The sequence below is a fragment of the Gymnoscopelus microlampas genome (assembly GCF_963454915.1).
Source record: "Gymnoscopelus microlampas genome assembly, chromosome: 2".
Lineage (NCBI taxonomy): Eukaryota > Metazoa > Chordata > Actinopteri > Myctophiformes > Myctophidae > Gymnoscopelus > Gymnoscopelus microlampas.
Genome location: NC_139939.1, coordinates 46451590 through 46595768, shown reverse-complemented (window position 1 = coordinate 46595768; position 144179 = coordinate 46451590). Strand labels below are relative to the sequence as shown.

The 144179-nt window shown below is 41.1% G+C and overlaps 10 protein-coding genes across 12 annotated transcripts; 4 read left to right on the top strand and 6 right to left on the bottom strand.

Moving 5' to 3' along the window:
* Positions 1-12203: 12203 nt before the first annotated feature.
* Positions 12204-14684, bottom strand: ccsapa (centriole, cilia and spindle-associated protein a; the record flags this gene model as incomplete). Its single annotated transcript, XM_084071636.1, has 4 exons — positions 14625-14684; positions 13304-13725; positions 12776-13101; positions 12204-12383 (listed from the first exon to the last, which is right to left on the bottom strand). The coding sequence occupies exons 2-4, from the start codon at positions 13689-13691 to the stop codon at positions 12204-12206; spliced, it is 894 nt and encodes a 297-aa protein (XP_083927762.1). The 5' UTR covers positions 13692-13725; positions 14625-14684.
* A 1324-nt stretch (positions 14685-16008) lies between these two features.
* Positions 16009-19788, bottom strand: acta1a (actin alpha 1, skeletal muscle a). Its single transcript, XM_084076382.1, has 7 exons — positions 19616-19788; positions 18298-18437; positions 17705-18029; positions 17415-17576; positions 17114-17305; positions 16646-16827; positions 16009-16525 (listed from the first exon to the last, which is right to left on the bottom strand). The coding sequence occupies exons 2-7, from the start codon at positions 18424-18426 to the stop codon at positions 16382-16384; spliced, it is 1134 nt and encodes a 377-aa protein (XP_083932508.1). The 5' UTR covers positions 18427-18437; positions 19616-19788; the 3' UTR covers positions 16009-16381.
* A 3954-nt stretch (positions 19789-23742) lies between these two features.
* nup133 (nucleoporin 133) lies at positions 23743-40862 on the bottom strand. Of its 2 annotated transcripts, none has more exons than XM_084077027.1 (25): positions 40609-40862; positions 39613-39728; positions 39398-39501; positions 38412-38645; positions 37411-37578; positions 36397-36552; positions 36042-36112; positions 35705-35852; positions 34897-35047; positions 33613-33767; positions 32782-32891; positions 32247-32410; positions 31757-31851; positions 31170-31394; positions 30236-30358; positions 29396-29492; positions 28894-29142; positions 28456-28589; positions 27726-27884; positions 26873-27008; positions 26022-26140; positions 25664-25744; positions 24505-24569; positions 24121-24209; positions 23743-23997 (listed from the first exon to the last, which is right to left on the bottom strand). In XM_084077027.1, exons 1-25 carry the CDS (start codon positions 40746-40748, stop codon positions 23861-23863), a joined length of 3426 nt encoding a protein of 1141 aa, XP_083933153.1. In that variant the 5' UTR covers positions 40749-40862; the 3' UTR covers positions 23743-23860. The 2 variants fall into 2 exon arrangements, with proteins under 2 accessions (XP_083933153.1, XP_083933154.1); XM_084077028.1 differs by having other exon boundaries at positions 32782-32873.
* A 761-nt stretch (positions 40863-41623) lies between these two features.
* taf5l (TAF5-like RNA polymerase II, p300/CBP-associated factor (PCAF)-associated factor) lies at positions 41624-49056 on the top strand. Its single transcript, XM_084074474.1, has 6 exons — positions 41624-41877; positions 42761-42902; positions 43551-43655; positions 43781-44121; positions 44543-44977; positions 45974-49056. Exons 2-6 carry the CDS (start codon positions 42764-42766, stop codon positions 46778-46780), a joined length of 1827 nt encoding a protein of 608 aa, XP_083930600.1. The 5' UTR covers positions 41624-41877; positions 42761-42763; the 3' UTR covers positions 46781-49056.
* An 861-nt stretch (positions 49057-49917) lies between these two features.
* On the top strand, positions 49918-60138 carry capn9 (calpain 9). Its single transcript, XM_084074855.1, has 20 exons — positions 49918-50296; positions 51579-51648; positions 51796-51914; positions 52119-52252; positions 52388-52556; positions 53081-53164; positions 53380-53465; positions 53569-53646; positions 54029-54189; positions 54758-54915; positions 55884-56092; positions 56739-56775; positions 56898-56978; positions 57265-57322; positions 57513-57577; positions 57773-57841; positions 57954-58032; positions 58284-58400; positions 59624-59682; positions 59809-60138. Exons 1-20 carry the CDS (start codon positions 50090-50092, stop codon positions 59833-59835), a joined length of 2067 nt encoding a protein of 688 aa, XP_083930981.1. The 5' UTR covers positions 49918-50089; the 3' UTR covers positions 59836-60138.
* Positions 60139-62201: 2063 nt separating this feature from the next.
* ltv1 (LTV1 ribosome biogenesis factor) lies at positions 62202-71897 on the top strand. Its single transcript, XM_084046761.1, has 11 exons — positions 62202-62387; positions 63362-63493; positions 64438-64656; positions 64919-65006; positions 65484-65613; positions 66367-66577; positions 66885-67012; positions 69786-69919; positions 70099-70151; positions 70345-70551; positions 71466-71897. Exons 1-11 carry the CDS (start codon positions 62385-62387, stop codon positions 71577-71579), a joined length of 1419 nt encoding a protein of 472 aa, XP_083902887.1. The 5' UTR covers positions 62202-62384; the 3' UTR covers positions 71580-71897.
* Positions 71898-74137: 2240 nt separating this feature from the next.
* ifngr1 (interferon gamma receptor 1) lies at positions 74138-80835 on the bottom strand. The gene is made up of 7 exons (XM_084083824.1): positions 80533-80835; positions 78205-78322; positions 77559-77740; positions 77214-77386; positions 76163-76349; positions 75252-75379; positions 74138-75151 (listed from the first exon to the last, which is right to left on the bottom strand). The coding sequence occupies exons 1-7, from the start codon at positions 80594-80596 to the stop codon at positions 74702-74704; spliced, it is 1302 nt and encodes a 433-aa protein (XP_083939950.1). The 5' UTR covers positions 80597-80835; the 3' UTR covers positions 74138-74701.
* Positions 80836-88884: 8049 nt separating this feature from the next.
* smim28 (small integral membrane protein 28) lies at positions 88885-90659 on the top strand (the record flags this gene model as incomplete). The annotated part of the gene is made up of 2 exons (XM_084083897.1): positions 88885-88995; positions 90237-90659. 2 exons carry the CDS (start codon positions 88885-88887, stop codon positions 90657-90659), a joined length of 534 nt encoding a protein of 177 aa, XP_083940023.1.
* Positions 90660-100200: 9541 nt separating this feature from the next.
* On the bottom strand, positions 100201-101868 carry LOC311061164 (alpha-lactalbumin-like). Its single transcript, XM_084079723.1, has 4 exons — positions 101746-101868; positions 101116-101176; positions 100961-100999; positions 100201-100563 (listed from the first exon to the last, which is right to left on the bottom strand). The coding sequence occupies exons 1-4, from the start codon at positions 101849-101851 to the stop codon at positions 100497-100499; spliced, it is 273 nt and encodes a 90-aa protein (XP_083935849.1). The 5' UTR covers positions 101852-101868; the 3' UTR covers positions 100201-100496.
* A 6265-nt stretch (positions 101869-108133) lies between these two features.
* Positions 108134-114014, bottom strand: LOC311061385 (uncharacterized protein). Of its 2 annotated transcripts, none has more exons than XM_084079995.1 (5): positions 113883-114014; positions 112696-112871; positions 109314-110519; positions 109078-109138; positions 108134-108736 (listed from the first exon to the last, which is right to left on the bottom strand). In XM_084079995.1, exons 2-5 carry the CDS (start codon positions 112853-112855, stop codon positions 108667-108669), a joined length of 1497 nt encoding a protein of 498 aa, XP_083936121.1. In that variant the 5' UTR covers positions 112856-112871; positions 113883-114014; the 3' UTR covers positions 108134-108666. The 2 variants fall into 2 exon arrangements, with proteins under 2 accessions (XP_083936121.1, XP_083936122.1); XM_084079996.1 differs by having other exon boundaries at positions 108134-108733.
* Between the last annotated feature and the right edge of the window lie 30165 nt (positions 114015-144179).

The window sequence follows — 144179 nt, the reverse complement described above, 5'->3', positions numbered from 1 at the left end:
AACAAACATTAATTAACAGTTAATAAACAACTTATTATCTACGTATTAACAGTTAATAAAAAACTTATAAGGTAGTTATTAACTTTATTATGTATTTATAACCGTTTATAAAGAATTTAACGTGCTATTAACAAACATTAATTAACAGTTAATAAACAACTTATTAACTACTTATTAACAGTTAATAAACAACTTATAAGGTAGTTATTAACTTTATTATGTATTCTGGATTTGATTATGGCTCGTTAATCAGTGGAGACAAAGACATTCCATTCCATTCAGTAGGTCGTCTTTGCAATGTCACATGATTTACATGTAATATGCACGTCCATATGTGTGTGTGTGTGTGTGTGTGTGTGTGTGTGTGTGTGTGTGTGTGTGTGTGTGTGTGTGTGTGTGTGTGTGTGTGTGTGTGTGTGTGTGTGTGTGACACACACACACACACACACACACACACACACACACACACACACACACACACACACACACACACACACACACACACACACACACACACACACACACACACACACACACACACACACACACACACACACACACACTGCTCAAAGAAATGTTTTCATGAACTGTGAACAGTACATACTGCTAACAAAAACTGCTCAAAGGAATTAAGGGATCAAAGAGTTCCCTTTATTTTTTTGAGCAGTGTAGTTTAGTTTAGTTTATTACGGATCCCCATTAGTCCTCACCACAGTGAAGACTATATTCTTCCTGGGGTCCAAACATTCACACTTTACAATACAATTAAAACATAATACAATGTAATTCTACCATTGCATAGTTAAAAACAAACAACAAAAAATGATTGAAGATTTTGATCTTCACAAATTCTATAAATGATTACATAGTATATCACCTTTTAGTTTGCAAATGAAGAAATTGCAAACAAAACAAAAATAATTTCAAAAAAATTAAATAAAATAGTATATACAACTAATACAACTAATCAATTAATTGAAAATAAAAGCTTTTCTACCTCTTCTATTCCTATTCTCTTGAATTCAAAATTACAGACCTTGTCCTTCATGATCTTGTTTTTTTTAAATAATTGAATCAGAAAGTCTGCCACTAACTGGTAGCATCTGATCTGGAATTGTGCTTACTTTATTAGTGAAAAGGTTATTAAAGTAATTTGCTATATCAACTGGTCTAGTGATAAACGTACCCTCCTCCTCTATAAATGAAGGCACTTTGCCCATTTTATCCCTACCCACAGCTTCATTAAATATTGTCCACATTTTTTTACTGTCATATTTACATTCCTCTCTCTCTCTCTCTCTCTCTCTCTCTCTCTCTCTCTCTATATATATATATATATATGTATATATATATATATATATATATATATATATATATATATATATATATATATATATATGTATATTTGCAATGGCATTTGGGCTCCCCCCCCCCCCCCCCCCCACACCACACACACACACACACACACACACACACACACACACACACACACACACACACACACACACACACACACACACACACACACACACACACACACACACACACACACACACACACACACACACACTGTATTGTATTGTTAAATATGTGAGATTAACGTTATAAACCTACTATAACGTTATAAGCAATCTAATATTATTATCTATAGAAAGGGGATTACCATCTTTGGCATTCCAATTCAAATCTGAAACCTGTTTACAGTCTAATCACAGTGGTTAAACATGGGTGTATGGAAAATGTGCTAAGTGCCCATTGAATGTGGATCAAAGGCCAATTTCAATAACGACCTGTTAGGGCGTAGGCTAACTCTATTAAATACATCACCATCAATGCAGTGGTGGAAAAAGTACTCAAATGTTTTACTTAAGTAAAAGTATCAATACTGCAATGTAGAAAGACTCTGTACAAGCAAAAGTCCTGAATTCTAATTGTAATTGAGTAAAAGTACTGGTATCAAAATCTAAGTAAATATAAAAATATTTTGCTTGTAGATCGGCTATTTTCAAATTGGCAATGTAGAAAGACTCTAATTCTAAATGTAATTGAGTAAAAGTACTGGTATCAAAATCTAATTAAATATAAAAAATATTTTGCTTGTAGATCGGCTATTTTCAAATTGCCAAAGTTTAAATAGGGCTGAAGTGGTCTTGTAATAATAATCAAAAATATACAAAGTAACAACTAACTAAAGTTTTCAAATAATTGTAGTGGAGTAAAAGTAGCCTATAATATCTGCCTCTGAAATGTAGTGGAGTAGTATACTTAGTTTTTTTTTTTTTTATACTGTAGAAATGTATTTTTCAAAATGCATAGTACAGTAATTGATTACATGTACTTAGTTACTTTTCACCTCTGTATAAATGTCTTTTTCGAAATGCATGTATGTCTTTCATAAAACATTAAATGCGAGGATCTTATTTTGAAGGCAAGCGGAAACCTTATTGTTGCCAGCTCAAAAAACGGATGTCCTATCGTTGCTGATGGAACGGAGCTCTAGAAAGTGCTGAGTGGATAGGGTTTCCGTCGTACGCGTTTCCCCCGGAAACGATATTTTTTTGACCAATCACAACACTCGTTTCATTCACGGAGAATGTTAACAGATTTGTAAAGGATCAACGTCATTTCCTTGGGCGGTACTTTTGTCAAATTCGACCGTTTCCGGTTCTACATCCCAGGTCTTTCCCAGCGTGACAAAACAATGCAACCACAGCTGTGCTCTCATTGGCCGTCTCTTAACACGTGACCGAGTACTGCATTCAATGTATCCAGGTTTTTTTTATTATAAGTTAGACTCCAACATTTTATTGGAAATTAGCAGATCTACAAGCTCACAACACGTCACTGATGTATCAACGTGTTGTGAGCTTGTAGATCTGCTATTTTCAAACAGCCGATGTATACAGTAGGTTTAAAGTGCTTCTTTTGGGCTTAGTCGCTTCTTTTGGGCTCGTTTTCCTAGACCTGGTTGCTTATTTCTCTCATAGAATCTGGCAACACGCATCCGGTCTTTACAACGGTCCCATATTTGAATTCCACTAAGGAGAAAAAGCAACGGAGGTAACTATTATTATTATTATCTACATGTACAACTTCTGAATATAGTTGAAATACCGTTGTGACTTAACACTCACATGTCCATGCAAGCTACTTGTGTGTTGGTGGGACATAAGTTAGCTTCTAGGCTAACTTAACTTAGAAGCTAAGCTAAGCTAATAATATGTTTACATCGGCTGCATTTGTCAGGTGGACATTGTGATGGAATCCTGAATCCTGAGCTAAATTTGTGGGTTTATTATTATTATTTTTATTTACTTTTCCTTTAATCTAGCTAATTTGACACTGTGTTATGTTAATTCTTCATTATTAATTACTTATGATGCATCTCTTTTTCTTTCTCAAAAATCAAGCAAACATGCACAAAGGTATTAACACATTCAGAGGAAGGCTTTTATTTCCCCCCATATTTATCAGTAATACGACTTAGCCACCTTGTGGTTTAACATTTCCAAAATTAAACTGAAAGTGCCTTATGCTAAGTGCTAAAGAAATCTACAGAAAATTAACCAGTGCCATGAAATCAAAATAAAGCATTGGACTCATTGCATGCAGTTAGTGTGTATATGTGCATACACACATCATGCAGACTGTGTGTGTGTGTGTGTGTGTGTGTGTGTGTGTGTGTGTGTGTGTGTGTGTGTGTGTGTGTGTCTATATGTATGTGTGTATATATAGATATACATATACATACACACACACACACACACACACACACACACACACACACACACACACACACACACACACACACACACACACACACACACTGTACTTTATATAAAGGTCACAGGAAAATTGGCCACCATGGAAGAGGGGACATTAGATGTTAAATTGTCTATATTATTATATATGAAATACAATTATAATGGTTTTAAGTAATGTAAAATACAGATAATTGGAACACGCTTGGACATTGGATTGTCTATATTAAATAAAATATAATAAGTAATGTAAAGAACACATCATTATAACACGCTTGGACATTGGACAATTAAGGCCTAATATTTCTACAATTGCTACAAATTCATCTCCTCTCCATTCCCCTGACTGTACACTGACTGCACTGAAGAATGTGGGGTCTTGCTCTGATTGCTCGCTCTCTTGTGAGCTTGTAGATCGGCTATTTTCTGATAATGTTCAAATTAGAACATTGTGTTACATATAATAAGATAATGATGCGTGGGTTCAACTGGTTAATTAAGTTCCTTGCACACATAAACTTTGGGGCCCCCCAATTGTAACTATGAGGACCCCTAGAGAACCTGGACCCCCTATTGAAGACCCATGCTCTAGTCTAAAGGATGGTCGCTAGCGTCACACATTGAGAATTGTGGCTCTAAGACCTTCTTAACGCATCCCTCTACTGCAGTGTGTTGTGAGCTTTGCATGCAGACCAATATAAATTAGGCAGAACCCTAACCCATGTGGTTGGAAAAGTAAAGCCCAACATTAATTATGGATAATAAGTTTATATCCGAAGATTAAAGAGTATTTGAATTTGTAAAACAATCGATAGAGTACGTGTTCAAAAGTATTTTCTATATTAGCCTAATGGTACTGGGGGCTGGCTCCATTCACTCTTTTCAAAAGTCAAAGATTGGAACTTGACCTAACAACATTTTTCCGTCATGAGTTGTGTTTTAGCTTTAATACATCATCTTGTGTTCTGTCTTTATTTTACTTATGAAGAATGTTTGTCTTGAAGTTGTAAATGACCGGAGATGTTCATTCTTTTCTTTTTCTTTATTTGTTTGTGTCATCACAACAGAATGCAAGAGAAAGAAATGGGTGTTCAGCATGGTTGGTGTGCAGCACAACCAGAGAGCCAAGCCAGTGCTGCGGCTTGTGGAAAGAAGAGGTCGAAAAGACCGTCTCCCTTTGATTTTGCACCATGTGAGGACACGTTCTATCATCATGAGCGATGAATGGCGTCCATATCGTACATTGTCCTGAGTTGGGCTACAGTCACCAAACTGTCAACCATTCGAGGTGGTTTGTAGAACAGGTGCTCAAACACAGCACATCGAAAGAGCCTGGCGTAGCGTAAAGGTACACGCTTGGAGACAAAAGCCAATCAAACGGAACAACTGGGCCTGAAACATATATTTCTAGACGCAAAATGCCTATTTGTTAAGAAATGCATGGTTAAGAATTTGTTAATGTTTGTAAGACACTGGTTAATTGTTTATAAATACTTAAAGGGCAAGACCACTTTGGTAGAGGTTTGGGTTGTGTAGTTTCCTTGCCATGATGTAACTCCAAAGGTGGACAAGAAATGAAAAATAATTGCTCCATTAATTAGAAATTGATAATTCAAAATATGCTCCTCATTGATTTACATTGTACACTGAAACGGCTCTCAAAGTCACTCTTTTAGCCCGTAAACGAACACAAACATAGCTGATTCAGAGAATATAGAACATCACCAAACCCAGTACTGTTTATTTTTTTAATAAAAATGTCAACTTCCTGAAGATTTTACTATTTGAAGATTCGGATCCGGATCCGCTGATCCAGTCCGGGTTTTCTTTCCAATGAAAATAGCAAAATCAACAGGAAGTTAACATTTTTATCAAAAAAACAAACAGTACTGGGTTTGATGATGTTCTATATAGTCTGAATCAACTTTGTTTACGTTCGTTTACATGCTAAAAGAGCGACTTTGAGAGCTGTTTTACTGCACAATGTAAGTCAATGAGGAGCATATTTTGAATGATACATTTCTAATCAATGGAGCAATTCTTTTTTATTTCTTGTCCACCTTTAGAGTTACATCATGTCGAGGTAACTACACAACCCAGACCTCTACCAAAGTGGTCTTGCCCTTTAACAAAGGATGTGTTAGTGTTTATAAGACACTGTTCCCACTTTAGACCAGGTAGATGCACAAAGTGTTCATAAATGCATTATTAACGATTTGTTGATGTTTATAATACACTGTTTAAATCTTAATAAATATGTAAATAAGGATTTGTTAATGTTTATAAGAGACTGTTCCCACTTTAGACCAGAAAGCTGCAAAAAGTGTTAATTAATGCAGTATTAACGATTTGTTGATGTTTATAAGACACTGTTTAAATGTTAATAAATATGTAACTAAGGATTGGATAATGTTTACCACACTGTTCCCACTTTAGACCAGGTAGCTGCAAAAAGTGTTAATAAATGCATTATTAACGATTTATTGATGTTTATAAGACACTTCTTAAATGTTAATAAGTACTTAAGTAAGGATTTGTTCATGTTTATAAGACACTGTTCCCACTTTAAACGAACGTCCTGGTAACTAACATTAATTAACAGTTAATAAACAACTTATAAGACACTTCTTAAATGTTAATAAATACGTAATTAAGGATTTGTTAATGTTTATAAGACACTGTTCCCACTTTAAACGAACGTCCTGGTAACTAACATTAATTAACAGTTAATAAACAACTTATAAGACACTTCTTAAATGTTAATAAATACGTAAGTAAGGATTTGTTAATGTTTATAAGACACTGTTCCCACTTTAAACGAACGTCCTGGTAACTAACATTAATTAACAGTTAATAAACAACTTATAAGACACTTCTTAAATGTTAATAAATACGTAAGTAAGGATTTGTTAATGTTTATAAGACACTGTTCCCACTTTAAACGAACGTCCTGGTAACTAACATTAATTAACAGTTAATAAACAACTTATAAGACACTTCTTAAATGTTAATAAATACGTAAGTAAGGATTTGTTAATGTTTATAAGACACTGTTCCCACTTTAAACGAACGTCCTGGTAACTAACATTAATTAACAGTTAATAAACAACTCATTAATGCCTTATTAACATTTAATTAACATATTATAAGTTGTTAATTTATTGTCAATAAGTGTCGTGTTAATAGTATTTATAAGTCTTTATAAACGTTTATAGACACAGAATAAAGTTAATAACGATCTCATAAGCTGCTTATTAACAGTTAATAAGTATTTCACAAGTTGTCTATTATTTGTTAAGGACGTTCAGTGCTTTATAAACGTTTATAAACACATAATAAAGGTTAATAACTTCCTTACAAGTTGTTTATATTTATAACTGTTAATAAGTATTTAATAAGTTGTCTATATGTTGTTAATTAATGTTTGTTAATAGCACGTTAGATTCTTTATAAACGTTAATAAACACATAATAAAGTTAATAACTACCTTATAAGTAGTTTATTAACTGTTAATAAGTACTTAAATAGTTGTTTATTAACTGTTAATTAATATTTGTTAATAGCACGTTAAATTCTTTATAAATGTTTATAAACACATAATAAAGTTAATAACTACCTTATAAGTAGTTTATTAACTGTTAATAAGTACTTAAATAGTTGTTTATTAACTGTTAATTAATGTTTGTTAATAGCACGTTAAATTCTTTATAAACGTTTATAAATACATAATAAAGTTAATAACTACCTTATAAGTTGTTTATTAACTGTTAATAAGTAGATAATAAGTTGTTTATTAACTGTTAATTGATGTTTGTTAATAGCACGTTAAATTCTTTATAAACGATTATAAACATATAAAGTTAATAACTACCTTATAAGTTGTTTATTAACTGTTAATAAGTAGTTAATAAGTTGTTTATTAACTGTTAATTAATGCTTGTTACCAGGACGTTCGTTTAAAGTGCTACCCATTTATTCAACACAAGTTACGTCTGGGGAGTTGAGATCCTGAGGAGGGTGAGAGGTTTCGTAGATCCAGGGAGAGGGGTGGAAGGAGTGGTGGTGGAGCTGGGAGACACTGGGTTTGAGGAGGAGGGAGCCTGGAACAAAACAGAGAACAAAGTTAGCATGAAACACACAGATCTACAATATTGAAGCACACTAGAGACACAGTATACAGCAGCCGGTTACACTGACCACAGTAGACATTATTTAAGCGTCGGGCGTCGGTTCTCAGCAGATTATATTGGCCAGCTCCTGTTGATGACGATGTAGAGCAGCTGGGCTGATTGGGACCAGCCACACCTGAGCTGGCTGCTGGCTGAGGGAGACGCCCGGCCCTTGCCCTTATTAGGCGTGCAGGGGAGGGACCAGGAACGTGTGGCACAACAACTATTCAAATAAAGATTCTTATTTATCTAAGCTACTTTTGTGTGTGTTTTTTTTTTTTCTCTCCTGAATGAAAACAAATATCTGTAAATTGTGGCTGTGGCTTTAATCAATTCACCAATGTGTCATTTAGTATGTAATAACTTTCTAACCCTACCCTAACCAGTGGTGGAAAGTACTTGAGTACATGTACTCAAGTACTGTACAGTACTTAAGTAAAATTTTGAGGTATTTTTTACTTTACTTGAGTATTTCCAATTTCCAATACTTTTACTTCTACTCCCCTACATTTCAGAGGCAAATATTGTACTTTTACTCCACTACGATTATTTGAAAACTTTAGTTACTAGTTACTTTGTAGATTTAGATTATTATTACAAAACAAACAGTACACTTCAGCCCTATTTCAGCCATTTGAAAATAGCCAATCTACAAGCTCACAATGTGTCGCGATTGTGAGCTTGTAGATCTGCTATTTTCACAAGATTTTTATCTGAATCCAGTAGCTAAAGCTGCAGGTCGAGAAGTTAGCTTACTTAATTATCCATATGAAATCAAACATTACATACAGTTCATGAAAACAAGCAAGAGTAGTCACATGATAAACTAATCAAATATTTATTCACAGCAATGCCCCAGAGTGGATGAAAATATATATAGTGCATGTTTTCAAATACAAATACAGTGACCAAAATGTAAACAACAGCTGACATAAAATAGTCATGATTAAATTCACCATAATACATATCTCACTCTGTATAATATCGTAATATCTAACCTAATTCAAAGCCTTTTTAAGACATAGCTAAAGCAAATAAAATAATAATTTCTTTCTCCAACAGTATATTTTCCAAACTCTTTAAGCCTCATGTTTCCTTAAAGTTGCATAATATTAGACGTGGTTATTATTATTAGTGTCTGCAAATAATGCTCAGCATTTGCTTTTAACATGCTTCAAATTCCAGACGGGTGGAGCTTGTTTATTGTCAGTGACAGAAAGGTTTAGGCTACTAAATTGATTTCCAACTTTTTCGTTGTCCTATATGCAAACCTTGCCCATCTGGAACCCATATAAAACTATTGAACTACTATAGACATTAAAAACTAAATCACATTTGACCCACATCTGCGTAAGATGTTCTTTACCTTACATGTAATATAATCTTTCTTCCTGAGATGTTTCCTGGAATGAGCACACATAAAGGGATGCTTAAAAGCCTTGGAATATACAAAGACCTGAACCTGTCCTTTAAATTAAAAATGTCATCAAAATGTTTGCATTTTAAACCGAGCAGTTGGATTCCAAAATGAGACATCCAACATAAAAACATTTATAAATAAAAACTCTCTTGCTCTTGCTAGATCACAAGAATTTGTGATAAATGATGATGGTAAAAGATGACTTAACATTTGGTTGACCATTGTCAAGTCAGGATTCTTCTCTATATTTAACCAAATGAACCCTAGCGTCCCTATACTGGGGTGAACATTTGGCAAAAATAGCAGATCTATACAAGCTCACAACAACGTGTCGTTCTGTGACGCATTGTGAGGTCGTAGATCGGCTATTTTCGGCAAAGGCATTTGGTGTAGAGGAAAAAAAAGTAGTGGCCCAAGTACTGACCCCTGGGGGACTCCGGTCAATGAAGTAGTATGATTTCTTAATACATGCTATTCCATCATTCCAATGTTTTATATGTATAGCCAATCTACAAGCTCACTGTAGATCGGCTATTTTCGAATAGCACTATGGGACATCTTAAAGGAAAGCCAGTCCTTGACTCTTCACTAGTGACAGTCTGATCTCCTATGAGATCTCTGATTCAGCACACACTCAATGACCCCCTTACAGTAAATCACATAGGGAATCTAATTAGATTGTCCATGCACAATACAATTAAAGCCAAACCCATTTCCATGTCCTCAACAAGCACTGCGAGATGGTCTCCACTCATAAAGAGAACGTGTCACTTTCTAGACACACATATGCTGTATCTGTATGTCTGTCTTAGGACTTCATACATTTGTGTTGCATTTCACCGCAACACAACATCATTCTGATGTGCTATGATTTGAGAACATGTCATTGTCAAATAAGAAAAGACAGACCGTCATTGATTCATATAAGGACACATTTTCTCACTCATATTTTGGTCACTTGTAGGGCAGGTTACAGTTAAATACAACCCATACATTTTCATTAGCCCTCAATTTCAATCACATTATTTAATACTGACATCACAATTCAGATACATACAATCATAAATTAATAATCATCAAAATAAGTTGTGATACGAGTGAAACCTACTGTACATTAAGATCAAAAGTGTTAATTGTTCCATTAATTAATAATACTTTTCAACTTTTTGTATTCAAAATGTGTCACCATGTGAGTTGTGATGAATTCAATCTAAACGTAATCAACGCAATTGCTGGATTGTATAATTTGGGGAAAGTTTAATTTCTTCAACCATTTTTGGATTATTTTAAATGCGAGCGATATGATATTTTTCACTAATCCTGTCTCTTAATTTACCAAAATTTACTTCTGGGTTGTCATTCAACAAAGGTAGCCATTTTCAACCAGTTCAGACCATTCAAATCTATGACCATAAGCCAACCTCTAGGTCTGTCTTCCCCAGATGATTATGACTTTTTGTAAAAAAATAAAAAATAAATAATGTAATGACACTTCACCTAACAGAAAAGCAGTTTGTTAGCACTGTAAGCATTCTCCACTGTAACCACTGACATTGTAAACCACAACATATCACTCAATTCCAGGTAACTGAGGTGTCAATACAGTAAATGTCACCAATGCTAATTTCAGTGTAGAGGAAAACAGTCGAAATGCCAGTGTCCCTTCAACACTCAATTGGTACAAATAAACGTTCAAATGCTGTAGACATCCAAAAGGTCATTTAAACGCATAAAAAATAAAGCTAGAAGGTGATTTTACCCACTGAAAACATTTCTTCTAATTAATAAACTGTTTTTCTACTTTTGCACTTATGATGCTTAGTTAGCAATTAATTGATGATCAAAAAACTATAATAATAACAGGCTATGATAATAGATTTACGCATTATCTTTCAGCTCCAAAATACAGAAATATCAAAAATATCTCACTGTTTGGTCCTTTCCAAGAGCCTCATTAAATAAAATACAAATACTGATCTAATCGGTACAGCTGCCTTTGTGATTTAACAAAAAAATACTCCACCTGTTCCAGTAAGAAACGGTGATAATGCACAGCGATGTGTTTTTGAAACAGTCATGCTTAAGAAATAAAATACATTCAAATAGTGACTTAGCCTATATTTATAAAACCCTCTGTAATTCTGTACATCTTAGAAAGAGTTACTCTATTTACTTTATTTTTGGACAATTATTTTTGAAACAACAAATTTAGTTGCCGGTTAGTAAATACTTAAATGAAAAAAAAAAAAAACGTTTCAAACACACACACCTTTAACAGTTCTTAGCTGAATAACAAAGCTGGGCCTGCAAATAATACCATTTTCGGGTGACATGATCTGCAAAAAAAGCAGGCTGTTATCAGACATGAGGCACACCGATTCCACCACTGCATTCTGTTATTCACTCTTCCATAATGAAACATAGGCCGGGTCAAAAAAATCATTCACTCCTTCACTACTCCCTATATACTGTAGGGTTCTAGGTAGGGGACTATATAGTGAACTCATCAGTGAAATAAAAAAAGACATTTCAGACACTACTCAGATCACTGTTAATTACGTCAATGCTGTTGCACAATCATAATGTGCCAGATAAATGTCTTTGCGATAGTGACCATCGGTTGTACGTACTCTACTTTTCATGATGCATTTGTGAGGTAAGGTGAGTCCACTACATAGGGTATAATAATCACTATACATTCGGACACCACTACAGATGGTGTAATCACTATATAGTGCACTATACTGTATAGTGAGTAGGGAGTGATTTTAGACACAGCAATGGTGTTAGGGGATGGTGTTTCAAGATGGCCCGACAGTGATGGATTGCCTGTGGCCCTCCAAGCACTTGCCTCTACCTCAACCGCGCGGAGAAACAGCGCATGTACTCCGTAATCCAGCGATCATCCACCACGGTCAGCTCAGACTTCCTCAATTTCTCCAGGTCGGCTGACCGTGCTCTTCTGCGCTCCACGTTGGAGGCTCGCTTGTCCGATTCCCGTCGGGTCTGGGCACGCACATCAGGGGCGCGAGTCTGTGTGTGTGGAAAGAGATGGCCATGAGTTGAGGACGGGTCAATGAGATAGGAGCTTGCCTCCGAAACACAAGCCATTTTATTATTAATGACTGCCTGTGGCAGCGGCAGTGTTGGATGACATACCTTCAGTTCTCTGGTATCCACTACATAAGAAAGTGTCCATGTGCTAAAAGCATTTTGTTTATCCAGACTGACTTCAAATTAGTGCAATAGTAGAATAAACAGAAATTCGAATATTGTGAACATTACTAGAAACCATTGCCAAGGAATACACGGTAGGCTCTGTGTTATGAGCACAACGCTTGTGCCTATGTAGTTTTAGATAAGTAAACTCTCATATAAATACTGTACAGATCTATATTATATCATAGAAATATATACAAACTCACCTCATTAGGCACCTTTTTGACCTCACTGTGTTTCTCTGTCCAGTCGTATCGGCAGAGCGGTCGCCTGTTCTCTTTCTCCTTGTTGCTGACCGGCGGCTGGCTCTTGGCTCTTGATGATTTACGAACTATCCCCGCCGCAGGTTTGTCATCGTGGGAGCTCTCCCTGTGTCCCGGCTCAGAGCGAGGGGTCCGTTGGCGGTGGCGCCGTTTAGGTTCCGGTTTTACCGGTTCCTCGTCAGAAGACACCCTGTCCAATGGACCGTCTTCTGTCGCCGTGTCATCGCTGGTGGTATTAGGGGCATCGGTGGTTGAAACCACACCGTTTTCTGGAAAGGATGGATGTATGGATGATAGAAGGAAGGAAGGAGGGAGGGACGGAGGGATGGATGGATGGATGGATGGATGGAAGGAAAGAAAGAAAGAAAGAAAGAAAGAAAGAAGGGGAATAGATCAGCCCAAAATTAAAGTAATCAATATGTAATACAGGGAAATCTTCTGCACCTGCATAATAGTACAGCCTATATTTACCTGTAGGTGCAGCATCCGAACAGAGTGCTACTTCCTTTGCCTGGACCTCTGGTTCTCCGTTCTCAAACGGAGGTTTGGGTTCAGGGGTGGACCTGGGTTCAGCGGAGGTCATGGAGTCCGATGACCTCCCGTGCTTGACCCCTAATGACGTTGACGGTTTGGCGACGGACAGGGGCAAGACTTTGTTCCTGGTCAGCCTCGGAGTGGAGCGCCCGCTGGAGTCGGAACCGTTGTCCCAGCCTTCCCAGATCCACGGTTTGTGGGAGGACTCCATCATACGGCGTGACAAGCGGTACTTGAGCGAGTCCTCGTAGCATTTGGAAAAGGTCTCCCATCTCGGGTCTCTGAATTTCTTCATGTATTCCGTCCGTATTTTCTTGGTTACCATGGTTCTTCTTATCGGTCGTGTCTAATTCCAATCACTTTGAGTGAACCAGAAAAAAATTAAAGCAATACAATTAGAATTCATAGGTATTCCTCAATGAACTTCATCATTGTAGCCTACCTGTGGAGAGTTGGGTTGTGAATACACTGAACTGAAGATAATAACTCATTAATGCATTCACCTGCAGCGCTCGGTGACGTCACGAGATCAGGTGTCTAGCGTTAGGCCACGCCCACCTGCCAAACCGCCGGCAGGTGGGCGTGGCCTAACGGTAGACGCCATTACGCCAAAGACTCTATGGCAATTATGCACCGAGTTGACATTTAGCCTACATTTCACCACTGACCACTCCACAGACTGGCTACAATTTTACACACAGTGTTGTTCTACATCATTGCAATGCAAATGCATAGCCTACCTATTCTTTCATTCTAAAAAATATCAGGGGTCTTATAGGTTTCATATTGTAAAGAAACAGCATGATTAATTTACTGGCAGTGGCCTACTAGCCTACAGTATATCCCAGCTGTTTGAGAACAAGCAGGAAAAGGGCGTTTTGTGCGTTTTCCATCTATATCTTCGTGAAGCAAGTGTTAATGTGATTTGCTGCTGTTTTGACGGCATTCCCTCTCTGTATCACAACATTGCCTCCGAGTTGTAGCCCCCACTGCAAAAATACTACAGACCATTAATGTGCCAATGCCTCCTAGATGCAGCAGTACCATCACTGCACATTTATTGCCACCACGTAATCTGAACAGGCCATAATAAACCGAACCGTAGAACACTTGACCATCTTCTCCCGATGTTATGCTGCGCCGATCGATGTTTTCTTCACCTGCTGCTTGTTACAGACAGGCTCCGTTTGTATTGTAAACAGCGTCAGGTTATAATTGGAGATTATCGCTTACATGCTTATCTATCTAGACTACTCACCTAAGGAACGTGACGCCTGTTATCAGCCTTGCGGGTTCATTCCAGGCGTTAATCTTGTCATTCGTTGTGCATATAGATATGTATTCCAGTTCCTTCAGCATACACTCATACAGCCATTACAATCTGAGCGAATGTGTTTTTGTTTTTTTCTCCGCGAAGATGGAGTGACCAGTGACCACAACGCGCATGCTCCACGGTCTCCACACTGGTGCCTGGTGGTGGAGAGCGATTAGGCGGCGCGCCTCTAGTCTGCTAGGCTACGACAGTCAGTCAGTGGCAAAAAGAACAGATCTACAAGCTTACTGCATCGCATCAACGCGTTATTAGCTTGTAGTATATCTGTTCTATCTGGCATGTGATAATATAGCCTACCTGGCGCAATGAGTACACGGTGCTGGACTGGTGCGTGGTTGATTATAGGTGCGCTCTAACAAGTGTCATTGCCAACAGGTTGAGGAAGAAATTGTATTTTCTTTCATGTGTGTGTTTAAACAAACCAACGTGTTCAGTTTGGATTAAATACTGCAACTCTAGCCTATGATGGCAAATGATGGCATTTCTGTCCACTCACTCTGTGTCTCAGAGGACACTAGAAACCTGCCTACCAATAACTCAGCCCACGTCATCAGCTCTGCAGGTTTGGTCATTTCAAACAAAACTTTTATTTTATTTTCTATTTCAGAACGTAAACGTTCCAAGAAGAGAAAGGCTGTAGTTTCTATTAGCTTGGCATCCCCATCGATGATGTCATTGGCAAAGTCTTATGGCAAAATCTTACCATCTTGAGCATTAGAAGATGGGGTTAAAAATGTCTTAAGTGGTCCTTTGAATAAACATTTCATCCAAACTCACAACAGCCAATGTTTATCCAAATGTCTTACCCAAATGTCTTACTTCACACTTGCCCGTTATGCCCTCTGGCATGTAGGGCAGCTGTCTGTCTGTTCTGGGCCATGTTTATATAGTAGGCTACCCCAAGTGTGATGCATGTTCTTGAGCTCTCTCTCCACTGTCCTACAGCCTACTGTTATCCAAATGATATGGAGAAAATCTTTTTTTCAGTGGAATAAGTCTACCCTTGTTTTATTTGATGCTGAGAAACAACACTGCCGTAGAGATTGTTTAGCTTGGCATGAAGTTTGCCACTAGACTTATAACAACAGTCTGTCAGTCAGCTCTTTGTTTGGCTTTCGGAACCATGTTGGAGCTATTCCTCCAAACAATAAAGCACATCCAAGTCTTAAGTGCCTCAAATGTTTAGTCTGCAGTCTGACTTTATACCTTAACGATTTTCAACACCTTTCCCACTGAGGGAGTTTGTGCATCCTTGTGCTCATTATTGCGCTATAAAAACATTCAGAGGATAATAAACAGTAGGCGTAAGTGAAAATAAACGTTTTATTTGCTTTGTACTCTTTCGTTTTGGTCTTCTTTTAGTTGGTCCGAGTAGGTGCGTGGTACCTCGAAGCCAACACCGGGCAGCAGGAGACTCATGGATAAGCCTAATCTGTTCCTCGGTTGTCCCCCATACGTATAGCAAACTGTTCTCATACACAAAATATCAATAAATAAAATTATGTACAGTTTACACATTCACACGGTGGCATTATTTTTCCATGTGTCCTTGGTGTTGACGTTGTTTCCACAGTGGTGTGCATTCATTTGGCTTTAACAGTAAAGTTGTAGAAAAGATAATGTCCTTGGCACAGCGATGGCAGCGTGCCACAGCTTTGATCCTGGGCGAGATATTGCACTTTTTAGAAGCACTTCCTGTGGACGATGCTGGGCCCTGCCTCATCGTACTCCTGCTTGCTGATCCACATCTGCTGGAAGGTGGACAGAGAAGCCAGGATGGAGCCTCCGATCCAGACTGAGTATTTACGCTCAGGTGGGGCAATGATCTATAGAGGAGGAACACAATCATTGGATTATTAATTGTCCATAATGGGCTCAATTCTCATTTCATTTCAAATAGGCCTAATGCAATCAATGTGTTCCTAACGATTTCTGGTATAGGATACCTTGATCTTCATGGTGCTGGGGGCCAGAGCGGTGATCTCCTTCTGCATACGGTCAGCGATACCAGGGTACATGGTGGTACCGCCGGAGAGCACGTTGTTGGCATACAGGTCCTTGCGGATGTCAATATCGCACTTCATGATGCTGTTGTAAGCTGTCTCATGGATACCAGCAGACTCCATACCTGTGGAGGTTTACAGGGTCAGGTAAACTTAATATTTAGTACATGTATGTAGCAGAGTAGCTCAACTCAGAGCCCAAAAAGCCTAATATCTAGCCCGGACAAGGGGAATTTCCCTCTTGCCCTATAGCAGTAGATGTTTGGTTTGAATCTCGGGTGTTACATATACACAGTAAAAACAAAGTTAATTTAACTCAAGTGTACAAATGAAAAAAATGAACACTGAGGACTTTACTGTGTATAGGCCTAAAATGAATGGAATAAATTAAGGAATTTATTGGATGCGTACCAATGAAGGAAGGCTGGAACAGGGTCTCGGGGCAACGGAACCTCTCGTTACCGATGGTGATGACCTGACCGTCGGGCAGCTCGTAGCTCTTCTCCAGGGAGGAGGAAGAGGCAGCGGTGGCCATCTCATTCTCAAAGTCCAGAGCCACGTAGCACAGCTTCTCCTTGATGTCACGAACGATCTCACGCTCAGCTGAAATCAGCAGTGAGTATAAGTTAGCATTGTGATACGTTGAGTGTAAACAACACTACACAAAATTCTGAAATATTTGTTTTTCTGAGCTAAAGTGCTTACTGCTTACCGGTTGTGACGAATGAATAGCCACGCTCTGTCAGGATCTTCATGAGGTAGTCGGTCAGATCGCGACCAGCCAGGTCCAGACGCATGATGGCATGGGGCAGCGCGTAACCCTCATAGATGGGGACGTTGTGGGTCACACCATCACCAGAGTCCAGCACAATACCTATAAGTTCAGATATAAACATGTAACTCAATCAATCAATCAATCAAAAATGCATGGAATGAAAACAGTTGCAGAACAGGCAACCTGTATGGGCAATAGTCACACGCAAATTGCGCACAAGTCCTTACCGGTGGTACGACCGGAGGCATACAGTGACAGCACGGCCTGGATGGCCACATACATGGCAGGGACGTTGAAGGTCTCAAACATGATCTGGGTCATCTTCTCACGATTGGCCTTGGGGTTCAGGGGGGCCTCTGTGAGCAGGGTGGGGTGCTCCTCGGGGGCCACACGCAGCTCATTGTAGAAGGTGTGATGCCAGATCTTCTCCATGTCGTCCCAGTTGGTGATGATGCCGTGCTCGATGGGGTACTTCAGTGTCAGGATACCCCTCTTGCTCTGGGCCTCATCTCCTACATAGGAGTCCTTCTGACCCATACCCACCATCACACCCTATAGGGAAAAAAACAGTCCGTGTTAATTTCCACATCACAGGCGTGCCATGAAATATCTAGTCTAAACAGAATGTGGCTGTCTTCTTCACAGTTGTAGGCTAAAACTCCAAATGAACATTTGATAATACATGTAGTTATGCTGGTTGATAAATTGTATACGTTTAATCTTTACATCCAAATCGATGTCTTTGACGCACTTGTTAAGTGATAGAAAAGTTATTCCCAACACATTTTTGTGTTACAAGTGTTATTGCTCCTCTGTATACCTGATGGCGAGGGCGGCCTACGATGGAGGGGAACACTGCCCTGGGGGCATCGTCTCCGGCAAAGCCAGCCTTCACCAGACCGGAGCCGTTGTCGCACACAAGAGCGGTAGTCTCATCATCGTCACACATGTTGGCGGGTTCTAAAGAAAATAAAATACATTGTTTCATAAGAAAAGTTTTTTTTTTTTTTGTTTTACATACATACATATACATATACATATACACATACATACATACATACACACACACACACACACACACACACACACACACACACACACACACACACACACACACACACACACACACACACTCACACATCTGAAGAGCGCTCTACATCAGTGGATCCCAGTTAAATACTGAGTAATTTATAACTATGAACTATAATTCAATTATCTTGAAAATATTCCAATGCAAATACAACAACAAATGATCACCTATATGAATCAAAACATAGTAGAATAGCAGGATCTCTGTACTGAATCATTGGAAATGGGGATCCAAGGCTGAATGTAGGGGTCCATGACATGAAAAGGTTTAAAAAGCCCAGCTCTGTATCAATATGACCAATCCATCACCCTGCTCAGAGTTCCAACTCATAGGCTATGTCAAGTTTACCCCCAAATTGACAACATAATAATAGTGTTCCACTGAGACATAAATCAGCCAGAAAATATAACAATAAGAGCTGGTATTCTATTTTCCACAACTAGTGACAATTGTTTTATCTGCTGATACCACACATTATTCCAAAACATATCTTATGTTGTAACCTATTTTAGACATATATAACATTGTGGTCCATAACAGGAGGCTAATTGTGCACGCTTAAGCATCCCCTTTGAATAAGTAACCAAACCATGCATTGAAGAAAAAAAGGATGAAATAGCAGGTCTATCAGCTAATCTGTGCCACCGTGCCTTTTTTGTGCAAACTGTTAATAAAGTAGCTATTCAATCAATCAAATACAAATGTTTAACCAAGTAGGATCACATTTAAATAAAATCACAATTTGCCAATGTACAAACTAACAAATCCCACATGGGTGCCAGTCAGATGAGATGATGACCCATTATATCAACATCTTAACAAGCGTGTCTGGCAGAACAGAAGCGTATTAGTCTGGAAGTGAAGTTAACCAGACAGCGGCGGACTGCCTGCCAAGCCCCTGCATGTCATTCCTGCAGCGACTATCCTTTGATCGGGTTCATTCATAACGGCAGCTTAAAGTCCCCGTGGAAAAGGGAGAAAAACCACCAGTTCCCTCAGATCCCACCCTGTATCCCTGACCCTGATACTGCACGCCCGCTTGGCTTACCTGTTGGTTGTTGTTATTGTCGCTGATCAGAGAACAAGTGCAGAGTGCAGGAGGTTCGAGAGCTGGAGAGTCACAGCGACCACCGGGATCCTTATATACCCCGGTGGTCTCCTTCACACAGACAACCATTTGGAATGTCCGTGTATTCCATAGGAATTCTCTCTACCCTTCATCCATATTTGGTTCTTGGACGGGAGTGCCTCGGGCCGCACGCCGCGGGGAGACGCGCTCCATGGCGCGCGGGGCGCTCCATATATGGAGAGGTAGTCCCGAATCCACACAGGAGCAGCGTTGCCAGGTTTTGAGAGAGAAATAAGCAACCAGGTATATGAAAACAAGCCCAAATATGAGCACTTTAAACCTATACTATACATGATACATCGGCTATTTGAAAATAGCCAATCTACAAGCTCGTAGCTTATAGAGCTTGCAGATCTGCTATTTTCAAAATAATCTTGAAAAAAATGACAAATGTGTAATGTTTTTAAAAATATTTTACACAAATCTGGTATGGGGGTCCCTGGCACAGCATATTTTCAGATGGGGGGGTCCACGGACAAATACAAATTAATTTGGGGGTCCTTGGCATGCAAATCATACAAACAACTGATTTAAACAACATTTGGAAACAAGATCCCCAAAACTATATTTACAAGTAACTTTACAGAAAAACAAGCCCAAAGTCGCTTATAATAAGCGGACATGGCAACACTGCACAGGAGCGCTCGGCCCGTGTAAGGCGAGCCAACGCTCCCCCGGCATGGCATGAGGAACACGGGCAGGCGAGGCGCGCCGTGACGCAGAACTACTACTACCACCAGCACCACACAAGTAGACAATCTCTCAATGGAATGTCAGTCAGTTCAGTTCACACAAAGTGGATACCGATTATGGTTGTCAGTTTGCCAGTGGGGTACGTTTTCAGTAACTAGTCTCGTCAAAGGTAGTCATTTTATTGACAAAAATAAAAATAACTCCTGCACTGAGTCTGTTAATATAAGATATATGAATGTAATATGGTGCAATGTGATCATGTTATTGTTTTGTTTATTAATGGATCCCCATTAGAAGCCAGGGTTTAACCTATACACACACTACACAAATGACTACAGTGAGTCAATGTTCAAATTGTTCAGTAGCTATATAAATTGAGATGCAAGAACTACTCTCATTTTTTTAATGTTTCTATTTTTTTTTGTTTTGGGGAATTTCACATACTTACAGATCATATAGGCATGGACTGAAGTATATAAGCAAGGTGTCTCAAAATAGTCAAGACAATGAATGGGTAACTACTAACTAGATAAATAAACATAAAGACTGAGAAAAAAGACACCTTGAATAAGGTAAAAAATGGAGTAAAAAATAACTACTCTACATCTCTACACAGTAACTTCAATAAGACAGTGTTATAGTCAGCATCAACAGAATTAAAAGCTGTGTCATGTATGCATTAAGGTCGTGATTCATCAGTGTAAATCTGGGTCACTTCTGACTGAAGCAATCATGCTCTATTTTCTGCAAACGAGGGGTTAGTTGAAAGAGGACTTCTAAACCCAGTTGAACAGCTGCAGCCAACTGCCGGCAAAAGCATTCTTTTGAGAAGCCCTTGTATTTTACAGGAGCCAAAAGGTTCATTGTGTTTATCCAACTGCTCGACTATAGGGTATCAGATTTACAGGGCTGGCTTTTAGAAAAATCCAAATCAGGTTTTAAAGAGACATGGTCATGAAATAAATGTATTTGAATTAGACTAAATATTAGGTTAAGTATAAACAGGATTGAATTTATTTTAAAGGGAAAACATGGAATCTGAGATAAAAGTATTTCTGGCAAACCTTGTATAAACTGCTTAAGCTAAGCTTTAATGTTTACACTTGCTGTAACACTGGCCTGTAGGCAGTGGCCAGGGGAATCATGCCCACACAAAGCCATAAACGACACAGCCATCTACAGTAACATGGGTTATGATGATTGATGTCAGACTTGAAGTCCATCTCAGAGGTTTTATATATAGACCTTCAAAACTAATCCAAATCCCAATTATCCTGACTGAGGCGTAACCATTATTACAGGGGTCTTCAACAGGGGGTCCGGGACCCCTAGGGCGTCCTCAGAGTTACTACAGGGGGTCCGCCAAATCTTTGTGTGATGTTTAATTTTTTTTGCCTTAACCACTTGAACTCTAGCATCCCTTTTTCTGAGGAGAACTTTACTGCGAGGCGTTGTGAGCTTGTAGATCTGCTATTTTTGGCAAAGAGGTATAGGTGTAGAGGGAAAAAAGAACAGTAAACGTAAACAAAGTTAATCTATAACACAATGTTATACAATATAGAGGGGGTCCCTGCTTCATCTCTCTCTCAGCTAGGGGGCCCTTGGGCTGAAAACTTTGAAGACCCCTGCATTATTACATTTCAGTTTTGGCATTATCTATTAACAAAAAAAACAACATTATTTTAGTGTCGTTAATTGGCCTCAGACTATTTCACAGACAGATTATTAAAAATGTTCCAAGTTTGTGAACAAGGGGTTCTTCCAGTTTTTTTTAACCACCTGGCCATTGCTGCAAGTAAAATGTTTTTTGTAACAGCTTCGTTGGATAGCGTCTTCTAGCTTTATTCAACTGATAAAAGCTTAGTGACCCAATTAAAAGAAAAACTATGTGTACTATACAGTGAGGCATAGAGCGAGTGTGTGTGTGAGAGAGAGAGAGAGAGCGAAAGAGAGAGGGAGAGAAAGAGACCTCTGGCAAAGGACTGTCACGTTTAATGTCTGTGTTATGTTGCGAACAAAACTCATTTGTAAAATCCCGCCCAATGCAGAGGTGTGTTCAACAACTAAAAGAGCTGCAGTCATTACAGAGTCAATTGCCTTTTATGAGGATGGGACTATATTCAACTGTTGACATCCCCTAATTAACCTGCTTTCTCTATTTTTAGGAGGCAGATGGTTCCTTCTCCTGCTGTGGCTGTTAAAAGTAGAGCAATGCAGACAGTCCTGCAACACTATTTATAAAACACACCTGCCCTCTGTCACCAATGAGGAGGAAGCCCTCATGATGTAGGATAACAAGTCCATTCAGCAGCCAACTCCTTTGAGTGGTACTATAACTGCTTACTGTCTGGTGGGGAGGTTCACACTTCTCTCTCCAGGTCTACAGGCTCACTGAGACTCACATGGTTCCAATCAATGACACATCGCCAGCAGACAATTAAAGTGAATGAAATCAGAACCATAAAGCCACAGACAGATATTATCCAAAATGGACCCTAACATCTTTATTCTGGGCATGTGATAATAGGTGAAAATAGGCAATTGTTAAAAATTGACAAACATTTGAAAATGGCATTGTGAGCTTGTATGTACATAGGCCATTTTCACTATTGACGTACAATGAAGTATAAGGTTTAAATGGATAATGGGTACTTCCTCTCACGGTTTCCCAGGGTGTACCTCGCATACTGTACATACAATAGATAGATTATACTGTATGATTATGCACTATTATTTATATTTTTTGCAAAGTTTAAGTAAATAACATACAAAGAAACAAATTATTTGCATATCTTTGCTAATTAAGCGTATACTTTTACACCTACTGTATATATTGTCACTGTTGGGCTAATCTCTCAAAACAGATTCAGCGCAAACATTTTTCGCCGATGGGTTCCCAGATTGCTGTTGGGCAGAAACCTTACAGTATATCTCCATCTTTCATCTTTGTGTTAAAAAAAAAACGAAGAAAAACTTTCATACTTCACCGTATGACAGTGTCATGCGAAAGTATTAAATAGCCAATCTACAAGCTCAAAATGTGTTGCGGTGCAACATGTTGTGAGCTTGTAGATCTGCTATTTTCACTAGTTTGGAAAAGTTCTGACAATTTTGAAAACCTTCGCTTATATAACGACATGCCCAAAACAGGAACCCCTGTTGAAAGTGGTTAATTCTGTCTGTGGGTTTTACAATAAATATTTAACCAATGAAAAGTATAAACAACAGCTTGTGATTACTGAATAATTCCATTGGAACACGGGTGCTCCCCCCCCCCCCCCCCCCATTTCCTGAAAAGTAACGGTTTGGACATCAAAAGAGGTCTTAAAAGTCAAAATATCGGTGAGTCCAAACATACAAATGCAGCATTTATTTAGAAAAGGAGTACTTTTTTTTACAGTTTTTTTCACAAACAAATTATTGATAAGAAAACAATCAAGAGCTTTAAGTACAGTGCATAAAAGTGGAAGGTCACATCTGAGTTTGAAGGTAATGTTCATAATTAGCTCGCAGGACAAACTCAAAAGAGGGCTTGGATTTCAAACTTGCCAGCTCATCCAAGTCCAAGAGGTCTTTGACATCTGGAAGATACGTCTGTAGAGGAACACCTGGAAAGTAGACAGTTTAATAAGAATCTATAGTAAATCCATATCCTTTAGATTATGATGACCAGAAAATATAAGTAACATAAAATTCTGTTTCAGAAAAGATTAATTTTCTCCTCAACTCACCTTCTTGTATGAGCTTGAGGAGGATCTTGACAAAAATACTGTCTTTGGCTGCTTCTAGTGGGTCATCATTGCCATCAGCAGAGGACCAGCTGGAAAGAAAAACTTGTATGTCATAACACATAAAAAATAGCCAACAAAAAAACAGATTTAGAGCCTGTATTTCTAAATCAAATGTGGAGATGCCATGTCATCACTTTGCTGTACCATGCCTTGTTGTACTCTGCCAGCCATTAAATATTTAATCTACTGCTCCAGATTTAACATTTTCTATATGCAGATGTAGCTAGAAGATGCTGAGATTGTGTTAAAAGGAAACACCATCCTCATTTCTTCCTTCAATGTGCAGAAACTAAAAAAGGATCAGATATGGTACTCTTTCCTTACTCGTCTTTGTTGAGGGCCTTGCCAAAGATCTCGCATTTGAGAGTGTCCGTATCCACAACATCCTCCTGTCAAATGAACATGTATGTTTACAGAATATGTATGTACAGTATATAAAACTATGCCAGTACAATGGGCAGTTCCGGCCAAGCATTTTGATTTGTTGAAATAAGCTTTCCAGCCATGCTCAAGTCACGATAAGGCACACCTCATCTATGCTTAAATTACATTATACCTCATCACTGTAAATATCACTCCATCATTGATACAAGAAGACACTGTCGGTAAACGTTGTATAATCGTAATATTACATGAGAGGGTGTTCTTTACCGTTATAATTGCCACTTCAGAGATTCTAACAGACCTCTACGCAACAATAATAACAGTAAGCACCACCCTGGAGTGTAAAGCCACTTTCAGACATGCACTGTGTCAAGGAGTTCAAACGGAAGGACTGTATGTATGAGCACAACATTACGGCTCAGTAGGATCGGATATGCAATGGATTATATGCAGGCAGGACCCTTGACTTAAGTCCGGGTAATGTCCGATTTGGCTGTGATTGTCCGGCGAATTTACAGTTAGAGTGTGGACGTGTTGATGGCGCTTCTATTGAATGTCGACGGGTGGAGCTTCCCCTCCTCCCAAATGTATTTGGAGAGAGGGAACTGAAGACCAGTTTAATCACAGCGTTCGAGTTGGAAATATTCACAGTTCGAACATAAACGTCTCTTTACAATTGCAGTAGCCTAATTGTAGACAACGACCTACACCTGACACTTCCCTCCGCAGTGCGCACTTGGCTGTATACTGTATAGTATAGGCTAGAACTCAATGTTCTCTGAAAAATATTGTGTTTGATCCTCGCTTCTCCCTCAGGCTGTGCCTGTGTTATATTCACGTGGGAGTACCTAATGTGTGCGTCTACTACCCAGACCCTACCCCTAACCTTATCAAACAGAGTATTTAACTTAACGCATCTGAAACAGACAGTCTCCTGTTGCATGATACATGTGTGAACGGCCAACACTGGACATTTTCCAGTGTTCATATGAGAAAGTGGCTTTAATACTGCTTAAATGTTCAACAGATTCAATTGTTTAACAGTTCCAATCATGAAAACCATCATGCCCAGATCAGGGCAAATCAAGCAGGACATTACCTCATCGATGTACTCAAGTAGATCCAGGGCCTTTTTGAAGTCGTATTCATTGGCTCGCCTGTTGTCATCGCAAATATACAGCTAGTGAAACGACAGGATAGGTGTTAACATGGACAACAAGTTAGGCTTATGTGTAATGCATTGCAATCTGTGGTGATATTTCTGGGAAAAAGCTTCTAAGCCAATATTATTATTAAATCGCTGTGTTTTTAACTCAATATTTCAGGTCAAATCCAAAACGTGGCGTCACACACAGCTGATCTATAATAAGGCTCACAACAGCATGCGATACAACGCAATGTGAGCTTTAGTATGCGACACCGGTGCACAATTAGTATAATTCAGGCTCCATTATTACTTCGATGAGGTTGTGAGCGGTGAGCACAGGGATGACGTCTGGATTCATCTGCTTCTCCTCCAGCAGTTGTTTGGGCAGAGTCTCCTGGTGCAGGAGGAAGCGCTCCTGCTCTTTGATGTCTGAGTGCACACACACACACACACACACACACACACACACACACACACACACACACACACACACACACACACACACACACACACACACACAACAAACAAACGAGGATCTCAGTGTCAACTTGCCCTTTTTTTCTTGTAATCGTTTTCTACTGTATGTAGGGCTGTCTTTTCCATTAAGAAAATACAAAGTCCCAAAAGCAATTATCACCCAGCTCAAGCCAGTTGGTCTGGGAAGATATTATGCAGTCCAAGTGCTGCAGTTAATAGACTCATTTCACAGCAGACTTCTTTTTCTCTTTTGTCAAAACCTAATTTAGATGTTATGGAAATAACCCCCCCTCCCCCCATTCATTTAGGCGTTAGTGTGCCAAGCAACACAGTTCCTGTTAACTTCAAGCTGGCACACAGAAGCACCTACATGAAACAGACCCACACATCAATTAATGTTATTAGCTTTTGTTATTTTGCAGAATGTGATACGCTATGGAGCTACCCTTCTGTGTTAGTTTCCCATTATCCATGCCAAATAGCTTTGACCAAATGAATAAATGAATGCATTTTACACAAGATAAAATGGTACATCAAAACTATATTTGAAGTACTCTGGAGTTTCATCAATAGTCTTACATATACTGTAGAAGACAGAGCATTTCAATCGTAATTTTTGCAGGATAAACCCTAGGGGCAGATGAGCTAAAATGTCAGGAAGTGGTCAGTGAGTGTATGTTTTACCATCAACTTGTTTCTGCATGGCATCCTCTGGCATGTCAGAAGCCAGAGCAGTCAGCTTGCTGAGGGCCAAAAGGGTCTTTTTCTTCACAAAGTAGCGTGTCTCCGCATTGGCTTGATTGTACAGTGTTCTGTGGGCCTGAGGACGAAGGAAACACTGGGTCAAATTCCATGGGCTTTGCAGTCACCGGCCGCCCCAATCTCAACCTAGTTGAACGCTTGATGGGAGACACTAAAAATGTACCCGAGAAGGTGCTGCCCAGCGCTATAAAAGGCGATAAATACAACAGAATAAATAAGAGTGTGGGGTCGCCATCAACAGCAAACACCAACTTCAGTCAGACTTGGCCTACAGAGTTTGTATTTGGTAGTTCATATTTTCCCCATTTTCATCCAATTTACTACCCCCACCTTCTGTCATTCGTTACTGTCCTGTTTAAATAAAGCAAGTAGAGCATCTTTAGCTGTATTCCTCGTTAGTGGTGAAAATACTCTCAGGTTCAGCTCAGTGGCCACCCACAGACAGGAACATGAGCATACTGTATTAGTGCGACTGGGAGTCAGTCAGACCAAGTGCAGATGGCTAGGGATAGATAGACTAGTCTATTTTCATCATTATTGTGATCTCATTATTTCATGCTTACGGCTGTTGCTGCTATAACACTTGAGTTTCCCCATAGGAGGGAGGGAAGGAAGGAATAAATAAATAAATGTCTGCCTGTCTGTCCATCTTATCTATCTTTTTATTTATCTACCTATCTGAAGTATGCTCTGTGCATTTGATTGTGTACTTGCAATCAAAATGTTTCTTCTCTATGTAGTCATATAGTGTTTAATGAGTATATGGTGTCCCTACACTCTGGTAGTCTTGGATGTGGATGTGATGCAGCCAGCTGAGATGTTGATGGGCTTGCAGGAAGCTGGCTAGCTGCTGGTGCTGGGCACTGGGCTGGGACAACAGCTTTCCCCTCTTCCCCTTCTCCATGTACCACCGGAACAGGAAGTCTGCAAAGTTCTATGGGAGGACAAGAAACGTGTCAGGAAAAGGCATCATTTTTCAAATACGCCATTTTATCTACTTAACCAGAGTTTGACAAGCAGATCGATAGCCCTTTCTCATCTATATTCAATTCAAACATAGCTTTGGTGTTCATGCTAATGACTGAATGCAGATGGAAGTCTTTATCCTGCCCTTTAAAGCGAGGAAAGAAATGTTCCAACAACTCCAAAACTGGTCTACTTTACCATAAATGTCAGAAATATTCGTAAGAAACAATAACTGTGCCTTGACTGCTCCAAATGAACTGCTCTGTGGCCAGCAGTAGAGTATGGAGGTGGAGAGGTGTCATGCCATGGCCACTAGACCTGTAAGGTGTACCCACAAGATAAGGATCACATGGACACATCCTATCTTGTGGCTACGACATAACTAACTGAACCTCTCAGGAACCTCTCCTCTTCTGTAGTATAAGACTGCCTACTAAAAAAAGGGTGATGATCAGTGTAAACCTTACTTCAGCCATCTAACACAGGTATTTTTCACAAATATTTGTTGAAACGGTTTCTGAACTGGTGTGTACTGTTACCTGGTCAGCAAACTTGGTCATGTAGTGCTGCAGACGGCTCTGGTTGTCTGTCTGTTCACACAGCTGTACCAGGATGTCAAAGTCACAGTATTTCTCAGCCAAGGCTGCCACCCACTGGTACTGACCCAGTTCCACTACAACACACAGCAAGAAAAACAACAATAAGTTATGGGACTCCCACCAGCTGAAATATAGTACAGTATATACAGGGTTCCCACTACTTAGCAGTGAAATTCCAAAACTCAAATAAAACATTCCCTTGAAAGAAAAAGAAAAATGTCTGCAGTTACGAACGTCAATGCCCGAACCATTCCTTCCACTCATACCCAACAAAACATATCTAACCCTCACATATCTAACAGTTAACATACCGTACTAATCCTAAACATACATAACCATAACATATCTAACCCCTAAAAATAAGAACGTGGAACTCACGTAGCGGGGCCAGCAGCTCGGAGCGGCGCTGACCGTATTCCATCTCCAGGCTGTTGTAGCGGTCCTGCTGGGTGCGCGGCAGAGAGGTCAGCTGGGAGACGTACCCACCGAGGTAGAGGTCCAACAGCGCCACCAGCTGCTCACACAGCACGCTGCGCAGCTCAGAGTCGGCGTGCGGGTAGACCGAGCGCAGGATGAGCTCGTGCTGGCGGGAGATGATACCGCGCACGCCTCCCACACCCCCAGAAGCTGGAGAGAAACCGTTAAATAACTGATCATTTGATCAAGCACCATCAGAAATTGCCATTTTACACCATCAGAAATGCAAAGTGATCGGGCTGAAGACAAAACTAAATTCGCACATCATTAGTCAATGGATGAAGTGACGTCTCAAGTAAAATCTCACTATTAGACAGGGATTTTTATGTGTCTAAAGTGCCATGGGAGGATAGGGAACGGGAACGTGTGTTTGTACGTGTGTGTGTACGTGTACGTCTAGTACCTGTCCATGGAATGTACTCTGGCTCGGTGGCATCCTCAGTAGGTCTGTATATCGAGGCCTTAGAGTCTCTGTACTGACCCGCAGCCAGAAGCATGTCCTGCGCACACACACACACACACACACACACACAATTGCTGACGCTTTTAATCCAGAGCAATTTACAGTAAGCAAGGTAAACACAAGGTAATACATCAAATACATAGACAGTGTAATGCCTCAGTAATCTAGGATCATAGGTAAACAAAGAACCTACTGTAGCATCAGTCTACTCTAAACGGTATAATAAAAAACATAAAGATCTGTACATCGAAACTATATAAACTAGGATGCCAGGTCAACAAATTAACCTGACATCGGTCTAAATAAATCCATCTAAATTACATTTTTAACCTTTGCATATAAGACTGCATGGTCGTCAAGGCTAGTTCTACGCCTACTAGTGCTACGGGCCAAGGTGGAGTCTGAAGAGCTGAGTCTTCAGACTCGACATCATAGGATGTATTTAAGACAACACGTTTAACACTGCAAGGCCTTGCTGACATCAGCTATTGATTGATTAATCGATTTAATACTCAGAAATGTAAACAGCACGAGGTACAGTCAGACATTTAGGCTAAAAGGATAAGACAAAAATGCATGTATTCAATTCAACAACATAGCATAAAAATAACACAATAATACATAAACAACAAATACAAAACACTATATGATTGAAAAAAATGCAGGCAGTGAATTTTCTATGGGAAAAATGTGTTTACCTCCCCTATCGAGTGGGTGAAATGTAAATGTAAGGAAGACAAGATAATTAGATCTAAGTTAGTGCCGACATAATGTGTGTACCTTGATGATGACGTTGACGGAGACCACCACCTCAGCCCACTGGACTGAGTCCACCGGGTTCTCCTTCAGACTCCTCTCCTCCTCCTCTAGGAGACACTCCAACACTGAGGAGATCTGGGACACCTAGAGAGAAATGCACACAGACACTTCATAAAAATGACCTTTTTTATATTATTGACAGAAGTACGCAACTTTTCAATATCAGCAATGGAAATATAGAGAATAGATATGCAGTTATTGTGATGATTGCAATACGTAAAACAACAATGGACCTGTTAACGGTCTGATCACCGCCTGTCATCAACACTTTCTTTGAAACTGACCGTTTTCCTCCCTTCATGTGGATCTGGTCCTCTATGCAGACTTTACTTTCCTTGTGAACCTACCATGTGGACTTTTACCATAGAGTTTTACCTATGAAGTTTCTGCCCTATGTGGTGGACTACCATTCTATGTGGACCTGCCAATGCGCTGATTTTTACACATCATGTTTAATCTCATGTACTACCTATGTGTATATATGTACATAATAAAATAAAAAACATTTTTCTTTGAAATGTTTCTATACAGATGTTTCTCCTCTCACTCTCCTCTTCTGCCCTATTTTTCTTCTCCCTTTCTGAACACAACAAAAATGATGGATCTCGCACAAAAACGAACTTCACCCACTTCTTTACACCTGTGATGTGACAATAAAGTTGATTCTTGATTCAAAACTTAAGTGATTCTAAGGCATAATCCAAAAAGTTACTATATTAACATACATTTTAAAATAGTGAAAATAGCCGATCTACATCGACACGTTGTGAGCTTGTAGATCGGCTATTTGAACTATTTTAAAATGTTTTTCAAAATAGTAAAGAAATGGCAAAAAAAAGGTTTAGGCATATAAACATGAACCATATAATAAAGAGTAAGGCATGCTAAAGAGCACCTCTCTGAAGAAGACATCTGCAGGCGTGAGGCTGGGGGGCACGGCAGCACTGTTCTTCTGCAGAGCACTCAGGATGGCTCGGTTGACCAGCTCGGCGTGCTTGGCGTGGTGGTTCTTCAGAACCATGGCCGCCTGCAGCTTCTCGGCGTGTTCGCACAGGAGCAGACGTGTGGCCATGGCCGCGGAACGCACCGTCACCTGGCTCAGCCGATCCAGGATACCCACCTTGGAGAGGGACGAAGCGGAGACAATGAAGCTATGAGCATCGTGTTAAAGAACTGTGCACATTTTTAAGATACTTTTGGGGCTTTTCTGCCTTTATTCATAATACAGTGGAGATATGACAGGAAACGGGGAGAGTCGGCTCGGGAATCGAACCCGGGACTCACTGTCAGGCTGCAACAGAGCCTATGTGATACGCGCCTTAAGCACTAGGCCATCGGCGCCCAACTGTGCTAATTCTCAACATTAGAATCTGTTTCCTCGTCATGTGAATGATTTCATTATGGGAAACTATATTCTGTGTGTTGTGGCGAACCGCCAAAATAACAGTTTATAGTGTGTGTGTGTGTGTGTGTCTAGCCTACATGGAGCAGGAAGTCCATGAAGCAGCCGTGGGCCTTCATCTTGTCCTCCAGTTGGTGGAGGATGATGAGGGATGTGAGGGGAAAGCCTGCACTCTCTGGTAGAAACAAGAACAAAAGTACAGAAATCATGACGCTGCATTTCACATTAACATTCTGGACACTTCAGGATCAGCATCTAATAGGTTTGTTCACCTTTATCTATTTGCTTTAGCTATCTGGTATTCATTATGCTCACACATTGTCTTTCTTTTTATGTAAAGCATTTCATAATGTTTGTACCTTGAGAAACAGCATAGAGTTGTTTTTATTATAGTTGTATTCTTTTTTTTTCTCTCATTTTTTAATGTCATATGTGGAATGAATGATGTGATGTGGCCTTCCTGGCCCCTTCACAATGCTCAAAATGTGTCAATTATCAAAGTAATTTGAACAGTTTTCCAGGCTTGCATAGGAGAACCTCTCTATACCTCCACCTCCCTCCCTTCCTTACCATCGGGGACCGACTCTGCCCAGCGGGGGTCAGAGGCTGGGTAGTCATCCACCAGGTCCAGGTTGATGCGGGTGACTACACCGTCCAGCTCCGATCCCTCCTCTCCCTCCGCCTCTGCAGGGAACAGCTCGTCTGTCAGAGTCTGGGCGCCCACCCCGTCGTTACTGTCGAATCAAACACACCCAGAGATCCACCGATGACACAGATTCCAATATTAAATTAGATCAAAAGGAGGTTGATGCACCAACACTGGTTGCAACAATCATCACGTCATGCAAAAATAGTCGATCTACAAGCTAGATAAGCTTGTAGATCGGCTACTTTCACTGTTTGATTTGAACTTTTTGCCTATAATGACATGGCCATAAATAGGGATCGATTATGAATCGATCATTTTATACAATTATCGATTATCAATATTATTTTATAATGGATTAAATTGTTGGATTAACTGTTACACACCTAGACTAGAGAGGACTAATGTTTAACACTAAACTGCCCTGTAGATCAGGATGGAGTAACTATGGCTACGTACCGACAGAACTGCAGGAAGGCCGTTTTGAGGAGCCTGGTTTTGTCTTCCTTAGCCACAGGTTCCATTCTGGTAGGAGTCTCCATGGCTGAAACCTTAAATGAATGAATAGCCTAAATGAATTAAAGGAACGCAGGAGTTAAGAAAAAAAAATATATAATTTCAATGAATGAATAAATTAACAAACAGGAGAATACTGGGACACATCAATTAATTAATTGTCTTTGAAGAAAGCAGAATGTTTTGGCATTCCTAATGGAAACATCAGTTTAGATGTATACCTTAAGTAAAAAAAAACACAATAAAGATGCGTCTGCCCCAATATTCTGCTCTTCAACCATGTGCGGTCCTATTGTGAGAAATACCAGGTCCTCATCCAGATATATAGGTTGAAATACCTGCATTTTTGTACTTGTATAAACAGCATCCCCTATTCCTCTACTCATTAACTTTGACCCTATGAGTAATATGTGTATATATGACATTGAACTGAAATCACTAAGTGGCTAGTCATTTTGTGAAGGTATAAATGACACTTTGAAACTGGAATCGTCCATGTTACTGATACGTTGTGATAAGCTCAGGTTCTGTGCTGTTCAGTGATATTAGTCTGGAATTTCTGTGTTGAACAAGCATTTCCAAGGGGCGAATTCACAAAATGCCTCTGGTGATAAACCCTCCCATTATTTGCATACTGGGTCCTGATTGGTCCCTCACTACTTCGGAGGGAGTGAAATCCAATCACAACTGAGCGGTGCCAGACCAAATCTGCAGAGGGCAATTCTTTTTTCCAATGGCAGATTCGTCTGGCTTCCAGGCTAGTTCATTGTGTACCTCCGGTGCAGCAGCCAGTGAGGAGCACAGGGAGTCCTCCATGGTCTCAGGCAGCATGGAGATACTCTCCCTGGCTACCACAGCAACAAGGCCGCTGTTCTTGGAGAAGAAGACCGGCAGGTTAGCACAGCTGCCCCCGCCACACACACTGTCCCCTGGGCAAAAACACACAACGGGTAGATGAGCATGGCAACAGTTCAGCCTGGCAATGAAGCAGTGAAAACACTGGAGATCTCAATTTCAAATAAAAAGGTACATTTATTTTGTCTACAAAATCCAAAAGGTTTATATCAGAACCACTTAGGTCCCATTTAAAAAAATAACAAAAATATCCCATCTACAAGCTCAAGGCGTCACAATACGACATGTGAGCTTTTATTTCTGTTATTTTATCTTTTTTACACCCGTTACGATTTTTCATTGCTGATGAAGCATATGTAGAAGAAACTTCTTTGACAATTCTACAGTTCTTAATTACACATTTCCAAACCGACGCCAAAGACTTGTTGCTGTTGCAGAGGAGAGCATCATGTCATACTAGCCTACTTTTCTCAACTGTACTGTACCCAGAGCAGATTAGTTCTAATACTTTCTCGCCACCAGAGGGGGGTGGGGGACAAATCAGCAAAATCAGAGTCAGATTTCAATGGATAGAATAAAAATCACACCCTGTGTGAAGGAAGCGGTGCCTTTGATGAGCCCCGTATTGATGTTGTCATCAATATTTGTTTATGGGACAGACACACACCCGGACAGACACACGGACAAAGTCAGATATAGAGCGGTTGGCACCGCTAAAAAGAAAACAAATCTAATCATACAGATCTTGGGATCCACATGGGAACAGTGTGGCTCCAATGTGGATCTCGGACTTCATGTGGTCAGCCTGTACTTCAATCATCACAGCCTGTACTTCAATCATGTCATATCTATGACGTACAGTATGACTCCAGATTTGGGCAGGATTTCAGCCCAATCAGAGCCCCACTGACTTCCATTATAAGATTTATATTTTAAAAACATGTCAAAAGAAACATTTCCTGTGGCCAACTAGTAGTAGTGTGTGCACAACATATTTGGCACCACCGCTGCTTAGTCCAGTGGCTTCTGAGATTAGCTCCGGACACATAGACAGACCCTCTTACGGAAGGCTAGACTCCTGTAGAACCACGCCTTAAAAATAACCTTTTTAAAAGTGAATTTTAAGATGAAAATCAGGGATAAAATCAAAGAGCCGTTGGCTACAAACAACACAGCTATGGCTTCCCTTTCACGTGGTCTTACCTGGGGAGTTGAAGGCGATCTTCTCCTCTGGCAGTCCTCCCCTGCCGGTGCCGGTGGAGCAGGCAAACACCAGCTCCTCGTTGTACAGGAAGGCGGCGGGGCCGGAGGCCCGTGGCAGCACTAGCCTCGTGGCATGGAGGGTCTCCTCGTCCTGATGACACAGACACGTTATCCAAGTTTAGATAAAGGTGCAAGTGCCCGGCTGCCCGCGCCAAGCAGCCGATGGCCTTGTGCATTGAAAAGCGTGCTCGTTATCACCCGTTTAGAAATGTATCACGTACCGTGCACGCTGGTAGTGTGCGGGTAATCTTATATAATAGAAATGTATTTCTGGCCTGAGCCATGGCGTAGCGGTCCAGGCACCCTAGGCTGCAATGCCAGCCTGACAGCTTGTTGCGGGTTCGACTCCTCCCGTTCCCTAAGACCTTTGCTGCGTGTCACCCCCCCCATCTCTCTCCCCATTTTCTGTTGGCCTACTTTCCCCTATCCTTCTCTAAATAAAAAGGCATAAAAAGCCCCAAAGAAATATTTAAAAAAAAAGAAATGCATTTCTAAAATGTGGAACAAAGCAAGACATACGCAGGACATTGACCCTTATAAGCAAATTAAACCACTTTATACTTAATCCATGCAATAAACACCATAATCTAATCAAATCAATCCTTATTCTTTTGCTTTAAACCATAATCAAATCATTTTGTTTTACTAGCTTGGGGGACCCTGACCAAAAAGAATCTCCAAGACTCGACTTTTCAACAAATCAAACAAAACAAAAGTGAAAGCAGGACTTATAATGGTAAAGACCAACCTGGAAGGGTGGGTTGTGCTTGGTGACCTCCACTGTGAACTGGTCAGAGATGGTGGCTCCGTTATCCTGCAGGGTGACCAGGCAGTAGTAGGCCAGGCAGGGCGTGTCTGAGCAATGCCACGCTGCTGCCAACACCACCAGGCCAACCCTAGAAGAAAGACACGGGACACAGGGAACCCATTAAATTGGGAAAGCATACGTGACATATTAGATTTTAGCTATATACATATAGCACATTGGTTGGATATTCAAAAATAGCAGATCTACAAGCTCATAGCGCGGCACGAAGTGACGCCCTATGAGTAGTGAGTTGTATATAATCAGCTTGTATACTCACTGGCTGAACTTCATATCCAGGTATGTTATATTCACTCCTTCTTTCATCTCCTCATAGTTGCTCTCTGATCCCTGGTTTGAAAAAAGAAGTTCAGAAGATTTTAATACTGTAAGCTAGGGTATAACCAGAGTTGTAACCGGTTAATACTATTTGTTTAACAGTTCATTTATTATTAAAATGTTTTAATTTATTCATTTTGGTGCCAGGTTAGACATACAACATACACAGTATATCAGCCCATTTGAGGATGTGCTCAGAACATAGGAAAGCAGGAATACGGTACACAAATAAATGAGAGTTGTGTGTGTCCAGAAACCTTACTAACACTCTGGCTAAGACTCTGGCCCAAACATACCCAGATTGCATCTGCAATGCTCTCAGTCAGAGCTCGGCTGGCATCCCAGCTCAAGAGCTGGTGCTCCGTGTTCTCATCCACCTCCCACTTGTTGAGCGTGGAGCTGGTCAGTGTGTAGAGGCAGCCCGACTCCCCCAACCACAGCACGCTTTGGAGCTGCAGAGAGGAAAGGCCTGGGTTAGGATCTGTACGCAGAGTTTTATTATTCCCCAACATCCACCACATTTAGTTTTTACATTCAAACCCTATGTGAAGCAAGCAACGGTAAGATGCACTGGAAGTGACCAACTTCTGAACAGCACTGAGCTGAGCTGCTTTTTAAAAGTTGAGAAAAGTTAACCTCTTTTTTCAAAAAAGCAAGTTGACTGTTGACGGAGTTGTTAAGGAATTGGAATCATTAATATCCTAAAAGGTTCCCAATTGGAATCATTAATATCCTAAAGGTTTCCAACTCTTTTTAGTTTTGTTTATTGGTATTTTAATTTATTTTCCATAGTTTCTGCACAAAACACTCCAGAGACAAAAAACAAAACAATAAACATGGCCCACCCACACCCAAACTTACTCATATTAATCAATCAAGGATGGTAAAAAGAAAAGAAAAGGGAAAAAAGAAAGGTTCCAACTCTTGACTGGCCTACCAATTGAATTCTGGGTACTAAGCCTTTTAATATTTTATATTATACAGATAACACTGTCATTTATTTTGTCTTAAGATTCAATTAAATATGCTAAACATTTAAACCTGCTTAATGATCCTTTTTGTCTGTAGTAAAAGTTCAAATTTGGTCACAATCCAAATTGATTATTATTCATGTTGAGTGTTTCATTATTATACCTTAAAACAAAATAAACGTGCCGTGGTACGATGGATCCTTTTTTCCACACCACCCGTGAATAGCATGCATAGATGTATAGCCTCTTGGTGGGAATCCAACATCCCAATAAGCTGTTTAAGGACTCTTACGTTACTGTATGTCTGGTGAAAACAAAGCATCACAACATGTCACTCACCGTGTCATTGACTGGAGTGGGCCCCATACCAAACAGGCTGGACATACGGCGTCCGATGCCAGACAGCACCCCGTGCCCCTGCTGCAGAGCTCTGTGCTGGAGCTTCCCAGCTTCCACGCTCACTCTCAACAGCTGGCTCTTGAAAGAGGATACGATGAAACTTCCACCCTGAGGAGGGAAGGGGGAGATGTATAAATGAACAGGGAATTAATAAAATAAAGATACAACAGCGGGGATGTTTTATCAAATTTGAACTACAGAGAGTGCAGGTTTAGGTAATGCTGCGTTCTTTGAATGTCTTCATTCAATAGGCATATTTTAATTGCTGCCATTAAAAAAAGATCTCCTCTTAACACATCGGGTGCCAGCATTTTTTCATAACAACTTACCGTGGGTGCCAGCATTCTCCCCATTGACTGCGCTTTGCTGTTTAAAGTTTCCGCGTGCGTTACAAGCAAATCCACGCAAAAAAAAGCATCGATTCATGTTGTCCCATGAGCCTGGCTACAGCCTGGAACCATAACATTACCCTGGCGAGTTACAACGGGGGGGGATCGTGCATCGCGCATGACCGGTTTTCCCCACAGGAAACAGATTCGGAGATATAGGCGTTTCAAAGTAGGAAATAGACAGGAAGCAGATGGGAAAAAAAAAATGTGTTTCCGGTGAGCGATCTGGCACTTCCTTCGCAGGATTACAATGGGTGCTCCCAGAGCTGCTCTAGCCCCGCCCGCGCGGAGAAAAACAAAAAGACTAAACTCACGGTTCAGACCGTGTTCGGCACCAAAGCGGCGGAACCGCCACTATGTAAACACACGGTTCAGACCGTGTTTGGCACCCGATGTGTTAAGACACACCACTTTCACAAACAAACAAACTTATTTGTGGTAGTTTTTCCACATTATTAGAATTTCCAGTGTTTAAAATGATCTGTTGCACCGTCTTTAACCCTCACATTTTGCAGGTAAAAAATCACAAGTATTACACTTGACTCCACTTACTTTTACAGGAACAACAAAGTTGCAAAGTTCTCCCATGTCGAGGGAAGTCTCGACGTAGTTCCCCTCGTGGGCCAGGCTGGGCCAGAATCTAGCCACTCCTTCTGCTACCACCGCCATGACAGAGATGGACTGGACCTGGACCATCTCCAGAGGCCCGGCTGAGGTTATGGCGATCAGGTCTGCAGAGTAGTCAAACTCACTGCTGGGGAGCTGCAGCTCCTTACACACAGACATCTATGGATCAAGGACAGTTTGTGAGTCATTACATTGAAAAAGACTTTCATAAAATCGGTACTTCCAGTGTACTTCAGCTGAGCTAAAAGTAATAGAAACATGTTGGTGATCACTTGACTGTATGATGTCTGACTGTGACCCTAATATGCATCGTAACCACTCGAACCCTGGCGTCCCTATTCTGGGCATGTCATAATAGGCTAACATTCTGCAAAAATAGACTAACATTTGGTGAAGATAGCAGATCTACAAGCTCACACGCGTTGTGAGCTTGTAGCTCAGCTAGGAGGGATCGGTGACCTCAGTCAACCAAGTATATATATAACATAAGAGTACAACAACCTAGTCGGACCCATTTATTTGACAGAACGCTCAGTACTTACGTATATTAAGTTAGGAAGTAGTAAGCAAAAACAGTTAAAACGATTGAGTCTGAAGTGGACTTGAGCCACGAGAGGCACCAGCGAGCGAGCTAAGGCGAGCGAGTCGCCATGCTGAACGTTGCGAAGTCTGCTTCAGCCGACTCGGCGCCGTTCTAGTTACGTCCCGATAGGGAAAGAATCAAGGATTTGACCGGGTCCGACCGTTCCGAGGTCACCGGATTTGACCGGGTCCGACTAGGTTGTTGTACCGACCGTTCTTGTATAAGTGGTTAATTCAGAATGTGCCTTTAGGCTGTCAACAGACACTGACGTCAATAACAACCCACAAATCCCCCTATGGATCGTCAATGACCGGCTGATAGACCGTACCTTGGCCACAGCAGACTGAGAAATCTTCCAGATGATCACTCTTTCTCCACACACCATCCAGGCCCAGCCACTCTCATCCACCTTAACTGAGATCTGGTCATCGGCTGGAAAGGTCAAAAACACAGGAGGACACAAGATAATTAGGATCAGCATACATTTGGTGCGACATGTAATGTTGAAATCATAATTGTTTGTGTTATTATAAGTGTTCTCACCATCGGCCATCGTCAACGCCTCCATGACTTTGACAGGCAGTGAAGAGCCGAACGGCTGTACATCAAAGTGAACCGACTCTGCAGTTGCGTGACTTTGCATGCGTGTAGGAGTGGACCTGATATAACACAAAGATTATCATTTGTTTAGTGCATCGGTTCTCAAAGTGGGGTCTGGAGTCCCCCAGAGGTCCTTGGGGTGGTTCCAGGGGGTCCCCAGCAAAATGATGCATAGTTGGGAATGGGAACCAATTTTGGATCCTTACAGGTCTGTAACTGTAGCTAGCCCCAGGGTTCCGAAAGGGGCTACAACATAAATCTATGACAGTCTTGATCCAAGGCTAACTCTGACAGTGTATAAGGGTCCATTTGTACACTATAGAAACACTAATAAAACTGGCACATCCACTTAACGACAGGTGCGGTACCAACAGTGGACAATATAAGAAATAATAAAGTCTTCACACTGTAAATTTAAAAGAAGCTCCCAGACCCAGTCAAGGCTTTATAAACGTTTCGACACAAGGTCTTCTTCAGAATGATTCTTATCCATTTGTACACTCCCATAGTAACTATAACCTAAATTGCATTTTAAACCACTGGCACTAAACCACTGCCAGTGGTTTAGTGAGAATGGTAACTGGATAGGTGGGCACCAAAAGATTCAGGGCACTAGGGACAACTGGGCACCTTGGACAAGTGGGAACATGTCATGTCAAGGACCCCCAAATTAATATGTTTGTCCACAGACCCCCCCATTTTTTCAAGAATATTTTTGAAAATATCAGATCTACAAGCTCACAACGCCTCGCCACGCGTTGTGAGCTTGTAGATAGGCTATTTTCAAATATCCGACGGTTTAAAACACTTCTTTTGGGCTTGTTTTCATAGGCCATGGTTGCTTATTCTCTCACATTATCTGGCTACACAGCTAAACGGCACAAACAAACATCATTCATAACATGGTGGTTGTTGCTGTTGTTGTTGTGAAGTCCCTACCTGACGGCCAGAGACCTCCGCGGGGAGAAGAGCATCCCAGACGGGGTGACGGTCAGACTCTTCCTCCCGCCGCCGGTCACTCCTCTGGGCGTCTGTCTGCGGCCCGAGCCGGTCGGGGTTCCACTGCGCGGGGTGAACATCTTCTCGAATAAATAATACCAAATAATATGATGTATTAATACAGTCGTGGAACTACAGAACAGTTGTCCCCACGCTTTCTCCTCCTCAGAGCTCAGAGCGCGGTACGAACCAAACACACAAACCTCTAGTCGCTTGACATATACGTCATCATACGTCACTATATAAACTCCACCCACTGTAGATCCAGTATGATTTTTTTTTAATGGGCTTAACTTGTCTTCAAGTTTTATGGAAACCCATTTTTTGCAACCCATACGTAGTTATAATAATTAAAATAATGTTACATAATTCATACATAATAATTATGTATATCACAGCCATTCTAGGGCTATGAGCTTATCTGCTATTTTCAAAACAGCTAGGAAAAAAAATGAATAGCTTTGAAATATTGTATAACAACACACTTAATAATAATAATAATAGTAATAATAATAATAATAATAATAACGCACTTTAAATTTGAACCATATCTCAAAGTACTACATTTCAAGATTATTTTTTTTAATAATACAAATAAAAACAATGAAATTAATAATAAATATTGTATATAACATAGGCATAGCATCACAATCATTTTAACTACTTAATCCATTTCCACCTAAGCATAAATCAGGCATTACCGCCAAGGCCCGCCAAAATACATTTTAGTCGACTAAATCAACTGTAGATACTAGATTTACTCGACTAAACATCTTATGATATTTAGTCAACTAAAAAAATAGATGACAAAACTATGACTAAAAACTAAACTGACATTTTATTCATAAAACATAAATATGTTCTGCCAAAATTAACACTGTAGCCTCCTAACTACACCTGCTGTGAGTGTGTACAGCAGAATGAATGATCCAGGCAGAGGTAGAAGATCATCGATGGCTTGGATCTACCCGTCAAGATGCGAAATGAAAGCAGCTAACAGCTAGCTTTAGCTAACAGCTAGCCTTAGCTTTAGATGCCTGTCTGATGGAGGGTGCAGGAACAACATGGAGAGGGAAAGAAGAAGCACGATGGAGTTACACTGATGGCGTGCTTTCACTTGGGAATTGTTTGTGCACAAAACAACGCCTGGTCCTTCCTTGCAGCACGTAGCATCTGAGCACTAAAGGAGAACACACAGCACGATATGCAGTGAGTATTAAACCATTCAAACACATTGGTGTTTGTAAAGATCAACCCCCCGCGCTAATCCACTTAGTTAGCTTAAAGCTAGTTAGCCTCAGTTAGCTTAATGATGGTTTATTGCTGCATCCTTAGGAGTAGTTAAATCATAATCAGACAGCACAAGCAGGTGTATTTTTTTTATTTTTTTTGTCTGGATTCCTGACAGTTGTGCTATTACGTCAGCTATATATTTCAGACTCAGTGAGATAGCCTTAACTCTTTTAAATTAACCCACTTGTGCCTTGTTAGCTGTAGCCTGGTGTAAATATGCTATTATAATTGGGATGAGATTCATTCTGCTAGATTTGTTGGAGCAGGATTTTGTAGCACATTACACGTGTTGTTGATAAGTCACCATTGAGTTAAATCTGGATGGATTATCAAGGGTGAATCAAAGCAATTGATGATTGTGTCTCATCTCTTGCTTTGCATGACATTTCCCTCCACCTCCCAGCTCAGCTGTGTGACTGATTGGTAACAGGATAGGTGGGCACCTCGGTGTGAAATTGGCTATTTTCCCCTAAATGTAAAAAAATAAAATATTTGGAAAAAGTTTTTAAGTTAAGTATACATGATTAGGATTTAGAACATGCCTAAATATTTGACAATTAATGTCTAATATTTCTAAAATGACTACAAAACTTTTATATCCAGTCATTTTGGGGCATCAACAAGAAGCTGAAGGATAAAATTAAGTCTGATAATGATGCATGTTCACATCATGTATACTTTATTACTTAAGACCTTTTTTTAATATTGTTTTTACATTTTGGACAAAGATGCCCAGATGTCCCTAGTGCCCACCTATCCTGTATCTGTGTGATGATTCTCCATTGACTTGGTTCCACAGGTCATGAAGCGAGTACGCACGGAGCAGATCCAGTACACAGTGGCTCAGTACCTGAAGAGGAGGCAGTATGTGGACATGGAAGGTTCCCTGAAAGGGGCTAAACTCTTTCAGTCACCAGAGGAGATGGCTGCCAACCTCACAGGTGGGTTAGATCAGATGTTGTTGCCTCTTGTTTGTTGTTGTTCTAAAGTTTGAGCAAGTAAAGGGGAAATCAATCAGGTGCAATGTTAAGGTGGCAGTTCTCAAACTTTTTCAAGTCAAGGACCCCCATATTGATATATATTTGATCCCCCCATCTGAAAAGGTTTTGTGCCAGGGACCCCCCACAGATGAGAAGATTTATGTAAAATCTTCTCAAAATATCTAAATTATTCAAAAATGGCACGAAGTGACGCGCTGTGAGCTCTGCTATTTTTGAATAGCCAACATATAAATGGATAAAGTGGTTAAAATGGTGCCATGTTAACTGCTTTATTTGGGGACCCCCTCAAGGACCCCTGGGGGTCCCCAGACCCCACTTTGAGAACCACTGAAATATGGTAAATGCGATCCATTAGCTTCTTTCCACCAAGGGTCATAAGTTCTGCAGTCTTAACCCTTTAACTTAAGTTTGAACAAACACCTTGTCCCACAATATAACAGGAGGCACTTAGACGTGCCTTTTTTCCTCATAGCTCAGAATTGCTCACCTGGCATAGAATCTATAATATATACATGAATGTGGTGAAAGAACTAATAAATGATTCCTCTAATATCTCATTCATTTTGTCTCATGTATCTCTGCCTGCAGTGCAAACGGAGTCGGGTTGTGCCAACATCGTCTCTGCTGCACCTTGCCAGTCTGACCCTCAACAGTATGAGACGCAGTTCTCCAGACTTCGTACCTTTCTCTCAGGTACTCCACCTAAATTCTCGTGTTGTTAGTTGGATCACAGCTAACTAAGTGAGGCCTTTTTGATTGGTAATGATTGTTTTTTTAACCCCGTGCTCCTTGGCATGTTTTTGTTGTTTGATTCTTAGAAACGGAGGTGCCCTGGGCTAAAGAGGTGAGCAGCATCCTCTACCCGCTCTTCGTTTACCTTCACCTGGACATGGTGCGCTGTGGCCTGAAGTCGGCCGTCGACAGCTTCTACAGCCGCTTCCACGGCGCCTTCCTCCAGGACGGCGACCAGCGCGCCACCGTGGAACAGCTCCGCCACGTCCTCACCGCGCAGGACGTGACGGCCAACCCCAAGCTCAACGCCTTCCTGGAGCACAAGTACGTGGTCCACCTGACGGAGCCGGGCCACAGCTACCTGCTGCGCTACCTGCAGAGCGAGGACAACAGTGCACTCTGCAGGGCCCTCAGCACCCACGTGCAGGTAGGGCTGTCAAGATTACACGTTTAAGTTGACGATTAATTGTCACTGAAATAATTGCGATTAACGATTTTAATTGTGTGTTTCGCATTGAACATTGGAATACATGAATACAATTACAATTTCTGTTTGCTTTTTAGGCTTCGTAATCAAAAATTGCACAGGGCAGATATGACAAAACTTAAATATACAAATAGATTATTGACATATTTAATAATTTTATACGTGTAAATGTAAAAATACATATACATACATATACATGTAAAAATAGTAGAAATAGCTGAGCTTGTAGATCTGCTATTTCTGCTTTTTTTTATATTTGAAAATGTGTGAACATTTTTCAACATGGAGACAATTATGACGATTATGCAAAACTAATTGCGATTAGACGATTATGTAATAATTGTGACAGGCCTGCGTGCAGGTGGAGGTCACGGCGTCGAGACGCACCGACTACCAGCTGTACGGGACGGCTGGCGGTCCCGCCGCCGCCCCCAACTCCACCTCCTCCTCCTCCTCCTGGGCGGGGGCGGACGGGGCCGAGGGAGGAGGGGAGGGGGTGGACGGCGTCCCCGCCGGACTGCCGCAGAGCGAGGCGGCCCTGGAGGCCCTGCAGGACTGCATCAAGAAGGTGCGCGAGGGGCCGCCCTCGCTCACCACCGTGTGCTTCTATGCGTTCCATCACACGGAGCAGCTCCTCAACACGGCGGAGGTGTCCGCCGACAGCAGGCTGCTGGCGGCGGGGTTTGACAGCTCCGCGGTGAAGCTGTGGAGCCTCAGGGCCAGGAAGCTGAAGGCCAAGCCACACAGGGCCGATGTGGCACATATCCACCTGGCCTGTGATCTACTGGAGGAGGAAGTGAGTCTTTGCTTAATTATTATTACTGTTTATGTTGATGCTGTTATTGCTAATATGCAGTAGTAACTTTTCATAAGGCATTTTCTTATCTTAGTGTTGTTATTATTGTAGACGTTGCACAGTATTGCGGACCGTACCAAACTTATATTTTGCTACTTGTACCTGTATGAGTAGTGACATATAAACCTTGATTTATGATGGATACTGACAATAAGTATTAATATTAATCATGACAATTATGTTATGAGCGCTGCTACTTAAAATAATTGTGGTTACTAGAGGTTTGCTCACATCTAGGCCTGATTAAAGAAGGAAAGCTGCCGGCCAGAAAGAGGGAAAGTGCTGTGGCTAAAATGTTAAGATGTAGTAGGAAATGTAGTTTTATATTAACCATACAATATGTAAGTACATTGAAGGTGGGAAAAGAAGCCTATATTATAGCCAGAGCTCTGATCAACAGTCTGGGGCAAGTTTTGGGGCAAGTGGCGTGTTCGTGTGATGACCAACCCCTGACACATTTTGGAGGTCTTTTCAATTAAAGTAGTAGGATGAGGGTGACCATATAATCCTGTAATACACTCATAAGTCATATAGTATACTATAAATATAAGGAGCTGTCTTTTTTTTAAGATTTGTTTTGGGGATTTTATGCCTTTAATGATAGGACAGTACAGTAGACTGACAGGAAATGGGGGGTGACACGCAGCAAAGGTCGTCGGGATCGGGACTCGAACTCTGGACACGCTGTCAGGCTGGCATTGCATCCCAGGGTGCCCGGACCGTCACGCTGTGGTCCAGCCCATAAGGAGCTGTCTTAATTGTATAAAATGTGAAATGCTTGACATCGTCACTGTCGTTTAAGATTTATTCTCTCTTTCTCATAACACAAATCTTAGTTACTAGATGTTATCATATGATAATGTCAGATATTGAGATGGTTAAAGATTCCAGGACCAGAGATTCCGTGGTAACACTTTTTATTTAATTTCTCCTCAGTCGGATGAGGAGGACGGCTCGGGCAGTGAGATCAAAACCCTGCGTGGCCACAGCGGCCCGGTGTTCCGCACGGCCTTCCTCACGGACAGCTCCGGCCTGCTCTCCTGCTCGGAGGACACGTCCATCCGCTACTGGGACCTGGGCAGCTTCACCAACACGGCGCTCTACCAGGGCCACGCCTACCCGGTGTGGGACGTCAACGTCAGCCCCTGCAGCCTCTACTTTGCCAGCGGCTCGCACGACCGCACGGCCCGCCTCTGGACGTTCTCCCGCACGTACCCGCTGCGGCTCTACGCCGGCCACCTGGCCGACGTGGACTGCGTCAAGTTCCACCCCAACTCCAACTACTTGGCCACGGGCTCCACAGACAAGACTGTCCGCCTGTGGAGCACTCAGCAGGGCGCGTCCGTGCGCCTCTTCACGGGCCACCGTGGCCCCGTGCTGTCGCTGGCCTTCTCGCCCAACGGGAAGTACCTGGCGTCCGCCGGCGAGGACCAGAGGGTGAAGCTGTGGGACTTGGCGTCGGGGACCCTGTTCAAAGACCTGCGGGGACACACGGACAGCGTCACCGGCCTGTCCTTCAGCCCGGACAGCAGCCTGGTGGCGTCGTCCTCCATGGACAACTCCGTGCGGGTGTGGGACATCCGGAACTCCCACAGCAGCACCGCGGCGGCTCCCTCGGACGGGTCGTCCAGCGAACTGGTGGGGCAGTACACCGGGAATACCAGCAACGTGCTCAATGTCCAGTTCATGGCCTGCAACCTGCTCCTGGTGACAGGAACCGCACAAGAGAAGACTGAACAGTAGCCAAAGGCATTCTCACTCTTCAGGGCTCATTTGTTGTTTTATGTTGCGAACAAACACTTATTTGGCTTTCTTTTGTCGTCGTCGAACAGACTGTTTCTCTCTCATTCTCATGTGTTTTCTTCCCTGAGACAGCCACAGAAAAAAAGCTTTGATTGCAGGTCAAACTGAACTGCAGGCCACCAGTCAACCAGTCCACTTAAAGGAGTAATTCACCAAAAAAATGACTTATTTTTTTTATCAATTACACACCCCATGAAGCCTTGAATTTGTGGATTTTTTTTTGTTTTTATCGCATTCCTAAGCCAATAATTTGATGACCGGTCAATAGGAGACTCAAAGAGTCAAATTATTGGCTGAGGAATGCGACAAAAAACAAAATCTCCAAGAATACAAGGCTTCATGGGGTGAGCAATTGATAGAAAATACTAATTTTGGGTGAACTACGCCTTTAATAATCTATTTTGTAGACAACATGAATCAGTATCCTCACTTCTGAAGTCCAATGTTCACAGTTGATAGTTGAGTATAAGTAAAATACAGTATCATTTCAATGTTCTTTGCGGTATTTTATAGATGTCAAAAGGTTTACAGCATTGGGATCTAGCCTACCCGTTTCTGAATTATGTCTAATTCTGTTGAAACGGGGGTCAACCTATAGACTGCTGTAGCTTGCAATGACTGGGATCGTTTAAAGGTGTTCAGAACATAGTGCCATGGTGGTCAGCAACTGTTTACTGTTCTCTCACGCACAACGTTTTTGTGATCAATGAAAAGTGCCGAAGTAACCGACAGAACATGTGTTAGGAGGAGGTGAATGTGTCCTTCTCCAAAGGTGTCCTAGGCTCCTCAGGCTGACACTGTTGATCATTGCCGCTGTCAGGTCCTAAATTTATATCTACAAAAATACTTTTTGCTTTTTCAAGAATTTTAGAATAATAAACGTGACCTGTCATTTTATCATGTCACATGACATGACCTTACATTTTATTAAAGGGATAGTTCACCCACAAAATGACTTTTTTTCTATCGATTACACACCCCATGAAGACTTGAAATAATGGAGATTTACTTTTGTTTTTGTCGCATTAAGCCAATAATTTGATGACCGGTGGCGGCTCAAAAGACATCCGGAGACATTAGCATCTTTACGCCAGTGATCAAATTATTGGCTTAGGAATGCCACAAACTAAAGAATCTCAAGGCTTCATGGGGTGTGTAATTGATAGAAAATAAGTAATTTTTTTGCGGTGAACCATCTCTTTAAGGTTCCAACACAAGTTCAAATACACACCATGTGGGGAAAATCATAAAATTTGGCTTCATGGTTTTTCCTATGACCGTATTAAAATTGTTGCTAGTTGATGCTGAACTGCATCAGACATCCACCAAATTGCCAAAAGAAATGTGACAGAATGGAAATTTGTGTTCTGCTGTAAACCGGCAACTGGGGGTATTTAGTGTACAAAATATTATGACTGCCTAGTAGTTCTACTGAAATACTATTGAGTTTTTCCCTCGTTTTGCACAGTCCATGTTTCAAACATCCTTTTGTTGACTAGCTTCTTTCTCTTCATGGTTAACGTGTGTATGTATGGGGTGAAATCAATAAGTGATCCTGGTTTTCAACTCGTTAAAGACGGTTCGATGGATGGAGCAGGTCGTTGCTGTCGGGCAGAAACCTTGTATGTCCCAAACTGTTGCTTTTCATAAAATGGAAAAAAGAACCTGTGTTCCAATGCAGCTATTGTTTAGTCACAAGCTCTTATTAATAGTTTAGTTTGCATTGGTTAAATATTCATAAAACTAAATATTTATAAAAACCCACAGACTGAGTCTAAAAATCTCTTTCAACCTGGCATCCATATTTTGGGCATAAGCGGAAATCTTAATTTATTTTCCCCCAAATAGCGAAGATAGCCGATCTGTGAGCTTGTAGATCAGCTATATTCGTTACTTCTGCGCGACTCTGTCATAGGATGAAGTAGGGCATTTATGAAAAACTAAAAGTTGAAATGTGGATATTTCTGCCTGACAGCGATGAGGTGGTCTTACTATTCTGTACACTGAGTGTACACTGATTATCATTAGTGACGTAGCAGCGTAAAGACATGCTGCAGATGTGTCACCAAGTGTCACCATGTGTCTTCTCAAGGAACTTTATAAAAAAGAGGAAAAAAACAACTAAATAAATAATGGCTGTATTTTTCGCACTATTCTGCTATAGTGGCATTATTTGTGCAATGCTGAAAAGTGTAAATATATTTTTGTAAAATCTTGCTTTACTCTTGTTTTTTTTTCTTCTATTTCAAGAGAGAATTGGCATTTGCTACAGTATATGTGGGTGGGAAAAGTATTGATAAAGTTCTTAAGTTTGATATTGTCTTCCTTGTACGTTTTTATATGCCAAAAGTTATATATGCGTGGCACTGTTTGAGATTTTGGATAATGCATTTATAAATTCAGTTGGCTATCCCCCATGTAAACTTAAATCTAAGTTGTCAGCCATAGACCTTTTTATATAATTACATTTTCAGACAGATTTTGTCTGAAAATCCAGCAAAACTTTTGAGCCCCCTCTGGTAGATCAAAAGAAAGAATAAAGTAACAATTTATCAGAATATAGTATGCTTCAATCTTTTTTTCTTTGTCAACATTAGTTGCAGTCTATTCTGAAATCAGCTTGGATCAAATTAGACTTATGTACTTCAACATACTAATACAGGGCCATTTCACGTTCATAGCACTATTTAGAACGCAGTAATTCTCCACTTTTTAAATTTCAGGGGTCCCAGTTTGAGGATACAGACCCAAATCGACAATGTAAAATCCTCAGTGTTGATTTAACTCGGTGTACAAATGGACCCATAAGGATCCATTTGATGAAAATGAACTTCTACCAAGTTCTTTGCCCAGAAAAAGATGCTTAGATCATTATGAAATATACTGTAAGTCTGCAGCTGTTTTGATTTATGAATACACATATGTGCTTCATTTATTTGATTCTACATCATCCGCATTCCACAATGAATTCCTCCTGTCGCCTATGAGTCAAACGTAGTGAGTTTGAGGCAGTTTGCAGACTGGGCGGAAGGGGCGAGGTCCATCAAAAGGGAGGACAAACCAGTTTTTGTCTAGAGGGTGTGTGAACAGTGCAGTACTCCACCAACCTGACAGGCCTGTCCCTCCATCACACCGAGGCGGATCGGACAGACGCAAGCGCTTTTGACACAAACCACGCCATACCCTGGCACGGAGTCACCGACACAGAGCCATCTCGTCCCCTTGTCTCCCCAGCCTTGAGGTGTGAAGATGCCCCTCCATTCTACCCTGTCGGGCGGAAGCGCCAAAGCGGCCAAGGCCATCAACACACAGTACGACGGGAAGTCTTTTGAGGAGCTGAGGCAGGAGTGTCTGAGAAAAAACACCTTGTTTGAGGACCCCGACTTCCCTGCCATTGATTCCTCTCTCTTCTACAGCCAGAGTGTTCCCATCAGCTTTGAATGGAAGAGACCAAAGGTATGTACAGTTTAATGTCCGTTTTCTCTCTTTATCCAGAGAGAAGTAATTGAGTGAGCTGGAATTCAGGGTTTCAGATTATTGCACTTTGACAGGACATACAGTAATGTGCTGTTGATAGACGGTGATCGTTTCTCGTCTCACAGCTGAACTGTCATCAGAAGTAGCTTTCAGCCTGAGTGTTATACCAATACATGTATTTGGAAATATCTCATTCAAAACAAAGTTGTCATACAGACAATAAAATAGCAGTAAATACATGTGAGTGATAAAAAGGGACCACCAAAGTGTAAGTGATCTTTGACAAGGAAGGGAAGAATTGTGACTTTAATCCAGCATGACTGTTAAACCAGTCCTACAACAAAATAAGTATGGTAAATAGGCCTAAGCCAAAGCATAGGGGCAGCTTTCTTGTTTCCATGCTTTGTGAGTGATTAGTTGCATGCATAAATGTCATAGTACTATTTGCAGAAAATGCTTGTCTCTAGTTTTCCTGCCATTTAGCATAGACATTAGACATTAATATAATGCTTGTAATGACTTAGAGTGGTGGTTAAACTATTCTAAGGTTAGGTTGAGCTCAAATGAAAAGTACTGATAAACATTCAGACATCTTTAAGAGAGCTTAGTTGAAAATCATCAATTCTTTACATAATCTTCTGTGCAACGTTCTTGTCTGTCTATAAATGTGAATAATTCAGATTGTGTGTCTCCCTGTTTTTTAGAATGCAAAAATGGATAAGGATTTTTTGTCAAAAGGAAATATTTCTTTGTAACACCACATTTTTGTAACATTGACCCACAGTAGTGTGTGAGATTGAGATGCAATGTTAGTGCGAACAATGGAGAAAATCAACATTAGGGATAATTACTATTATTAGGATGCATTTCTTTGTTGGGTGTTCCTTGCAGGTGAATACCTCAGCTGCCTCTCTGTGGCGTGGTCTACATTGTAGTATATACTGTACGTGTGTGTGTGTGTGTGTGTGTGTGTGTGTGTGTGTGTGTGTGTGTGTGTGTGTGTGTGTGTGTGTGTGTGTGTGTGTGTGTGTGTGTGTGTGTGTGTGTGTGTGTGTGTGTGTGTGTGTGTGTGTGTGTGTGTGTGTGCGTGCGTGCGTGCGCGTGCGTGCGTGTGTATAAAAAAGTGCCAGGACTCCCAGGAATGTGGACACACCTACTTGTGTCACCTCTCACCTCTCATTCAAGAAAAAAAAAAGCAGAACCAACCAGTATTTTTCCCTTCCATCGCCAATCATCTGACACCTGTTTCTGTTCCGTCTAGGAGCTCTGTGAGAACCCCAAGTTCATCGTTGGTGATGCCAATAGGACAGACATATGTCAAGGACAACTCGGTTGGTACTCAAACTAGCTATAATAAAGATTAATCACTTTAAAAGCTTTTTGTATCCATTTTTAATATTGGCCTACATAATAAGCTCATAAGCGAATCTTTCAGATCACCTTTGCATACAGTTAAAACACCTGTTTTGTCACTCCAGGGGACTGCTGGCTCCTGGCAGCCATCGCCGGCCTGACCCTCCATAAGGAAGCCTTGGCCAGGGTCGTACCCCATGACCAGGGATTTGACCGCAGTTACGCTGGCATCTTCCATTTTCAGGTACACTTATATGTCGGTGATGTGCTGTGCTGTAGTCAAAATGAAATATAAAACCCATGGCTCTTAACTTAATCTCATTGGTTGTCAGAATTGTACCCCTTTAGACTGCATCATTGATACTTTGGAGACAAACATTTATGAACTTTATGTTTTTCACATTTCAGAAGTGAGCTGTTCAGTTATTGTTATCTGCTTCTCTTTCAGTTTTGGCGGCATAACAAATGGATGGACGTAGTGGTGGATGACAGACTGCCATCTGTGAGGAACAAGCTGGTTTTGGTCCACTCTGCCTCAAACAATGAGTTCTGGAGCGCTCTCCTGGAGAAGGCCTATGCCAAGTAATGCACTTCAATCAATAGACCATATATGATGGATCCCTTCATTTCAAATGTCCCCTTCCTTCCTTTCCCCTCCACAGCTACTTGCTACTTGGTTAAGTGGTTAAAAGATCTGTGTTTTCCCCATCCTTTCAGATTGCATGGCAGCTATGAGTCTCTGAAGGGTGGCAGCACAATGGAAGCCATGGAGGACTTTACAGGCGGTGTGGGCGAGATGTATAACACCAAACAAGCTCCACCTAACCTCTTCAAGACCATGAAGAAGGCCCATGATAGAGGCTCTATGATGGGATGCTCAATTGATGTAAGGGCCCCTAAAACTGCTTGATCTAAAGACAGGAATATACAGTAGAACAATGTAGATCAGAGCCGAATCACATAGAGTAGAGTAAATGTGATTACATGTAAATTAGTTTTACAGTTGTTAAATGTGTGTAACATTTGTTTTACACTGTCCCATGATCATATGACAGTGCAAATGCAAACAAAGGCCTGAATACTATTGGTTGTCCCATGTGCAAAACAGAAAAACCTTTTGCAGTGGTGGCAATGAAGAGTACTTGTAAACTATCCCCATTAAACACTCACAATTCTTCATTTAAAGGCCCAGTCAGTGGTCCGAATGTAAACTAATGAGTAGCTGTTGCTCCATCACCAAAAAATAAAAAAGATAAGAATGTTTCAAACAGCATATCTTCTGTCTCCAAATTACACAGATGTGAATATAAACTTTTTGTGTGTTCAAAACCATCCTGGATTGGGCTTTTAAGTTGAGCAAAGTGAGTTAAAAGTTTAGCAGAACTCTGATGTGTTTTTTCTGTCCTCCAGATCACCAGCTCAGCAGAGTCGGAGGCCCAGACTGCCAGTGGTCTGGTGAAGGGACATGCTTACACGATCACGGGACTTGAAGAGGTAACACACACACCCCTGCGTTTTATTGTGGAAATGGAATAGAATTCAGTGTTGTCTGTAGTTATATTACATAGTGTTTTTGTATACTTATTGGTTAAGCCTGATTTATACTTTGTCATGCAATGGTGCCGCATGCCAAAAATAGCCGATCTACAAGCTCATAATGTGTAATCTGCTATTTTCAGCATTAAATTAAGCATTACTCTACTCCTCAGGTGAATTACAGAGGACGGAAAGTCCAGCTAATTCGGATCAGGAACCCCTGGGGACAGGTAGAATGGAATGGACCCTGGAGTGACAAGTACGTTTTACTGTTTAAATTCACAACGGCAAAGAAAACCTAAACTGTAACTTTAATAATAAACAGTCTTGTGACCTGATGTTATCTCTTCTTTCATCAACAGATCCAGAGAATGGGATTCGATTGACAGGTCTGAGAAAAAACGCATCCTTCACAATTCCATGGACGATGGTGAATTCTGGTAAGTCTCAATAAATGGAATAAAGCGAGGATTTCACGGATTTACATGTGCAAACTCACAAAGGCGTGGTTAATAGTATGTTGTACATTCTTATTTTGTATAAGAATACAATTCTGTTCAATTCCGTCAAACAGTGACTTTAAAATCCAAAGCAGTAGTCTCGACAACATGTTATGTTTATGTCTTTGTCTGTCCTTTTGTTCGTGAGGTGCTGTATTGAGGCGATGTAGTGTATGTTAGCAGCCTGCCCTACAGTATGTGATGATGTCAAACTCTTTAAGTTTCCAATTCATCTCATCATCAATGTCACCAGGACAAATTTCTGTAGATATTTGGTCCTTTGGGTGTCATTAGAAGTAATTGATTTTGACTCTGATTACAGGATGGAGTTTGAGGACTTCAAAACCAACTATGACAAGGTTGAGATCTGCAACATGACCCCGGATGATTTGACTGACAACACCAAGCGCCACTGGGAGGTTAGCCTGTTTGAGGGCAACTGGATCCGAGGCTCTTCAGCTGGAGGCTGCAGGAACTACATTGGTAAGAACTGGGGGTGTCAAGGATCAGGACCTCAAATTATTTTTCTGAAAACCTATTGATCTCTGAAAGGGACTTTGGTTCTTTTCTCTCACTCCCTACCACATGGAGGACAAAGTGCAGGATCAGCCACAGTGTGGTGACCTCAGACGTAGCAGGGATTTTCATTGTTTTTCATACTGACATTAACACAGTCATAAGAGACCAAACTTGGGACTTTCCACTTACAGGACAGTCTCTGACCACCATGCCACCCTTACATCTCATATACTTTTCCAGCTAACTCAGTGAAACAGAACAACTTAATAGAAATAGAGGTTAGCCACTTAAGCCCTAGTTTATGCTTTGTTTTACGACAGTGTCGTGCGAAAATGGCGGAAATATCCTATCTACAATAGCTGATCTTGTACATCTACTATTTTCGCTATTTTGGAGAATTTTGGAGATGTTTCGCATGTAATGACATGCGCAGAAATGGAAACGGTGCGGAAGGTTGAATGTTTTTGGTCATACATGTATTTATGCATATAATACACAATGTTCTAACGTCTATTGTGTCATCATGCCATAGACACATTCTGGACCAATCCCCAGTTCAAGCTGACGTTGGAGGATGCCGATGACGAGGATGACGTGTGCAGCGTGGTCATCGCCCTGATGCAGAAGAACAGACGTAAGCTGAGGAAAGAAGGACTGGACATGGAGACCATCGGCTTCGCTGTGTATGATGTGAGACAGATCAGACCTTTTTGAATCCGAAACCTCCTCCTGTGTGATCTTTGTGTGATGTTGATTTGAATTGGCACACCAAATGTTTGTAACATTGACCTATACAGTAGTGTGTGGGATTGAGGTGCAACGCTAGCGTGAACAATGAGTAAAATCATATTAGGGAGAACTACTATGAGGATGCATTTTTCTGTAGGGTGTTCCTTGCAGGTGAATACCTGAGCTGCCTCTCTGTGGCGTGGTCTACTGTGTGTACATATGCTGTGTGTGTGTGTGTGTGTGTGTGTGTGTGTGTGTGTGTGTGTGTGTGTGTGTGTGTGTGTGTGTGTGTGTGTGTGTGTGTGTGTGTGTGTGTGTGTGTGTGTGTGTGTGTGTGTGTGTGTGTGAGTGCCAAAATAGCCAAACTAAAGCTCTCACCCATCAGAGCCATGCACAGTTTGTTGGCCTGTGTCACATTGCTTTAACCCACTAAGACCTGAGGCCGATTCTACAAATGCCTTCTAGATCCTAAGTAACAGTTTTCTGATAAACTTATGTTGCTATATCAGTGGTTCTCAAACTTTTTCAAAATTTTATGTATTTTGAGAACACAGGCACAGACAGATGAAAACTGAATATCTGGGCAGGTTTAGTTAAGGATCAATTTAGAAATCTAGTTATAATTGGGGAGGCACTGTGTCAAATGATCAGACGTAAAAGTCTATGAGACAGGTTTCTCTTTCTTTTTTCCCCCTTTTTCTTCTTTTTCTGTTTTTGTTCTTGACATGTATTATCATTTTCCTTTTCTCTCTTTCTTCCTTCTTTTTCTTCTTTCTTAAGTATTATGGGGAGGGGGGAGGGTATATACTGTACAGTATGTATGTGGATGTTTGTATGTCTTTCTTGTCTGTAAACCTGAAAATGTATAAATACAAAAAAGTCTATGAGACAGGATGTTGAAAGCTACTGGTCCCCCCCTCGCTTCTCAGGCTCCAGATGATGCGGACCACTTGGGGAAGGATTACTTCCGGTACCATGCATCCAAGGCTCGCAGTAGGACCTACATCAACGTGAGGGAGGTATCGGAGCGTTTCACCCTCCCCCCTGGGAACTACCTGCTGGTCCCTACCACCTTCCAGCCCCACCACGAGGCTGACTTCCTCATACGGATCTTCTCTGAGAAGAAAGCTGGAGCACTGTGAGTGTTCAGTTAGACTTTTGAAAATATGGGCAAAAATATACAATTAAGAGGAGGGAAAACTTTGAAGATAAAAGACAAAACACCTCTAAAAATATCAAAACTCAAACAACAAAGGGAACACAACTGAACGGTGGTTGCTAGGCAAAGCAAGATGGAACACTGCTTCTCAACATTTAGATCTGATTCTGGGGACATAAATCTGTCCCAGACGACCTGAGAGCTCTCGATGGCTCATGATGTAGCACAAGATAAGAAATGTATTTGGACCCTATGAACCGTTCAGTACTTTATAAACCAAAAGTAGTATTTTGAAATCAGTTATTTGACAGAAAGGGAGCCAGTGTGAAGTTCTGAGAACTGGACTGAGGGCTAACGCTCCAGATGAATCAGAGTAAATGGTCAATTAGTGATTGAGAGGTTACCTGGTAAAGACTTGTGTAGACACTATTTGACTAATGATTGGTGTAATGTCTCATCCTACACTCACCTATAGAGTTCACGCATACTGTATAAAAGAAAAGGGAAATTAAATCATTATAATTGAAATAATTATTTAATTCTTGGACCTTTGGCTGCTATATTGTTATTATTGTGACATGATCATTGTGTATAGAAATGGCTAAATCATGGTGTTATTCTACAGGGAGATGGGGAGCAATGTTGATGCCGACCTGCCAGATGTAAGTAGATCAGTTCATCACTCAATAAGGATATCCCTTGTATAAAGGAGTTGTGTTTATTTTTAATTTACACATGCTGTATTTATAATAAACATGTCCATATCCCATGTTCTTTACATCAGCCACCCATGCCCAGCCTCCGTGAGGAGGAGAGCGACGAGGAGAAGGGTCTGAGGAGGCTGTTTGAACAGCTCGCTGGCTCGGTAGGATAACATTCTCATGTGACATGGTTTCAACAACATTAAGATTGAAGTTTATCAGTATTTAAAACATTTAACCACTTTCAACCTGGCGTCATTATTTTGGGAATGACGCCAATATTTAAAAAAAATCTGCAGCAATTTTCTAAAAATTGCTAAAATAGTCGTTCTATAACACAGAAATGGCCACCATGTGATACTGTAGGCATTGTGGTTCTAATTCCAGATCAAGCGTGGAACTTCACCTTCAATAATTCAACATATTATCTTTTCACAATTTTATTTCCAGGACGAGGCCATCTCTGCCAGAGAACTTCAACAGATGTTGAATGGAGTGCTCAGCAGAAGTATGCATCCTCTTGTCTTCTTGTAACAACATAGTCGTACAGTCCTTTCTGCATCAAAACAACAATCCCATGTTTAATCTACAGTGCTGTGTTGCTCTGTAAAGCACTTTGTGATAAACGTATTTGGAGTGCTTATTTTCAAGTTAACCGAGCTAACCCTGGTTGAATTCTGTTCCTTGGTTTTCCCCAGGAAAAGAAATCAAATTTGATGGCCTCAGTCTTAACACCTGCCACAGCATCATCAACCTAATGGATGTATCCTTTTATGCTTCTCTGAGCGACTGTTCATTACTGGGTGAGAGATGACAGTGTGAAGATGAACCCCTTGGCATTTAAACACATTTTTAACTAAATACCACTTCTACTGTGTATATCCTCTTATTTTCAAATTAACACTATGACTGTGAATGTCGAGATTCTGTGGATGCATTTTCCTTGACAGCAAATCAGGTGGACAACACGGGCAAGTTGGAGTTCCAGGAGTTCAAGGTCTTCTGGGAAAAGATGAAGAAGTGGATTGTATGGGTTCAGATATTTCATGATATTTGTTAAACGTTAAATCTATGATCGATGTGTTATGAATGAGAGTGGGAGAGGTTGTAAAACATAACATTTGTCGCTGTTGTTCCAGATGCTCTTCTTGTCGTTCGATACGGACCGATCAGGAAAGATGTCTTCCTACGAGCTTCGCATTGCCCTCAAAGCCGCCGGTGAGATAGGACTCTTTTAGCGTTCGCAAAACAATTATAGTTAAAAATAATTATTTTTAACTATCTACATATTTCAACATTTATTATGATTATTTGTAGAGTTTTATTATGTATAATATATTTATATTTCACTTTCCTCACTGTAAATCACTTTCTAAAATTATGTTTCTGAAAAGTTATGACCTATTATGACCAAATCTACAGAATATTTCAGTGCCAAGACTAACAAATGATCATTTGTTTTGACCAAGGCATGACACTGAACACCAAGCTCCTGCAGTTGCTTGGCTTAAGGTTTGCTGATGACAGCTATGACATTGACTTTGATGACTACCTCACCTGCATCGTTCGTTTGGAGAACATGTTCAGTAAGTACACCCTTCCTGTAAACAACCATCTGTCCTTCCTTACATCATTCACCATATTCACACAGCAGCCCCTTTGCTCATAATGAATGCTAGCAGGGTGATATCTCATCATAATCTAATAGGCAGATGAACCTAAGTGATTTCGGTGACCCCTTAGCCCTTCTGCTAGCTCCACCATTAGGCCAGAATTTCCACTTCCACACAAGATATCTCAAAATGTAATAGGCACACTGCCATGAAACTTGCTAAATGCATTCATTCTCCATGAAGGATGTAGTCAATGAGCCTGTGACTTTTACTCTAGCACCACCCTCAGGCTAAAATATGTCAGATTTGAACACAATATTTCTCATAAAGTTTGGCCATTCTAGGGGCTGCCACCAGCATTTAGGTTCAGTCTCGTTGTCTCCGCCAGGCCGTAAGGCATGGCGAGAGAGTATGTTTTACCCTCCGTCCGTGTGTCCGTCCGTGTGTCCGTGTGTCCGTCCGTCCGTCCGTGTGTTACCACCAAATCTCCGGCACCGTTGGCCCGGTCGCTGCGAAACTGTGCACACACACTCCCTGGATGCCAATTCAGAACCTCTGCCTCAAATTTTTCACATGGGCCTGTTATAGCGCCACCAGGAGGCCGATTTGTGCAAAACCCATTTTTTTCACATTATTCCTACAGTTTTTAACCAAACGTCATGCAAATCGGTACACAGTATCTCTATAGTCATGTGATCAACCCTGATCTGTCCGATTTCCCATATTCCATCCTTATTGGTTAAGGTTGCCATCCAAAGTTTGCAGGATTGGTCCGTTTTGAACAAACTGCCTCAAACCATGAACGCAGCCTGCGATTTCCGTGAAATTTCACACGCACATTCCCACTAGGCCGAGGAAGAAATGCCACCCTTTTCACATTGGCCTGTTATAGCGCCACCAGCAGGTCTAATTTAGCAAAACACATTTTTGGAACAAAATGCTTCAAATCATGAATGCAGTGTCCGATTGCCGTGAACGACCTAAGAATAAATGGCACCCTTTTCACATTGGCCTATTATAGCGCCACCAGGAGGCCACAATAACGTATCTGACCTGGCGGAGACCTGTGCTCCGAGGAGCACTTTATCTAGTTTCTTTTGGTTTGGTATTAAAACAAACCTGTTGTCTGAGTACCATACCTTTGTAAGTTGGCTGGAACTACATCTTATTAGACATGAATTTGCTTCCTCTACCAGGGGTTTTCCAGGCAATGGACAAAGTCAAGAGAGGAAAGGTGAACATGAACATAATGCAGGTAAAAGCTCATTAACATTCAAACAACTGTATTGATAGCATTCTAACTTTTCAGTAAATGATCAGTGTGATCTAATAATAGTGTATTTACAGCAGTTCTTATCATGCTTTTTTCTTCTTCCTGCAGTTCCTTATGTTGTCCATGAACGTCTGAGGATGTCCTGAAGTCAAATGAAAGAAGAACAAATAAACATGGGTGCAATGTGTTGAATATTCCTTTAAAATGTGTGTGCACACTAGCACACAAACAAATACATTCTTATTTTATTTCTTACTTTAAAAAACTTTTAAGATTTTTTATACTTTTTCTTGAAGTGTTTACCAGACAGGGGGAGTATTGTATTGTCATTGCCTATTGCCTACTGGACAAGTTGTCTTCTATCTCATCTCCACTATGTAAGGGGATTACCATTAAATCTGCTTTGAGAATAAAACATTTGTCTTGGTTGTAACTCAACACATCATCAGTGTCATCACTCACTGTCGGCTACATTGGAAGTGAAAAGGGAGTGCCACTACATTTCAGGGCATCAGTATTTTATTATAGGGAAGCCAATATATGAACATGAGCAGCTCTATTTCAACGTACAATCTGAGCATTTTATCCAGAGCGACTTACAAAGTCCAATATCAAAGTGCAATATCTAACCAACATGCCTAGGGCCTAGGCTACAACTACAGCCTCATAGTGCTTGATGTGAGGTGGAGTCTGAAGAGTCCGGACTCTAGTCCGGATTTTATTTTATCAGTATGTATACTTTACTTGAGTATTTGTTTTAGTTTTTTGGATTCTTATGACTTTCACTCCACTACATTTCAAAGACAAATATTGCGCGACTCCAATACATCCTAGGAAGGGAAAAAGTAGCTACATTATGAATTAACCATTTAAGCCCTGTTTTTACTTTTGAACACATATTTTAAAAGCAAGCACTCCAGTAATTAAGTAACTCAAGTACAAATTTGACAGATAACTAAACTTTGTGGTTGAGTAATATTTGACCTAGAGAGGAGTAGCCTACTGACTAGCTGGGGTTGAGTAGGCTACTGTGCACCACTGATGATGTCTAGATGTGCATGGTTTTTGATTGAAAGAATGCTTTATTAACATTTTGCAAAAAAAGCACAGAGGTAGGCTACAGTTCTATACAAAAGGATGCTATTAAAGAATAAACCCAAGAAAGCACTATGGCTTATTGTTTCCATTGGGGACCTGTGTATTCAATTCATCCTTATCAAATAACTTTGGCAGGGGACAATATAAAGGATAGGTAAAAAACAATTCCATCATTTGATCATTTCAATTTGAAGTATGATCTAATCTAAAAGATGATAGGATATGAATCAACTACAGCATTGGTTCTCAAAGTGGGGTCCGGGGACCCCCAGGGGTCCTTGAGGGAGTTCCAGTGGGTCCTCAACTAAATGATGGATAATTAGGACCCTTATGGGTCTGTAACTCTGAGAGTGTACGAATGGAACCAAATGGACCCTAACGGGTCCATTTGGTTCCATATGTACACTCTCAGAGTTAAATTAACATTTATTTTACTATAAATTGGGGTTGGAAATGCCATAAATGGGGGTCCGTAGCCTAATGCATGTCAAACTGGGGGTCCTTGAAATTAAAATGGTTGAGAATCACTGCTAGAGCTGTAGACATCTTCTCTTATGGGGGTCCCTGGCATATCTTTTCAAATGGGGGTCCGCAGGCTAATACGTGTCAAGTTGGGGGTCCTTGACATGAAAAAGTTTGAGAACCACTGAACTACAGTATGCCTAGTATCAGCAAACCATAGGGACCACCTTATGACGTCATCATTGTTCTATTCATAGATATATATAAAGGCTAGATGGCTCAAGGGGCGGCGCAAGCGTAGCTCAACCGCGGCCATCTTGCGACGGTCACTCATAACATTATGTCTATGGTGCATATACTTTGAAATAACCATAGCGTGCTCAATTTTCATCCGATTTTCAAACGGTTTGGTGTTTTGTAAACATCAAAGATGTAGTTATGATACTGCATACTTATAATTATAATCATGTTTTTTTTTTTAAATACAATAATATCATAACTACATCTTTGGTGTTTACAAAACACCAAACCGTTTGAAAATCGGATGAAAATTGAGCACGCTATGGTTATTTCAAAGTATATGCACCATAGACATAATAATGTTATGAATGACCGTCCCAAGATGGCCACCATGTGGCGACGTCGTACTCCATTGGCCAGCAGCGCGGGTGAGTCATCTAGCCTTTATATATATCTATGGTTCTATTGCTGTCGTCTTCTGGACAATACCAACAACAATGTTGACTGGAGGGGACATTGGAGTCCAGTGACACTATATTCTTATTCCGCATCTGCATTATTACTTCTATCATAGAATATAAATTAAATGTTCTAAAAGCAGTAGTAGTGATTATTTAGTAGATAACCTCAGGACACTCGCCTGAACGAGTTGAAAAGGTGTATTTTGACGAAGTAACACAACCCTACGGTAATTCCCCAAATGGTTGCTTCCACAAATGGTGGTTCCAGCGTGGTGAAGAAGAGTCTGATGTGGATTATAAACATTGACACATTAGACATTATACATTTAGATCATTATTCAGGGTTATAACAGCTAATAGTTTGTGCTGTGAGCTTCTTTATTGATAACCTCATCGTAAAGTCATCAGCAATCTCGTTACATTATGGTAAGTGTACTAGTCTGTTGTTGTGTGCGACGTTTAAAGAGCTAATCAGCTAGCTAACAGAGAGCTAACATACAGTAGCTTGCTTTCTATACCTGGCAGTGGTGGAAAAAGTACTCACATGTTTTACTTAAGTAAAAGTATTAATACCCCAATGTAGAAATACTCTGTTACAAGTAAAAGTCCGGAATTTGAGTAGAAGTACCAAAATGTACTTAAAGTAAGTAACTATAGTAACTAGTAAGTTTTCAAATAATTGTAGTGGAGCAAAAGTATATTTTTAGAAGAAGTACAGACATTTGGAAATACTCCAGTAAAGTAAACCTCAAAATTGTACTTAAGTACAGTACTTGACTAAATGTAATTGGTTACTTTACACTGTTGGCTGTTGCACACTGCAGTGTTGGAGATCTGAAGATCTTTACCAAACTGTCATCAGTCTGTGTACCAACTTAAGACCTGATAATGCCTCGTCTATGTACACAGTGTCTACTGTCTATAGCATCTTACATACGTCTAGCCTTGGATCAAGACTATCATAGATGTATTTGATCTAGTCTGACTTTTTACTGATATGCAAGTGTCAAAATCCATAAAATACTGATCTATGATACATAAATATCATATGTAACTTAAATCATACATGTCCTTGTGCTACTAGTAATAGCATTGGTAGATGAGGAGTCAGGTAGATCAGTAGTGTACATGAGAAGAGACAATCACTATGATGTAGGCTCATTATTTATGTATTTATTTGCTAAATGTATATATTATATTATTATTGTATATTATTATTTATTATTATTAAGTTTGTTAAAATTGTGAAAAAGTATTTTCTCATTTCATCCCATTTAACTCGATAGTCAAAATCAAAAATATCTGCATGTAATTATTACTACCATATCATATAATGCTGTCATAATGCAACCGTCCGGACTCCTGATCCATGATACCCTCATGGTCTCTTCTTCTTCCAGCCTCACAAAAAGAAGAGGTCCTTCATAGACAAGAAGAAGGCGGTGAACTTCCACCTGGTCCACAGAAGTCAGAGGGACCCGCTCGCTGCAGACGAGACAGCGCCCCAGCGCGTCCTCCTGTCCACCAATCCGGTGAGAAGAAGAGTTGGCCTGCTGCAGTAGTTCCCCCGACCTTTTCTGGACCAGGCCCCACTTTAGAAAATCTCAAAAGTGTTTGCGGCCCACCCATCTGCCCACTTATCAACACGGCAGCCGAATGGCTGAAAGGCAGCGTCAGATTGGTTGATTGAATACTTTATTATTGGTCAGAAATGTAAACAGTAAGACATTAAGGCTAAAAGGAGAACACAAGATAGAACGAGGATAAGATGGGTGCTGCTCACATGGGGCACCGAGTAGGGCATGAAATTCATTGATTGCAGCTTGGAAGTGGTTAAAACTAATACTTTTAATGTGTGATGATGATGCCCTTTAATACCTTCCAAGAAAAAATAACGCACATCCTCCGTTTCTTGGTGTTGAGCCAAACTGCAAAAACAGAATCATCGCTAGCCTGCCATGGCCAGACTAATATCACTGCGTAGATATGAGTCTGGAATATCTGTATGGAACGTGCATTTCCAAGGGGCGGATTAAAAAAAATGCCTCTGGTGATAAACCTGACCCATATTTGCATACTGGGCCCTGATTGGTCCCTCACAACTTCAGAGGGATAGAAATCCAATCTCAACTGAGAGGGTCCAGACCTAATTTGCAGAGGGCACTTATTATTTTTCAATGGCAGATTCGTCTGGAACCAGGCTAAATCATCGCAACTCACTTTAAAATGCTAAAATTGTATTCACAGCACAGCAACAATATACAACATTTCGACCTTTCGGTCTTCAAAAAGACTGCAAGGTCAAAACAAAACAAAACGTTGTATATTGCTGCTGTGAATAAAATTGGAGCATTTTAAAGTGAGTTGCGAGCCCCCATCTTGCCTTTTAATACCTTGCCACTTGTTTTGGATTTCTAGTTGAAACTGAATCATATTGGCAGTGAGTGTGACAGTGTGATTTTCCTGTATTTCCCAGGTGGAAACAGAGAAGCTAAGAGAGGAGCAGAGGGAATTCGGCGTGTTCTTTGATGATGATTACAACTACCTGCAGCACCTGAAGGAGCCCTCCAGACCCACAGAGCTGGTGCCGTCCTACCCCTTGCGCCTGGACACAGCGACCTTTGACCTCCGGGATGAAGAAGGAGAAGAAATGGAGGAGGAGGAAGAAGAGGGGGAAATGGACCAGGCCATGCCTGTATGTTTCTGGAGAACCTAACCATTGTTGTTTTCTTTAACCTTTTTGTAGCTGTAGCTTATGATGATTTAATATAAGAATATCGCAACTAATGCCTATAAGTTAACTTGTTAGCTATAGCATTTGCTTAAAAATAACTTTCCAGATTATGCTTTTGCAGACAGTGATAGCAGTGCCTCTGCTGAGGCAGCTGTGATGAGGTGCTGTGACTTGTTTTTTTCAAACTTAGACATGACTTTTATTGTGTTTCTTTAACAAACAGGTACATACTCTCAACCTCCCTTCGTCAGTGTTTGCTTCAGAGTTTGAAGAGGCTGTGGGACTTCTGAACAAAGCTGCTCCCATTTCAGGTAAGAAGCAAACCCTCTATAATATATTTAATGAAACAGACCCGAGTTGGCTGTACTTGGTCTGCTTTGCCCTTTCTTACATCAAATCTCTTCACCAGAAATGGCAGATCTACAAGCTTGACGTGTTGTGAGCTTGTAGAGATATTTCTGTTGAATGTTTCCCTAGAATAGGGGGAGATGGGTTTCAAATGAAATCAAATGAGTGTGTATTGGTAAACTTCGTGGAATCATGATAATTGCTTATTACCAACTGCATTTTTCTGGGACATAAGCTGTGACATTTTCCCTTGCGATTCATTTTGAATGTCTGTAGTGTCTCTCAATATTCGTTAATGCTTTATGTCAGCATGTTCTGTATGTGCACAAGATAAATTCTTGTGTTCCTATGTTTATTGTAAATGACAAAGGAACTGTTTGAGGTTGTCAGTGTCCTTCTGGAAGTGTTGACAACCACCTGTTCCATGTGTGCCCCCGTAGGACCCAGGTTGGACTTGGACCCTGACATTGTAGCGGGTATGGATGATGACTTCGACTATGACGACCCAGAGAACGTACTGGACGATGACTTCATCATCAAGGCCAATGATGTGAAGGCAGCTGTGAAGGAGTAAGATAAGAACCCTTTTCACTACACTCATTAAACATCCGCCTGTGAGGAGAGAATCAACTCACTTCATCTTCTGTGAAGACATAGAGTTGAGAGAATTTAACATAATCTTTAACTTGTTTCGCTCTCTTTTTGCTGTAGTATTATTAACCTGTGTTCAGAATGGTTTCTCAGTTGTGCTGTCCTTAGCTATGGGCAGCATTAGAGCTAGCAGTGCAGGTTTTCCCCTTTACTATAGTGGTTTGTTATTAACCATTTGAACCCTATTGTCCCTATTCTGGGGGGCGAACATTTGGCCAAAGTTGCAGATCTACAAGCTCACGACGCGTTCTGAGCTTGTAGATCGGCTATTTTCAACGAAGAGATTTGGTTTAGCATTTTTCGCCTATTAAGACTCAGAATAGGGACGCTAGGGTTCATGTGGTTTAAGTGTTTAAAGGACGACTTCACCTATTTTCAACCTATCTTCCATTATAGCGTGCTAACTTTCCAGGAATATAAAGCACGATGATGTCACTGGTAGGTGGGTTTCTGAACTGTCCACAGCCCTCCTATGAGAGTAGAAAAAAATGGTGCCATTTTATCATGAGCATTAGTGAGGAACAATTATATGAAGATAGGTTGAAAATGGGTGAAGTCGTCCTTTAAGGACCGTACAGACCTTGATAATAGATATTCCAAGATAGACCTTGTTGATAACGTCTTCCACACGTTTGTGTGTGTGTGTGTGTGTGTGTGTGTGATGATTTGCAGAGGGGACGATGCCGACGACGATTGGGAGGACACGGATGAGGAGGGTGACTTCGGCTCGGAGGGGGGTCTCTCAGGGGATGAGGATGGGCGCGGCAGAGAGTTCATGTTCATGGACGAGGAGACCAAGAGTCGCTTCACAGAGTACTCCATGACCTCCTCTGTCATGAGGAGGAACGAACAGCTCACACTGCTGGACGACCGCTTTGAAAAGGTGACCTCAGCTCAGCATTTAACCACGTAAACGCTATATACGTTGTTGACTGCATTCCCATAGGTGTCTTTACTTGGGCCCCTCCTTTATTTCCCTCTACACTAAATCCCTACTCCGAAAATAGTCTATATAGCCTTGTGAGCTTGAAGATCGGCTATTTTCACCGCATGTTTGTTTCTGCTAAATTCTCGCATTTCTTTTAAGAAATTATTGGTCAAAACATCTGTAATCAGTGTTAAAATTGGCATCAGCCCAAAACAATCTGTCATTGGCCGAACTCTTCTCTAAACTGTTTGTGTTGTCACAGTTTTATGAGCAGTTTGATGATGATGAGATTGGAGCCCTGGACAACGCTGAGCTGGAAGGCTACATCAACCCGGACAGCATGCGGTTAGACGAGATCATCAAGGACTACTTCACACAGAAAGAGTTGGAGTGAGTTCATGTGATCATTTATCATGTCATTGTTTGAAATTACATTAACCCATTCAATCCGGGAACGTATCTCTGTCAATTGGCTATTCAAAAATAGCAGATATACAAGCTCATAGCGCAGCACTGAGTGCCGCACGATGAGCTTGTAGATCTGCTAATTTTTTATCATGGACATTTTTTAAGAGGACATTTGTAACTCAAATCTTTGCTTCTGGGGGTCCCTGGAACTAAATATTTTACAAATGTTCACTTTAGAAAATGTATATTCCAAGATTTGGACAAATGTTCACGATTTTTCAAAAATAGCAGATCTGCAAGCTCATAGGGCGGCCTGCGCTATCAGCTTGTATGTCTGCAATTTTTGAATAGCCAAAGAAATCTTAAAATGACACAAATTATGCTTTCCTGGTCCAGGGTTAACTGAAATTGTGATATTTCGCCAAAGCGTAATCGATGTAGAACGTTTTTGAGCACTGAAGTGTCTTGATGTCTGGTGCATGTGGGGGGGGGGAACATCTAAAGGTTAATGCAGAAAGGATCAAAATCCTGCACACCATCTTCACCTCTGCTGTAGAGTCCTGCACGGGTCCCGTTTTGGAAACTCGCAGCCGCCTGTAACCGCCTGTGTTAAAAACTGGCCAAACATTCTGTACCAGGGTTGTCCAACTAATTTCAGGTCACGGACTAGATTAGGCAAAATACATGAATGTAATGTTTTTGAATGTGAACCCCAACAAATATCATGACGTGAGTGGCGCGGCACGATTTAGCATAGGAATGGCTCTGGCAGCATATGAACGGTCCAGGTCTGTCTTACCCGTTTTAGTATTAGGCTACTACAATTGAGAATGAGTTCAGAAAGAGACAAAACACATGCAGAATGGGAAAAGATCTCATCTGCAACAAGTGCACAGTGATGGCGAAAAAAGGGAATTGGGAAGACACTTTCTGACAAACCACAAAGCATTTAACAATACTTTTCCAACTGACAGTTAAATGAGAGAGAGTAAGTGGAAGGAACTGAAATCTCAACCAGAAACATAAAAACAGGTTGTTTACTGTAAATTAAGGCAGCCACTACTTGAAGGCAGCCTCCTTGTGTGTGCACAAGAGGTGTTGCTCACTGTTTTGTCACTGAATTGACACGCAGGTGAGGTTAGTTCCTTCTTCGTAATAGCCTTGTTTAACGACAAACTTTGACCCAGCCATTATCCCCACTATCATTACATTATTCATTCAACAGCCAGCACTGTGCAGGAAAATATTGAATATGAAGGACACAAAGGCTGTTGCCATGAAGATGTGTGTTCCATTTGTGTACATAAGCCTTGTGTTTTCTCTCAGATGAAGGCTTTCAGTCAGTACCAATAAACAGATGCACACCTTGTGGCCTCTTTGAGAATAGCTACCAGCATCTACATCATGTACCAGCACATCACTGGAATGAGAATAGCAACCAGCAGCTACATGTACCAGCATCACTGGATTGGAATGGCAGGCAGCTAGTTCCTACTTTTGTGTTGCTGCAATACTTTTTTTTTCCATTCTGTGGCGGTGGTGTCAAATAACAATTTAATAACTGAGGAACTTCCTCTTTCTTTCTTTCTTAATCTTGCTTTGTTTTTTTTTTGTGATCAAGTTTTTATTTTATTTTTTGTTCACATAGCTGGAGGATTGAACAAGCATGTCCTGCACAGTACAACTGTGCAGCTAATTCCAATGTACATTTGAACTACCCAACAAGGGGTTCTTATTTGTCCCTCCAGTTAAGAATTTCCCCTACTCCCCACCCCCACCCTACCTGGCCCACAGGTTGAACAGACATAGACAGGGCAGATGCATTAATATATAAAATAAATACGGCAAAAAACGAGAAAAATAAAATAAACAAAGCAATTACAGGTGCAAGGCTGCATAAAAAGGGAAAAACAAAGGAAAAAGGTAATAATCAGTAGATATGTATGATGTTAATAGCATGATTTAAGTTTCTCCAGTGCTACGGTTAAGGTATCCAGCATGTTTTCTTTTGCCCCATTGGTTCGAGCTATAGAGAGTTCCAGGGAGATCATGTCCCTTAGTGCGAAGATCCATTGTGAAGCTTCTATTTTATGGGGAGGTTTCCATCTTAGGACCAGCAGCTTTTTCGCAGCTGTCAGCCCCAAGAGTAGAAGTCTTCTTTGTGGCATTGTCAACCCGATCGCTGAATCATCATTCAACATTAAAATATTAGGTAAGAGGGGGATAGGAATTCCCATTACCTCAGATAATACTTGTGAAACTCTGAACCAAAAATAATTCACATCTGGACACTCCCACATCATGTGCATATATGTTCTTAATTTGTTGTTGTTACATAGTATGCAAGTGGGTGTTGTACAGAGCTGGAGTTGAAAACGTTTCCTTGGAGTCAAATAGAATCTATGGATCTTGCTTTGTAAAGCCATGTTTATATTTTTACTTGTTCTATTTTAGTTTTTTTTATTTGTATTATTGACTCATTCTATATTTCCGTTGGTATAATTTGAAGGCTATAATATTGCACTGTTTGGTAGAGGCAAATCTTGCCAGCTCGTAAGTAGGACTTGTGTCTGAAAAGGTTGCCCGAAAAGTATGCATTATCTCTGCTCTCTGTCCCTGCTCTATAGGATAGGATAGGATGTATGAACAATGAAGTAACCTTGAACCTTGAACCTTCTGGGGAATGGCGCCTGTATTTTTGAACAGTGAATAATAAGTCAATCAGTCATTGATGGAGATGATGTTTGTGCTTTAGCTTCCAGCGGCCTGATGACCTGGGACCCAGAGGACTTGCTGTGGTGAACGAGGACGAGGAAGACGAAGAAGAGGAACAGGAGACATTGGTCATCGAAGCGCCAGCAGAGAAGTGGGACTGTGAAACCATCATCAGTGAGTGGGAATTTACCACTGTTCTTGCTGTAGAAATTCAGAATGTTGCATCAGTGTTTTTCTTGGGGAGTTTTCTGATGTTGAAAGTTGTTGGCAGACGGCAGTTTTGATACTCAATCATCAGTGGGTGAAATCAGGAACCGGTTTTGCTGAAAGTAATGCTTTCTTTTTTTCTCTAGGTACATATTCAAATATATACAACCGTCCCAAAATCATTCAAGATCCACCAAAGGTATGTCATTAGTTTTGGACTTGTTCTGACATGTTTGAGTTGCTTTCTATGTGCACCTGTTAAGCCAGCTTCTCAGCTTTCAATCCACGAAGCGCTAGATGTTCAAGCAGCCTAGCACCCTGAAAATCAAGTTGCTTAAAATGACTTGTGTGAAGATACTACGGTATATGAATTTTAACCTGTCCCGCCACAGACATCCGACAAGCCCATCCGAGTATCCAGCAAAACGGGCATTCCCCTGGATGTCCTACCCGCCAGAGGCCTGACCGCCAAGCAGGTTGAGCGCATGGAGCGGATCAATGACTCGGACCTGCCGCGCGTGTGCACCCAGCCACGTAACAAGGAGGAGGGCAAGGACGAGAAGAGAGCCAGGAAACAGGCCATCAAAGAAGAGCGCAAGGTGGGTTTGAGCCCAAGATATTGAGGAGTCACTTTTCTGACTTGGAGGACAGATTTAGGTCTACACTAGTATATTATTGTGGCCTCTTAACCCATTAAGACCGGGAACGCATCTGTGTCATTTTAAGATTTCTTTGGCTATTAAAAAATAGCAGATATACAAGCTCATAGCGTGGCACTGAGTGCCGCGCTATGAGCTGGTAGATCTGCTATTTATTTTATTTTTATCTTTTTATTGTGGAAATTTGTGTAAATCTTTAGTTTGAATATAGATATATATTTTTAAAGCGAACATTTGTAACTCAAATCTTTGCTTCTGGGGATTCTACAAATGTATTCTAAATCCTAACAGTTTAAAAAAAAAAACATATGTTGCTATAATATCAGTGGTTCTCAAATTTCTTTTCATGTCAAGGACCCCCAAAATTATATGTATTTGTCTGCTGACCCCCCCCCCCCCCTTCCATCCAAAATATGTTGTTCCAGTTACCACCCCCAGAAGCAAAGATTTGATTTACAAATGTTCGCTTAAAAAATATATACATATTCAATATTTGTTTCACGATTTAAAAAAAATAACAGATCTACAAGCTTGTAGCGCGGCACTCGGTGCTGTGCTATGAGCTTGTATATCTTGTAGATCTACTTGTAGATCCTTTAGCCAAAGAAATCTAAAAATGACACGGATGCGTTCCCAGATTGAATGGGTTAATGTACTTATGGAATAATGGACTGCATTTAGAGTATATAACGCCTTTCTCCAAAGCGCTTTACAATGTATTTCACATCCATCCACTCACACACGTATTAATACACTGACAGAATTGTGTATACAGAATTGTATACAGTATATTTTAATGTATGAGTGCTTTACATTACAAAAACATGACACAAATTGCCATATTGTCTCAACAGGAGAGGAGAACGGAGAAGAAAGCCAACAAGGTGGCATTCAAAGAGGAGAAAGTCAGACAAGAGAAACAGATGAGCAACCTGCGATCAAACGTTCAGGGCCTGAAGCTCTCCTAGCTGGCTGGATATTGAGGAGTATTTTTCTCAACAATGAATGACCCTTCTCTCCCATTTATGGGATTATCCACGAAGAGACTGGAACCCCAAAGATCAGGACTATAAAGGGATGTGTGATGCTTCGTTGGGTGCTCAGAGAGTGCCGTTTCTCAGATAACCACATCACAGAAGATCGTGTGATGGAGTTTCAAAATGGTCCTCACAGCATACATGGAAGTGCCATCCAAATCAGTGGTTTCATTCTTATTGACGGTCATGAAAATAAATATATCTAAGTGTTATGTCCTTTGAGATCTTTATTAAATGATACAATTGTCATTTTGTGTGTGACTCGTGTTCATTTTGGCAATTGTTTCCATGACCTGCTCTGTACATTTTTTTCACATTCCAAACACTTCGAATGCCCCCATTTCCTTTACCAAGTTAATGGAAAATCCATAACTTGTACTGTATTTATGGTTGTAACTTAAGCCTGTTGTCAACCACTGTCTACGAGCAAAAGCAAACATTGTTGCTGCCAACCTTTGTAACTTTTATTGATATCAGATTAAACATCAAGGAAGGCAATCGTCAAGATTTTGAAAGTCAACATACAGTATTCTGGCGTGCGTTTGGATATAGGCCCTCATAATGTCATTGGTGACCCGCACTGACATTACACTGGCATGAATTATCGATGTCAGGAACTCATGGGGTGGTACTGTGACTACCGGTAATCTAAGTTTTGGTTCCTCAGAACTCACATGACATGGCACTTTCAGGAGGGCAAACAAAATGACCTAGACTAACCTTTGTATTGAATGAGACAGAGCAAAGTAGTTCAGAAAAGAGACTGCATAAATGACATTCTGCATCACTACCTAGGCATAAAAAGGGAACTTTGGTAGGGGAGATTAAACAGAAAAGCAACAAAACAGGCGCTCTGACAGGGTTACTTTTAAAATGACATGTTTATGGTTAAAGAGAAAACAGCTAAGACATATTTGGCTACATGACTTTCATCAGGGAGTCTCCTTGATGAAGGCCATGAAGCCAAGTTCCAACAATGTGTGGCCATGTCTTTACTCTGGGAACAGTTAGTAGACCGGTCCCGGACGACCTGAGACTTCATAATGAAAGTTAAGTCAGATGTGTTTGTCATAAACCATGTGATTTGATCACCAATGCTCAGCCTCTAAAATGTATTCTATGACCCACTGATTGCACCACACCAATAATCACTTTGAATTGGTGTAATGTGTAACTTGCTTTATAGTTCTAGTTTGAACTCCAGCAGCTGTAGCTGTCAGATTTTTTAAGATTCTTTTGTGGGACCTGAGAATACCATTACAGGAGAGGAAGGCATTAAAGGGATAGTTCAACCCCAAAATGACTTCTATCGATTAGTCACCCCATGGAGACTTGAATTCATGGACATTTTTTTGTTTTTGTCGCATTCCTAAGCCAATAACTTGATGACCGGCAGCAAAAAAATATCCATGAATTCAAGTCTTATAATAGGAATATTTGTAATAGTGACACCAATATTTCTGGTGTGGCCTTTAGCCTTCAAAGACAGGAAATCAAGGTGAATACCTTTCTTCCTTGGCACCAAAAACAATTCTCAATTATCTTTTTCTTTGTACGTTTTGACACATCCAATTAATTATTTGTTCAATGCACTGATGCAGCAAAACTATAGGACTATAAACACTTGAGAGATCTGTGTAAATTTGAGTGTCATCCTCATAATTAAATTTGGACTAAAGGGAGCATGAAAAGGCGGAATTGAAGAGGATACGTTTTGAACTTGGGGAACTATGACATGGCATTTTGCTGAAGATGTGTAGTTGCCGATGGAGACAATTATAGTCCAAGCAAGTGTTGTATACTGCTTGAAAGTAAAAGCATACTAGAAAATGTGCTCCTCGGAGCACAAGTCTCCGCCAGCAAATATTGATTAATCCTGTCTAAGCTATTTATATTACGTATTGTGATGACACCAGTGTGTCTACATAATGTATTGCTCCGCCATTTCTCAGCCATTTCGTGATTATTCCTGTCTTACCTCACTTTGAAAGAGACACAGACTCTTTTAAAGTGACACATCTATTTATAGGCCGCTATACGTCATGCCATCTCACTAGCCAATCAGAGCACACTCTGGGGGCGGCAGTGGCTCAGGGGTAGAGTGGCTGGGTAGAGTGAACTGGAAAACCGCAAGGTTCCCGGTTCGATCCCAGGCTGGGGCGCTCCCCCAGAGTTAGTGTCGAAGTGTCCTTGAGCAAGACGCTGAACCCCTAATTGCTCCCGATGAGCAGGTTGGTGCCTTGCATGGTTTCCTCCGCCATCGGTGTATGAATGTGTGTGTGAATGGGTTAATGGCACAATCAATGTAAAGCGCTTCGGATAGAAGCGCTATATAAATGCACCATTTACCATTTTACCATTTACACTCTTTCAACGTATTGTCACGTGTCACGTGAGGCTTGACCAATGTTAGCTTGGCCGAGGGGGGGGGGACGGAAAGTGAAAACATAGTCTCCAGGCGGAGACAATTATCCAGCGTCACAAGACAATTAAAAGTTAATAACTTGTTTTATTCTTCCACCTTGACCATTGTAAAATAAATTCATAATAAAAACATGAGCAATTTGAATCAGAAATGAACACCCACTCTGATTGTTTTAAATACAAAGGGAGAAGCTCCAAAACAAACATTATACATGTATTTACATTGAGGTCTGCTGTGTAGGTTGGCACGTTGCAGTACTTTTGGCACAGCCACAGGGTAAAAAGTGCATCCGTCATTTAAACCAAAATGTACACAGAAGCGTTTATTGCAAGTCCTTGTCTCCAGTTAATGATGGTGTTGGTAGCCTAAAGAGGAAGGGGTTTGTTGCTGTGGTTTCTCACTAGACCAACTGGGAAAATCCAGTCAAGTAGATCAGTACCCCACCCCCCCATCAGTACCCCACCCCCCCGTCCTTGTCAGTTACTCTTTGTGCCCTTGAGCAAGGAACTTCCCATCGGCTCCTCTTGTGCCATGGTCAAATGAATGAGTGTTTTAAACGAGTCATATCCCAGATGTGAGTGCATGTGACTTGGTGTTTAGCAGGGCATTTGCTAAACCAAGTACCCAGTCATCGATTGTAGCATTTCACAACATCTCCATGCCCCATATCCACATCCACCTCCACCTCCAGTCTGTGTGGCCGGTCATAGGGAGAAGAACATTCCTCCTCTGGAGCCAATGTAGAAGTTTCCACAGAGTCCTCCTCATAGCAACGTTCCTCATAGCAACGTTCTGACTCAAAGGTCTCCGATGTCAGCATCGTCTCCTTAGACTCTCGCTGGTTACTGCTCTCTGAAAGCCCTCCTTCCACGCGCGCAGTAGAGCCAATGTGTTTTGGAGAAGACGGGTCAGACCAGGAGCCGTTGGTTTGAGTCTCACTGCGATCCGTCTCCTCTGCAGTGACAATCGACAGGCTGCTGTCAGACTTGGTAAAGTCTGGCTCTGTGACGCTGGCGGTGGAAACGCTCTCGTAGGGGATGGTCATTACATTCCCGTAGATGCTTGAGACGATTGGCTCCTGTGGAACAAAATTAAACGAAAATGAATGGACATTGACATCATAAGGAAACAAATCAGATAATACAACTGTCTTGTAATATTTACATTTGATGACTTACCAAAGCCTTTGGTAGACTGGAAGGAATCACTTTCCATGCCTGTGTCTTGGCGATCATAAAGGTCAGCACAAGCGCTCCAATTACAAAGAGTGATAGCACAGCAGCCACTATGATGATATGACTGGTGTCTGCAACAAAAAACAAATACAAATAAATCATACAATTCGCTTTCTACAGTTCCAGATTTTTTCAGATTTAAAATGAATATCCTAAAATTTTAACATTAACAATCTACTTGGGAGTTTAGTAAGATAATGGTTAATTTTGTAATGTATTTTGGGGCAATTTATAATAATCACCATTTTTACATGCAGTATGTTTAGGAATCAAATCCAACCTTTTCTGGCTCAGGGCCCACTTGAAAACCCCAAAACCGTTCACGGCCCAGCCATCTGACCACTTAACATGGCAGCCGAATGGCATACCTTTTTAGAGCATGTTTATTTTAATGATCAATCAATCGTGTCCTGGCTAGGATCAAAAGGTACTAACTAACGTAGTACTTTATGTTATATCACACATAAATGGTTTTATATTAACCCATTAAGACCGGGATATTTCTTTAAGCCAACATTTGTAACTCAAATCTTTGCTTCTAGGGGTTCTACTAACAATCCTAACAGGTTTCTGAAAAACGTATGCTGCTATATATCAGTGGTGCTCAAACCTTTTCATATCAAGGACCCCTAAAATGATATGTATTAGGCTGCCGACCCCCATCTCAAAATATTTCGGTCCAGGGACCCCCCAGAAGCAAAGATTGGGAACCGCTGCTCTGAGGACTCTGAGTGCACAGGACATGTTCAGTCCTTTTTTACAGGATATAATTTTCTCTCCACAGGGTCAAACTGTTAATTTAATTATATAAGTACAGTGAAAAGGACATTTCCCAATTCATCATCAGTTCATACCTTGTACAGTCTCCGAGTCCTTAGCACAGATGGGGTCGGTCTTTTTGAAGAGAACATGATACTTCGGGTCACCCCTCATCAGTCCTTTATCTAACTTAATGCAGTACTTCTCCATCTCTGGAAATTTGTCGAAACTATATGTGCAGAATTTGTTCATGGAGCACTCTATTCCACGCCCTACCTCCACCTGGGAGGGAAGGGAAAGTTGATACAAAAATGAATTAGTTAAACGATAATCAAAATTGCTCTCAGATCTGAAGCCTAATTCATACTTCATCTCAGGAATTTCAGGCGATGCATATTAATACACCTGATGGACAATTATTTTTATACTCTTTTTTGCGCCACTTTCCCTCTCTCTCTCCTTTCTCACAAAAGCCTCTTGTCAAATAGGTTTACAGGTCTACAAGGTATAAATCAATGGGTGAATCCACACAAGGTACCAGATCCAGAAAGTAAAAGTAATCCACACACAGGGAAGGGAGGTCCAACATAGGAAAAAGTTAAACAGTCCATCAAGGTAAAGCATTGTTCCAGGGTGGCGGGCCAACCTGGTGACAGGCGGTGTGCCACACTGGAACACTTTCCTCCTCTAAAGATGCTACATTAGCATCTCACTATGAAAACTCGCTACAATGCATGTGGTGCTGTGCAAACTTGAATGCTGTGCAAAAAAAATCTATTGTGATGTCCATTTCAAATAAAGTAAACATTTTGAAAACACCTCAATAGTGCAGGTCCTGACTACTACTACAAATTACAAGAGTCAAAGTAAAATTTTACACTAATCCAAGTATCCATTCATGGCACTAGTACCACCTGGGTTTGAGCATTTGCTTTGTAGATAAGTGGGCTAATTACATTAACACTAAGACTATAGGTTCCCTTCCTAGCATACACAGCTGTCTTTGCTGATTCTGCTGTCATTGGACTGCTATACTGACTGACCGCCTTTACTGAGGGTACCATATTACCCTTACGGTAAACAACATCCATCAAATATAATGTTGTGGTCTGTCAACAGTGGGCTGTACCAAAAAAAATGAGTTACCTGTTGTCCATGGTTGTCTGTATCATTTAACAGGTGAACAGTGAATTCAAATTGGTGTTCAAGAGTACTGTTGGCCTGCTTGAGTGTTTCATAGTAGTGATGGGGGTTGCGAAATTCCACTTTGGCCTTCAAATCATTCACAGATAGTTCCACAGGAGGGAAGTCCAAGTAACCTACAATCAGATGTAATTGAAATTCAACTCTTAATACAACCAGAAGGTCACAGGTTTGATCATATGTTGTTATGAGAGTATCTTTGAAACAAAAGTCTTCATCACAAATTATGTAATCTGGAAGTTTATGTGTAAAAATAAGATTCTTATTTTTGGCCAGCATATTACTTACATTGTATAGCAGGCGTCTTCAAATCGTTAAAGCTGAACGTTTTGGATTCAACCATTTCGGATTCATTTTTCCCCTCTAAGGCAAATACTTTCACAGAATGGAGAGCAGAGAAACGACTTTCAGATTCCCAAACGAACGAGGTGAGGTTATAGTGATGCTCGTCGGTTTCATTCTCCTTGTACCTTGAAAACACACAATAAATAGAACTGAAACAAAGGAATACCAGTATACAAAAACAATAGCTATAGAATGTCAGTTATAAAAATAAAACTATATGTGATACATTGTATGATATACAGTATATAAAACATGGACAGTGATTTCACACATTTATACTAGGACTTTTTTTTTCTTTCCTAAATTTTGATTAGCCAACAATTTTTTTACACAACTTTTCTCCCCAATTTAGTCATTATGACAATTAATTCCTGTCCACACACATATCTGGGTGTGGCCAGTGAGGAGCCCACACCGGAAGGACGCAGCGCCTCCGTCCTACTCGGTTACAGCTTTGGCAGCATGAAGCCAAAACATCAGTGTATCGCTAAACACTTATGGAGGTCCACTACACGTACTGACATGATCACACAGACACAAATATCATTCAGATCTCATTACAATATTTAGTTACAGTATTAAGAGTTACCCAGCTGATCCGCCGATGATTAATTTGAACCTAGTCTGTGGATGCTGCTTGCTGTAGTTCCAGTATGCGGTTGTCTGGAAGTTGTGGCAGCTCACTGTGACATTTTCTGGAGGTGGCACTACAAAGATGATGGAAAAATTAAATTGCTTTAGTGTTTGTTCAGTAACAGGGGTCTCCCCGTCTCTCCAACGCTTTAGTAAACAGAAAATACATTTTCAGTTCGGGACACCAATTGTATCTCATCAGGGGAGAGATTCATAGAGGATACAAGAAGTGAAATTGGAAGTGATGCAGAATGAGCGTACAGGCTATCTATCAGCAGTGGTGTAAAGTAACTAAGTACATTTACTCAAGTACTGTACTTAAGTACAATTTTGAGGTATTTTCACTTTACTGGAGTATTTCCAATGTTCAGTACTTTTACTTCTACTCCACTACATCTCAGAGGCAAATATTGTACTTTTACTCCACTACAATTATTTGAAACCTTTAGTTTTAGATTAGATTTGCAGATTTAGATTATTATTACAAAACATACATTAACCACTTCAGCCCTATATATATATATATATATATATTTCGGCCATTTGAAAATAGCCGATCTACAACCTCACAATGTGTCGCTATGCGACGCATTGTGAGCTTGTAGATCTGCCATTTTCAAAATATTTACATACATTATGAACTTGTGAAATGGGGCATTCTGCAATCTGCACGATGAGTACTTTTACTTTGGTACTTTAAGTACATTTTGATACCAATCCTTTTGTACTTTTACTCATGTGAAGTTTTAATTCCGGACTTTTAACTTGTAACAGGGTATTTTCATATTGCAGTATTGATACTTTTACGTAAGTAAAACATGTGAGTACTTTTCCCACCACTGCCTATCAGTAAGATTATCAGTTGATTGTTCTCGCAAGCCAGCATTTACGACTCTGCATCCTTCCTGACACGTCAACATCTGTTTGTGCAATTGATGCATGCCTAGGCTGCACAAACAGTACACAAAGTTTGATTTCTGTGAAATCAGGAAGTGAATGAACAATTCTCCCCTCCCCATCACTAACTAGGCCTGTCACAGTTATTACAATCGCCTAATCGCAATTATTAGAGATAATCGCAATCATAATTGTTTCCATGTTAGAAATCCATCGTTTCCATGTTAGAAAGAAAATTGGAAATAGCAGATCTACAAGCTCACAACACGTTTTGAGCTTGTATATCTGCTATTTCCACAATTAACGTTTATTTTTACGAATAAAGTAATTAAATATGTGGCATTTGTCATATCTGCCCTGTGCAACTTTTGTTTACGAAGGCTTAAAAGCCAAACAGAAATGTAATTTCTATTCATAATGTTCCACGACAGAAACACAATTAAATCTTTAAACGCAATTATTTGAGTGACAATTAATCGTCAAGTAAAATGAATAATCGTGACAGCCTCAATCACTATAGTACCCACTGAAGAGCCCTTGAGCAAGGCACTTAAACAACAACCAGAGCTGCTCTGACTGGGCAGCTCCTAGGTGTGTGTGTGTGTGTGTGTGTGTGTGTGTGTGTGTGTGTGTGTGTGTGTGTGTGTGTGTGTGTGTGTGTGTGTGTGTGTGTGTGTGTGTGTAGTGGGGCATTTCTGAGTAAGAGCATGTGTAAGCATGTGTGTACCCTTTTCACACCAATAAACAATTGATGAATGAAGCAAGCAGTGATTTCTTGCCAATTCAAGCTACTTGGGCAAGATGGAACCAGCCATATTACGGTATACACCATTCCACAACAGCAGCCTGAATAATAATAATAACCAAATACAGCCATATTCTGTCTGATACTGTTTTTTTAATAGCTTTGGGCCAACAGTATTTCAGCATTCTTTAGAAATGCCAACTCTTTACCCACTATTTAAATATCTCTGTCATGCAATGCTAAGTAAATATTTAACTCAACTTGCATAGCAGGGTTAGGCAGGTCACACCTGTATTTTTTATGACAACAAAGTGGTGTCCACCTTTGGATCGTGACTATATGCCAAGAAATGTATTATCATATTTGTATGTGTGTGTGCGCGCGCGGACACACACACACACACACACACACACACACACACACACACACACACACACACACACACACACACACACACACACACACACACACACACACACACACACACACTATTTATAAATATATCATATAATTTGTTTGAGAGTGGTGGTTTAGGAGTAAGTATTTACCTGTAGGATTATTACTAATGATTTAAGACTAATGGACACAGTTAGCCTATTATATCGTTATGAGTAGGCTACAAGTAGTGGAATGTATACTTACCAAGGGAGATCACACCTGCAACCAAAGCAAGAACTGAAAATGAACCAGAAATATCAAACAGCATGGTCCCGGTGGGTCAGTGGGTCTGCTTTTAAATTAAAAAAAAATGTCCAAGAAATTAAATCCAGGATTATGGCCTATTCCTTGTTATAGGCCGTTAAAACATTATTAAAACCATTCTTCTGTTCTCAGACAGACGAACGAAGTCCAGCCCCTCCACTTCCTTATTAAACCGGCTATCTTATTGTCATGCTTCTCAGGAAGGGCTATGGCTGAGAACTAAATGAGTCACTCTGAGTGTGTCATTGTAGGCTCTACCCCTAATATTGGCTAATCGCATACCAAGTCATAGAGATCTAAAAGCAACCTTTTGTAGGACAACCACCTGATAACTGAGACACACAGGTGAATCACCTGGTGAGCAAATGACCCGGTTTGTGTCATAGAGTTATATGGTCTGTGTCGCCTCCTACAGGTCACATAGGGCCAGTGGTTCTCAAACGTTTTCATGCCAAGGACCCCCAAATTGATATGCATTTGGCCACGGACCCCCATCTGAAAGTTATTTCGTGCCAAGGACCCCCAGATGAGAATGTTTTTTGTTTAAACATAACCAAAGGATTCAAAATATTTCATGCATTTTCAAGATTTTTCAAAGATTTTTCAAAGTAGCATATGTACAAGCTCGTGCGTGTGTGAGCTTGTATATCTGCTATTTTTGAATAGCCAAGGAGGATACACATCTTACTGGGAACCCACTGGAACCCCTCCAAGGACCCCTGGGAGGCTGGGGGTCCCCGGACCCCACTTAGAGAACCACTGATCGACATAGACTAGGCTACTCTGCTCAGTTCAACACAGGCAAAGCGCCCCCTGCTGGTAACATGCAATATAGACACAAGCATGTATTCATTGTAATAGCCTACTTTCGATATGAATGGCCTGGTCTGTCGTCATTCTAAAACTATTATATTCTTTCCAGCTACACAGACCCTGAACCCTTATGACACGAAAGACAAAAATATTTTCTTGCAGAATCATGACAAATTGTATTGGAGTTGTAATCACAGACAGACAGACAGACAGACAGACTGACAAGTGTCAGGCACTGGCACATAATACAGTATGTACACCTATAGACCGGCCTATCCCATCTGCACTTGGGCTGAGCAAATACTGTAGGTATCAGATAAGTGTAGCTACACATGTATCTCTTACCACCAGTAAAAAGGGCGCGTAGTAGACATGTACGGAGTTTCAGGCTATTGTGGATCAATGTGTACATAGACATGTAAATACAGGCATGCATAGATATAAATGCAGGCACAAGTGACAACCTATAGCCCCAGTAAGATGGGCATACTGTATATAATGTACAGAGCATCAACAGTAGCCTATTATGGATCAATATATACAGACTGTACATATTGCCAGGTAGACTGCACACACACATGTGAAACTGGTCAGTGTAAGTACTTATTTTCTGGCTGACCATTATGTCTATTGGCATGTAGGACAGCAAAAAAGGATCTGTCTGTTTTGGGTGAGCTTTTCAATGGTAGCCTACAGTCCAGGTCAGCCTCAGGGTTTTGAGTTCTCCCTCCACTGTTCGACACCTGTAGGTTTCTTTGTGTCTTCCTCTCTGTCGATTTCCTTCTGGTGTCCGGTGAAGGGCAGTTCTTCATCTTGTAACATCCTTTTGTGTCCAGTCCATCTCCACTGCCTTCTCATGGTGATATGTGTCTATTATGTTCTCTTGATGGCAGCAGTTGATGGTAGGAGATGGTGGTGTTGTTGGTCCTGACGCCTAGAGTGTGGATTTGAAGACAGTTTTGAGCGTTTCCTGTCATTCTCCAGCATTCAGAGCCATATAGCAGTGGTTCTCAACCTGTGGGTCGGGACCGACATGATTTTTCGAATACCTGAAGTATAAAATATGGAGGGTTAAAGTGGTTACATTGATTTTGATGTTGTATTTACTCATTTCGCTGGAGACCTCCTGGAACCCCCTCAATGACACCTGGGGGTCACCAGACCCCACTTTGAGAACCACTGTCATATGCAGTTACTGGGAGTGGCTCACAATATCTGTCTGTCAGTGTGCCACGTGAGGAGTAATTACAGTTATAGTCTGCACGCCTGGGCAAATAATCTCCCAGGGAGCCAAATCCCAGTCATTTTCCCAGAGCACTGTGCAACCTGCAGGGCCGCGTTGAGACAGCTGTTGACAGCTGGATCACGGACATCACGTCGTCTGTGTCCTGTCCATCATGCAAAACATCTGGACTAAGGCTGCACGCCAAAATAGAGTAGAAGTTTTTTCTTAATTAAGAGTGTGATGTGATTATGTTGTTTTCCATTGGTTTGACCTGCTTCAAAGTACTGTATGATGCTCGACCAGATTCATATCATTCAACATGGAAAGACGGGCCATTCAACTTTTCCTCATCCTCATCTGAGGCTTGGATGGCTGAATCGTCCACGTACGTACAAGAACAAATTAAAAGAACAGGCCGTTTATGAAAATTAAAAACAACAGGGGGCCTAAGACACTCCCTTGCGGGACGCAGATGGCCTTGAAAGTCTGTGATTTGGTCCCTGTCCGAAAGATACGACATGAACCAATTTAAACTGGAAGAGCTCAGGCATAAGGCTGAAAGTTTGTTAAAAAAAGCAAGCTGTGGTGTACTGTGTCAAAAGCTTTTTGGAGATCAATTAGGATCATTCCACTTAGCTTGCCAGCTTCCATTTCAGATCTGATAAAATGAGTAAGGTAGAGAAGAGTGTTGATGAGTCAGTTGAGTGGGACTTCCTAAAACCGGACTGGAAAGTCTGCAGTAGTTTGGAGTCACTGATGTACCCATTAAGTTGTTCATGAATTACTTTTTCCAGTACCATGGAAGTGACACTGATCAAAGTGCCATCAAAGCACTATGCGGAAGAACAACAGAACATATTGTCAGTGGTGTAAAGTAACTAAGCGCATTCACTCAAGTACTGTACTTAAGTACATTTTTTTACTTTACTGGAGTATTTCCAATTTTCAATACTTTTACTTCTACTCCACTACATCTCAGAGGCAAATATTGTACTTTTAATGTGGGTTAATGTGGGTATTTATCAGTGACGTATAATGAAATACATAACTGTTGTGTCTGTTGTGATTACTCAGGCATAAAAACTGTGTTAATCTATTTATTCATGCCGCCTACGTGAAGAGAGCTGAGATTAACCTTATTTGAGCACCACTAGCAAATGCAAGGTCACGTTCTTCACTTCGATTTTACTTTCTTTATGATATTTTTATGGAAAAGTTCCCCAAAAGCCCAAAAGTACCATTAAGTGTCAGTGGAAATGTATACAAGTTAATAGACTGATTATTGATACTTGATATCATTTTATTTTACTGTAGTTGGGGTCGCACTGTAAATATTTTGGCTTTGTAGGAAAAGAAACAATACATCTGGGAAATGTTCATGACATTGATTCAAAGTTTTTAATACTACATTTACATTTAATAAATTGAAAAATATATACTGTAAATCATTGCCATACTGTAGAAGTTTTGGATGTAATTCATACAAAAAACAAGTTAACCACTATACTTCAAACGTTGACCCAGGGGTAATAATAATAATAATAATAAATTTTATTTGTATTGCACTTTACATTTGAAACAAACCTCAAAGTGCTACAGTACATAATAAAAACAAGATAGAAAGCCATTTGCAGAAATCAAAAAAGTAAAACAGGTTAAAAACAAGTTTAAAAACACATTTAAGAAGGAGAGGCAGGGTTATTAAAACCGGCTTAAAAAGCTAACTAAATGCTTTGTTAAAATGGTAAGTTTTTAGTGCTCTCTTAAAAGTATTCACAGATTGAGGAGCTCTGAGGTGGTCTGGGAGAGAGTTCCACAGCCGGGGGGCAGCTGCACAAAAAGCTCGATCTCCCATAGTGCGGAGGTTGGTGTTCGGTTCCTTGAGTTTGTTAGTATTTCCGGATCGGAGGCTGCGGGTGGCGGTCTGTGGTTCGATCAATTCCTTGAGGTATGGGGGGGCATTTCCGTAGATGCACTGGTGGGTTAACAGGGTGATTTTGAATTCTGTCCGGGAGGAGATGGGAAGCCAGTGCAGTGATTTGAGAATGGGGGTGATGTGATCGTATTTGCGCACTCTCGTCAGGATCCTAGCAGCGCTGTTCTGAACGTATTGGAGCTTTTGAAGGCTCTTGCTGGGGATCCCGACGAGAAGTGCATTACAGTAGTCCAACCTGGAGGAGACAAAGGCGTGGACCAACTTTTCGGCGTCAGGAAGAGTGAGGGTGGGACGGAGTTTAGCTATATTTCTAAGGTGGAAGAAGGATGTTTTGCAGAGGTGTTTGATGTGGGTCTCATAGTTGAGGCGGGGGTCCATTTTTACGCCCAGGTTGGTAACAACTGATGAGAGGGGAAGGTCCTGGCCAGAGAAGGTGATGCTTGTTATGGGGGATGATTTAACTTGGTGTGGGGTGCCGATGAGAATGGCCTCGGTTTTGGAGCTGTTGAGTTGAAGAAAGTTGTGTTTCATCCACGCCTTTATCTCCTCCAGGCAGATGGTGATTGTGGATGAAGGTGATGGTGACGTGGATGGCAGTGGGACTGCAGAGCGGGGGGGACAGGGGGGGTCCATTTTTATGTAGAGCTGTGTGTCATCAGCATAGCAATGGAATGATAGTCCATGCCTGCTGATGACACGGCCGAGGGGGAGCATATACAGGGTGAATAGGGTGGGGCCAAGCACGGATCCTTGGGGGACACCACAAGTGACGGGTTGGGTGGGGGAATGAGCACCTCCCATGGAGACGCACTCGGTCCTTCCGGTCAGGTAGGACCGGAACCAGTCCAGGGAGGTATCACAGAGTCCGATGGTGGAGTGGAGGCGATTGAGGAGGATGGTGTGATCAACAGTGTCAAAAGCTGCAGTGAGGTCCAGGAGGATGAGGAGGGAGGGGGAGCCATTGTCAGAAGCAGTGAGGATGTCGTTGGTGACCCTGACCAGTGCTGTTTCGGTACTGTGAGCGGAGCGGAAACCAGACTGGAATTTTTCGGAGATGTGGTTATTGTTGAGGTGGTGTTGCAGTTGGGTGGCGACTATTTTTTCCAGCACCTTGGAGAGGAATGGTAGGTTTGAGATGGGCCTGTAATTTGCGAGAACGTCCGGGTCTAAGGTGGGTTTTTTGAGGAGGGGAGTGATAATGGCCGTTTTTAGAGCTGATGGAACGTGACCGGATTGTAGGGAATGGTTTATTGCTTTGGTGATCAGGGGGCTTATGGCTTGGATGTGTGATTTGACCAGGGCTGTGGGAAAGGGGTCCAGAGTGCATGTGGAAGGCTTCATCCGGCTGATGGTGTCCTCAACCTCTTGCTGCGTGGTGGGAGAAAAACAGCAGAGAGGCTGGGAGGCCCCAGACTGTGGGATGGCAGTTGGAGCAGATGGAGTGGGGGGGCCGGAGAGGGAGGAACGTATAGTGTCAACTTTGGTTCTGAAGAAGACCATGAAGTTGTTGCACTGTTCTGCAGTGATGGCTCTGTTTGAAGGGGGTTGAGGGGCAGAGGTTTGGGGCAGGGGTCTGCTCACAACGCCTCAATGTGAGCTTGTAGATATGCTATTTTTGTCGAATGTTCACATTTGTTTCACCAAATGGTTGCCTGTGACATGCCCAGAATATGGACGCTAGGGTTCATGTGATAAAATGATTCCTCTCTATGTTTAAACCATCAGAAAAATATGACACCCACTACAAAGTTACAAAAATGAAGGTATCATTTTTTTGTTTTATTCTGTTTTGTTGGCATAGTGCAGGGTAAAATTGACAGCTGGTCTTCACAATACACACTGACCTACAACCGTATTCGACAGTATATGACAAAAGTCATATCAAGATACATATCTCTGTGTATTCAGCATGCATTCAATCTTCTATAGATGTGCAGCATGTGATGGAAGACAGGAAGAGATGCTGACCTCATGAGCTCCATCATCAAGAACCAAGGCTTGATGGCTCTGTTAATCTCTTGATTGAAGGCATGTTGAGGATTTAGATCAGCGTGAGTAGAATTTCTGCTGATTCGCAAATCTGTGTGGACAATCTGATGGCCTGGTCTGGCTTTAACCACTGGTAGTATTATGGACTCCACCAAGCTTCTTTTTCCACTAGAAACTGGGATTTGGAACTGTTTATACCCTGTCTGTCTGTCTGTCTGTCTGTCTGTCTGTCTGTCTGTCTGTCTGTCCGTCCGTCCGTCCGTCCGTCCGTCCGTCCGTCCGTCCGTCCGTCCGTCCGTCCGTCCGTCCGTCCGTCCGTCCGTCCGTCCGTCTGTGAGCAGCTAATCTCCGGCACTGTTGGCCCTGTCGCTGAGAAACTGTGCACACACACACCCTGGATGCCAAAGCCAAACCTCTGCCCAGAGGCGGCTGTTAGAGCGCCATCAGGAGAACATTTTTGGATATTACTCCTACAACTTTTGTCCAAACATCACCCAAATCTGTTCACAGTATCTCTTTAGTCATGTGATCAACACTGATCTGTCTGATCTTTCAAATTACATCCTTATTGGCTAAGATTGGCTTCCAAAGTCTGCAGGATTGTTTCGTTTTGAATAAAATGCCTCAAATCATGCACGCAACATGCGATTTCTGTGAAATTTTGCACGCACATTCCCACTAGGCCGAGGAAGAAATGCCACAGCCTCATGGTGGCGCTATAACAGTCCGATTTGCGTTTTTATCTATAACTGCACAGATCTGCATGAAACTTTGCCTGCACACTCCCTAGAGGCCAAGGAAAAACCTTTGCCCTGCATTTTTCACATCTGCTTTTTAGAGCTTTTTAAATTCTGCTGTAAAATATTTGACAGATTTTGCAATTCACACAGGATCAGGAAGCCTGTACCAAAGTCCAGGAGCCCAATCAATTTCTCCTTTAGATAGTTTGTTAATCCTTTATTGTACAGTCCCCTAATTACCAAGAATGTACCAGGAACGTAATACAATACAGTTATTAAGAAAGTAAGTAAGTATGGATAGACAATGGATATCAAATAATTTCCTATTAAGTACTTGGAAACCTACTACAAAACCAGATGTTAATAAATTGTATAGTTGTTATGACAGTACTATTATGTTCCTAGAATATGGAAACCTACTCAGAAATTAGATACGAAAATGACCCGCAAGAAATGTATGTTTCTATATTTGATTATCATGAAAAGAGCTGAATGAATTAAAATGAATTAAAATGTATAATTATTATCATTACTTTCCTGGTAACCACATGGAACTGTAAAATACAGGGTAACTGATGTTACTTTGGCTTTGGAACAGCCAACAGAACTTTTCTCTGTGTTGCCGGTTCCACAATGATGACTTGGTCTTTTGCAGTGATGCTCTGTAAAAAGAACCCCACAGTTAATCCATTCTATAGACATTTAATCAAAAAACGCTTCAGGAATTTTCACCCTAATGTAATTTTTAAAATGAGGATTAATGCAAAGAGCAGGCATGCCATGGCTTGATAACAATGTCCAACACAACACAGTCACGCTTGTGGGTTTCTATACAGGCACATGTTGACAGACAGTTTCATCTGCTTAAGCTTATTTTAACACACTCTATCCCTCAGCCCAGCAGATGTTTGTCACGCTCAGCCTATTCCTGAAAGTATTTGCAAACCTGCATCTCTCACACAGGAGCACAAGCGTGCAACAGCTGTGTAGTTTTAAAATCTCCCTCCTCAAGTGTGCGACACGTGCAGCTGAGGGTTGGAGAAGAAGTCCTGCCTTTCTCTATCATTAGGATACTTGACTGTCAAAGACATTGGAGCATCCCTGTGCCCTTTGACACACACACACACACACACACACACACACACACACACACACACACACACACACACACACACACACACACACACACACACACACACACACACACACACACACACACACACACACACACACACACACACACACACACACACACACACACACACACACACACACACACACTTTGAAATGTAGGCCAGCTGCACAACTGCAAATCCGTCCTGCATGCAAGCGACTGCCCTTGAGTCCAACTGCTGGTCAGCCCCTGTCCTGTCCTGGATCCCTTAACATGCTGCATGTGCAGACATGTGAGAAGCTGCTTAGCCCTCCCACCGGACCTCCTGCTATAAGCCTCATCCCACCCCTCGTTTCTGTGTGGACCTTCCCTAACTGGTAACAGTGGTCAGTTTGTTAACTCACTCACTCTACAACCAAACGAGGGCTCATTTGTGTCTCCAGCTGCCACCACTCTGTTCCACTCAGCAGGCACAATGCGGGCACTGCTGGAGAGCAGTTGGATGAAGTTTGGTCCAGCCGGCCGAGGGACATACGACTGGGTGACAGGTTCACCCTCGCCCCCTACCCTGGAGAAACAACTGCAGGTGGGTGGGTGTGTGTGTGTGTGTGTGTGTGTGTGTGTGTGTGTGTGTGTGTGTGTGTGTGTGTGTGGGTTGTTTGTGTTGACTGGTCCAGCAATGCATTCATACGATGACTGATACATGAATGGTGTACTATATGGCAAAAAAAACCTTTGCATGTATTCAAGTGTAGGCCTACTGTATGTTATTATTTTCATATACTATACAGCCAATCTAGAGTCTAAAGAAATGCATATCTTTAAATTTTTGTAACAGGTGCTTACAATGTTGGATTGGCTAAAATGAAACAATTAGTTTTTACTCATCTTGTGCTAAAGAAAGCTGACAAAGGCACCGTTTACACAGTCATATTGGTATTAAGATGTTATTTGAATAATTGCTGGCATGGTGAAACATGGAGAGACTGCTGAGTATTAGCCAACATCAACCAAACTTTGACTAGAACAAAGCGCTGTCCGTGGTCCTGAAAGCCAGTCTGCTGTTAATTCACCCAAAGCTCATGTGCTTTGTTGCTTTCGTGCGTTGAGAGTCCTTTAAGCCTCTTGCAAAATCTTGCATTTCAGCATAGCGAATGGTCGTGAGTGCTTTTTGTGTCGGGGAAATGGAAAATTAAAGCTGCCCCTGCAGGGCTTTGAGAGGACGAGGGCAGTCTCGATCTAGGGCGATCTAGACGAAGAACATCAGCAACATTAACTGATTACTACAGGACATTATATCGAGGGAATTTGGGACACTCAAATGCTGACAGCCAGGGCGTAAATGCCAACCTCAGCTGACATAAGCTGCACTGTGCTGGTGGCCTGTATAGTTTTTGATTCATCATGAGAAATGAATTATTTAAATGCTATTTAAATGAATACCAAGTAATAATGATAAATAAATAAAAAGTTTATGTTTTATTTACTAAAAACATAACAATAGTTTAGTGTGTTGACATTATTATCTTATGTCATAATGCAACCTTGGAGTTAATTGAGCACTTCTATTTATATTTTATACACATTTTGATTCTATTTTTGGTTTATTTTAAATACATTTTGTGTTGAGTTTTATGTAAAGAACTTTGTTTAGTGCTCTATAAATAAAGTTTCTTCTTCTTCTTCTTCCTCTTTATATTATATATGACTGAATAATATGAGCTTGCTAGGGAAGCATCCAAACGGTTGTCAGAGAAGAGGAGAAGTGCTCAACAATACTCACCAAATGAAAATCTAAAAATCTGCATTATTTCTCTGCATTTTCAGGGATACCACTGGAATGATCTAAGCCCTGGGGAGGAGAGCAAGTCTGAATTTGTGATCTATGTGGTCCTCCCAGTTGTCTCCGTCCTCCTACTGGCTCTAGTGGTCCTAATGGTCCATCGCCGGTGCTCTCACAGCAAGCTGACCATGGCCAATATCATCGCTCTGGACCTGGAAGGTGCTGAGAACAGCGCAGAGTTCCTCTCCTCGCTAACCAGCAGGGCCGAGCGACACACCAGCACCAGCTCTGACGCGTCGGATGGAGTCTTCCTCATGGTTTACCTGCCACCACCCTACGAAGAAACTCTGACAAGGATCACACGGGCCGCCAGCCTCACCAGCTCCAGAGATGCCGAGTCCATAAAGATAGAGGACTTGGAAGCCAAGTTGTGTCCGGAGCTGAAGTCCAGCAGACACTATGTGTGATAAGAATTCAGTAAAAACCTTGGATAACACTTCATTTGAAGCTGTGTGCATAGGACATGACATTAATATAAAACATTTGACTGTGTAAAAACACTTAATGACATCTCACTACCACTGCAGTTGAGGTCAAGGGGATTATTCATGACATAAATTCTCATGACACAAATGTCAAAATTCATCGCATATGCCACTTAAATGTAATGCTGACACAACAACAAGTAGCAGTGCTGTAGTCAAGTCACTAGATTTTGAGTCGATTCGAGTTACCATTACCTCAGTCTGAGTACCTGTCCGTAACTCAGTTGATCTCCAGCACAGGTTCCTGTGTTCCACTTTGGTCCAAGCCCCTGGACTAAAGTATGTAAAACAGCTCAAGCCAAATAATCTCCACAACTCTCATTATTATTTGTGACATGTCGTGTCAGTTCAGGTTCTCAGAATAAAGACATTTCAAACAATATCAGCTTGCAGGTATAAACATTCATAAAGCTTCCTTCAGGTTCATAACAAGAGTCATGTCATTGTCACACCTGTGGCATGTCAGTCTTATGCGATCACATTCAAATATAGTGTTCAATCCCTGTCAATCCAACTATCTTCTTTTTTATCGTTTTTTTTTTTTTCATCATTATTCATGCTATTTATTAAATGAGTTTCATGACCTTTGAGTTCATAAACCCATAATAAACTTATATGGGTTTAAAACATGCGTGGATGTCAATGATGAAAATATGTAGTGTCTTCTTAACAGTCTGTCAAAACAAATATTTTGGGGTGTACAGTATGTGGTTTTAGTGCAGCGACTGGAAGACATATTATACTAAAGGACACACTGATTTTTAACAGACTTTCTGAACAATCTTTCTTTGTTTTATGCAGGTTTTGTATCAGTCTATGTACTATGAGGCCATATTTATGTAGACTGCAATCTACTACAAAGGGCTAATTCAAACAGTCGACATGAACACAAATGTCTTGTTGTTAGAACCTATTAAACACTTAACATTTTTTTATATATTGTACTGTATGTAGGTGAATGTGCCACGTGGCAGGTTTGAAACTCAATTCTACAGTCTGTCTTTGTTTCTGTGCCACAACAACTGGCCCACTATTGTCAGACACAAGAATGTCTATAAAAAATAATAAATAAAGATTTGTATTAAATACTGTGTAATGTGATATTTGCCGTTCTTCAGTCTCACAATGGAATCTCTATCAAGTTAATTAATATGAAGAAAAAAACGTAATTATGCTCGATCGAACGACAGTGTCAAATGGCGTAAATAACAGATTTTAAAGCTAACAATGCATTGTGATGTGACCCGTTGTTAGCTTGAAAATAGTGTGTGTGAGTGACACTGTGCTAATGTGGTGTATAAATTAGGCTTAGGCAGCAATAGACCTAAGTGTTATTGTTGTCAAAAGGGTGAGTGATCCACCATGTTTTATGCTACTGTATGTTGATGAATTGAATACATAGGACCTCAATGGAAACAAGTCCTCAGGACTTTTTTGGGTTATCCTTTTAGACCAAGTGTATGACTGTACTCATGCTGTTTGCATTCTGTCTAATCAATTTTCAATCAATCAATCAAACCAACATTTCTGTTTTAAACACTGCATTTAGATCAATGTACTGTATAGTGCTGTTTTGTTTTATAATAAAAGGCTTTCATTTTCAAGATGTCTGTTGTAGATTCATGTTGCCATTGTCCTATAATCCCCAAGCGTTATATGCCACACAATGAGAACATAACATAGGGTCCTATGTTCCCAGGGTCCTATCCCCAATTCCACATACTGTATGTGCACTCCTATTGAATTATGTTTTAAACTTCTACACTCACCAACCTGACTCACACACGTCACTCTTAAGCCTGAAAATAGCCGATCTACAAGCACACATTCGAGACCCGTTTTGTGCTTGTGGATTGGCTATTTTTGGTGTGTGACAACGTCACATGACAGAGCATGAATTAGGCATTACACCCATCACACACCCTCCAAACCACTCCCATACCCCCAGTCTTCCCACCTGAAGTTCCTGCAGATGTCATGTGTCTTCAATTTACAATTTAGGAATTTAGAGCTCTTAATCCAGAGTGATTTACAGTAAGCAAGGAAAACACAAGGTGATACTTTGCATCCCGCAAGTGATTCGTGTTTTAGAACATGATGTAGAAGATGACATGGCAGGAATGTTATTGGACATCGCACCACAGTAGATTGCCAGGCCAGCATTAGGGGGCTAATGTAACAATTTGTGCTGCAAATCAGAGAATGGTGTAATAGACCATGTTCCTACCATTGGACCCTACAATTAGGTCTTAAAGGAAAGGAGATCAAACAAGAAAACCAAACAAGTTATCTACATATGTATCCTAATTGTTTCTCAAACATTTGTGGTGCTTACTTTGATCTTGGACTTGCTCATCTGCTAATGCCTAAATAGTAAATTGAAAAAGGCTAAATATATGGATCAAACAGAGCGCTGCAATTCACCTCAGAAACACAGATAGTGTACTGTTCACACATCAACAATAACATGCTTTCCCAAATGCTCACTTTTATTGTTACTACTGTAAATAACAGGATAAAAGCTTTATTTAGGTATGGAAAGCTCTGTGGTTGATACTGGTAGTCCTATGGAAGACTTTTCTTCTTTCTTTAAAGTATTTCAGCAGTCACAAAAGTACTCAGCCGCAGTCACAGGGCCACAGTCCATCTGGAAAATGTGCTTTGCCCTGAAAATGCAAAGACGATCCATTCATCATCACTCTATTGGAAAATGTATGATTGTCCTTCAAATCTATTATGTGGAAAAGTTTAGTGAAGTATGTCTGAGGGCAGAATATGCCTATACATATATATTAAAAGAAAATATAATTACTCACATCCTGAAGATGGCGTCTCTGTGCTCCCCTTTTAGACTGGAAGTTGAAACAACAGCACAATAATTATAATATGGACAATAGTAATTATATACAGTATATAAATACTAATTATATAGGGTATAACTGATATTCATTGTATATACATGATAATACATAAGGAATAGTATAACATGATAATATATGTAATAACTAGCTAATTAATGGATTGAGGGGTATGGTATGATGTGGTAGTGTTAGTATTTGTATATATATACAGTTTGTATATTTGAATGTTTGTATATGGGTATATACAATCTGGGTTTGTGTGTGCTTGTGTCACAGTATAAAGTCTTGAACGTATATATGGAATCATTTTGAGTGTTTGTTCATTACGAACAATGTATGTAGTCTTAAATGTAAATGCAATATTTTTGAGTGTTCATTCATTATGAACTTTGTAACTGATAAGAGTTAAACTGACGAATGTATAAAGGCTAGGCATAAATAAGCTTTGAGCTTCAGCCTTTTCGATCAACCAGAAAGAAATGTTGGATTACAGTGTGTAATATTTTGTGATACTGAGGATTGAAATAAATAATCTAAACTAAACTAAACAAATAATAATAATGTTAATAATAATTATTATAAGATGTAGCATGAATTAATGTAGAAGATGTAAAAAGTTGTAAACAAACCCAACTTACATTTTCGTTTTGAGCATCTCCAAGCAGCCAATATCATCCTTTATATCATCATTGATTAAGTCTTTGTGACAAAAAAAAAAGAAGGAAAAGAAAGAAAAAAGTTAAACAGGACAGAAACAGGTGAAAAAGGGGCGGGGTTGGGTAACGAATTCCCTGTTTGTAGGAAAAAGGGGGCGTTTTTGCAACAAAAAAAAAGGGTCTGGAACGTGTGATCATTTGTTGGCCGTCCACCGATTGGTTGTGATATTGCCCTGACAACCAACAACAACCAATCAAACCCATGACTGTCCCTTCGGGCTATAGCATCTAGCTCCATGCTAGTAGCCCCTCCCCCGCGACAATCTTGTGCTGTGTGTGTGTGTGTGTGTGTGTGTGTGTGTGTGTGTGTGTGTGTGTGTGTGTGTGTGTGTGTGTGTGTGCGCGTGCGTGCGTGCGTGCGTGCGTGCGTGCGTGCGCGCGCTGCTAGTAGTCACGTGACAACAACACACACACACACACACACACACACACACACACACACACACATGTTGCACACACACATTAAGCCTAGTAGCCTACACTTTTTCTTCGCTCGTGACTCAAAATGAGGAGTTTTTGTTTGTGTGTTACGCACTGGATTGGAACTATTTTTGCAATATTATTCTTCACAGTTTACCTCAAAGAAAGGTAGGCCATAATCTTTTTTTGTTGTTGTTGCTGGCTGGGGTGAGGATCATGACGCTGCTGTCTTGATTTCTTGTGGTTGTGTGTGTGTGTGTGTGTGTGTGTGTGTGTGTGTGTGTGTGTGTGTGTGTGTGTGTGTGTGTGTGTGTGTGTGTGTTTGCCAGAGATGTCGTATATGTATGGTTCCTCAACAGTATCTGTTCATTCCGTGTTGTTCAATAAAAAGCATTTTAATCCGACCGACGGCCATTTCCTCATACAGTTACAATGTATCAGAGTGCAATACACCTCCCAACCGCTAGGGTCGCTTAGTTGAATGCATGGAGAAAATTCGGAGAAAGAGGCCACTGATCGAATTAGAATGCTTTTCATTGAACAATACGGAAGATACGGGTACTTCTTGTAAGTGCAAAAAACAGGTTGACGTTCAGCCATGACGCTGATGACGGACAATGCGATCGTGTTTCCACAGTGTTTCTTTTTTTCTGTATAGTTATTGTTTGGACAAGGTGTCACCTGAACTACTACAGTACTAGGCTAATGTTAACCTCGCTAGTTATAGTGTTATGTGCACACTACAGTAGGTCTATGTACATTATGTGAAGGCCTGTTATGTGCGCAATAGGCCTACCTTTATTTGGTAACCGCCCAACTCACTCCAAATCCAACTCACTCCAAATCGCGCCCAACTCATTCCAGACATCTCACTCCACACACTTGCCCAACTCACTCCACACACTTGCCCAACTCACTCCACACACTTGCCCAACTCACTCCACACACTTGGCCAACTCACTCCAAAAATTATTATTGAGTACAATATTGAGGAATTAAGTACAATATTGAGGAATTTGTTACTTTTAACTCTATTCTGTTTTAGGCTTGGTTAAAGTTTTAAATACTGTCTCTACAAAACAACTTAAGGGGGGGGGCTCGCTGGCCCCCGTCTTGTTAGGCTATTATTGAGCCTTAACAGTATCTATGGCCCTGGACTGTTAACACTTTGGCACTCCACTCACTCCACCCCACTGCTTACACCTAATGGCCCTCCTCCACTGAGTTCACCCGCATAATCACCCTCCACCCAGGTTAGGGTTAGGGTTAGGGTTTAGGGTTAGGGTTAGAATGTAAGAGTCTCCACCGATTCAACCCACACACACACACACACACACACACACACACACACACACACGAACACTGGGCTAAAGTGTTTAATGCATGTTTTATAATATTATAATTTATAGCTGCAAAGCAACTAGTAAAACAAATAAATTTAGTGGAGTAAAAAAACAATATTTGGATCCAATATGTAGTGGAGTAGAGGTAAAAGCATTGGAAGTTGGGAATACTCAAATAACGCACAAATACCCAACATTGTACTTAAGTACAGTACTTAAGTAAATGTACTTAGTTACTTTACACCACTGACACATTGAACCAATATTACACTGGTGACATTGCATGGAGTGAGTTGGGTTTGGTCCTGGAGTGAGTTGGCTATGGTCCTGGAGGGAGTTGGTCTTTGGTCCTGGAGTGAGTTGGCCGAGCCCTGGAGTGAGTTGGGCGAGCCCTGGAGTGAGTTGGGCAAATATTTCTTAAGTCTTCATGGAGTGAGTTGGATTTGGAGTGAGTTGGGCGGTATTCCTTTATTTGACAACTTCAGTTACTAGTTCCTTTGTAGATTTCGATTATTATTACAAAACTTACATTAACCACTTCACCTTCATATACATTTCGTCCATTTGAAAATAGCCGATCTACAAGCTCACAGATCTTGTAGATCTGCTATTTTCAAAAGATGTCATACATTTGACAACTTGTGCAATGGGATATTCTGCATAATGAGTAGCCTACTTTCTAGTTTTGGTACTTTAAGTACATTTAGATACCAATGTTTTTGTACTTTTACTCAAGTACATTTTTAATTCTGGACATTTCCTTCTAACATAGTATTTCTACATTTTCTACATTGTAGTATTGTTACTTTTACTAAAGTGACAATACTTTAAAAAGTAAAATGTGCATGCTTTTTCCACTGACTGTATGTCCATGTCCAACCACAAGGTTAGTGCCAGGGACCAGCATAACATTTGTGGTCTAAAAATGTTTGCAAAAACATTCCACGTTTTTTACATTTTGTCAAAAGTTTTTGTAAATAGCAGATCTACAAGCCCACAACGCGTCACACACTCTCACATTGGATAATATGTCCTAGCTCTCCAGTCACAATGACATCTATTGTATGTCATTCTTTTCTTGTTTGAATAGCTCAAAGAAATCTAAAATGACACAGATGCGTTCCCGGATTGAATGGGTTATTAATCAAAGCTCACCTGCACAGTCCATCTCACAGAGGTTGACAGAGGATGACTGGGCACCAGAGCCTTCTGTCATATGGCTCTGCTCAGCACCAGATGAGCAGATCAGATGGTCACTGAGTTGGAACAAGCCATAAAGTGTCCACTCGGCTGATGGCGGTCCATCTCTGGCGATGCTCACTTGAGTCACAGCGCTTGCATTGAAGCCGCTACCCTTCTCCACGTGGCAGACCACTGGTGGCAGAAAAATTAAGAAAATTAACATAAAATATAACATAGCTTAAAGGGATAGTTCACCCAAAAAGATGTTTTTTTCCTATCGATTAGTCACCCCATGGAGACTTGATTTTTTTTGTTTTTTGTCGCATTCCTAAGCCAATAATTTGATGACCAGCGGACCGATAGGCAGCGGTTCCGGTAGGAGACACAAAGGAGACTCTGCCGGTCATCAAATTATTGGCTTAAGAATGCGACAAAAACATGGGGTGACTAATCGATAGAAAAAAAGTCATTTTGGGGGTGAACTATCCCTTGAATATAGAATATAACGTCATGCCACAGAACCATTTCACTCCTGTGAAAGGGTTGAACTCGTGTGATGTCAACACTTGTTTCAGTTGAGAAAATAAATGTGAAGTGACACTTGTTGAGAGGATTGTGCAACAAAGTATAAATACTGTGCGGTCACAGACAAAACGGCCACACACAAAATGATAACACATTCTGACCTCAAAACTCAAACGCATCAGTGCATCATGTTCAGATTTCAACCGTTAGCACCTGTGGGAGGCCTAATTGGGTAAAATATGCTGTGTTCATTTAACTCTAAGCTAACTCTGAACTCTTTTGCACAATATTCTGTGCAGATGAGAACGGGTGATGGGACTGTTGTCGTCCGCTGGGCTCCACATCTCTCTGACTCCAAACCACATGCACCTTAACCCTGCCTCCAATCTACTACATTTTCTGTAGTTAAAAAAAACATATATTTAATCATACCTGGAGTATTTAACGTCACATTTTATACTGACTGACTTCCATGGTTTGCTAATGCCCATGAGCTCAATTCTCTATAGAATACAGAGGGAATTATTTGTTTAGTAATTTATTATTTTTCACACGTTCATACAGTTTTATATTTGGTGCTTATAGGTTTGTCTGACTGCCAAGCAATGCTATGAATATAAATAAAGAATTGCTGGTATACTTATAGTACCAGCAAACTGATAGTTTATCAATCAATCAATCAATCAATCAGTCAGTCAGTCAGTCAGTCAGTCAGTCAGTCAGTCAGTCTCACTATAGTACAGGACGTTCTGACAAATGTCTAAAGTATATACTGTATAAGTATATAAGCAGGCTACTCACGTTTGGCCACAAAGTCCTCATTGGTGATATGGCGCTGGGCTTTCTTTGACAGTTTGAGCGACGCATCCATCAGTTGGTCCCTAAGCTCACATTTGGAGACGAGCTGCCCCTCGGTCAGACTGACGACCAACGTCACCACAATCAGCACCACCGGAATCTTCATAGTTACTATTAGCATATTCATCTCACTGAGAGAACATGTAACACAGTATATATATACAGAGAGGTGTACAAGCTTTTGTTGTCTCCAAAGAAAGACCACTCCCATGATGCTTAGAAACTCTTGAATGACCACTGGTTTTGAGTTTCAGGTCTCTCTAGTAAGGTCAAAGAAAAATGATATGTAGCGTGTAGGCTATCTCAGGGAGAAATCAAAGAATCTGTGGTAACTTCAGAAAACATCTTTTCACATGCATGTAGAGGCCACACCTTGAATAGTGTGTCACGAGAGACCAGAGCGGAACAAAGAACACTTTAGACAGGGCAAGGTACGTTTATTTATGCACTTTTTTGTCCCAGCCAGGGAACATTGCACGCACAAAGCCAATTCAATGTGCTTTTGAAGGGGCTCGCTGACGTTGTTGGGCACCCACTAGTGTTTGTGTTGTTCAAGTATCATGAGTGGATATAAGAGCTGAGAATGTGATTTGTGTTTTTGTGGCGAGCCCATCGAGACACAGACGATTGTTATTGGTGTTATTCTTACCGATGTGAGCCAAATAATTAAGTGAAATGTGAGTGTTTTGTCCTTCTTGACTTCAAAATTGGAGATATGCTACCCTTTTCTTTTACGGGTTTAGCACCAATCCAAATGTGCTTCAATCTCCTTTTACAACTCAGTCATTAGTTATTAGAGACAGTCATTGTAATCAAATAGCAACCAAGTTCAAGAAATGACAAAAGTATAGCCTAGTCCCTAGTGTATGAGGATTATGGGTGATTTGTATGCAGAGGAAAAGCTGCGTTTTCTTTGTGGAAAGCCAATAATTACCTCTAACCAGATTTTTGCGTGGGAGGTTTAAAGTTACAAAGGGATTTATTTTTTCATTGTTATTTTGGCAATTTTTGGCGAGTTTCGTTACTTTTGAGATCAGACACCCATTAGGCTTTCAGTGATGACAATAAGGCGTCTTTTGGCATCATACAGTCCCCCCATACATACATGAAAATCCACATGTGGTTTTCTCGGCTCATCACAGTGCAGTGACTGACATACATTTGACTAGAATAAATAGATGGACAGGTTGAGTTGTTTGGCAACAAACGGTGATGAAGCTATGAACCAAAAGGTGGTCCTAAAACTACTTCCTCGGGTGAGAAAAGAAAACCTCCGATCATTACAGTATTCACACGACAACAACCTTTTCCAAATGCTCAGCTTTATTATTACTACAGTAAATGATCAGATAAAAGCTTAGGTGTGCATGCTCTGAACAGTGTGTCCCAATTACAGTGAACTATTACCGCCCAGCTGTCACTGCCACACCAATCACAGATCCCACAAAAGTAGACTTTAGGGTGTGTGATGGCTGATGTCACACTTAGCCCGTGGCGCCAGACCGATTAGATTCTGAACTGGGTGTGACTACACACCTTTTTGAATCAATGCAAACAGGATACATGAGCCATCCCCCCACACACTCTGAAAGAGCCTCTGTCATAATAACAGACAGTTTTGTCTGCTCTTGTTTGGATGATTATACTACCTAAGTCCTAAGGCATATGGCAAGCATGTGCAGGTGCATGTTGGTTTCTGGTGCTGCACAGCACAGAAATAAAGACAACTTTTAAAGAAAATCTGCTGTCATCTCTCCCCTGCTATTGAAGCTATTTGTGTACACCTAGTAACTTGATGGATATCCATAGCTACAGATTGCACAGGGAAGTCACGCCGTATGAGATCGTCATGTTTTAACATTCTTTAAAGTAGTCAGCAGCCATCACATGGATGCAGTCCATTTCGAAGAGGAGCTTGGCCCTGAAAATGGAAAGAAGGGACATAAATTAGATTAATTCATTATCACTCTATTGGAAAATGTGGGTTTGCCATTGTCCCTCAGATCTACTGGATATATCAAATTGAATGCAATATACAGTAGGCCTCTATATGTGAAGGCAGAATGTGCCATATTATAAATACATCTTTTTAATATACTGTTTTGGGTCTTTTTATGCCTTTATTTAGAGAGGGATAGGGAAAGTAGGCTGACAGGAAATGGGGAGAGAGATGGGGGGGGGGGTGACACGCAGCAAAGGTCGTCGGGAACGGGAGTCGAACCCGCGACACGCTGTCAGGCTGGCATTGCAGCCTAGGGTGCCTGGACCGTCACGTTACGGCCCAGGCCTATAAATACATCTTAACAGACAATACTCACATCTGGAAGACAGCATCCCTGTGCTCCGGCCCATTTTCACTGGAAGTTAAAAGAACAGCATAAATAATAATTAGATGTAAATTAAAACATGTAAACATGTAGGCCTGTAGAAGATGTTGTTTAAAACATTTTAAACAATCTACAAACTAACTTACAGTTTCATTTTGATCATCTCCAAGCAGTCAACGTCATCGGTTATGTCGTCATCAATCAAGGCTTTGACAAAATAAGAACAGGACAGAAACATGACTTTACAGAATCTAAATCATTTGAACACCAATGTCTCTGTGCCACTTGACTTACAGCTTCTTTAGCCAACCCTAAAGACAACCAGAAACTAACACAATTTGAAATTGAATAAGCAAGGAAAACACAAGGTAATACATCAAATGCATAGAAACAGTAATCTAGATAAACCAAGAACCTATCATCAGTCTAAGCAGTATAATATCGAAACATCCCTAATTATTAATCTGTACATTGAAACTATACACGCTATAGGATGCCAGGTCTACAAATGACCTGGAATCTGTCTACATAAAATGCTATCTAAGTTACATTTTAGCCTTTGCATAAGCCTGCAAGGTCGTCAAGGCTACGGCAAATGCTACGGACTAAGGTGGAGTCTGAAGAGGTGAGTCTTCAGACTACGGCGGTAGATTCGGAGTGACTCTGCAGATCTAACTGCAATGGGGAGCCAGGACTTTATTTTCTTAGACACATGATTGCTTCAGGAAGAAATTGGTCTGACTCTGGATTAGAATTTTGTTTAAATCAAAGCTCACCTGAACAGTCCATCTGGCAGAGGTTGACGGAGGATGAGTCGGCATCAGATTTGCAGATCAGATGGTCACTGAGTTGGAACACGCCATAAAGTGTCCACTCGGCCATGTGGTTGAACCCCTTCTTCCCGCTTGCCAGTTTTCCATCTTTGTCGATGTTCACTGTGTTCACAGCTCCTGTATTGAAGCCACTAGTCTTCTCCACGTGACAGATAACTAGAGAAACAAAATGAAAATGAAATCAAACCAATTTCTCAAATCATCATTATCATGGTATTATTATTGTCCTAGAACTATCGGCCAGTATTACATATATTCATTGTCAGCATTGACTGAAAAAGCATAAATCTGTGTGAAAATATAGCAACGTCAGTCAGTCAGTCAGTCATCCAAATGATGTATAAACTATAAAGTATATATGAGTATATAATATTATACAGTAATATATATATATATATATATATATATAGAATACGTATATGCTGTAGTATATAAATATATAACAGATAAGGCTACTCACTTTTAGCGAAGAAGTCCTCATTGGTCATGTGATGCTGGGCTTTCGGTGGCAGTCTGAGCGCAGTAGCATTGACCAGATGTTCTCTAAGCTCACATTTAGAGACATGTAGCCCCTCAGTCAGGCTGACGGTTAAGGCCACCAGAGTCAACACCACGAGAATCTTCATGTTGTCTGTAAGCGTAGATGCCCAATCACCTCACTGAGAGAACGTGTGTAACGCAGTATATATACAGAGATTTGTACTGTGCTTTAGTTGTCTCTAAACAAAGACCACTCCCCTGATGCTTAGCCATACCTTCAACCTGTTGACAGGATTGTGTGTCATCGTGAGACCAGCACGTGAGACCAGCACAGAACATTGAACAAAGAACACTTGACGTAAAGCCAGGCAATTTTATCTGTATAGCACATTTTCGTAAACAAACTTACTTCAGCTCTCATGGTTTCCTTTTCTTTTTATGTTTAGTGTGGCTCAAATATCATGAAAGGATGAGAGCTATGAATGAGATTTGTGTTCCTGTGATGAGCCCGATGGGACATCTTTTTCATAGATTTTGGAATAAGCTCACTGGTCTTTGGGTTTAGCACTCCACTGAGATTCCCATTGCTGAAGCACAACCGCCTCAACTCGATAGTTATTATTTATTGGGGACAATGTAATCAAACAACAATACCAAATTACAAAAGATGAAAGCTGTACAGTACAGTATAGAGCAGGGGTCCTCAATGTTTTTCAGGCCAAGGACCCCCTAGCTGACAGAGAGATGAATTCTGCAAGTCAAAGATTGTTATGTATTTCAGTACAAGTCTAATTCTGCAAACCACGTACAGTACACTTGGAAAGGGCAAGTTAGAGCATAATTATGGTGAGAATTTGTAGTGGATGACATCACGTGTATGAGAGGAGAGGAGACACATGACTGTCTGTGCTCTCTCTGGGACCAATTTGTTTATCAGTACCTATGTTTATTTATTATTAGTATAAGCTTAGCTGCTATAGACAAATGCATTCTATCGCTTCTTTCTGCATTGATTCATTCCATTAAGATAATTTTGTTGTGCACTTACACAGGGAAACGGCAATTGGCATAACAACAAATCGAGGCCCCTCGCGATTCCAATTGAGGTTGATTGGCTGTTGCGTTCATGATAGCCTATATACCGATTTTCTGTATAAAAAAAACACCCAACCTTCGGCGCCCCCAAAAAAGCAGCCTTATAGCAACGCCATGAGGCTGATTTGAAACATTTGAGGTGGAGTATCTTCCTTAAACAATTCCAACAATGGACAGGAGCGAAAACATAAACTTCGCTTCATGGCCTGCTGGCCTGGTGAAGACAAAAATTGAACTAGATTGCTGTTGACCTGTTCCTTCAAAGCTAACACTAACCCCAACCCCTAACCTGAAGTCTAACTTGAGGGAACATAAGGCTGAGGGAACATGGGAATGAGTCCTGGTAGAGTTACAACGTAAGCATCCTATTACTTATTATTATTATTAGCAAAACCAGCCTTTCACACACTCCAGCAGACAACAGTCACGTGAAAATGACATTTGACCCTGATCTATTGTTGCCTGACTGAATGTCTCCAAACCGTGATGTCACGCATGAAAAAAAGGACAATGAGAAGAAAAACTGTGCTCTTTCCCAGATCACCGTGTCTTCTCATTTTCATTTACGTTTTCTCATCTAAAGTAGCTGCTGTTGTTGTTTTTACTATCATATGCCCCAATCTTAACTGTTTCTCCATAAACAAAAACAACAGCAAAATTATTAATTGTGTTGGAAATACGTTACATTATACTGTATCTGTACTTTGGACTATATATGTAATTTATGAATAGTTTCTACTGTATATTGCAATGTTGCATTTCGGATACAGCCCAAGACCCCCGATGCAGAGTGGGATAGGTGGAACTGCAATCTGCAATCTGTAATTCTTTTCTCCTCTCTGGGTCATCATTTGATCCTTTAATAGACGGAGGAGTGTTCATTTGTAAATAGATGGGGGATTGTGAAGTGATGATTCATCATGTGCAGTCAAAAAGTACTCATGAGGATGCACTCTTCCACATGCACTTGGTGTATGCAGAACCTTTATGGAATAAACACTCTCGTGTAGCTTCTGTTTTATGCATTAAAAAGTCAATAGAGACACATTTCAAAAGAAAAGCACATTTGGTACAATGGTTTCCCATGTAAGTATGTCGAAAGCAGCGCATGTCATCACAAATGTCATCATCTGGGTGAATCCTTGCACGGCAACGGACATTAAATCCAACAATAAATGCATGAAATCTCTGTCCGTCTGTCCATCTGTGTGTAGTTTACGTATCTGGCGTCATAGACTGGCCTGGACATTACATGGGCATAACAGGGACACAGACAGACAGTATATAAATAGATAAAGCCTGAAGGACAGGTCATCAAAAACAAATGAAAGCACCCTTCGGGTGTTTGGCCCCTTCCTACAGTAGTCCGCTCCTCGGGCCCATGGACTTTGACTGTCCTTTTTATTAAGCCTATGTTTCTGTTGTTCTGTATTAGTCTTGTATTTATGTTACTCTGTTGTTGCCTTGGTTTACATGTCGCCTTTCCGACATGTCGCCTTTCCGACGTTAACTAACCCTATACCTAACCCTAACTGCACACGGAAGCCACTAGTCGGAGTAGTGAGATGTCGGAATGCAGACATTACCCCGTTGCCTTGCTGTTCTGTATCTTATTTTGTAGTGTTCTGTGCCCTCCTGTCTGCCCCTGTAGTTCTGTACCTGCTTTGTCTAACCAGTCTTGTGATTTGTGTTTCCATCTGTGTCCTCTTAGCATTAGCAGTGGTGGGAAAAGTACTCAAATGTTATACTTAAGTAAAAGTATCAATACTGAAGTACTCCGTTAAGAGTAAAAGTCCGGAATTCAAAATTTACTTGAGTAAAAGTACAAAAGTATTGGTATCAAAATGTACTTAAGTACCAAAAGTAAAAGTACTAAATTGTTTGAAAATAGTAGATCTACAAGCACACAATGTGTGAGCTTGTAGATCTGCTATTTTCAAATAGCCTATGTATAAAATAGGGCTAAAGGGGTTAATGTATGTTTTTTAATATAATACTTTATATCTGCAAAGTAACTAGTAACTAAAGTTTTAAAATAATTGTAGTGGAGTAAAAGTACAATATTTGCCTCTGAGATGAAGTGGAGTAGAAGTAAAATTACTGAAAATTGGAAATACTCCAATAAAGTAAAAAATCACACCCCGTGTGAAGAGAGTGGTGCCTTTGATGAGCCCCGTATTGGTATTGATGTTGTCATCAATGTTTGTTCATTGGACAGACAGACATACATACGGACGGACACACGGACAAAGTCAGATATAGGAGTGGTTGGCACCACTCAAAAATTACACCCAGTGTGAAGTGGGCGGTGTGGTCACAGTGGGTGATTCACTTAAAAATAAATAAATATACTAGTGTCACATCAAAGTGGTTTTAGATTCATTTCATCATGTGTCTCACTAGCCAATCACAGCATGTAGAATTGGAGCACTGTGTCACTGTTGTTATTTAACAGTGGTCATCACAGTGATGGAAGTGATTCACTTAAAAAAAAAACATAAGCGTTTTTTTTAAGTGTGCACGCATATTTATAGGGCTATGCACATGTGTCATGTGTTTCTAGCCAATCACAGTCCTGAATGGAGTCATGGTGGCCAATCACGGTGCAGGGTTAGGGGGTACACTGGTGGCCAATCACAGCGCAGGGCCCCTACATATACAGTAGGGGCGGTTGCACCGCCCAAAAATACCTCAAATGTTTACTTAAGTACAGTACTTGAGTAAATGTACTCAGTTACTTTACACCACTTCCTCTTAGTCCCCCAGCCTATCCCAGTGTTGATTATCAGTTGAGTCCACCTGTGTCCTGTTATCCCTGTGTCTATCAATCTCTGTTTCACTGTGGGGCTTGTTGGATCTAGTTCCCTGTAGAGTGAGTCTGTCCTGTGAATGCATCTGAGAGTCCTGTTTTTACCTGCCTTGGTTTGCCCATTTATGGAAGAGCCTTTGTTTAGTTAATAAACACTTTAAGTTTACCTGTTCTGCCTCCAGTCGCCTGCTTTTGGGTCCTTCTCCGTGCTCATTCGTGACAGATACTACCACCTAGTGTCTGTTCCTATAGCATTTGTGATTGGATGGTACAATGCACTTAAGGGGTGTGTCCCCAGCCATAGGGTCAGTCACTATGTGGAAGTGAGCCTTCCTGGTAACATGTAAATGTACAGCAGTCTGGAATAAAGAGCCCAAACTTAAAGCACGTCGTCGTCCTGGATATTTTGTACACATTGTATTGTACAACACAAGACATCCCACCCCGTACCCCTGGCTCCTCCCAGCTGTCCCCATATTGATCATGTATATTGTATGTATACAATATATGTATTGTATACATATATACATTACATACAATATGTATATATAGTATATATATTACATACAGAATCACAATCATCAGTGACACACAATTCACTAGCATCTCTAACGCAGAACTTGTGCTGTAGGTAGCTATGAGAAAACATTCCACTTGCTGTCTTGGCCCTTCTACACTCATTAAGATTATTTCAATCACGGACATGAGTATTATTAATACACCCCTTGAAACAGCTAGCAAAAGACCTACATATCTGTTTTGTTTTATCCCCAAACCAACCACATTGGACCCACAGTAATCATTGTATTGTTCTCAGCAAAAGACAGCCACCATGTGGTCAAAGAAGATTATGCACTCTTAACTGTCACTCCACCATAGGCTACAAGGTGGGTTGCAGTGGTGGAAAGTGAAGTAAGTACATCCACTAAAGTCCTAGCCTCGGAAACCCATGCCTTTTTAGCGGTGCCAGCCGCTCTACTCTTGACTATGTCCGTCCGTATGTCCGTTTGTCCGTTTGTCCGTTTGTCCGTTTGTCCGTTATGTCCGTTTGAGCACGGGCTTTAAACAGCTATAACTCCAGTTCGCAGCATGCCAGCAAGTCCAAATTTGGTATGTGGACTTACACCACCAATTGGGACGAGCATTGATTGCTGAAGCCCCGCCCCGCCCTATTATAGCGCCACCAGGAGGCCACTGGCTTTAAACAGCGCTTTACACAGCTATAACTCCAGTTCGCAGCATGCCAGCAAGTCCCAATTTGGTATGTGGACTTACACCACCAATAGGGACGAGCATTAATTGCTGAAGCCCCGCCCCGCCCTATTATAGCGCCACCAGGAGGCCACTCATCAAAGGCACCGCTTCCTTCACACAGGGTGGGATTTTTTTTGTTGTACTCAAGTCCTGTACTTAATGCATTACCAATTAGAATCCAATAATATGATTGTGAAATGGGCCCTTTTGCATAATAAGCACTTTTACTTTTGCTATATAATAATAATAATAATAATAATAATAATAATAATAATACACTATATTTGTATAGCACCTTTCATGACATGAAATGCAGCTCAAATTGCTTTACAGATATCCAAATATAGTATATTTGGATGCTAATATTTTTGTACTTTGACTTGAGTACAAAAGTAAAAGTCCTGTTGAATCAAGGACTTATACTTACTTGTAACAAAATATGTATACACTGTGGTATTGCTACTATTAATTAAAACTTCTTCCACCATTGGTGGGTTATAAGACCTGTTATTATTAACCACATGAAGTCATAATACGTGAAAATTCAGCAGGCAAAGAGATTTGGTGTAGAGGTGGAAAAAGGAGAGGAGGACCAAGTACAGACCTCTGAGGTACCCCGATCAGCAAAGTGTTTAAGCGGTAAAAATAAGAAATACAGCTTTGAAATTAGGCATGATGTCTGTAATGCACAGCAATGACCAAATCAGGTTTTATTTGGGTTCCCTTTATATGACAAGGCAAACAAAGTAACAGGAAAGATCATTGTTAACAGGTTTGAGAGAGCAGATAAGAGATGCTAACGGGTAGGCTTAGGGTTACTACAGAATTATGTAATATGATATTCATGTTTTAGTATACTTGCTTGTTATGTATTCTGTATGGTATGTTCTTTAAAAATAGACATTTCATATACAAATCAACAACAAATTTCACTCAAATATTGCTTTGAAATGTCATGGGCATGGCATAATATAAATTATCACATATGTAATAGTATGGATGGATTACTTTACTCGCTGATTACAACTTTATAATGGTTATGAGATAAAAGAGGCCCACTCAAACTGAAAGATGATTAAATCATTCTTGGCACACCATCTACTCTTTTTTTTTTTTCCATTCTTGCTTGCAAGGTGTCTCTATCAGAATCAGAATCAACTTTATTGACACATCACAGGTTTACAGGCGTAAACAGTGGGTGAAATGTGTTTTTCACTGATAGCTGCTCACTGGCAATCTGCAAAGAAGTCCCACCGAGGACGAGGCCTCCGATACCGGCTTAGCTCGAAATATCTCCTGTTTGAAACAAAACATAATAAATTACTATTAATTTGTCAGCATATAATTTTTCCCATATTTCTATCTCTGATAACTGTTCTGAAAAGATGCACAGGTTAAACAGATTTCTATTGATAAGCAGACAGACATCTTGGGTGCCATCTGAGTGATTGCAAAGAAAGAAATGGCAAATAAATGAATGTTTGGGTGAACAACAAAGGGTGGTTTATCCTTTGCACATTTTGTGGTTTTAATTATATAAGTTTGTTCAAAGACTCTACTGTCAATGCATGGCATAGTCTATGCTTAGTAACATAATGTGGACTCTGTGCTACAAAGTGTTAAGGTATTGTACTTACACCCAGGCACGAGACTTCACAAAGCAGGCAATATCATCACTGATGTCATCGTCAGTGAAGGCTACAGGGGTGGGGGAAGAAAACAGGCTTAAATATGCAAACCTAAACCTGCAACCAATGTAATGCACTTCTGACAATGAAAATGAATCTTTTAAAATCATGCAATGCATTATTCAGAATGATTTCCACAGATCGAACCGATTAAGACAAAGGTTTAGAGGGGCCTGTAGACTCACCACTGCAGTCTGTTTGGCAGATGTTCCTGGACCGCCTGTAGCCTGAGTTACAGTAGTGGGCATCGTTCAGTTGGAAAACTCCATAGAAACCAATGGACCAGTGTCTGGGCCTGCGCCTTACCCAGGGTCTTAGTACCCTATGCCAGGATCCTCTTCGCCTTGTCGACCTCTTCTTCCTGCTACCACCTTCCTCTGTGTTTTCCTCACTCACATCATCCTCATCATCATAATCCTCTTCATCATCACCAGCCTCATCCTCCTCTGCATCATCACCACCACCGTCCTCTTCATCATCAACACCACCATCCTCCTCTACCTCACTATCATCATTCTGTTCATCGGTAGCAGCGTCCTCTTCCTCACTACCGGCATTCTCCTCTACCTCACTATCCTCATTCTCTTCATCAGGGGCGCTGTCCTCTTCATCACTACCGGCTGTTGGCGCTCTTGTTCCTATGACTGCTCGTCTGGGCTGAGGTTGAGTGGTTTGTGGTCCGACGGTCGGACTTGTTTCAACCACTACGGTTGGTGGTCTAGTTCCTGTGACTGCAGGTGCCTTTGGTGGGTTAGGCTGGTCGGTTGTTGAGCGGACGGGTGGTGGTCTTGTCCCTGTGACTGCGGGTGGCATTGGGTTTGGCCTTGTGGTTGCTGGTAGGGTAGTCGTGGTTGTTGCTAGGGTAGTCGTGGTTGTTGCTAGGGTAGTCGTGGTTGTTGGTAGTGTAGTCGTGGTTGTTGGTGGTAGGGTAGTCGTGGTTGTTGGTGGTAGGGTAGTCGTGGTTGTTGGTAGTGTAGTCGTGGTTGTTGGTGGTAGGGTAGTCGTGGTTGTTGGTGGTAGGGTAGTTGTGGTTGTTTCTAGGGTAGTCGTGGTTGTTGGTAGGGTAGTCGTGGTTGTTGCTAGGGTAGTCGTGGTTGTTGGTGGTAGGGTAGTCGTGGTTGTTGGTAGTGTAGTCGTGGTTGTTGGTGGTAGGGTAGTCGTGGTTGTTGGTGGTAGGGTAGTTGTGGTTGTTTCTAGGGTAGTCGTGGTTGTTGGTAGGGTAGTCGTGGTTGTTGCTAGGGTAGTCGTGGTTGTTGGTGGTAGGGTAGTCGTGGTTGTTGGTGGTAGGGTAGTCGTGGTTGTGGGCTTCTTTGGAGGTCTGTGTTTGCCAAATACTCTCACACGGCTAGTATGTAAACGTCCGTGGCTTCTCCACTCCACTTCAGTGATAACTGCACCAAGCCATCCAGAATCAAAGACGGTAGGAAGGGGGGAACACGAAGCAGGAAAGACAAAATACATTATAAAATCGTTACATCTTTATATATGATCTCTGACAGATCACTTTTGAAATATAGGGATATACTGGGTAACACTTGCTCATAAGGAACCCGTAATTAACGCTTAATTTATGATGACTTAATACATTATTTAAGCTTTTAATTAAGCATTAATTATGCATTAATTCATCATGAATTCCTTGTACTTCATGTATTAAAAAAATGCTTAACTAATGATTAACTAATGATGTTAATTAACTATGAATTACAAGGAATTCATGATGAATTAATGCTTAACTAGAAAATGTGCTCCTCGGAGCACAGGTCTCCGCCAGCGGACCCGTGCTATTTTTAACCAAAGGAAATCACTTACCCTATCTTTAACCATAGTTTTCTAGAAATGTTCTAATTCTTACCAAAGATAGAACATGTTACTATATCATAGCAATTACATTATTATAGCAATAAGTAATGAGATACAGAGGTGGTAAGCAACCACAATCAAATCAACCATCGAACAGTCATTATTACTACACCAAGCTTGAGACGATGATTTGCTGCTTCTTCAGTTCGCGTACTGGGAGTTAGTTGCATTGTGTGATCTCAGCTGTGATCTCAGTTTGTACTGGAAAGTACTGTTCCTGATTGACCCTGTCTAAGCTATTTATATTACATCAGAATATGTAATATAGACCTGCGAGCCACTGGCAGGTCTTGACCAATGTTAGGTGTTCTCAGACGGACACACACACGCACGGTCGGGTAATTTGTACTGGAAAGTACTGTTCCTGATTGATCTTGTCTTACCTATTTATGTAACATATTGTGATGTCACATGCAGCTTGACCAATGTTGGGTGTTCTCAGACGGACACATAGAGACGGACGGAGAGGAAAAGATACTCTCCATTAATCCTGTCAATATTACATATTGTCACGTGTCACTTGACCAATGTTAGCTTGGCTGATGGATAGGTGGTAAAGGTGATTAAAGATAGGGTAAGTGATTTCCTTTGGTTAAAATAGCACAGGTCCGCTGGCGGAGACCTGTGCTCCGAGGTCGTGCATGTGATGTCACATGCAGCTTGACCAATGTTGGGTGTTCTCAGACGGACACATAGAGACGGACGGAGAGGAAGAGATACTCTCCATTAATCCTGTCAATATTACATATTGTCACATGTCACTTGACCAATGTTAGCTTGGCTGATGAATAGGTGTGGGGAAACTGGTGTGGGGAAACTGGGAAACAAGGGAAACTGCATTTCCCTAGTTTGATGTGTTGTGTGTGAGATGTGTTATTAGACACCTTTACAAACACATTGTTGAGGATTTTTGGTAAGGAATTTATTCCAAGATTGGAAGTTTTTCTGCTAATATCCCCTGACTAAATATTAGCTTGGCTGATGGCACTGATGTCACTTTGAAACATGTATACAATGTTTCGAAGTGACACACCTATTTATAGGTATGTATTTCGTCATGCGTCTCGCTAGCCAATCAAAGCACACCCTTTCAACATATTGTCACGTGTCACGTGAAGCTTGACCAATGTTAGCTTGGCTGGGGGGGGGGGGGACACACAGCGGGACGGGAACGAAAACATACTCTCCACCATGCCTTCGGCCTGGCGGAGACAATTAATGCTTAATTAATGCTAAATTAACACTTAAATCATGTATTAAGTAACTTTGCTTAACTAATGATTAACTAATGCTGTTAATTAATGATGAATTACAAGGAGTTCATGTTAAATCAATGCTTAATTAATGCTTGATTAACGCTTAATAAATGCTTAAATAATGTATTAAGTAATCATAAATTAAGCGTTAATTTCGGGTACCTTATGAGTAAGTGTTACCATATGCGGTATAGTACTGTATATTCTCAATACTGAATGAAGTGGTTGATAGTATTTCCTAATCATCTAAAACTCTAATGAATAATAACCAATATATTATATCCAACACAAAACATCAGGAGGTGCTTATTCATTTACCAGAGCTCATAAGTTAACCTAATTTGTAGGTTAACTTCACTTTTCCTGCCTACGTATGTCCAGCTATTCCAGAGAGTTGAACTGGTGACTTTCAGTATATTATGTCAAACACACCACCATAAGATCTCACCTCTAGCCAAAATGTAGTTCTTTAGCCGATTCAGTCTACCACGTAGAACAATTGCATCTCCAAGTTCTTCCTTCAGCTCACACCTTGAGACCCTCCGTCCCTCAGACAGGCTGGGAACTAGGACCACTACGGCCATCACCACCAGTAGCTGCAGCTTCATGTTGGCTACAAGTTCTCTGGAGAAAGTGAAAAGATATAATTGTCCATAATAACCATCAGTGGTGGAAAAAGTACTCACATTTTTTACTTAAGTAAAAGTATCAATACTGCAATGTAGAAATTCTAAAAGTAAAAGTCCGGAATGGAATTCAAAATGTACTTGAGTAAAAGTACAAAAGTATTGGCATCAAAATGTACTTGAGTACAGTACTTAAGTACATGTACTTAGTTACTTTACACCACTGATAACCATGCATACAAGAACACTTAAAAATAATGTCAAACATTTTTAAAACAACAGTATAAAGGAAACAATAGTAATACGATTTAAAGCTCGGTGGAAGCTTCTTTGTGTTAGCTGGAATGCCAGTTGCATGGAGAGAGGGAAAAGGTACACTGTTTAGAGTAAGGTTAGGTTTTAGCAAGCTAATGCAAATGAAACAATATGCATGTTTTTATTTATTTAATGTATATATATAGAATATGATACAGTTTGCCTTGTTGTTATCATGTGTCATACACAGAATGTACCCGTATTGCCCTGAATTATGGAAATTACTTCTGAAAAAGCAAGGTTGTTTGATATTCAAGAACTTTTACATGTAATTATCAGTGGTTACAAAGATTGATCGAACAATCAATCAATCAATCAATCAATCAATCAATCTTTCCCCTAATAGTTTTACTTTAGTTTTCTTGCTGCAGTATCCACCATTGTTCCTTTCTATGAGCTCAAGGTCCATTTTCAATCAAATGAGTTGAAATTGCACAAATGTATTCATTACTGATTATATTTCTCTGCATATCTCTTCTATCCCCCACCCCCCAAACACAAGGCACTCAATTTACACACACACATTTTTTTGCACTCAAACGATATATATATATATATATATATATATATATATATATATATATATATATATATATATAAATAAATATGATTTTGTTTTCAAACACACACACACACCCAATTGTACCATAAAAAAAAGAATATGGACTTCACCATCCTTAATACGAAATCTTACCACTTGTAGAGCTAATCCCTCTGTGTGTAGGGTGATTGGAATTGCTTTCTTGTCTCTTAATAATACCTCCAACTACTTTTATCCTGAACATCAAGATCCTCCCACAGGGCCCTACCTGTAAGGTTTTCTCTTTTGTTCTTTTTCCTTCCTGGAACATTACGCTCAATACACACAATGTGAAATATGTGAGTCCATCTCTGACTGTGTGTATGTGTGTGTGTGTGTGTGTGTGTGTGTGTGTGTGTGTGTGTGTGTGTGTGTGTGTGTGTGTGTGTGTGTGTGTGTGTGTGTGTGTGTGTGTGTGTGTGTGTGTGTGTGTGTGTGTGTGTGTGTGTGTGTGTGTGTGTGTGTGTGTGTGTGTGTGTGTTTGCTTTACTAACCAAATGTCCCCACGAGTATAGTAGAATATAAGAAATAGAAATTGTGAGTACCATTTTTTGGTCCTCACAAGAAAAAAAAGGTTTTGTATGGTTAAAAAAGAAGATTTTTAGAGATACGTTTCTGATGAGAAAAAGATTCAGGTTGTGGTTAAGTTTAGTATTACAAATGTAGAAGTTAGGTTGAGAGATTAGAGAGAACACGTTGTGAGCTTGTAGATCTGCTATTTTTTGGCTCTAGGCTTATGGCATGAAATTGTCAACCTACATTTTTTATGCCCTCACAAGTATAGTTACAAACCTGTGTGTGTGTGTGTGTGTGTGTGTGTGTGTGTGTGTGCGTGCATGTGCATGTGCATGTGTGTGTGTATGATTCACCAAGTCAAGTGTCTGTGATCGGGATGTACGTTCAAAACGATTGTGCAAACCTACGTAACCACTGAAAACCTACAGACTTCATTGGCTGGGGTCCCCCAGGGGTCTGTACTTGGCACCATCCTTCTTTTTCTGTCACTGTCAACACTTTTGTTTTATCTCTTAAATGTTTTTGCTCTTTTTCTGCAAAGAACTTTGAGCTGCATTGCATGAAAGATGCATTACAAATAGAGTTTATGATGATGATGATGATGATGATGACATGCCCAGAATAGGATCGCTAGTTCCATGTTAGGTTATATTATTATGGGGGGGCTCTAGCTACATGCTGAGACAAATGTTTATCACCCTTTAATTCCCCTGAAAACAAATCCTTTGACATGGGCGGTGTCTGTCTGTCTGTCTGTCTGTCTGTCTGTCTGTCTGTCTGTCCGGGCATAACTCAGGTGCAGTCCGACCGAATGACCTCAAACCTGTCATGTGTCCCATATGATGTGGGAGTTGGCAGTGTCAAGTGGCAAATAGATCACCCTGAGTGCGTTCCTTGTTTGGCAGTGTTTAGGGGAACCACAGTACAGACCAGACTGGTTTATTTGCCTGTTTTTGCAATGTCATCTTGCAAAAAACATTTTAGCCCTGCATGACGAACCTCTTTATTATTCATTATGTAAGTACTTTATAAATAGAATTGTTGTTGTTGTTGTTATTACTCTAGGCTCTACACATTATAGGCCTACATCCATTTAGACTTAACAGTCAACATCCCACTTTTCCACGTTCTGACAATAACACATAATAACACATAGATAACATTCAGAACATTCTTCTAACAATCTTTATAGCAATCTCTCATAACAATATGATTTCACGCCTCACTTTCTTTACTTCTGCATTTGATCTTTCAACATCTCTGTTTTGAGTACAATATTTTACTCTGTACTTTTTCCACTGTTCCAAATCAATAAAATAGAATGAACCACTTAAGCCCTATTCAAAAATGTTCAACAATAGGCAATAAACAAGTTGTGAGCTTGTATATCTGTTTTCCAAGAGTTTGGGACACCGGGTTGGTTAAACAAAATGACGCTACAGACAAGTGTCTATCTGTCCACAAGACTAGAATATAACGCTCACCATAGAAGCAGGGCACTCAGAAGGACAAGTGAATTAACAACATTTTGGCAAAAAAAAAAAAAAAAAGGGGTCCAATTAATTCCCTGTTGAATACAGTGTTGATTTTGACAGCTAATTTTCATTTAGTTTTAGTCATATTTTAGTCATCTGTAATGTTTTAGTTGTTGTCTAGTTTTAGTTGTCTAAATATCATAAGATTATAGTCGACTAAATGTACAGTTGATTTAGTTGACTAAAATGCATTTTGGAAGTGCCTTGATTGTGTCGTAATGGCTGATTTTACTGCAATTATATCCCACAATTTTGTAACCCATTTTGTAACGCTCACCCCAACCATCTTCGCCCGCGCCGATTGCCATAGGCAAGGGGTTCTAAGAAGAAGAATGTATGTGAAATGGCTGCGGTGACAGGGTTCCGTTCACCTCGACCACCTGTTCTCTCCCCTCCAGATAGGATTGCATCCAGCTCACTGATAATAATAATAATAATAATAAACTTTATTTGTATAGCACCTTTCATGACATGAAATGCAGCGCAAAGTGCTTTACAGAGCAAGAATACAAATACAGTTACAACCAATTTAACAATAAAGCAAAAAAAATAAAATAAAATAAGATAAAAACAAAAGCATAAAACAACATTATAATAGGCAATACTGTGAGGACTTAAAAATCAACCAACGAATCAGCTAAAAGCAAGAGTGAAGAAATAGGTCTTGAGCTGTGCTTTAAAGCTATCGACAGAGGCTGCCTGTCTTAGGTGATGTGCTATCAAAACCGATTGCTTTTAGTTTATCAATCAGTATAGAGTGATTAACGGTGTCAAAAGCCTTTTGGAGGTCCAGCATGCCCAAGTCCACCTCTTGTTTGATGTGGTCGTTCAAATAGAGAAGGCATGTGTCACAGTATACCAGTGGCACCATACTAGTATGATACCTTACGCTAGAAGGCACCATACTTGTAAATGGCATACTTGCCATTTACATCGGACAAGGGTTATAGAAATAGCAGCTAATGGAGAAGGTCCTTGCTGGGGACCCTTGTAATCGCTGTGTGGTCTACCGTGACCACCTCCTCACTAATGCAGCAGATTTCAAGGAGGCCCGGGCCAGTCTGCCTCCTTCAGTCCAGGATGGTGTCAGTCTGACTACAGACTTACAGCAGCTGGCGTAAACCAGGCCCATGCAAGTTCTTTGGTATATCCGAGTTGATTTCAACTCTTGTTTTTAGTGTTTTATTGCTTTTAATTATTTCTTATTTGCTCACCTGAAAATGTTCCTAACTACGCGGCCATCCGGCCCGCACATCTAGAGTTCGGGCTGCTACGCGGCCCTCACACCTATGTCCGTCCCACCCACCGGCCGGCGGCCAGCCCTCCCTTAAGCCAATTTTTATATAGGATAAAGTTGTTCTCTTTTCTTTTCTCCGACTTTGAGTACTTAGAAAAGCACTATATAAATTCCAGGTATTAATATTATTATTATTATTATTATATCTGCCTGATAACACTCCTGTCCTTGTTACTTTTAGAGTTTAGACAATGCATCATCCTTCTTCTATAAAGTATGAGCAAATGTAAAGTTTTACATTACTGCCTGAACTTACCTATTGTGACTGAATGTTGGACATTTGAAAACTTGTTTTTCAAATGTTGCTTCTTTGTTCTGAAATTGGTCAATCATTTCCCTGTTTGATGGGGAAAAGAGCAGTCGCTGCCTGTTTCCTTGAACAATAGAACAGGTTTTCCTCTGTTCCATCCCATCCACAGAGGTTAGTTCATTAAGCTGATCTGCATACACGACAAAGTTGGATTGGTTTTCTTTCTTTCTTCCCGTCAAACATCTAACATTCCTTGGCTCCAGTCCAGTTTTCTTAAAACCATGTTTTTGTTCATTAAAGGCCCCTATACATGTCATTGTCTATTCACACCGTAAAACACGTAATTTACTGTTTATCATTTATGTCATCAAGAGGTAGAGTAATAAAGCAGATATGAGGAAGAGAAGTATAATTAGAGTACAATGTGCACATCATTTTATTCCAAAGGTGAGATACACCCACAACTAAAATACATACAGAGTACAGACCCTGTGTCTGTGTCTGTGTCTGTGTCTGTGTCCCCTGTTTTCAGTTCATGTGTGCATGCATGAAAATGAATGAATGTACAGTATACTGCAATGAGAATATTAAATTGAGATACAAAACCAACCAACTAACCGGTTTCTGATGTATAACCCAACACTCAAAATGTATCATACTAATAATAGTAATTTAAAAACGGAAATGTAGAGAGTACCTGTAATTACTAGGTCAAAGCCATCGTGTATCGTTTGGATTTTATCGAATCCGGTTCCGATTACGATTCTGCTTATCGATTCCGGTTCTTACCGATTCCCCATTTTGGTTCCATAAAGGTGAAAAAAGAGGATTTTTTTTTTATGTTTAGAAAAATAAATGCCTTAATTTTGTCAAGTGTTATCTTAAGTAAATATCTGTTTATATTAGTAGTACCTGGGTTAGAGCCAATGCTGAAACATTTTGTCCTGAAAATACATGGTGTTTAAATGAACACTACTTTTACATCAATAATTGTTGAAAATGTAATGTAATGAATAACCTCTCGTCTGTTTATTCCATGACAACACATTGAAAAGCAATGACAGTTAAAGCTTGCTCAATGAGTGCCCAGACGGTTGGCGTCTGGGCACCTAGGCTGGTAATCCTGTCCTATCAATTAAACAAAACATAAAAGACAAAAAAAAGTATCTTTAAAAAAAAGCCTGTTGTATGCTTTATTTATAGGAGAAATAATGGACCCATACATTATTAGGTTATTATTGATTCCGATTTGATTCCTTCATTTGAGTTGTATACTATGGGTACCCGGTACCCAGCAACCTAATTTGGAACCTAATTTCGATACCCAGCCCAACATATTTGCACACTGACCCCGAACAACTTTATTGAATATTTTTCTTTTCTTTTAGGACAATTCTGTTTAGTTAATAGTAGGGGATAGAGCAAAACTATAATGCAGCACCGGTGACTAGGCAGAATTTAATCAGGACAAAGTGACAACGCTTGCTTGTATGTGGAATGTGTACTAACTGGCTTAGCTACGTGGAAATAATACCCAGAAACTGTTCCTTCCTTGTGTGAAGCTAAAACAAACATTCAAATTAATTCCAAGTTGACAAACAAGTGATGAATACTGCATCACTTGTACCTGTCAAACTACTTCAGTAACGTTAAAGACGCACACAAGCACAACACCAGGGGGAGCTCCACTAATCTCGTTCAAACCCAGGTTCGGCTCAAACATCGGGTTCAATTCGTTCTACTGCTATGCCACCAAAATGTGGAATGCCCTACCAACAGTCATAAAAAAAAGTGTGACTCCTTACCCTCCATACATACATACATACATACAGGTATTTGCAATTTGTAACTGGTCCTGTAAAAAGTCTAAGCTTACCAGAAACCCCCCCCACCCCCCAACTGTTTATTGTACATATTTTTCTTTTTTTTATTACTACTACTATAGTAATATATATATGTATATATGAGGTTTTGCATATTATTGTATATCATTGTTTGTCTCGATAAATTGACTACACAAGACCATGATGGAAATAAGCCCCTAGGGCTTTTAGTGTTATCCTTTTAGCACATTTTGTTTACATTTGTACTGTACTTCTTTTGCAAACTGTAAAAGTATTCAATCAATCAATCAATCAATCAATCAATTAATCAATCAATCAATCAATCAATGGTTAAGTGACAGCTTTGTCATTATTTACTGTGGATCATGTCAAGCGAGCTTTGTATACTTTTCTCTTTAGAATTTGAGTGGGATCAATCTCTCTCTCTTTAATCATGCATTGCCATACTAAACATACTGTAAGAATCATGCCGTACATGCAGGCCTGGAATTTCATCTTTTTAGGGGCAAGGCCACTTGGCCTGTGGCCTTGTAAATATTTTGAGGGCACAAAGGCCAAATACAAGGACAGCAAGGCCATCAAATAAAACACTGATATTAAGTCCACTGATATAATACATTTAATTTAAAGGTTAATAAAGAATTTGTATGAATACATTTAAATATGAAGTAACCATCAGAGAAATAAATACATTTTTGTACAAACTCCTGAAAAGGAGTTCAGAAGATTATAGTTAAAGTCTCTGGACTGGTTTGAATGTGGGGATGAGGTGGCAGTGGCTCAGGGGTAGAGTGGTCGGGTAGAGTAAACTGGAAACCGCAATGTTCCCAGTTCGATCCCGGGCTCCAACAGAGTTAGTGTCGAAGTATCCTTGAGCAAGACATTGATCATAATTGACATTGCTCCCAATGAGCAGTTTGGTGCCTTGCATGGTTTTCTTCACCGTGAATGTGTGTGTGAATATAATGCACAATGTAAAGCGCTTTGGATAAATGCACCATTTACCATTTTAATTTAAAGGTTGATAAAGAATGTGTATGAATAGGCCTACATTTAAATATGAATTATAACCATCGGAGAATTTTTTGTACAAACTCCTTAAAAGTAGTTCAGAAGTTCATACTCAAAGAGTCACTGGACTGGTTTGAAGGTGGGGATGAGAACTGAGGAGGAGTTAAGAGTTCAGAATCTTGACAGTGAAATAGAAACGGTAATTCTGTACTCTGTCTGATGACCTTATGTCCTGTAACTGTTGGCCCAAACAGCATGTGAATGTGAGTTTATGTTCTGTTTGTCACGTACTCAGTGTCTCAGAAGTCACGTAGACTGTCTGAGTTTTCTTTGCAGCTGGCAGAGGACCTTGATGTAACTATTTGTAATCATCCTTTGTGTCACCCTTTTTGGCAATCTACGCTCTTGCAAGGGCCTAGTTCAGTTCCATAATGTCCTTCTCTGACCACAAACGGTTCATGTCTGTGAAGCAGTGGTGGTAAGTAACTAAGTACATTTACTTAATTACTGTACTTAAGTACAATTTTGAGTTATTTGTACTTTACTTGAGTAATTCCAATTTCCAATACTTTCACTTCTACTTCACCACAATCTCGAATCCAAATATGGTACTTTTACTCCACAGCATTTATTTGAAAACGTACTAGTTACTTTGCACAGTTTGCAGATATAAATGATTACTTTATAAAACATACATGAACCACTTTGGCCCTATTTTATACCTAGGCAATTTGAAATTAGCCGATCTACAAGCTCACAACGCGTTGCACCGCGACGCGTTGTGAGCTTGTAGATCAGCTATTTTCAAACATTTTAGTACTTTTACTTTTGGTACTTTAAGTACATTTTGATACCATTCAAATTCACAATGCTTATGGATTTCACAATTCTGTATAACTTCTCCCGGTACTGATTTTGTTATGACATCTAAGAACACTTGATAGATCTGATGCTAAAGACAAGTTGACTTAACAGAATTACAACAACTAGACCATACCCGGTCGACGCATCCGTGGGGGGATATGCGCACATGATCTGGCAACCCGGGAGGCAGTTCGTCCCATAGCTGGGCAGCCTCGTAACCATGGCGACAGTGTTTGAAACAAAAACGCTAATAAGAAGCTGAGATTTGATGAAATTGAAAAACGGGCTTCACAGTTAAGTTCAGATGGTAATGGTCAATGGCTGTGTGCAAAATCAGAGCAATTGGTCCAGCCACTGAGGAGAACCGGGTAGCTTCACCTACTCACTCACTCACCACTACAGACGGACAGAGGTTACTAGAATTATAGTAGGATAACAATTTATGTCTAAACGTTTCATATATGCATGCTTTCGAACCATGTGTAATTTAGTTGTCTTCAACTATGTGATTATGTTTTATTCATTCAGCATGAAAAGCATTGAAGAGTTGAATGTTTGAAGACTCATGAGTGTCACGCTTGGTACAGACATGCGCAGAGCAAGTTCTGTCAGGGAACTCACTGCAGTTGCTGGCGGCCTCAGCTCCACGTTTGGTAACTCATCCAATCACACACTCACTTCAATCTAAGAACACTCTATTTAACCCTTTAACAGTCTGCTCAACCAATTGGTAGAGCACATTTGAAGTCTGTCGATTTGAATGTTTGTCGGCTATTTTCACTTAAAGTAAACAGTAACATGCCGTTTACACTACTACACTATTACTAATTAGGCCTACTGCAAAAAAGTAGTTGTTGTTACAATAACGTTAGTCACAACACTATACTCTTACTAACTTTTACAATTTTTAATGGAATATATATATTTAAGGAAGTAGTTAAGACGAATGATCATATGCTGAAGATGGACAGTTTTCTTTTCATGTATGCTTGATATATGCGATCATACTGAAGTGAACTGATCTTGTACCTAACTTCCAATAAAAATATTAATGAAAAAAAAGAAAGTGCCAACCTTGAACAGGTACAACTCATGGCCTGTTTGACCTACAGCCATGAAACTTCGATACACACATGCGTCTCTTCATGCCCGACAACTTTCGTGGTCTGACTTTTGACCTCTGACCTTTAGATCTCCCACCATTTTGAATTATATGAAAAACATTTATTGGCTCTTAAAAGCTTCATTCTTTCACTTATGGAAAATCCGCCGCTAACGTTTTGTTGGCAAAGGTCCTAAATTCATGTGTAAAACGTTTCGTGCAGATTGCTCAAAAATCCAAGGAGGAGATTTAACTATTGCAGTTTTGTGACAACTACCTCCAACCCAGATTGTCTGTCTGTCTGTCTCTCTATCACTCTGTCTGTCTGTCTGTCTGTCTGTCTGTCTGTCTGCTTATTTGAGAGTGTTTTTTCAATGTATGACATACTTCATTGTGAAAATAGCCGATCTACAATCTCACAACTTTTCAGATAGCAACGTTTAGTGAGCTTGTAGATTGGCTACTTTCACTGGTTTCTGTTCCGAGGAGACGTACAATTTCGGTAGATTGTTACTGAGGTTAGGGTTAGTGAGGGTTTAAAATGCTCATTTGTTAATTGCATGGTCTTCTTTCTCTCAAGTTCAGTCTTCTATGTTTCTATGGCTTATTGTGCATATTACTTATCATTGCTTCTTTCTTTCTTCTCTCTGCAATCACTGGCCCCATATTATCGCTGCTTGTAGCTATATTAATTGGTTTGTTTTTGACTCTTTATTGTCCTAAAATACAGATTCAGTTTTTTTGTATATGTATTCCTCAACAAGTAAAAAAACAAGTTAGTCAGACTCATTTTATATCACAGTCACGTTCTAATGTAAAGCAACAGGCTGCCCTCTAGTGGCACAAAACTAAAACTACAACATCAGTGATCAGTGAGAATAAAGGTTTCACCTGCCCAGGGTCTAAACCAGCGGCCTCGGAGCGCGGAAAAAAATGGGGCAGTGTGTTTTTGGGACGAGCGTTCCGTTTACCACCCGGTAGTGAAAATAGCAGATCTACAAGCTTACGATGTGACGCATTGTGAACTTGTAGATCTGCTACATTCACTGCTTTGGGTCCCGGGGAGACATCAAATTTTTGTTTTGGGTCCCGAGCTAAAACGTTTGGGAACCTCTGGTTTAAAATATACTAATAATATCTTTGTTTATTGTAGCTACTCCACTTATTCATTAACTGCTTTTACTTGTATTAAACGTTATAGCTGGATAGCTGTTCTGAATTGTGAACCAGCAGTAGTCTAGAACAGGGGTCTTCAACAGGGGGTCCGTGATAGGATTTCGTTTTTTTACATTAACCACTTGAACCATATTCCTTTTCTGAGGGGAACATTAGCCGAAAATAGCAGATCTACAAGCTCTCAACACCTCGCACTGCGAGACGTTGAGAGCTTGTAGATCGGCTATTTTTGGCAAAGAGGCTAGGTATAGAGGGAAAAAAGAGCAGACTAAGTAAAAAGAAATGTTTTTATCTGAAACACAATTGTATACAATATAGAGGGGGTCCCTGCTTCATCTCTCTCTCAGCTAGGGGGTCCCTGGCCTGAAAACGTTGAAGACCCCTGACTTATGACAACCTGGGCCTAAATTATGGTGTGCAGCTGTGTGTAACTAAGCCTACATTGTTGTGGATCTGTAACTAGAACAATGGCCCAGTTTAAATATATTGGTTTGCTAAGCCCTGGCCTATACTGTAGGCTACCTCTGTCCATGACCCTGAGATAATACAATGAACTGTAAAGGTAAAGCATACCATTGACACCACAATAAAAATAACTTTGACTGTGCAGCAATATACGGTTTTAGTAGCAAAATAGTACAACTCCAGGTTAAAATAAATTGGCTACTTAAAAATAGGTGCTAGCTCAAATAGGATATCGTTGCTGTTGGTTGGAAACCTTGTATGTCCAAAACTGTCATTTTTCTGTTAAATATTTATAAAACCCACAGACAAAAAAAAATCGATCTAAAGTAGCGTAAATAGACAATCTACATGTTCACAACGCGTCACGATGTAACGCGCTGTAAGCTTGTAGATCGGCAATATTCACTTCTTTTGCACAACACTCTTCTAAGTAGGGCATTCATTTACCAACAAAAACATTTAAAAATGTTTAAATATGGAGATACAAGATTTCTGCCCGACAGCAACCATATGTAGGTTTTCTCAAACACAGATTTGTGCAGTTAAATCTTCATTAAAATCCTCAGAAACATTCAACCACCAAGATAAAACGACATACGAAACATAAGAAAGCAAATTCATAAGTGCAAAATTGAGGTATGAAAAGATCCATTGTATAACTGTGTTAAGTATACAATCTTTTAAATAAGGCAGTATAGCAAGGCAGTTACTACTGTTAATAAGTGAATAAATCATAAGACATTACTTTCTGATGTTTGAATTGTAACTTCATAATGGGGTAGAGTGGTCGGGTAGAGTAAACTGGAAACCGCAATGTTCCCAGTTCGATTCCGGGCTCCAACAGAGTTAGTGTTGAAGTATCCTTGAGCAAGACATTGATCATAATTGACATTGCTCCCGATGAGCAGTTTGGTGCCTTGCATGGTTTTCTTCACCGTGAATGTGTGTGTGAATATAATGCACAATCTATGTAAAGCGCTTTGGATAAATGCACCATTTACCATTTTAATTTAAAGGTTGATAAATAATTTGTATGAATAGGCCTACATTTAAATATGAATTATAACCATCGGAGATTTTTTTGTACAAACTCCTTAAAAGTAGTTCAGAAGTTCATACATACTCAAAGAGTCACTGGACTGGTTTGAAGGTGGGGATGAGAACTGAGGAGGAGTTAAGAGTTCAGAATCTTGACAGGGAAATAGAAACGGTAATTCTGTACTCTGTCTGATGACCTTATGTCCTGTAACTGTTGGCCCAAACAGCATGTGAATGTGAGTTTATGTTCTGTTTGTCACGTACTCAGTGTCTCAGAAGTCACATAGACTGTCTGAGTTTTCTTTGCAGCTGGCAGAGGACCTTGATGTAACTATTTGTAATCATCCTTTGTGTCACCCTTTTTGGCAATCTACGCTCTTGCAAGGGCCTAGTTCAGTTCCATAATGTCCTTCTCTGACCACAAACGGTTCATGTCTGTGAAGCAGTGGTGGTAAGTGACTAAGTACATTTACTTAATTACTGTACTTAAGTACAATTTTGAGTTATTTGTACTTTACTTGAGTAATTCCAATTTCCAATACTTTCACTTCTACTTCACTACATCTCGAATCCAAATATGGTACTTTTACTCCACAGCATTTATTTGAAAACTTACTAGTTACTTTGCACAGTTTGCAGATATAAATGATTACTTTATAAAACATACATGAACCACTTTGGCCCTATTTTATACCTACTGTAGGCAATTTGAAATTAGCCGATCTGTAAGCTCACAACGCGTCGCACCGCGACGCGTTGTGAGCTTGTAGATCAGCTATTTTCAAACATTTTAGTACTTTTACTTTTGGTACTTTAAGTACATTTTGATACCAATACTTTTGTACTTTTACTCAAGTACATTTTGAATTCCGGACTTTTACTTGTAACAGAGTACTACATTGCAGTATTGATACTTTTACTTAAGTAAACATTTGAGTACTTTTTCCACCACTGCTGTGAAGACTACAGGACAAGTCTTCACAGCTGGGGGCAGTGTGGATGGGGCATTAAGGCCACTGTGGCCTCAGGGCAGATCATTTTTTGAAGGGCAGAAGGCCAAACTGTGGGTCGACGGCAGCCATGACCTTCATGGCCTCCCTGAAATTCCTGCCTTGCTTACATGATGACTAGTTGTGTACTGTACAAACATTGAGTTTATCATTTTGTTTTGACACATGTTCTTTCAATTCCCACAGCATTCAAATTCACAATGCTTATGGATTTCACAATTCTGTATAACTTCTCCCGGTACTGATTTTGCTATGACATCTAAGAACACTTGATAGATCTGATGCTAAAGACAAGTTGACTTAACAGAATTACAACAATAACAATTTATGTTTAAACGTTTCATATATGCATGCTTTCGAACCATGTGTAATTTAGTTGTCTTCAACTATGTGATTATGTTTTATTCATTCAGCATGAAAAGCATTGAAGAGTTGAATGTTTGAAGACTCATGAGTGTCACGCTTGGTACAGACATGCGCAGAGCAAGTTCTGTCAGGGAACTCACTGCAGTTGCTGGCGGCCTCAGCTCCACGTTTGGTAACTCATCCAATCACACACTCACTTCAATCTAAGAACACTCTATTTAACCCTTTAACAGTCTGCTCAACCAATTGGTAGAGCACATTTGAAGTCTGTCGATTTGAATGTTTGTCGGCTATTTTCACTTAAAGTAAACAGTAACATGCCGTTTACACTACTACACTATTACTAATTAGGCCTACTGCAAAAAAGTAGTTGTTGTTACAATAACGTTAGTCACAACACTATACTCTTACTAACTTTTACAATTTTTAATGGAATATATATATTTAAGGAAGTAGTTAAGACGAATGATCATATGCTGAAGATGGACAGTTTTCTTTTCATGTATGCTTGATATATGCGATCATACTGAAGTGAACTGATCTTGTACCTAACTTCCAATAAAAATATTAATGAAAAAAAAGAAAGTGCCAACCTTGAACAGGTACAACTCATGGCCTGTTTGACCTACAGCCATGAAACTTCGATACACACATGCGTCTCTTCATGCCCGACAACTTTCGTGGTCTGACTTTTGACCTCTGACCTTTAGATCTCCCACCATTTTGAATTATATGAAAAACATTTATTGGCTCTTAAAAGCTTCATTCTTTCACTTATGGAAAATCCGCCGCTAACGTTTTGTTGGCAAAGGTCCTAAATTCATGTGTAAAACGTTTCGTGCAGATTGCTCAAAAATCCAAGGAGGAGATTTAACTATTGCAGTTTTGTGACAACTACCTCCAACCCAGATTGTCTGTCTGTCTGTCTCTCTATCACTCTGTCTGTCTGTCTGTCTGTCTGTCTGTCTGTCTGTCTGCTTATTTGAGAGTGTTTTTTCAATGTATGACATACTTCATTGTGAAAATAGCCGATCTACAATCTCACAACTTTTCAGATAGCAACGTTTAGTGAGCTTGTAGATTGGCTACTTTCACTGGTTTCTGTTCCGAGGAGACGTACAATTTCGGTAGATTGTTACTGAGGTTAGGGTTAGTGAGGGTTTAAAATGCTCATTTGTTAATTGCATGGTCTTCTTTCTCTCAAGTTCAGTCTTCTATGTTTCTATGGCTTATTGTGCATATTACTTATCATTGCTTCTTTCTTTCTTCTCTCTGCAATCACTGGCCCCATATTATCGCTGCTTGTAGCTATATTAATTGGTTTGTTTTTGACTCTTTATTGTCCTAAAATACAGATTCAGTTTTTTTGTATATGTATTCCTCAACAAGTAAAAAAACAAGTTAGTCAGACTCATTTTATATCACAGTCACGTTCTAATGTAAAGCAACAGGCTGCCCTCTAGTGGCACAAAACTAAAACTACAACATCAGTGATCAGTGAGAATAAAGGTTTCACCTGCCCAGGGTCTAAACCAGCGGCCTCGGAGTGCGGAAAAAAATGGGGCAGTGTGTTTTTGGGACGAGCGTTCCGTTTACCACCCGGTAGTGAAAATAGCAGATCTACAAGCTTACGATGTGACGCATTGTGAACTTGTAGATCTGCTACATTCACTGCTTTGGGTCCCGGGGAGACATCAAATTTTTGTTTTGGGTCCCGAGCTAAAACGTTTGGGAACCTCTGGTTTAAAATATACTAATAATATCTTTGTTTATTGTAGCTACTCCACTTATTCATTAACTGCTTTTACTTGTATTAAACGTTATAGCTGGATAGCTGTTCTGAATTGTGAACCAGCAGTAGTCTAGAACAGGGGTCTTCAACAGGGGGTCCGTGATAGGATTTCGTTTTTTTACATTAACCACTTGAACCATATTCCTTTTCTGAGGGGAACATTAGCCGAAAATAGCAGATCTACAAGCTCTCAACACCTCGCACTGCGAGACGTTGAGAGCTTGTAGATCGGCTATTTTTGGCAAAGAGGCTAGGTATAGAGGGAAAAAAGAGCAGACTAAGTAAAAAGAAATGTTTTTATCTGAAACACAATTGTATACAATATAGAGGGGGTCCCTGCTTCATCTCTCTCTCAGCTAGGGGGTCCCTGGCCTGAAAACGTTGAAGACCCCTGACTTATGACAACCTGGGCCTAAATTAAGGTGTGCAGCTGTGTGTAACTAAGCCTACATTGTTGTGGATCTGTAACTAGAACAATGGCCCAGTTTAAATATATTGGTTTGCTAAGCCCTGGCCTATACTGTAGGCTACCTCTGTCCATGACCCTGAGATAATACAATGAACTGTAAAGGTAAAGCATACCATTGACACCACAATAAAAATAACTTTGACTGTGCAGCAATATACGGTTTTAGTAGCAAAATAGTACAACTCCAGGTTAAAATAAATTGGCTACTTAAAAATAGGTGCTAGCTCAAATAGGATATCGTTGCTGTTGGTTGGAAACCTTGTATGTCCAAAACTGTCATTTTTCTGTTAAATATTTATAAAACCCACAGACAAAAAAAAATCGATCTAAAGTAGCGTAAATAGACAATCTACATGTTCACAACGCGTCACGATGTAACGCGCTGTAAGCTTGTAGATCGGCAATATTCACTTCTTTTGCACAACACTCTTCTAAGTAGGGCATTCATTTACCAACAAAAACATTTAAAAATGTTTAAATATGGAGATACAAGATTTCTGCCCGACAGCAACCATATGTAGGTTTTCTCAAACACAGATTTGTGCAGTTAAATCTTCATTAAAATCCTCAGAAACATTCAACCACCAAGATAAAACGACATACGAAACATAAGAAAGCAAATTCATAAGTGCAAAATTGAGGTATGAAAAGATCCATTGTATAACTGTGTTAAGTATACAATCTTTTAAATAAGGCAGTATAGCAAGGCAGTTACTACTGTTAATAAGTGAATAAATCATAAGACATTACTTTCTGATGTTTGAATTGTAACTTCATAATGGGGTAGAGTGGTCGGGTAGAGTAAACTGGAAACCGCAATGTTCCCAGTTCGATTCCGGGCTCCAACAGAGTTAGTGTTGAAGTATCCTTGAGCAAGACATTGATCATAATTGACATTGCTCCCGATGAGCAGTTTGGTGCCTTGCATGGTTTTCTTCACCGTGAATGTGTGTGTGAATATAATGCACAATCTATGTAAAGCGCTTTGGATAAATGCACCATTTACCATTTTAATTTAAAGGTTGATAAATAATTTGTATGAATAGGCCTACATTTAAATATGAATTATAACCATCGGAGATTTTTTTGTACAAACTCCTTAAAAGTAGTTCAGAAGTTCATACATACTCAAAGAGTCACTGGACTGGTTTGAAGGTGGGGATGAGAACTGAGGAGGAGTTAAGAGTTCAGAATCTTGACAGGGAAATAGAAACGGTAATTCTGTACTCTGTCTGATGACCTTATGTCCTGTAACTGTTGGCCCAAACAGCATGTGAATGTGAGTTTATGTTCTGTTTGTCACGTACTCAGTGTCTCAGAAGTCACATAGACTGTCTGAGTTTTCTTTGCAGCTGGCAGAGGACCTTGATGTAACTATTTGTAATCATCCTTTGTGTCACCCTTTTTGGCAATCTACGCTCTTGCAAGGGCCTAGTTCAGTTCCATAATGTCCTTCTCTGACCACAAACGGTTCATGTCTGTGAAGCAGTGGTGGTAAGTGACTAAGTACATTTACTTAATTACTGTACTTAAGTACAATTTTGAGTTATTTGTACTTTACTTGAGTAATTCCAATTTCCAATACTTTCACTTCTACTTCACTACATCTCGAATCCAAATATGGTACTTTTACTCCACAGCATTTATTTGAAAACTTACTAGTTACTTTGCACAGTTTGCAGATATAAATGATTACTTTATAAAACATACATGAACCACTTTGGCCCTATTTTATACCTACTGTAGGCAATTTGAAATTAGCCGATCTGTAAGCTCACAACGCGTCGCACCGCGACGCGTTGTGAGCTTGTAGATCAGCTATTTTCAAACATTTTAGTACTTTTACTTTTGGTACTTTAAGTACATTTTGATACCAATACTTTTGTACTTTTACTCAAGTACATTTTGAATTCCGGACTTTTACTTGTAACAGAGTACTACATTGCAGTATTGATACTTTTACTTAAGTAAACATTTGAGTACTTTTTCCACCACTGCTGTGAAGACTACAGGACAAGTCTTCACAGCTGGGGGCAGTGTGGATGGGGCATTAAGGCCACTGTGGCCTCAGGGCAGATCATTTTTTGAAGGGCAGAAGGCCAAACTGTGGGTCGACGGCAGCCATGACCTTCATGGCCTCCCTGAAATTCCTGCCTTGCTTACATGATGACTAGTTGTGTACTGTACAAACATTGAGTTTATCATTTTGTTTTGACACATGTTCTTTCAATTCCCACAGCATTCAAATTCACAATGCTTATGGATTTCACAATTCTGTATAACTTCTCCCGGTACTGATTTTGCTATGACATCTAAGAACACTTGATAGATCTGATGCTAAAGACAAGTTGACTTAACAGAATTACAACAATAACAATTTATGTTTAAACGTTTCATATATGCATGCTTTCGAACCATGTGTAATTTAGTTGTCTTCAACTATGTGATTATGTTTTATTCATTCAGCATGAAAAGCATTGAAGAGTTGAATGTTTGAAGACTCATGAGTGTCACGCTTGGTACAGACATGCGCAGAGCAAGTTCTGTCAGGGAACTCACTGCAGTTGCTGGCGGCCTCAGCTCCACGTTTGGTAACTCATCCAATCACACACTCACTTCAATCTAAGAACACTCTATTTAACCCTTTAACAGTCTGCTCAACCAATTGGTAGAGCACATTTGAAGTCTGTCGATTTGAATGTTTGTCGGCTATTTTCACTTAAAGTAAACAGTAACATGCCGTTTACACTACTACACTATTACTAATTAGGCCTACTGCAAAAAAGTAGTTGTTGTTACAATAACGTTAGTCACAACACTATACTCTTACTAACTTTTACAATTTTTAATGGAATATATATATTTAAGGAAGTAGTTAAGACGAATGATCATATGCTGAAGATGGACAGTTTTCTTTTCATGTATGCTTGATATATGCGATCATACTGAAGTGAACTGATCTTGTACCTAACTTCCAATAAAAATATTAATGAAAAAAAAGAAAGTGCCAACCTTGAACAGGTACAACTCATGGCCTGTTTGACCTACAGCCATGAAACTTCGATACACACATGCGTCTCTTCATGCCCGACAACTTTCGTGGTCTGACTTTTGACCTCTGACCTTTAGATCTCCCACCATTTTGAATTATATGAAAAACATTTATTGGCTCTTAAAAGCTTCATTCTTTCACTTATGGAAAATCCGCCGCTAACGTTTTGTTGGCAAAGGTCCTAAATTCATGTGTAAAACGTTTCGTGCAGATTGCTCAAAAATCCAAGGAGGAGATTTAACTATTGCAGTTTTGTGACAACTACCTCCAACCCAGATTGTCTGTCTGTCTGTCTCTCTATCACTCTGTCTGTCTGTCTGTCTGTCTGTCTGTCTGTCTGTCTGCTTATTTGAGAGTGTTTTTTCAATGTATGACATACTTCATTGTGAAAATAGCCGATCTACAATCTCACAACTTTTCAGATAGCAACGTTTAGTGAGCTTGTAGATTGGCTACTTTCACTGGTTTCTGTTCCGAGGAGACGTACAATTTCGGTAGATTGTTACTGAGGTTAGGGTTAGTGAGGGTTTAAAATGCTCATTTGTTAATTGCATGGTCTTCTTTCTCTCAAGTTCAGTCTTCTATGTTTCTATGGCTTATTGTGCATATTACTTATCATTGCTTCTTTCTTTCTTCTCTCTGCAATCACTGGCCCCATATTATCGCTGCTTGTAGCTATATTAATTGGTTTGTTTTTGACTCTTTATTGTCCTAAAATACAGATTCAGTTTTTTTGTATATGTATTCCTCAACAAGTAAAAAAACAAGTTAGTCAGACTCATTTTATATCACAGTCACGTTCTAATGTAAAGCAACAGGCTGCCCTCTAGTGGCACAAAACTAAAACTACAACATCAGTGATCAGTGAGAATAAAGGTTTCACCTGCCCAGGGTCTAAACCAGCGGCCTCGGAGTGCGGAAAAAAATGGGGCAGTGTGTTTTTGGGACGAGCGTTCCGTTTACCACCCGGTAGTGAAAATAGCAGATCTACAAGCTTACGATGTGACGCATTGTGAACTTGTAGATCTGCTACAGTCACTGCTTTGGGTCCCGGGGAGACATCAAATTTTTGTTTTGGGTCCCGAGCTAAAACGTTTGGGAACCTCTGGTTTAAAATATACTAATAATATCTTTGTTTATTGTAGCTACTCCACTTATTCATTAACTGCTTTTACTTGTATTAAACGTTATAGCTGGATAGCTGTTCTGAATTGTGAACCAGCAGTAGTCTAGAACAGGGGTCTTCAACAGGGGGTCCGTGATAGGATTTAGTTTTTTTACATTAACCACTTGAACCATATTCCTTTTCTGAGGGGAACATTAGCCGAAAATAGCAGATCTACAAGCTCTCAACACCTCGCACTGCGAGACGTTGAGAGCTTGTAGATCGGCTATTTTTGGCAAAGAGGCTAGGTATAGAGGGAAAAAAGAGCAGACTAAGTAAAAAGAAATGTTTTTATCTGAAACACAATTGTATACAATATAGAGGGGGTCCCTGCTTCATCTCTCTCTCAGCTAGGGGGTCCCTGGCCTGAAAACGTTGAAGACCCCTGACTTATGACAACCTGGGCCTAAATTATGGTGTGCAGCTGTGTGTAACTAAGCCTACATTGTTGTGGATCTGTAACTAGAACAATGGCCCAGTTTAAATATATTGGTTTGCTAAGCCCTGGCCTATACTGTAGGCTACCTCTGTCCATGACCCTGAGATAATACAATGAACTGTAAAGGTAAAGCATACCATTGACACCACAATAAAAATAACTTTGACTGTGCAGCAATATACGGTTTTAGTAGCAAAATAGTACAACTCCAGGTTAAAATAAATTGGCTACTTAAAAATAGGTGCTAGCTCAAATAGGATATCGTTGCTGTTGGTTGGAAACCTTGTATGTCCAAAACTGTCATTTTTCTGTTAAATATTTATAAAACCCACAGACAAAAAAAAATCGATCTAAAGTAGCGTAAATAGACAATCTACATGTTCACAACGCGTCACGATGTAACGCGCTGTAAGCTTGTAGATCGGCAATATTCACTTCTTTTGCACAACACTCTTCTAAGTAGGGCATTCATTTACCAACAAAAACATTTAAAAATGTTTAAATATGGAGATACAAGATTTCTGCCCGACAGCAACCATATGTAGGTTTTCTCAAACACAGATTTGTGCAGTTAAATCTTCATTAAAATCCTCAGAAACATTCAACCACCAAGATAAAACGACATACGAAACATAAGAAAGCAAATTCATAAGTGCAAAATTGAGGTATGAAAAGATCCATTGTATAACTGTGTTAAGTATACAATCTTTTAAATAAGGCAGTATAGCAAGGCAGTTACTACTGTTAATAAGTGAATAAATCATAAGACATTACTTTCTGATGTTTGAATTGTAACTTCATAATGGGGTAGAGTGGTCGGGTAGAGTAAACTGGAAACCGCAATGTTCCCAGTTCGATTCCGGGCTCCAACAGAGTTAGTGTTGAAGTATCCTTGAGCAAGACATTGATCATAATTGACATTGCTCCCGATGAGCAGTTTGGTGCCTTGCATGGTTTTCTTCACCGTGAATGTGTGTGTGAATATAATGCACAATCTATGTAAAGCGCTTTGGATAAATGCACCATTTACCATTTTAATTTAAAGGTTGATAAATAATTTGTATGAATAGGCCTACATTTAAATATGAATTATAACCATCGGAGATTTTTTTGTACAAACTCCTTAAAAGTAGTTCAGAAGTTCATACATACTCAAAGAGTCACTGGACTGGTTTGAAGGTGGGGATGAGAACTGAGGAGGAGTTAAGAGTTCAGAATCTTGACAGGGAAATAGAAACGGTAATTCTGTACTCTGTCTGATGACCTTATGTCCTGTAACTGTTGGCCCAAACAGCATGTGAATGTGAGTTTATGTTCTGTTTGTCACGTACTCAGTGTCTCAGAAGTCACATAGACTGTCTGAGTTTTCTTTGCAGCTGGCAGAGGACCTTGATGTAACTATTTGTAATCATCCTTTGTGTCACCCTTTTTGGCAATCTACGCTCTTGCAAGGGCCTAGTTCAGTTCCATAATGTCCTTCTCTGACCACAAACGGTTCATGTCTGTGAAGCAGTGGTGGTAAGTGACTAAGTACATTTACTTAATTACTGTACTTAAGTACAATTTTGAGTTATTTGTACTTTACTTGAGTAATTCCAATTTCCAATACTTTCACTTCTACTTCACTACATCTCGAATCCAAATATGGTACTTTTACTCCACAGCATTTATTTGAAAACTTACTAGTTACTTTGCACAGTTTGCAGATATAAATGATTACTTTATAAAACATACATGAACCACTTTGGCCCTATTTTATACCTACTGTAGGCAATTTGAAATTAGCCGATCTGTAAGCTCACAACGCGTCGCACCGCGACGCGTTGTGAGCTTGTAGATCAGCTATTTTCAAACATTTTAGTACTTTTACTTTTGGTACTTTAAGTACATTTTGATACCAATACTTTTGTACTTTTACTCAAGTACATTTTGAATTCCGGACTTTTACTTGTAACAGAGTACTACATTGCAGTATTGATACTTTTACTTAAGTAAAAAATTTAGTACTTTTTCCACCACTGCTGTGAAGACTACAGGACAAGTCTTCACAGCTGGGGGCAGTGTGGATGGGGCATTAAGGCCACTGTGGCCTCAGGGCAGATCATTTTTTGAAGGGCAGAAGGCCAAACTGTGGGTCGACGGCGGCCATGACCTTCATGGCCTCCCTGAAATTCCTGCCCTGCTTACATGATGACTAGTTGTGTACTGTACAAACATTGAGTTTATCATTTTGTTTTGACACATGTTCTTTCAATTCCCACAGCATTCAAATTCACAATGCTTATGGATTTCACAATTCTGTATAACTTCTCCCGGTACTGATTTTGCTATGACATCTAAGAACACTTGATAGATCTGATGCTAAAGACAAGTTGACTTAACAGAATTACAACAATAACAATTTATGTTTAAACGTTTCATATATGCATGCTTTCGAACCATGTGTAATTTAGTTGTCTTCAACGATGTGATTATGTTTTATTCATTCAGCATGAAAAGCATTGAAGAGTTGAATGTTCTCATGAGTGTCACGCTTGGTACAGACATGCGCAGAGCAAGTTCTGTCAGGGAACTCACTGCAGTTGCTGGCGGCCTCAGCTCCACGTTTGGTAACTCATCCAATCACACACTCACTTCAATCTAAGAACACTCTATTTAACCCTTTAACAGTCTGCTCAACCAATTGGTAGAGCACATTTGAAGTCACTATTTCTCATGTTTGTCGGCTATTTTCACTTAAAGTAAACAGTAACATGCCGTTTACACTACTACACTATTACTAATTAGGCCTACTGCAAAAAAGTAGTTGTTACAATAACGTTAGTCACAACACTATACTCAAGTAACTTTTACAATTTTTAATGGAATATATATATTTAAGGAAGTAGTTAAGACGAATGATCATATGCTGAAGATGGACAGTTTTCTTTTCATGTATGCTTGATATATGCGATCATACTGAAGTGAACTGATCTTGTACCTAACTTCCAATAAAAATATTAATGAAAAAAAAGAAAGTGCCAACTTTGAACAGGTACAACTCATGGCCTGTTTGACCTACAGCCATGAAACTTCGATACACACATGCGTCTCTTCATGCCCGACAACTTTCGTGGTCTGACTTTTGACCTCTGACCTTTAGATCTCCCACCATTTTGAATTATATGAAAAACATTTATTGGCTCTTAAAAGCTTCATTCTTTCACTTATGGAAAATCCGCCGCTAACGTTTTGTTGGCAAAGGTCCTAAGTTCATGTGTAAAACGTTTCGTGCAGATTGCTCAAAAATCCAAGGAGGAGATTTAACTATTGCAGTTTTGTGACAACTACCTCCAACCCAGATTGTCTGTCTGTCTGTCTGTCTGTCTGTCTGTCTGCTTATTTGAGAGTGTTTTTTCAATGTATGACATACTTCATTGTGAAAATAGCCGATCTACAATCTCACAACTTTTCAGATAGCAACGTTTAGTGAGCTTGTAGATTGGCTACTTTCACTGGTTTTATTACATTGCTCTCTCACTGTTCACATATGGGATCAGCGCCCCCTGGCGATGATATACAGAAGCTTCACATTAACTCCCTCGGGCCAATCCTCATTGGCCCGGTGGGCCGTCAGTCGCTTTCCGGAAAACCCTCCCCCGAGGGTATAAAGGACCCGGAAAGCGGAAGTTACGTTCTCTTTCGCTTCTTCTGCCTCGATGAACACAGAGCTACTACAATCACATCTACAAAAACAGAACGAGCCTGCGGGGAATTCGACGATCTCGACAGCGACGAGTCGGTTTCTCAGTCCACCGAGAGTCCCCGGAGCTCGTTACTCTCCCTTTCCCTTCCACGGAGTGGAAAACTCTTTCCTCGATCTACACAGCGGACGCTGCAGCTAGCTTAGCCTAGCTTAACTAGCTTTCAGGCCTACCGGCTTTTTAGCTTAGCCTAGCCGGCCGGCTTGGCTTCATTCATTCTTCATCAGCATGTCTCGGCGTGCTCTTCCCACCGCGACGGATCGCCACGACCGGGGTCCCGCCATGGATTTCCCCCCCCGTCGCCGATGCAGCACCCGCACCTGTGCCCAGCTGCTGGACGAGTGGGACACCCACGACCATTGCATTATTTGCCTGGGTTTCGCCCACGCGGACGCCGCGGCCTACGAGCAGCCTCCGAGGTGCTCTGACTGTGCCAGCCTCCACCCATCGGAGCTTCAGAATCGCCTGTTCAAGGCCGAGAGGTTCTATCTTCCTCCCCGTACCACGTACGAGGAGCCTGAGGAGTACGACGCGGCCTCCCGCTACTTCTCCTCCCGCAGACAGCCCGCCGCTTACACGGCCAGAGAGGAGGCTTTCTCTCGCCGGGCTCGCCCGTCTGCAGCAGCCGGCTCCGCCCGGGCCTTGGACCCACCGGATCGCTCTCTCCACGGAGGGGACGGACGCAGACCTGGAGTAAAATCAATCGGTCCCCGCTCCCGTTCTCCCGCGAGGGGAGACAACGCAGCGGAACACAGCGGCGGCCCTCACCGAGCAAGCTCCCACTACTCTTCCCCGGCGAGGAGCGGGTGCTCAGGCAGAGATGACGGTGAGGACGAGACCCTCGCCACCTACCAGGTGGAACAGTACGACGACGGTGATGATTACCAGGTCGTTGACCAGGTCGAGGGGGACGGAGAGGTCGTCATCCTGGAGACGGAGGACCGCGGCCCTCCTCTCCCAGCCATCGGCCCACCGCTACCTGCGACGCCACTCGCCGATGCTGTACCTACGGTAATGGTGGAGACGGCTACAGCCCAGGTTGAAGCTGCACCTCCCCCGCCTGACATGAGCGAGGCTCCTTTGCTGGAGATCTACAAACTGGCCACCGTGAGATGTGGCCTCAGATGGCCCGCGGACGAGGCCGAGGTGGCCCCCGCCAGCGCTTCCGAGTGGCAGGGACTGGGCTCCGTGGAGGAGAAGGTCCCAAAGAAATGTAAACTTCCCCTGGCGAAGGGCTTCGCCGCCGGCCTCACGGCGTCTTGGAGCTCTCCTCTGGCTCCGGACTCCGATCCAAAAAAGCTGCGTTTTGAGATCGACTGCGCGGGCGCAGGCGAACTCGGCCTCTCGGCCTTCCCGCCCATGGACCGTAGTTTGGCCACCTTTATGCTGCACAGCCAGCCGCGCAGCCAGAAGGCGCCCTTCTCTACAACAAAGGAGACACCGTGCCTCACCACCGAGAAGGACGTTGCTGGATCCGCTGCCACGAGGGCGGTCTACAAGGCAACAACATGAAGCGCCAGGGCCCTCAATGCTGCTGCTCTGTTACAGGGGTCCCTGATGGTGCTTATGACGGAGGCGGGAGATGTCGCTACATCACAACAAATGGCTGAGATGCGACGCCTCCAGCGGGAGATTATGCTCCTCAATAAGAATACTACCGAATGGAACGGTAGAGTCCTGGGAATGTGCGTCACTCACGAGAGAGGACGTTGGCTGGATCACGTCTCTTTCAAAGGCCCGGACGACAAAAAGCACCTCCAGAACCTTAAGATAACCGCCGGCAACCTCTTCCATGGCGCCATGGTTTATCTCCAAGAAAGCACCGCGACACGCAAAGCCCAGGACGAGGCGGCCATGTCCTGTTTACAGGCTCCTTCTGGACCACCTCTCTCTCGGCCCCAGACCCGTCCCTCGCGGCAGCCAACTAGGGGTAGGATGCCACAGGTCCGTCAGACCGGTTCGCGCCCGAACCAGTCCCATTCTGCCCCACCAGCCGCTGGCAGAGGCGAACAGCGCGAACGTCGGGACGATGACCGTGGCCGCGCGCGCCCCGCCAACAACCGGCCTCAGAGAGGCAGTCACAGGGGTCGCCGCGCCGAGCAGGGTAAATGACACTGTCCAACCCTGCCAAGTGAGCAGGGACAAGTTCTCCCCCGGTTCCCTCTCCCCCCAGACGGGGGATTTTCGACTGGATTTTGTGGCCACGGGCCTCCATCCACGCTCACCGAGGAAGAGGAGGAGATGTTCGACGGAGCGAGTGGAGACGGCGTTCGATCGCTCCCGAAGCCCCGCAAAGAAGCACACACACCCTTATGTACATTTTATGAAACACGATTTTGTGAATGTGCATGTTCCTGTGTCACCTGCTGCTGTATTTGTTCAAAATGTTGTTATGAAAACAGATTCTGTATTAAACAACCAAAAAATACAACAAAGCACAACCAAAGTACTAATGAGCCACCGTTCATCAGGGACCCCTCACGAGGGGTCCCTGGTGAGCGGGGGACACAACAAAGGCAAGATGGCGGGCCAAAACCGTCATCTCCTACACGGGTCACGCCAAAATTTTTCTTGGTCCACAAAACGCCCCAAGTTAAGACTAGGCCCCAATGTTGTTGTTTTGTCACAAGAGTCGGCCATTTTGAGGAAACACGTGTTGGCGCACACATTGGCCCTTGGGTGCTCCGTACAATAGCACGGGGCTACAGGCTGCAATTTTCCAGGAAACCACCCATGTCCAACAAAGTATTGTTGTCACACGCGAGTGGCCAAGCGGCGGTAACGTTACGAGAGGAGATTGCATCACTCCTGCTAAAGAACGCCGTGCGGGAGGTACTACCGGGAGAAAGCCGTCTAGGTTTCTACTCAAGATACTTCCTCGTCAAGAAGAAAGGAGGGGGGCTACGTCCCATCATGGATCTGAGAGCTCTCAACAGGTATTTGAAAACCTTTCAGTTCAAAATGTTGACGGCAGCAGCGTTACTACGCACGGTCCGCCAGGGCGACTGGTGGAGCTCAATAGATCTCAAGGACGCCTATTTTCATATCCCTATCTACCCTCCGCACAGAAAATTCCTGCGTTTCGAGTTCGAGGGTCATGTGTACGAGTACCTGGTCCTTCCTTTCGGAATGTCTCTAAGTCCCAGGGTGTTTGTGAAATGCACTCAGGCAGCGATAGCTCCCCTGAGGCGGAGGGGTGTCCGCGTCGCGACCTACATAGACGACTGGTTGCTGAGCGCGTCCTCGCGCCAGGAAGCGTGCCACCATACCAACCTGGTGGTGTCGCACCTGACCTCCCTGGGGTTCACGCTGAACCTAGCAAAGTGCGTGCTCACTCCGTCCCATCAGGCTACCTTCATAGGTATCGATCTAGACGCGGTTTCTCTCAGGGCTCGCCTGTCTCAGGAGAGGATAGCCTCCTTCCTGAGGTGTCTGGCCATGTTTCAACTGGGACACAAGGTCCAGTACAGGGTCTGCATGAGGGCGGCAGGGCTTATGGCCTCGGCCATCTCTCTAGTGCGCCTCGGCAGGCTACACATGAGACCTTTTCAGAGGTGGATGGGCTCACTCCGGATCCCAGCCACTCAGGGCTCTCGCCGCACGACGGTGTCCGCGGAATGCATGCGATCCCTCCAACAATGGAAAGTACCTTCCTTTCTATCGGAGGGCGTCCCGGTGGGGAGGGTCATCTCGAGAAAGATGATCACCACCGATGCCAGCTTGACCGGCTGGGGCGCAACTTGCGAAGGCCGGACGGCCAGGGGTTTGTGGGACCGCAATACGAGGACCGCCCACATCAACTTCTTGGAGTTGATGGCGGTTTTTCTGGCAGTGAAACACTTCAGGCCCCACATCGGGGGTTGTCACGTTCTGATCAGGACGGACAATACCACGACCATGGCCTACATCAACAAGCAGGGAGGCTTGAGGTCTCCTACTTTGGACGGTCTGGCACGGAGGCTGATACTGTGGTGCGACACGCACCTGAAATCAATCAGCGCCTCTCATGTACCTGGACTTCTGAACAGGGGTGCCGATCTTCTGTCCAGGGGCAAGGTTCGCTACTCGGACTGGTCACTGCACCCCGCGGTGGTGGACCAAATCTGGATCAGATTTGGACGGCCTCAGGTAGACCTTTTTGCATCAGGGGAGAACGCGAAGTGCTCACTGTTCTTCTCAATGAGCGGTCAGGCCCCGCTGGGCCTGGACGCCCTGGCGCACGAATGGCCAGGGGGGCTGCTTTATGCGTTCCCTCCACTGGAGCTGATCCATCCCACTCTGGAACGGGTCAGGCTCCGAGGCCTGACGGTGTTGCTGGTGGCTCCGGCAGGGGGCACTTGGAGGTCGGAGATAGCTCCCCTGCTATACGAGCGGCCTTGGCCCCTCCCGCTGCGAGAGGACCTGCTGCAGCAGGCCGGGGGCGAGATTCATCATCACAGGCCTGCAGACCTAGACCTTTGGGTCTGGCCTGTGAGAGGGACAATCTGACTGCGACAGGGCTGCCACCTAGGGTGGTGGCCACTATTCAGGCCGCTAGGGCACTCTCCACTAGAACCGTCTATGGGGCAAAGTGGAGTGTGTTCGAGGAGTGGTGTCTGGGAAGGTCCCCGGTCGTGGTCCCGTTCCAGGCCTCGGTCGCTGACGTCTTGACTTTCCTACAGGATAGATTGGATCTCGGGAATGCCTTCTCGACGATCAAAGTGTACTTGGCGGCCATCTCGGCCAACCATGTTGGTTTTGGTAAGAAAACCGTGGGACAACAGCCCCTGGTGTGCCAGTTCATGAAGGGCGCGTTGCGTGAACATCCTGTCTCACGATCCTTGTTTCCCACGTGGGACTTGGTCCTGGTGCTCGACTCACTCTCTCGTCCTCCTTTTGAGCCATTGGAGACGGTGGAACTAAAGTTCCTCACGTTCAAGACGGTGCTCCTGGTTGCGCTGACAACAGCGAAACGGGTGAGCGATATGCATGCTCTTTCGGTGGCTCCGGAGTGCATGAGGTTCGCTGGTGATGGCAGCAGGGTTGTCCTCAAACCTAACCCGATTTTCGTTCCAAAAAACCACCTGGCGGTGGTTATGCCAACTGAGTTGGTGGCTTTTCATCCGCCTCCTTTTGCCTCAGATGAGGATAGGAGGCTACACTGTCTCTGTCCAGTAAGAGCCCTGCGGCTGTATGTCCAGAGGACTGCGGCCCTGACCCGCCCCAGCCAGCTCTTCGTCTCCCTGGGCCCTGGGCCTGGGGGACTGGCGGTGACTAAGTCCACAATTTCCCGTTGGATTGTGGAGGCCATCCGCCTGGCGTACGCTAGTAGGGGGGCCCCAGTGCCTGAGGGTCTGAGGGCGCACTCTACTAGAAGTGTATCGACGTCCTGGGCCCTCCTCAAAGGAGTGTCTATTCAGGACATCTGCACGGCAGCGAGTTGGTCGTCTCCTTCGACTTTCGCTGTTTTCTACAGCCTGAACGTGGCGTCGTCTTCTATGGCGCACACGGTTCTGGGCGTGGCTTCCACCTGAAGGTGGTTAGGTGCTTAGAACGGTCTTACAATCTGTTCATGCCCCTTACTTTAGTGTTGATGGCCGAAGGTTGGGCCTTAGATTAATAAGGCGGACTTCGGTCTGTCAGGGCCCCCCACTAACTAGACAGGCTGTGCCTGGTTTTTAGTTTATAAGGCAGACTACGGTCTGTCAGGGCCCCACTAAATGTATTGGTCTCTGCCTCAGACCCGGGGGGTCTGTTGGCACCTGGATGCCGTGGGCCCCGCCCCTGGGGGGGCGGGGCCCTGGTTCAGGTTGTGGGTATCGTGATTTGCGGTTACATTCAGGGGGTTTATGTCTCCCATATGTGAACAGTGAGAGAGCAATGTAATAAAACTATGGGTTACTTACGTAACCCCGGTTTTATAAATTGCGAACGAGCTGTTCACAAAAACACCCTTCTTTTTGCTCGGCAGAAGGAAGCTGGTGTGAAAGAGAACGTAACTTCCGCTTTCCGGGTCCTTTATACCCTCGGGGGAGGGTTTTCCGGAAAGCGACTGACGGCCCACCGGGCCAATGAGGATTGGCCCGAGGGAGTTAATGTGAAGCTTCTGTATATCATCGCCAGGGGGCGCTGATCCCATATGTGAACAGCTCGTTCGCAATTTATAAAACCGGGGTTACGTAAGTAACCCATAGTTTCTGTTCCGAGGAGACGTACAATTTCGGTAGATTGTTACTGAGGTTAGGGTTAGTGAGGGTTTAAAATGCTCATTTGTTAATTGCATGGTCTTCTTTCTCTCAAGTTCAGTCTTCTATGTTTCTATGGCTTATTGTGCATATTACTTATCATTGCTTCTTTCTTTCTTCTCTCTGCAATCACTGGCCCCATATTATCGCTGCTTGTAGCTATATTAATTGGTTTGTTTTTGACTCTTTATTGTCCTAAAATACAGATTCAGTTTTTTTGTATATGTATTCCTCAACAAGTAAAAAAACAAGTTAGTCAGACTCATTTTATATCACAGTCACGTTCTAATGTAAAGCAACAGGCTGCCCTCTAGTGGCACAAAACTAAAACTACAACATCAGTGATCAGTGAGAATAAAGGTTTCACCTGCCCAGGGTCTAAACCAGCGGCCTCGGAGCGCGGAAAAAAATGGGGCAGTGTGTTTTTGGGACGAGCGTTCCGTTTACCACCCGGTAGTGAAAATAGCAGATCTACAAGCTTACGATGTGACGCATTGTGAACTTGTAGATCTGCTACGTTCACTGCTTTGGGTCCCGGGGAGACATAAAATTTTTGTTTTGGGTCCCGAGCTAAAACGTTTGGGAACCTCTGGTTTAAAATATACTAATAATATCTTTGTTTATTGTAGCTACTCCACTTATTCATTAACTGCTTTTACTTGTATTAAACGTTATAGCTGGATAGCTGTTCTGAATTGTGAACCAGCAGTAGTCTAGAACAGGGGTCTTCAACAGGGGGTCCGTGATAGGATTTAGTTTTTTTACATTAACCACTTGAACCATATTCCTTTTCTGAGGGGAACATTAGCCGAAAATAGCAGATCTACAAGCTCTCAACACCTCGCACTGCGAGACGTTGAGAGCTTGTAGATCGGCTATTTTTGGCAAAGAGGCTAGGTATAGAGGGAAAAAAGAGCAGACTAAGTAAAAAGAAATGTTTTTATCTGAAACACAATTGTATACAATATAGAGGGGGTCCCTGCTTCATCTCTCTCTCAGCTAGGGGGTCCCTGGCCTGAAAACGTTGAAGACCCCTGACTTATGACAACCTGG

Excerpts from the sequence above, each read along its gene's own strand:
- ifngr1 (XM_084083824.1), bottom strand. The coding sequence starts at position 80,596 with ATGCTGTTTGATATTTCTGGTTCATTTTCAGTTCTTGCTTTGGTTGCA. Across the intron at positions 77,387-77,558 it reads GAAGACGCCTGCTATACAAT|GTTACTTGGACTTCCCTCCT; the intron begins GTAAGTAATATG and ends ATCTGATTGTAG. Across the intron at positions 76,350-77,213 it reads CAGACAACCATGGACAACAG|GTGGAGGTAGGGCGTGGAAT; the intron begins GTAACTCATTTT and ends CTTCCCTCCCAG.
- taf5l (XM_084074474.1), top strand. The coding sequence starts at position 42,764 with ATGAAGCGAGTACGCACGGAGCAGATCCAGTACACAGTGGCTCAGTAC. Across the intron at positions 42,903-43,550 it reads GATGGCTGCCAACCTCACAG|TGCAAACGGAGTCGGGTTGT; the intron begins GTGGGTTAGATC and ends CTCTGCCTGCAG. Across the intron at positions 43,656-43,780 it reads ACTTCGTACCTTTCTCTCAG|AAACGGAGGTGCCCTGGGCT; the intron begins GTACTCCACCTA and ends TTTGATTCTTAG.
- nup133 (XM_084077027.1), bottom strand. The coding sequence starts at position 40,748 with ATGTTCACCCCGCGCAGTGGAACCCCGACCGGCTCGGGCCGCAGACAG. Across the intron at positions 39,729-40,608 it reads CGGAGGTCTCTGGCCGTCAG|GTCCACTCCTACACGCATGC; the intron begins GTAGGGACTTCA and ends GTGTTATATCAG. Across the intron at positions 25,745-26,021 it reads CCGCTCACAACCTCATCGAA|CTGTATATTTGCGATGACAA; the intron begins GTAATAATGGAG and ends TCGTTTCACTAG.
- LOC311061164 (XM_084079723.1), bottom strand. The coding sequence starts at position 101,851 with ATGGCCGAGTGGACACTTTATGGCGTGTTCCAACTCAGTGACCATCTG. Across the intron at positions 101,000-101,115 it reads GAGATGATCAAAATGAAACT|TGAAAATGGGCCGGAGCACA; the intron begins GTAAGTTAGTTT and ends TTTAACTTCCAG. Across the intron at positions 100,564-100,960 it reads AGGGATGCTGTCTTCCAGAT|GGCCAAGCTCCTCTTCGAAA; the intron begins GTGAGTATTGTC and ends TTCCATTTTCAG.
- LOC311061385 (XM_084079995.1), bottom strand. The coding sequence starts at position 112,855 with ATGAAGCTGCAGCTACTGGTGGTGATGGCCGTAGTGGTCCTAGTTCCC. Across the intron at positions 110,520-112,695 it reads GAACTACATTTTGGCTAGAG|TTATCACTGAAGTGGAGTGG; the intron begins GTGAGATCTTAT and ends GGCTTGGTGCAG. Across the intron at positions 109,139-109,313 it reads CTGCCAAACAGACTGCAGTG|CCTTCACTGACGATGACATC; the intron begins GTGAGTCTACAG and ends CCACCCCTGTAG.
- ltv1 (XM_084046761.1), top strand. Across the intron at positions 63,494-64,437 it reads TCCTCCTGTCCACCAATCCG|GTGGAAACAGAGAAGCTAAG; the intron begins GTGAGAAGAAGA and ends TGTATTTCCCAG. Across the intron at positions 70,152-70,344 it reads TCATTCAAGATCCACCAAAG|ACATCCGACAAGCCCATCCG; the intron begins GTATGTCATTAG and ends GTCCCGCCACAG.
- capn9 (XM_084074855.1), top strand. The coding sequence starts at position 50,090 with ATGCCCCTCCATTCTACCCTGTCGGGCGGAAGCGCCAAAGCGGCCAAG. Across the intron at positions 50,297-51,578 it reads TTGAATGGAAGAGACCAAAG|GAGCTCTGTGAGAACCCCAA; the intron begins GTATGTACAGTT and ends TGTTCCGTCTAG. Across the intron at positions 58,401-59,623 it reads TCGTTTGGAGAACATGTTCA|GGGTTTTCCAGGCAATGGAC; the intron begins GTAAGTACACCC and ends TTCCTCTACCAG.
- acta1a (XM_084076382.1), bottom strand. The coding sequence starts at position 18,426 with ATGTGTGACGATGATGAGACTACCGCTCTTGTGTGCGACAACGGCTCC. Across the intron at positions 16,828-17,113 it reads GTTCCAGCCTTCCTTCATTG|GTATGGAGTCTGCTGGTATC; the intron begins GTACGCATCCAA and ends AAACCTCCACAG. Across the intron at positions 16,526-16,645 it reads CCAGCACCATGAAGATCAAG|ATCATTGCCCCACCTGAGCG; the intron begins GTATCCTATACC and ends CCTCCTCTATAG.